The sequence below is a fragment of the Balaenoptera borealis genome (genome assembly GCF_965194805.1).
Source record: "Balaenoptera borealis genome assembly, chromosome: 3".
Taxonomy (NCBI): Eukaryota; Metazoa; Chordata; class Mammalia; order Artiodactyla; family Balaenopteridae; genus Balaenoptera; species Balaenoptera borealis.
Window position 1 is genome coordinate 117670615 of NC_138866.1, and position 144179 is coordinate 117814793.

The 144179-nt window shown below is 49.1% G+C and overlaps 1 long non-coding RNA gene across 1 annotated transcript; it reads right to left on the reverse strand.

Moving 5' to 3' along the window:
• Positions 1-20413: 20413 nt before the first annotated feature.
• On the reverse strand, positions 20414-98788 carry LOC309624858. Its single transcript, XR_014242172.1, has 4 exons — positions 97829-98788; positions 73234-89216; positions 21330-26132; positions 20414-21025 (listed from the first exon to the last, which is right to left on the reverse strand). It is a non-coding gene; the product is annotated as an uncharacterized lncRNA (long non-coding RNA).
• Between the last annotated feature and the right edge of the window lie 45391 nt (positions 98789-144179).

Genomic DNA, 144179 nt, shown 5'->3' on the forward strand with positions numbered 1-144179 from the left:
GACCTGCAGTTTGCCTACTTCTGGGCTAACGTGTTAATACTTTTGGACTGGAGGCCGGTTCCAGATCACTCCAAGAAGGCGCCTTCCAAATTGTCTACTTTTGGATTCAGCCTTGAATGCAAGGAGTTCTTCTGGAGGGTCTCCAAAAGTCTTTCTCTCCCTCCACAAAAGTTTCTTGCCTTTTGCTTATGTGGAGCTGGATGTATTAGATCCCAAGCTGGCTTAATTAGCTTTTCCAACCTGCTTCCCTAATGGGGAAGTGTGAATTCAATAGCATTCAGTGGTCCCTTTTAACGAATTCAACAGGCACGACAAAGAGGCAACCGGTTCTGTGCTGCTGGGCTGGGAGGGCCAAGTCAGGTCTCCTCTCCAGACTTCAGTTTGTCTCTCTTAAAATGAGAGGGCTGGACTAGTGGTTTCCCAAACTTCAACACTCATTGAAGGATGCAGGGTGCTTGTTAAAAATGCAGATTCCTAGGCCACCACTTTGGCTCCATTGTCTCAAATTCTAGAGATGGCTTGGGGACTCTGGACTATTAACACGTGTCCCAGACGACTCTGGAGGACAACACCCCAAGGAGCAGAGAACTTGGCCTCTTCTAACCCTGACATTCAGTGGCTGTCAACAGAGTTGAGGGAGCCTGTGTGCCTTCTCTGGGCTGGGCTGGGCTGTGGTGGTACAGAGAATGGTGGTGGTGAGGATCATTATCTCGTCTGCAAGGACGTGGCAGGATGTGGTTGACCTGAACTTCCTGTGAATGGGGGAACCAGAGAACACGGGGACAGATTCGCACCCAGGCAGGAGGCTCAGCCCAGAGGCCTAGAGTGTGCTCAGTGGGTATCGGGAAACGAGAGCCTGACCCTACCTCCTCTCTCTGACCTTAGGCAGGTCATCTCTCTTCTCAGAGCCTCAGTCTCGTCATGCATAAAATGGGGATGCTGATGGGTCCTTGCAAGGACACCATGAGGAACAGTAACGCTTATACAATCTCTCCCTCAATTAATGGTAGAAAATTCTCTTTCAGTGGAATGAGTGTCCCCCTGAAAAGATCCAAGGCCAAGGTTAGGAGCCTGCTTCAGGGGCTGGGTTTTACTGATGACTCACTGCTTGACCATGGAGTGAGTGAGACCCTTGGCCTTACTGGGCCTCACTTTGCTTGACTGTAGAATGGGATACTAATGCACTTATGCTTCGCCACCGCCTTTCTCAGGACTCTTGAACGTTGGAGGAGACTATAAGTTAGAAAGTAGCGGTCAGGGACTACGGCAAAAATGTCCAAGACCTTCCTTGTTAGGCAGGGACGCGTCTGACTTTCATAATGCCCTTGCTTTCCATTTGTTCTTTTTCAGACAGAGGAAGTAAAACAACAGGATCTCTTAAAGACATCCTCATCAAATACAGCATTCTCTCTTTGACTTCTTTCCCTCTGAGTTAATCAGTTGATTAAGAAACTCACTGGATACCAACTGTGTACGAGGTGTAGGAAGGGGGATCCCTAACCATGAGAGACTCGTTATCTAGTTTGGAAGATAACGCATGTGAAATAGCACTGCAATGAGGCTGCTGATGGTGATGGTGCTGGAAATGACGGGGAGAATGAAGATGACGATGGCGCTGATCATCCTGAACCGTTGTACAGTCACAAAGCATGTTTATGACCACGATCTTATTTCGTATTCAAAACTATCCAAAAGAAACCCAATTTCAGGGATGAACAAACTGAAGTAATAACTGCTCTGAGATCAGGTAAGAAGAAAATAGCTGAGTTGGATTCCAGCTTCTTTTTTTTTGGCTCCACAAGTGCCATCGTCCCCGAGATATCACAACTTTTTTCCTTTCAGTTGCAACAGAACATTGCAAAATGCACATAATCATTAGACAGTAACTTGAGTAATTGCCACATGGGAAGTGAATGGGACCAGAGCTCAGAGAGCAGGCCGGTCAGGAGATGGGGCTGTAGTGATCAGAAGAGGCTTAGAGGAGAAAGGGGCAATTGAGTGCCGCCTAGGAAGCTGCACAGTATTTGGATATGCAAGTGGTGGACATGGGAGATGGGGTGGCATTCTTGGCAGGAGGAAACGTGTAAGTAAGAAAGGAAGTAAGAGAGTTCAAGGTGTATCAAGAAACGCCAGACCCTCGTCTGACCGGAAGGAGGGTATGTACAGTAGATCTGCTGGAGAAGAGGAGAACTTGGGGATGGTTTCTTCCAAAGGCCTGGAGCATTTCCCTTCATTTTGCCATAGGTGGGAGGGTCCACCCATCTTCTCTCTGACATCCTTGTTGCCTTCAACCCCAAGTCCCTTTATAATCAAATCAAGCAGTAATCAAATCAAAGGACTGTCTGCAGTCTCAGCCCGAAGACAGAGCCTGCCACTTCCGACTTTTTTCTTTTAAAAACGTCAGAGTGCTGCTGAAACAGGAACAGCATTGAGGCAACAGCAGCTCTGACTCACAAAGAGCACATCAAAGAAACAGCAGCGATAAGGGGCTGGCAGTAATTGTGTGTGTGAGCAGAGTTTTCCTGACACTCTTTGAGGCCTAGGGGCCCCTCTGGGCAGCCTCGTTGTGGAAAGAAGCATGTGGTTTTCAGAAACAGGGTGACTCACCACACAGGCAGAGTTTGGGGACAGAGATGTAGTCTTGGTCTGCTGGGACTTTCAGCCAGGAGCCCAGGCTTAGGGCTCTGGGTCGCTGCACATCTCAGGTCTCCAGTGAGCTAGGATTCATCTGTCCATCCAAACATTCAAGCATCCATGCATGCATCTATCCATCCATCCATCCATCCATCCATCCATTTAACAAATACTATGAGCACACACTTTGTGTAGGCCCTGTGCTAGGTTCAAGATGATATAGTGGTGACCAAGATAGCCACAGTCCCTGCCTTCAAGAGGCTGACAGTCTAGTGAAGAAGAGAAGTATTGAAGAAATAATTACATGGGTAACTGAATCACTACTGTGATAGTGCTGTGAAAGAAAATATAGAGTACCCTGAGGGGGCACATAATAGGAGAGCTGACCTGTTCTGGGAAGCTCGTCAATGAAATCAGGGGCAGATGCTAGAAGATGGTGATACTAATAACTGTATGATCAGCCTTTTAGCAACATCTCTCCCACCATCCGGGATGGTAAGAGTGTAGAACTCACCCTTGTTCTTTCAAACCCTCTCTTTCTCCCCCCTCCCCCTCCCTCTCCTTCTCTCTCTCTCTCTACACACACACACACACACACACACACACACACACACACCCCATGATGAGTTAATGGAACAATCATGTATTTTTTTTTAATGTCTTTATTGGAGTATAATTGCTTTACAGTACTGTGTTAGTTTCTGCTGTATAACAAAGTGAATCAGCTATATGCATACGTATATCCTCATATCCCCTCCCTCTTGCATCTCCCTCCCACCTTCCTTATCCCACCCCTCTAGGTGGTCGCAAAGGACCGAGCTGATCTCCCTGTGCCATGCAGCTGCTTCCCACTAGCTATTTATTTTACATTTGGTAGTGTATATATGTCCATGCCACTCTCTCACTTCGTCCCAGCTTACCCTTCCCCCTCCCCGTGTCCTCAAGTCCATTCTCTACGTCTGTGTCTTTATTCCTGTCCTGCCCCTAGGTTCATCAGAACCATTTTTTTTTTAGATTCCATATATATATGTTAGCATACGGTATTTGTTTTTCTCTTTCTGACTTACTTCACTCTGTATGACAGACTCTAGGTCTATCCACCTCACTACCAATAACTCAATTTCCTTTCTTTTTATGGCCGAGTAATATTCCATTGTATATATGTGCCACATCTTCTTTATCCATTCATCCGATGATGGACACTTAGGTTGCTTCCATGTCCTAGCTATTGTAAATAGAGCTGCAATGAACATTTTGGTACATGACTCTTTTTGAATTATGGTTTTCTCAGGGTATATGCCCAGGAGTGGGATTGCTGGGTCGTATGGTAGTTCTATTTTTAGTTTTTTAAGGAACCTCCATACTGTTCTCCATAGTGGCTGTACCAATTTACATTCCCACCAACAGTGCAAGAGGGTTCCTTTTTCTCCACAACCTCTCCAGCATTTATCGTTTGTAGAACAATCATGTACTTTTGATTCTAATAGACTTGGGTTCAAATCCCATATTCTCAGCTTCCTATCTCTGTGGATTTGAATAAATTACTCTTTCAGATCCTCAGTGTCTTCCACTATAAAGTGGGGACAACAATAATGGCCTTCAAGAGCTAGTTTAGAATATATAGACTGAAATCATTTCTATCAACTTTCTAGCCTAGAGTAGACCCTCAGTTACCTTGGTCAGATTTTAATCTGCTTTCACCTGTATGCAACTGTATGCAAATTTCACAGTAGGTTTTCTTCTCCAGAAATGGCCAGAGCACCAGTCCTTTTGTCTGAACTGGCTGGTGGAGTTCTAGAACGTATCCATCTTTGATGAGAGTCTGAATTTGATGATCCCTGTTGCCCCAGGCTTTTAGAATTCTAGGAAGCCTTCATGAAAAAAGCAAAAACACAGGCTGGGAGTAATACACCCGGGCTCTAGTCCTGATTCTGCCATTGATAGCTATGGAATCTCTTTTGTCTCTGTGAACCTCGGTTTCCCCATCTGTCCAATGATGGAGTTGGACTCAAGTCCTTCTAGCCTAACAGTCTACGATTTTATGATTCTCCAGGAGGCGAGGTCCTGGCCAGAGCTGGAGCCTGGTCCAATCGTGGCATCAGTAGAGTTTTACGTCACATCTTGTCCTTCCCCAGGATGCCGTTTCTGCCGGCTGGCTCCCAATGCCAGAGCTCCCACCTGCCCAGGTTCCTCCAGACGGAGTGGGGAGCAGGGCCAACCAATAGCTCAGGTTATTCACACTGTGATCCTTGCACATTAATGTGCTTTCTTTCCCGAAGGGAATGTGCCTTTGGAAAGATGAACCTGGGGAGGGTAATTCTTACCTCCACCAAGTCCATCAGTAATGGGGAACTCCAGGGCTTGGGGTGGGGAAATGTATGGCTTCGTTTCATATCACACCCAAAAAGGTGCTGCTTACTCTGTGTATAGGCAGGGTACCAACACTTAGGCTAAGGGGAGGGGGAGGGACCTGGGAGTCAGAGAGGGCAGAGCTGAAGGGGGCCTCCTGCCTTGTAGAGCCTCTCCCAGGGGAGAAGGAGTAGCATCTGCTGAGGTTGAGGCTTCTCTGCTTTATGGTCTGGCTTCCAGAGACCAGCCAGGGTGGACCAGGTCTAGGGGCATATTGTCCTAGACTCCCTCCCAGCTTGATTCAATTTCCTTAATAGTTATATATAAGTCTGTTCAGATTTTCTATTTCCTTGTTATTCAGTCTTGGTAGATCACGTGTTTCTGCGAATTTATTTCATCAAGGTTATTCAATTTGTTCATGTATAATTTTTGTTCATAGTACAGTCTTAGAATCATTTTTATTTCTATAGACTTGGTAGTCATGTTCCCACTTCTCATTTTAATGATTTGAGTCTTCTCTTTTTTCTTAGTCAGTCTAGCTAAAGATTTGTCAATTTTGTTGATCTTTTTGAAGAAACAACTTTTGGTTTAGTTAATTTTTTCTATTGTTTTTCTATTCTCTATTTTGTTTATATCTGCTCTAGTCTTTATTATTTCTTTTCTTCTGCTAGCTTTGGGTTTAACTCTTTTTTTTTTTCTAGTTCCTTTAGTTGTAAAGTTAGGTTATTGATTTGATATCTTTTTTGTTTTTAATGTAAGTGTTTATAGCTATAAATTTCTCCCTTAGCACTCCTTTGGCTGTGTTCTATAAGTTTTGGTATGTTTTATTTTTTATTTCATTTGTCTCTAAATATTTTCTAATTTCCCTTGTGATTTCTTCTTTGATCCATTGGTTGTTTAGGAGTATGTTTTTAATTTCCACAAATGTGTGAATTTTCCAGTTTTCCTTGTTAATGATTTTTAACTTCACCTCATTGTGAAGGTACTTTGTATAATATCTATCTTTATAAACTATTGAGACAATTTATGGCCTAACATATGGTCTATCCTGGAAAATGTCCCATGTGCACTTGAGAAGAATGTGTATTCTATTGTTGGGTAAAGTGTAAAGTCAGGTCTGGTTAGTTTAGTATGTTGTTCAAGTCCTCTATTTCCTTACTTATCTTCTGTCTGGTAGTTTTACCCATTACTGAGAGTGAAGTATTGATGGCTTCAATTATTATCATAGGACTGTTTAGTTCTCCCTTCAATTCTGTCAATTTTTGCTTCACATATTTTGATGGCCTATTATTAGGTGCATAAATATCTATAATTGTTATATCTTCTTGATATATTGAAACTTTTATTAATATATCCACTCCCATTCTCTTCTGTTTTCTATTTGCATGATATATTTTTCTATGCTTTCACTTTTAACTTATTTGTGTCTTTGGGTATAAAGTGAGTCTTTTGTAGACAGTATATTGTTGGGTCATGTTTTCTTAAACCATTCTGCATTTTCATTGTTGAGTTTAATCCATTTACATTTAATGATATCACTAACAATGAGGCTTACTTCTGTCATTTTACTATTTGTTTTCTATACGCTTTATAGCTTTTTTGTCCCTCTTTTCCTTCATTACTGTTTATTTGGGGTTTTTTTGTAGTGAAACATTTTAATTCCCTTCTCATTTCCTTTTGTATATATGCTATACCTATTTTCTTTGTAGTTACTATGGGGATTACATTAACATCCTCAAGTTATAATATTCCAATTTGAAATGATACTAGCTTAACTTCAATAACATACAAAAACTCTGGTCCTTTAGGACTCCATAACCACCCTTTCAGTTACTGATATTACAAAATTACATATTTATACATTGTGTATCCAAAACCAAAGTAATAGTTGTTTTTTTTTTAGAGCATTAATCTCTTAAATCATGTAGAAACCATAATATGGTTTATTCCATAATATGGAATTACAAACCAAAAGTTACAATAATAATGTTATTGTTTTTGTTTTTCTCTTTTAGCATTTTGACTGTATCGGCACAATACCTCTGGTCTCCAAAGTCCCTGATAAGAAATCTGCTAATAATCTTATTGACAATCTTTTGTGCGGAATCACTTCCCTCTTGCTGCTGAAAGTGCATCTCATGTTCAGAGAATGTTGAGAACTATAAAAATATCTAGGCCTTGCTTTCTTTCAAAGCCCTCCCTGACCTCTCCAGTCCATGGTGCAATATCCATCCTCTTGGATGTCCTGGGCCGTGATGATCAGGGTTCCTCCTCAGGGATCAACCAACTCTCCTAGAATCCTAGGCCACATCCTAGGCAACTGCAACACACAGACCAATTCCTCTGAAAAGTCAGGCAGCCATAAAGGGCTGGGAAATATTTTAAGGACCATCTCCTTAAGTCTTAAAATAGCGCCCAGCTAGAAGGAAACATATTCCATATGTGTCTAATTCACTTGTGTAACAAAATACAAAGGTTGGAGGTCTCCCCCTCCTCTTTCTTTTTTATTTAAAAAAAATTTGTATACCTCTTTATTGGAGTATAATTGTTTCACAATGCTGTGTTAGTTTCTGCTGTACAACAAAGTGAATCAGCCATATGCATACATATATCCCCATATCCCCTCCCTCTTGAGCCTCCCTCCCACCCTCCCTATCCCACCCCTCTAGGTGGTTGCAAAGCATGGAGCTGATCTCCCTGTGCTATGCTGCTGCTTCCCACTAGTGATCTATTTTACATTTGGTGGTATATATATGTCCATGCTTCTCTCACTTCACCCCAGCTTCCCCCTCCCCCCCCATAATTCAAAAAGAGTCATGTACCACAATGTTCATTGCAGCACTATTTACCATAGCCAGAACATGGAAGCAACCTAAATGTCCATTGACAGATGAATGGATAAAGAAGATGTGGCACATATATACAATGGAATATTACTCAGCCATAAAATGAAACGAAATTGAGTTATTTGCAGTGAGGTGGATGGACCTAGAGTCTGTCATACAGAGTGAAGTAAGTCAGAAAGAGAAAAACAAATACCGTATGCTAACACATATATATGGAATCTAAAAAAATATGGTACTGATGAACCTAGTGGCAGGGCAGGAATAAAGACGCTTTCTTTTTAAAAGGAGTTATTTGATGTCCCGGAAACACTTTGAGGCTTTTTACTGCCCTTGTAGACCTAACAGTAAGAGTCTAAGAGGCAGAGTGTTGGTGTTCTGGGTGAAAAACCAAAGAACCAAAAAGAATCTGGTTACACGGAGGTTGGGAATCTCAGTGTTTTGGAAGTGGTTCAGGCCGGGGTTCCAGGCTAGTGTTCTGAGAGGGGGCAAGTGGTAAAGTAGAGGTCGTCTCTGTGCTGTGACTTATAGAGTGCTTTGCCAGCAGCTGCCTGCCTTCCCCACAATGCCGGAAATTCCCCATTACGACTTCAGGTGAAGACCAATAAAAGGGCACCGTGCCCTCCTCCCATCAGCATGCAGTTCTGTACTAGGGAACGCGTGAAAACTATACAAGGTGGTTCTCACTTGGGCCGTTTTGTCCCCAGGGCACATTTGGCGAAGTGTGGAGACATTTCTGCTTGTCACAACTGGAGGGTGTGGTACTGCTGGCGTCTAGTGGGTAGAGGCCAGGGATGCTGCTTTACAATCCACAGGGTAGCCCCTGTGACAAAGAATTACCCAGCCCAAAACATCAGTAGTGCTGGGGTTGAGAAACCCTGGACTATGGGATAAATGGATGAGTTGGAGCATCCCTAGAAACATTCATTTTACTCATTGGTAAATAATTTAAAACAATATTTAATATTAAAATAAGTATACCTATTAAGATGTAGTAAAGCAGGACAGGTGTTTTTTTTTTTTTTTTCTTCCCCTAAAACTCTGTCCTCCCTCCACCCTCCCCTCCTCTACACCCTCTTCCTGGGGCTTAAGACCCATCAAAACCTCCTCAGGAGGCTAGCCAAGCTGAGATAAAGGAGAAGGTCGTTTGTAATCTATCTCACTGCAGGCCTAAGGGCACACTGGATGGTGGAGCCCGGGAAGAGGGGTAGCACTGTGTATGTGAGGGGGAACAACGTGGGCTCAGAGGTGAGAGTCAGGTAAGAGGGCTGGGGGAGCTGCATGAAGGGCGAGAGCCAGCTGTGTCCTGCCAGGACCACAGGGAATGTAAGGAGGGAGAGGTCGAGGCAAGTACCACCCAGCAGGTGAAAGTAGAGTGGTACTTGAGAGACCACGGTTAAAAAGTAATGATCTGCCCTGCAGAAAAACTAATTACTCCATAAATCACCTGGGAAAGTTGTGGGGTGTAATGGGGGGACAGGAACAGAGAGGACCATCCAGACTGAGTAGGACGAGAGGGGCTACTCGAGGAGTAAGCCCTTCCTGCGTCCCTGACCCCAGGTGCCCTGGGTGCAGCCTGCCTGCCTGGGCACTGACGCCTCGGGCTGGTCTGGCTGATCAGTCTCCTTTCCCTGCTCTCAGCCTCTCCCTGCCCCTCTGCCGTTCTTCTGGGTCCTCCTTGTTCAATACCACTCTCACGCTGCACTCCCCTGCTCAAGAACCACCAGTGGCTCCCGATGGCTCGTGTCATCACATCCAAATGCCTCTCTGTGGCTTCTGAACCCAATTATTAATTCAATGAGTCTTTATTTTTAAATCACATGTTGAAAATGTAACACATGAACATGATCAAATAACCCAACAGTATAAAAGTATCAATATAAACAATGAATATTGCCTCTCACTCAGATGCTCAAATACCCCAGGGACACCAGAAATGTGCTATAGATATCAGATGATATATGTACATGCTTTTTCTTACAAAAATAGGACATTATATACTTTGTTCTTCACCTTGACTTTATCCCTTATAAATATATCTTTGAGATGCCTGCCTTTTAGCACAGTATTCCATCAGACAAGGCAACATGGTTTATTTAATCAGACCCCTACTGAAAACGTGGCTTCTAATCTTTTGCTAAGATAAGCAATACCACAGTAAACACCCTTGTACAGCCCCTTTTGCATATGAGCAATGCACAACTACATCTGAGAACTAATTCCTAGAAGCAGAGTGGCCATATCAAAGGGCACGTGTGTTTTCCGTTCTGATAGGTGCTACAAACCACTTTGCAGGGCAGGCGGAGCCAGCTTCCCTCCAGGCTAGTCAGCCTGTGTTCTCATCAAACGTTGTGATCTTTGCCAATCTGCTAAGTGAAAAATAGCGCTTGTTTTATTTTGCATTTCTTTGATTACGATTGAGGCTGGGTATCTTTTCATCTGTTTCAAAGTCATTTGTATTCTTTTTCCTGTGAACTGGCTGCTTTCAAGTCCTTTGACAATTCCTCTCTAAGGGTCTGGAGCAAATATTTATCAACATCCACTTATGTGCCAGATAAGTCAGTGATGGCCTCTGCCCACCCTAAATAGTCAATCCTCGTCCTTCCTAACCCACGGTTATCCCTTAATCCTCCCTCCCCAAACCCCACCTTCCATCCTGTACTTCTGTCATCTTCCAGACACCACTGGTCCTCACCACAGCCTCCCCTGCACAAGGTAAAGGCAGGTGAGTGTGCGGAAGGGATGAGTACCTCTCATTCTGTTTATATCATCCTTCAATTTCTAAAACAGTTAATTATTGAAAAATAATGCATATCCTCGTAGAACACATAGATCACATAGAGAAGTATAAGTAAGAAAATTTTAAAATCCCATGTGATGCCAGTCACCCTGAGATAAACATCTTTAGGTTACTTCCTTCGCTACTGTACTCTGCATGTATGTGTCCTTCTTACAAAACTGAGATCATACTGTACATACAGTTTGTTTTGTCTTTTCCCACTTAATACTATGTTATTGAAAACTTTTAAACTATTCAAAACCCTCATTTCTATTGGTCAAAAATCTCTTTCATATGAATGTTCTAAAATTTATTTAACCAAGCCCCTGTTCATGGATTTTGTTTTTCTTCTCCCTTCCTCCCCTCCTCCCCCCACCCTCCCTTTCTTCCCTCCTTCCTTCCTCTTTACACACCAATACTGTTTATATCTCCAATTATTTCCTTCATGTGGATTCCTAGAAGAGCATCTACTAGGTCAAGGGCTGAATATTTTTTAAAATTATATTTATTAAACTATAGTTGATTTACGATATTGTGTTAGTTTCAGATGTACAGCTTCCGATTCTTTTCCATTATAGGTTATTACAAGATATTGACTATAGTTCCATGTGCTGTACAGCAAATCCTTGTTGTTTATCTATTTTATACATAGCAGTGTGTCTCTATTAATCCCATACTCCTAATTTATCCCTCCCCCTCCCCTCAAAAGATTGAATATTTTTACGGTTCTTGATTTGCTCGATTGCTGGTTCAAAACATATTCTACCTCCTTCTAACCAGTATGTCTAGATGTTGGACAGCAAAAAAACACAACTCCCTTTCAGTGTGGATTCTTGATGTGATTTTGGTTCTGCTATTGAGGCGAACTTCTGTGAGTGCGATTCAAAGCTAAGTCATGGGTCAGGGAGAAGGCAGGAGGGGCACGAGGCACCCGTTTTGCCAGCACAGATCAGGGCAGAAGTGGCATGGTCCTGGAGCTGTGAGTCATGGTGGCCATTCCTGTTCTGGAACTTTCTGATCGAGGCAGAAGCAGCAGTTCCGTTGGTAGCCAGTTCTGTCTTGTGCTTTTGAGACTCACCCCTGGAAGCCCAGCCTAGGAAGATTACTTGCGCTTCCTGGTGATTCTGCAAGCTACCTATTTTCTTTAATAAATTCCTTTCTGCTTAAACTAGCTGAGTGGATTCTGTTGTCCACGGCTAAGAACACTGACCAACAAAATCCCCGTTTGTCAAGATGTCCACCAGGAAGGTCATATCAATTTATGGTCCCACAAAGTGTGAGAGGACGTGATGCTAAGGGCATTTCAGGAAAGCCTGCTTCTCTTTTCTGGAGAATGTGGTCAGGGAAGGTGTTCTTAAAGAGATCCTGGCTGGGACGGTCAGTGCTATTGCTTCATTTTTGAGTGCTTACCATGTGCCAGACATTAATCTTATCAGCCTTTCAAGACCACTATGAGGGATGTAATATTATCTCCAGTTCACAGAGGAAGAAACTGAGGCTCAGAGAGGTCACATGACTTGTCCCAGGCCACGTAGCTAATTCAAAGGGAAGATCGGACACAACCACAGATTGGCTAGACCCCAAAGCCCATGCTTGGCTCATAGCCGTGGTCTACCTTGCGTGTCCAATTCTGTTCCCAGGGTTATCCGCCTTTCACTAGAAACTCTCTTCTGCCCCTGGCGCCTCTCTGAGCTCAGGGCACGTCACAACACCACCAGTGACATCTGGTCCCTCTGCTGTTATTTGCTGGGAGCCCCTTCCATCAGCAGGGGAGGGGGGCAGTCTTCTTGATCTCCAAGTCCCCTCCTAAGCCTCAGAAAGATGCTCATTGAACACCCACTGATGTTCACCAGGCACCTCCTCCAGTGTGCCTGGACGTTGTGCTCAATACTTTATTCACATCGTCTCATCCACTCTCCAAACTCCCCTGAGAGGCAAAAGTACAATCTTTGTTTCATGAGTTCAGAGAAATTAGATAATTTGGCCAAGGGCACACAGCTGGTGAGTGTTGAAATCCAGCCGCAACCCAGCTCTGCTTGACTTGAGTCCAGGGTTAAAATAGGATCGTATTCCCCAAAGAGTAGGAAAAATGGCAACTGTGCGGGGGAGAAAGCCTGCAGACACCACCTCAACCCAAAGTCAACCAACACAGCCATCCCCGGCGATGAGTGGGCTGACATCACATGTCCTGACTAGCGGCCCTGAGAAGGACTCAGCATCTGTCCTGGGATAGCCCTGCCCCAAGTGCATGTCCTGAGTCTCATCATGAGGAACTATCCTCAGACAATGCCAAAGGGAGGGACATTCTACAAAATAACTGGCCTGCATGCTTTACAAATGTCAAGGTCGAGAAAGACATAGAGAGCACAGGAACTGTTCCAGACCAAAGACATCCAACAAGCAAATGCAAGGCCTGATCCTAGATTGGACCATGGACCAGAAAAAAAAATTGCTCTAAAAGACATTAGAAGAACAATTGGCAAAATTTGGACGTAGGCTGCATACTAGGTAACAGCATTACATCCCTGTTGTGTCCTGAGTTTGTTGATGTGGGTATATGAGAAATTATCTTTGTTTTTAGAAAACACCTGTTAGAGTAAAGGGGAGAGGGAATAGTCATAGCAATAGACAGTGTGATATGTATAAATAGTGATAAAGCAAAAATGGTGAAGTGCTAAATTGGCAAATCTAGGTGAAAAGTACATGCGAATTTGTGGTCCTATTCTTTCAATATGTACTTAGGTTTGAAAAATTACAAAATAAAAATTGGAAAAAATATCGATCCTTCCTGAAGCCAATGATTTAAGCTACGGACAGAAGAGGAAGAAAGGCAATTCCCACTTACAGAGGACCTGCCCTGTGCCGGGGACTGACTTCCATGTTTAGATTTCCACAAGGCCCCTGGGAGTGGTGCTGCTTGTGCCCATTTTACAGATGAGGAAACCGATGCTCAGAGACCCAAAGTAACCAGCCTAGGGCACACGGCAGTTAGTGGCCGGGCAGGCTTTCAAGTCCACAGTTGTCTGACTGCTAAACTCATGAGCTTCCCACCTACCGTTGGACAGAGAGGCAGTGCAGGAAGGGTGTGGGTGGGGATGACAACCTTGATGTCTGGTCCTAGACTGGCCCCCATGGGCCCTGAGGGCAGAGACCCCGGCCAGTGGAGGGTACTTTGGGAGGATGACCAGTGAGGGGAGAGAATGTTAGGAGGGGACCCAGGTTTCCCATGCCTGCAGCTTCGGATCACAGCCCCTGTTGTCACCCAGGCTTCTTCTGAACGGGGCAACCAGAAGGCAAGAAGAGGGCCAGGGTCCGAGCCGGCAGGAGCTCAGAGCTGCTGGCTCTTTGGGGAGATGACAAAGCCTGGCAGCTGGGTCTGAATCCCAGTCCCACTCTCCTTTTATGGGCAGAGGCTACTTTCTCTCACTGAGGCGTTAACTAGAAAAATGACATGATGGATAATGGCTGTTCTCAGCATCCACTCTGTCACTGTGAAGCCATCTTCTATTTCATCATCCTAACAATCCTTGGAAGCAAGTATTGCTGTTCCCATTTTACAGAGGTGGGGACTGAGGCTCAGGAAGCCTAGGTAACTTGCTCAAGGTTGCATTGCTCAGGAGAAGCAGAGTTGGGTTTCACGAGGTCTGGGTGGCCCCGAAGCCTGCCGTGGTGCTTTGGCCCTGGCTCCAGACCCCAGCAGGGGGAAAGGGCCTTTGGAAACCAGCATGTGCCTCCTCTTATTTGGCAGTGGACAGAGCTGAGCTCTGCAGGGAGGCATGGAGACATGCCCAAGGCCCACTGCCAGGGAGTGGCCAGCCAGCCCCAGAGGCCAGGTCTCCGGGCTCCTGGTCCAGTGCTCCCTTTGGGAAGTGTAAGGTGCGTGCAGAAGCTGGGCTGTTGGACTAGGTGGGGCCGCCGTGGGCCAAGCTGTGCATTGGATGAAAGGGTTTCTGATGGCGCACTCAGCCACCTCACCTGCTTTCTCAGATCCTCCTGTACCCTCAGCTCTCTCATTGCAACCACATCCAAGCATACTCTGTCTACATGTTGCATTCTGGATGATAAGGGCCCCCTACTATGGTGACCAGTGCTCTAGTAACCCCAGCCCCTAGCCATCTGGGAGAGGGGTCTGCTAAAGAAACTGACAGAGTCAACAACTATAACACTATGTAGCATCCCTTACTTAACAGCCATCTTCAGGAGATCGTGATGCCTTACTTCCAATGAATAAAGCTCTAATGTAGAACTTCAGGCACTATGGTAGGCTCCCAGGGAGACACGTTGAGATGGAGCCTGTAGTTTGAAAAATCACAGTATCATAAAACCTCAAGCCACCCAGCGTAATCCCTTAACCCAACCTGAGGCTGGAATGCCCTTAAAGTATCCCCACCAGGGGTCATCTGGCTTGGTTACCTCTAGTGCCAGGGAGCTCATTACCTCATGAGTCAGACTAGTCCATCCTGAGTGACTGCTCAATAGCTTCGTTGTGTAACTCCTAACGTGATCCATTTTTTTTCCCAGGGCTCCAGCTGGTCTGTCCGAGGGCGGGCGGCTGGTCAGGGTTGACTCTATTCCAGCAGAAACAGGTGTGTTTTTCTCCCCGTGACAGCATGGAATCAGTCATCCTCACACCCGAGGTCAAACATTTGTCGCCTCTCCATGGTGGCGGCAGTCAGCCTGCCTTATTTTTCCATGTCGGAAGAATCCAATTATAGCAGGACCTTTCTTGGGTTACATGTCACAGAGTTCTCTGACATCAGGTCGTATTTACGGGCTCGGTGCCGGGACTGTCCCCCACCAAGCCCCACCTTGGCTGGCCTTATTTCCCATCAGTTTCTTTTGAAAACATGGAAGTAAAGCCCCCGAGTCTCAGTTGAGTGTAATATGCGTGAATGGTGGCGACAGAGGTCTGTGACCCGGGCCCACCCTACAGTGGCATACGGCGCTGTCTGGAAGGTACTATGCTGATGAAAGAGACACCAAACCAACCAGCTAAGGTCATATCACCCAACTCAATATCTGTCTTTCCACGCTTCCTGATGTGTGCCACACTCTATATTGGAACAAATAACACTAAATAAAATAGAACTCGGTGCATCAAGATTTGGTTTAGGCAATACGTTCTGGAATGCATGGTGTGGTATGTGAGGCAAGATATCATTGGTGTAATCAGGGGATACTTCCTCGGGGAGGTGGCCTTTGGGTAGGTTTTGAAGAATGGTTAGAAGTAGCTATGCAAAGTGAAGGAGTTCACCTGCTGTAACTAAAGGCCAACATAACAATGGCAGTTTATTTCTCCCTCATGTAACAGTAATAACTTAAGCAGTCCGGGGCTAATATGGCAGTTTCATGGTTTTGAAGACCGAGGATCCATCTGTCTTATTGCTCTGCCATTTTCTATCAGCAAGTTTTATCATATGGTCCACGATAGCTGCTATAGCACCTGCCATCATATCATGAGTTCAGTCTACAGAAAGAGAAAAAGTAGAAGCTGAGGAAGTGCCATCTCCATTAAGGACAGACATGACCTAGAACTTGTACACACCACTTTCCTCGTATCTCATTGGTAGAATTTTGTCCATGGCCACACCTATCTCCAGCCTGGCGAATAGAGTCTTTAGTTCTATTCCCAAAGGCCATGGGAGAATGGATCCCTGAGGGAAACCAGCAGTCTTTGCCACAAAAGAAGAGCCGAACCCAGGCAGAAGGAGATTGGCATGAACTTGGCCTGGGAGTGAGGGAATGCGTCTGTGAGGAGCAACATTTCCCCAAACGTGGAATTGTGGAACACTGGACCCTCACATTGATTTTTGAGAAAAAAATCTGTACTCCAATAAGTCTGGAAAATGATGCACATTTTATCTATCTCTACTGGGAGATCGACCAAGCACAGCAGCATATTGATGGTTCTGATAAGTCTTGCAGAATAGAATCTGATAGGCTTTTAAATCATTATTGTTTCCCAAACTTTCAGGATCAGAAAACAATCTTGTGCATCTGGCCCACCAGGCCACTCCTCCCCTTCCTCTCTGATAGGGTTCCTCCAACTGGAACGAGGAGGATGGTTAATCGCCAGAGGACCCCAGGTAAGGTCGTGGATTATCTAAGTTGCTTAACATTTCTGTTGAGGTTTTAGAGAAACAATAAACAACACCCCTTATCTTGCCCCACTTGAGTTCAGGACACATTGAGAGGTGGCTGCAGGGTCACTCAGAGGGAGATCAAAATGTCAGCTTTATTCTGGTAAGTGCTACATATGTGTACAAGGCTCAGGCTCGTGGGCAGAGGGGCTGCTCACACCCCGCCTGAATCAGCCAGACTTTCCCACCCAAGCACAGACACAACGGGCTGACTGCAGGCCCAATTCTCAGTAGCAGGACTGAGGGTGCCCTCGGTACAGGCAGGCAGACCCCCAAGAGGGAGAATCCAGAAGGGCAGAGCCATGGGGCTCAGTTCCTTCCCAAACTCACCACTCAGGGAAGTCACCGACCCCTCCCAACACACTCCACGCCTCGGTTTCCTTACTTGTCAAGTGGGATTAATGAAACCCATACTATCTGCCTCCACGGTTGCTATGGGGATGCCACAAAGGTTGATGGGGAAATGTCTTGAAACAATTTAAACCCAAAATTATCTTATTCGGGTATCTGTTCTCATACTTTTCTCATTGGGTTGATGTTTACGTTAAATATTCAAGGACTCATTCATTCATTCAAAGAGTACATACGTTAGGTATAAGCTGGGAGCTGGAGAATAAAGCACAGATTTTCTGCTCAAGGAGAAAGAACAAGCTGGGCTCACCTGGTCCAAGCCCTCATCTGTGGGTGAGGAAGCAGAGCTTAGAACCATCAAGGGCCTCATCCAAGAGCTGGGGCAGCTAGGCCACTTGAGCCCCCAGGCTCTCCCAACATGCCACATCCCGCCCCACCTCTGTGCCTGCCTGACACCTTGAATGTCCTCTCCTCTCGACTCCACTTACACAAATTCTATCAATTCTTTGAGATAGCTCCAGACCCATTCTGTCTGCTATACCACTGTTTATTTTAGCCATCCCTATCTTGGCACTCACCAGACCCTTCTTATCGTCAATGCTCATCTTAGCCCTTGACTCTCTTCTCTGGTTTTACGAGGCTGTGTCATCTCCTCCCTTAACTGCCCCATGCCCCGGTCTCAGGCGCAGGATTGGACACGTAGCAGGGATCAGGGAGGGCTTGGCGACTGACGGCCTGCTGACAGATTTAGCCAGCCGGGAAAGGTGACAGTGTGGACATGATCTCATTTTCCTCTTTCGTTGACATGTTCCTAATTCGGCTTTATGAGATTTTTCTGGAGTGTCAGCTGTGCTGTTTTGAGCTGGGCTGTGAAGGGCAGAATGTCCAGAGGTAGGGGGTGGCCTGTGGGAAGGACTTGGCCGAGGGCAAGGGTGTCTGCAGCCTTTCCCAGCCTTCAGAGGGTCTCGGAATATTCTGGCCCACTTTGGAGTCTTAAAGGGACACGTTGAGAAAAAAAAATACTCGAGAGATTTGGGAATGTGGACCATAGGGAAAACATAATAGAGGCCCAGGGTAAGGTGCCCCACCCCAGGCAAATCACTTAAGACCTGTGAAGTTGGGGCTGTGAGAGGAATGCCATCCCATGATCAGAGCCGATGGGACGGGCGACCCGGAGGCCGGATTCCCCAGAAATGACTCAGCCGTGCTGGACCTTGGTCTGCGTGTGGTCTCTGATGGCCTCTACTCTGTGCCTCAGTTTCCTCATCTATTAAAAGGGGATGGAGTTGGATTCCATCTCCGGTTACCAGTTAGTCTCGGGCGTTTCATTTTTAAACTTGAATTGTTTCTCTATTTAAAAGTTGGAATATTTCACATTAAAAATTGTATTTTATAGACGTCCTTTAAAAAAAGTCAGAACGCCCAGAAATCCTGGGCCCGCAGGACAGTAGTCTGTGTGACTGTCACCACCCCTCTCCCTGCCGTGTCCTGGCTCTCCTTTCCCTCTGACGTGACCCTGTGGCCCCAATGGCATTCGAGTTTGTCTCCAACCCTCGCCCTGACCCCATGCTTCCTGTCGATTCTTCCAGTGACCACATCATGTGATTCTGAGTGGAGAGCGGGAAGGGCAGTGCCTAGGGGACCCGGGCTCTGCGTTCTGGCCCTGACCCTGTGCCGACCCGTCGATTGACCCCGGTGACGCACCTCCCCTCTCTGCCTTCATCTTCCTCAGCTGTTAAAAGAGGGAGTCGGTCAAATCCATCAATAAGGTCTTTTCAAGTTCTCACAATCTGTGACTCTTTGAAAATGCCAAGTACCAGAGTGAAATGGAACTATGATTTAAACCTTGTGGAATTTGGCTGCCCTGCTCCCTTGCAAACTTCATGTTGTGTGTGAAGGGAGAGAAGGAGGGAAAGAAGGAATGGGGGGTGGGGTTTGGGAAAATCCTCCCTAGTGAGATGGAGCAAGTCTTTGACTCAGGCAGACCTTCTGGGCTGTGGATAAAGTTGAAAGAGGCAGCGCCGTCTCCTGAAATTCCTTCCAGGTCAATTGAAGTCTTGGAATTCCCTCAACCCAACACTTTCCAGAAACCTGAGGCTCTGGGTTAAAATTGATGGTGTATATATACTACCAAATGTAAAATAGATAGCTAGTGGGAAGCAGCCGCATAGCACAAGGAGATCAGCTCGGTGCTTTGTGACCACCTAGAGGGGTGGGATAGGGAGGGTGGGAGGGAGACGCAAGAGGGAGGAGATATGGGGATATATGTATATGTATAGCTGATTCACTTTGTTATAAAGCAGAAACTAATACACCATTGTAAAGCAATTATGCTCCAATAAAGATGTTTAAAAAAAATGAAAAAAAGTGCTTTGACAAAAAAAAAAACCGGTTATAGTAGTAATAAATGTTCAGATGAATCAGAAAATTCAAATAAGCAGAGAACAAGTTAAAATTATGAATAATCTGAGAGAGAACTCCCGTTAAGATTTGCTGCATGATCTTTTGGAGTGTTTCTATACATATATACATGTATGTAATTCTATGTATCTTTTCCCAGCCAAAATAGAACTCATAGTATACACACACAAAAAACAAAAAAAAATTGATGGTGTGCAAACCAAGTGTTCACAAGGGCGGACGCAGAGCCAAATTCTCTGTCTACTCTGTGCCAAGGAAACTTCCAGATGAGGCCCGGGGTCAGAGGAGAGTGTGGAGCCATGGCACGCAGCAGGAGGGGCTGCTCCGGGCTTGGGGCTATCTGTGTTCACTCCATCTCTTTCCTAACTGGCTATTACTTTATTTATCTGAGACTCGGTTTCCTCACTTGTCAGATGGGATTGAAACAACCCCCAAATTAACCTGGGCTATCTGTCTCCTAGAGGGAAAAACATTAGAGAACAGAAGCCAAACTCTTGGAGAAGAGATGGATGGCCCACCCGTGGGCTTTTGGGGTTCCTTGGGAGTCCTCCCTGCGGTTTTCATACCGCGCTTCTCCAGGACCACGAGGGCCTGCCTGGAGCAGTGCTGGCGGACAGGTGCCTCCCCACTGAGCCGTCCTATCAGAGGGGGCCTCCCAAGCAGCAAGAGCCCTGAAGAAGGACTTGCCATCCAGGGGGATCGTACACACCCACCACTAACCCCCCCGGTCTCCTTCACAGCATCTTCACTGCCTCAGGACACCTCAGTCCCCGCATGGCAACTGGGCAAGAGGCCTCCTGGCTGGGGGAGGACCCCGGAGGGACCTGCAGAACCCCGGCAGGACTTGGCACCAGAGCCCTGATGCAGGCAGTCCTTGTAAGCTGGCCGTCGTGAGCTACAGAAGTTTGAAGACCTGTGGAGTCACCAACACACCTGGGTTCGCAGGCAGTAGTGTGAGATGTCACAGAGGGACACTGGATTTCGAGGTCTGGATCTGTCCCATCCTATCCCGGATGACGGGGTGTTGCTGGTTAACCATTTTGTTTATCCCTGAGCCTCAGTTTCTTGACCGTAAAATGGGAGAACATCCTTGCCTGGTCTCCCTCACAGCAGGGTTGTGAGAGCAAATGGAAAAAAGGCACCGTTCAGGCCTGCAGGGCAGCTGCTGCCAACAGGGGCATGGAACTGAGCAGGCCGACTTTGGAACAAGAGCAAAAGTGTGGTGGAAATGCCTTGGTAGAAGGTGGTGAGAATGGGGGAGGGAAAGAGGGCCCGCCTGATGGAGGGACACCCTGTCTCCTTCCCACAGAGGCTGCCTGGTGAGAGGGTGCGAGCTTGGACTTTGCAGCCAGGCTGGCCAGAGTTTGAATCCTGATCCTGCTACGTAGAAGCTGTGTGGCCCTGGGCAAGCCGTCGTCCCTCTTGCAGCTCATTGTCTCTCTGTAAAATGGCGCTAGTTATTCAGACCTCACAGGGTAGTTTGGAAGATTAAAATGAGAAGGGTAGGGCTTCCCTGGTGGCGCAGTGGTTGAGAATCCGCCTGCCAATGCAGGGGACACGGGTTTGAGCCCTGGTCTGGGAAAATCCCACATGCCGCGGAGCAACTGGGCCCGTGAGCCACAACTACTGAGCCTGTGCATCTGGAGCCTGTGCTCCGCAACAAGAGAGGCCGCGATAGTGAGAGGCCCGCGCACCGCGATGAAGAGTGGCCCCCACTTGCCACAACTAGAGAAAGCCCTCGCACAGAAACGAAGACCCAACACAGCCAAAAATAAATAAATAAATAAATAAATAAAAATGAGAAGGGTAGACATATGTCAAATGTCTAGTGCAGAGCCTGGCACACAGTAGATGCCTGATAAGTGTTGCTGCTAATATATTCTGTAACTTTTTGCTGTGGCTCACTTCCTTCCACTAGGCAGCTCTGGGCAGGCCCCAGCCTGAGCCCAGCTCCTGGCCCAGCAGAGAGGATGTAAGATGCTCCCTGGCTGAGGCAGGAATGACGTCAATGATGTGTCCCTCCTGGGGCTGAGCTTTGTGCTGCTGCCTCGACTTCTCACTTGGTGGTGGGTGTCTGTCTTGCCTTGACCATCAGCACCAGGCATCCCTATTCCTGACCTAACGTATTCCTTCTTGACTCCTGGACCTGTTGTGGCCATTCCCTTTTCAGCCTGTCTTGACCCTGAGCGACAGGGATTAGGATCCAAAGGCCTCGGTCTTCCAGCCTTGAAGGAATCAGAGGAGGCTTATGGGGCTGTCTGAGGCCAGTCCAAGGCTCCCTGAGGCGGCTCTTGTCTCCTACCCTCCAGCCCCTGCAGAAATGAAATCATAGTTGCCTGGACAGCTGATTTCTATCCACCTGAAATTTATTCCGCAGGTGGTAGCCCAACAGACTCCTTTGAGTTCCTGTGAGTTTCTCCTACAGCATCCTGACCAAGGGTACATGTATGCTCTGAAGCCAGACTGACTGGGTTCAAGATCCCAAGACCACGGCTATCTAGCTACGTGACTTTAGGTAAGTTCCATAACCTTTGTGCATCTCATTTTCCCCAGGTATAAAAATTCTTCCTCACAGGATCCTCATGCGAATTAAACGAGACAATGCAGTTCTTGGTGCATAGCAAATATTATATTCATCATTCATTTTGCCCCATACCTCCTGAAATATCCACCTTGGATTTGTGTCCAAGTCTTCTCCCACCCACCAGCCCCACTTGGTGCTTCTTGGAGGGCATAATTCCCCCATGAACTAAGTCAACACTTGGACCTGGATTGGAAATGTCCAAGGACTGACCTAGAAAGAAAATGAGGGATGGAGAATTGAATGGTGGGATCAGCCAAGCGAGGGAATGGGCCTGGGCAGGTTGCCTCTCACCTGCCCGCCTTCACCTGGATATAGAAGGCAGAGAGGTCACCCGTTTGGATGGATTCGGACTTTATGTTGAGCTCCCTCTCTTCTGAAGCACCACTCTTTCTCTCTGCAATAAAATGGTGAACACATGCCTGGGCCAGATATGGGCAAGAAGGTGTGTCTCCTCTGACGAGGGCCTAAGCTCCAGAGTTAGGCACGGGAATTGCCCCCAGGGCTCCTTTCACCCACTTACTCCCTTCTTCCCTTTGCCCCTCATCACCAGAGATACCATTCATGTGTCATTCTGCACCCAAGCGACTGGGTCCATCTGCTAGCGAGTCAGAGGTGAGATGGTGGTCTTCTTCTGCAGTTCTGTGCAACCACGTGGCAGTGCAGGGGGGCTGGTGAGCACCCCTGGAACGGGAGGTCTGGGCAGGGGTGAGGCCATGGCACCCAGCGTTAGGCCCACTTCCCTTCCTGGGTGAAGGCCAGAAGACCAGGCCGGGCAACTAGACTAGCCAGTCACGCGTAGGGCTGTGGTGGTACATGAGACTGTGAGGATGGCTTGGCTGGGAGAGGTGGGTCCCCCATTGGGCAGGTTTTGGTCCCAGGCCTGGATTGCCCTGTGGGCGAAAGCCGTCTCCTGGGGTTTACAGAGGGAGAGAGCAGTCAGTGAGCTGGAGCTTTGCTCAGGGCTTATTGTAGCAAACCCTCAGAACACCCAGGGATGGAGGGGCTGCTTACAACCCCTTTTTTCCCTGGCGTATGACTTGCCCAGTGTCACATGACCCATGAGCTGTGAGTCTGGGATTCACAAATACAAGGCTCTTCTGGTTCCAAACCCATGCTCTTTCCCATCCCAGGATCTTATAATTATCATAAAGGGTTTACCTGCACTGTGTGTGCAGTGCAGGTAAAAATAGGAGATTAATTCATTTACGAATATTTTTATTACCTATTGATAGCCTGACTACTTGCAAAGAATTTTGATCCAACTTATAATATGCAGCTTACATATGCGAAATCTGAGAGAAAGAGAACATAAAATCAAGGTCTTGGTAATAGAAAGCAGAGGCAAGGGGTAGGAATTAATAAAGGCCAAGAGGTGAATCGCCACTGAGAGCCCCCAGGTGTCCAGCACCATAGAAGGTTCTGCGGGATGTGCAAAATAATTTGATACCCCTGCAAAAATAATTAACATCTGGATGATCATAGTTCAAACAGAATGAAATAGTTAAGTAAGAGTCAATATTCATTGACTTTATTTTGTGTCAGGCCTTGTTCTAAGCACATTACTTTTTTTTTTAAATAAATTTTTATTTTGGAATAATTTTCGATTTACAGAAAAGTTGCAAAGAGAGCACATAGAGCTCCCCTACACCCATTTCCCCGGTGTAATTGTGATACATTTGTCACGACCAAGAAACTAACATTAGTATGTTAGCAGGCACATACTAGCATTAACTAAACTACAGGCTTTATTTGGATTTTCCCTGTTTTTCCACTAATGTCCTTTCCCTGTTTTAGGATAAAATCCAGGATTCCACATTGCATTTAGAAGCTTTATACTTTTTCTTTTTTGCCTCCCTCTCTTCCCTCTCCTTCCTCTCCTCCCCTCCCCTCTCCTTTCCTTTCTCACTTTCTTTTTTTTTTTTTTTAACATCTTTATTGGAGTATAATTGCTTTACAATGGTGTGTTAGTTTCTGCTTTATAACAAAGTGAATCAGTTATACATATACATATGTTCCCATATCTCTTCCCTCTTGCATCTCCTTCCCTCCCACCCTCCCTATCCCACCCCTCTAGGTGATCACAAAGCACCAAGCTGATCTCCCTGTGCTATGCGGCTGCTTCCCAGTAGCTATCTATTTTACGTTTGGTAGTGTATATATGTCCATGCCACTCTCTCACTTTGTCACAGCTTACCCTTCTCCCTCCCCATATCCTCAAGTCCATTATCTAGTAGGTCTGTGTCTTTATTCCCATCTTACCCCTAGGTTCTTCATGACCTTTTTTTTTTTTTCCTTAGATTCCATATATATGTGTTAGCATACTGTATTTGTTTTTCTCTTTCTGACTTACTTCACTCTGTATGACAGACTCTAACTCCATCCACCTCACTACAAATAACTCCATTTCATTTCTTTTTATGGCTGAGTAATATTCCATTGTATATATGTGCCACATCTTTATCCATTCATCCGATGATGGACACTTAGGTTGCTTCCATGTCCTGGCTATTGTAAATAGAGCTGCAATGAACATTTTGGTACATGACTCTTTTTGAATTATGGTTTTCTCAGGGTATATGCCCAGTAGTGGGATTGCTGGGTCGTATGGTAGTTCTATTTTTAGTTTTTTAAGGAACCTCCATACTGTTCTCCATAATGGCTGCATCAATTTACATTCCCACCAACAGTGCAAGAGGGTTCCCTTTTCTCCACACCCTCTCCAGCATTTTATGTTTCTAGATTTTTTGATGATGGCCATTCTGACCGGTGTGAGATGATATCTCATTGTAGTTTTGATTTGCATTTCTCTAATGATTAATGATGTTGAGCATTCTTTCATGTGTTTGTTGGCAATCTGTATATCTTCTTTGGAGAAATGTCTATTTAGGTCTTCTGCCCATGGGACCTAATGAAACTTAAAAGCTTTTGCACAGCAAAGGAAACCATAAACAAGACCAAAAGACAACCCTCAGAATGGGAGAAAATATTTGCAAATGAAGCAACTGACAAAGGATTAATCTCCAAAATTTACAAGCAGCTCATGCAGCTCAATAACAAAAAAACAAACAACCCAATCACTTTCAATCATCACAGTTAAAAAGGAACCGAAGTAGGAAGAGTCATTTTCAGACGGCTCACGGCCACACTGCTGGGACGTGGCATTGCTGAGTTCAGACCCAGACAGGCAGCTCTGCTCTTGGCCTCTGTGTTGGACAGACAACACAGCACAGGGTCCTTGCTGAGGAAGGGAGGACCGGAGGGGAAAAACAAGGTACAGTGAGGACTCGGAGATAGAGGCTTCCTGGAAAGTGCTACAGCACCTTTTTTTTTTTACAGAGGGAAAGGGAAAAAGGCGTTGGCTCCAGGGTTCATGCCTGCACAAGGTTAGGAGGGACATTCACCCCATCTCTCTCGCTGCCTCCCCCTCCACTGGCCGGGGAACGCTTTGCAGGGAAAGACCCAAAGCACAAATGGTCCTCCAGACCATTCCTCCCCTTGGGATGAAGGAGCCCTTTCCTTGGGATGGCTTCTTCCTTTTGCTATTGTTTTCATACCCTATAAGTAATACCTATTTATGTAAAAAAATCAAACAATGTAGCTAAAATATTTATCGTCCAGAAGAATGTTTATCTCTGAACTGTCATGCTATATATGAGACTTTTTAGCAGAAATGAAATGCTACTGGATGGACTACTGTGTAAGCTGTTTTTTCCACCCAACAATATTTCATGAACATCTTTTTTTTTTTTTTTTAATTTATTTATGGCTGTGTTGGGTCTTCGTTTCTGTGCGAGAGGTTTCTCTAGTTGCGGCGAGCGGGGGCCACTCTTCATCGCGGTGCGCGGGCCTCTCACCATCGCGGCCTCTCTTGTCGTGGAGCACAGGCTCCAGACGCGCAGGCTCAATAATTGTGGCTCACGGGCCCAGTTGCTCCGTGGCATGTGGGATCTTCCCAGACCAGGCCTCGAACCCGTGTCCCCTGCATTGGCAGGCAGATTCTCAACCACTGCGCCACCAGGGAAGCCCAACATCTTTTTTTACGTTAATGTATACCTTTGTATAACTTTGATTCTAAAAGAATTCCATAGATGTACCACAGTTAATTCAACCAATCCCCTCTTGATGGACAAGTGGGTCCTTTCTAATTTCAATGAGTATTCCTGAATTCAGATATTTGAGTCCATTCTTTATTATTCGGTTGAGATGGACCACCCCCCCCCCCCCCCAGGTAGGACTGCTGAGTCCAGAGGCAAGTGCCTGCTAAGAGTTTGCCTTGCACCTGCCGTAACCCTGGGCCTCTCCACACGAGGGTCTGCTGCTCTCGACAGGCTCCCACTACCCTCGTCCCCACAGAGTTGTACCTCTTCCTTTCTCACATGTGCCAAGCGCATATCATTGTTTCATTCTGGTTTCCTTGCTTTTCACCAAGATTGAAAATATGTTCACGTGTCTCCCGGCCACCCTCTTCCTACTGGGAATGGTTTGTTCATCTAGCTGAACTTTCTGTGTTTGCTTTGCTTTCTCTTGCCTGGAAGCAGTAGTTCCTGGCTGAACTGATGGCTAAGAGTTGAGCCAGGATGTGGGCATCCTAGCTTCCAGAGATTTCTAAGGTGGAAAGAAATGAGCCAGTTGGCCTGAAAAATCTGGGCGTGCACCAGCCTCCACTCCCTGCAGGAAGCTGGGTGGGACGAGCTTTCCACCGGATGTTTTCCAGGGAGGATGGACAGCTACTCGCCTTGATAGAGAGGGCTGGGCCGAGTGATTCTGGTGGTTTCTCTGATCCCCAGATTCCATGAAAGATTGGGAATGTGGAGGCCAAACTGAGATATGGCCTGGCTTTCAGATCTGAGCTCTGACCTGCTCTGGAATCAGGGTGGGGGAGATGGTCAGAGTCAGGGGGAGGGGAGGCTAGACAGGCAGAGGAGCTGCAAACTCATCATGCTCCTGGAGCAAGCAAGCACCCGACGTGGAGCCCGACTCAGCGCTTAGCTCCACGCGTAACCGTGGCCCCGTGGCACTGTCTGCTTTCTTTTCCCCTTTCCCTGGAATTTTTCTGGCCCCAGAAATATGACCACCAGAGCTAGAAAGGTCCTAAAAGATCTTCCAGAGTGAAGACAGGAGCCATGCAAAAAAAAAAAAGAGTTAAAAACAGACATGAGCACACATGACAATGACCACATGTATGTGCTTATAGAAGGTTAAATCTATTTGTGCAGGATATCTAGAAAGAAAATGAATAAAACATTGTTTAACAAAAGACTTCCTTCCTCCCAATTATTCCGCTAAAGCTCCGTTTTTTTAAAGAAGGGTGATGGGAGGGATGAGAATCTTCCGATCCACCCCACCTATTTTATAGAAGGGGAAACTGAGGCCCAGGGCAGGCACACGATTGCCACACACAGCAAGTGGTGTTTGGTCCTGAATCTCCTGCCTCCAGGGCTGGGGTCCTTTCCTGTGATGTCTGGCTCCACTCTTTATCCCTTGAAGGGCTGCTTCTTGCCTTGGGATTGAAAAAATAAATCAGAGCAAGGGCTGTGTTAGCAGATGTACAGCCAAAGGAGAAGGATTCCCTTTTTATTCTGACCTCCTTCGACAGGACACCATTTTCAACCCGATGGAAAATGGTCCTTTTTTCCTTCCTTTTCTATATATAACTTCGGGAGTTTGTTTTTGAGCCTCGTGTGCCATCACTTCAAAGCTGACGACACAAATCACACAGACTAGAATCAGAGGGACAGACGGGGCTTGGGGGTGGTCATAGAGCTAGTGTCAGAGTCGGGACTTCTGGAATCTTTCCTGCTCACTAAGAAGCCTCAGAGACTTATTTTTCCTTCTTTTCTTATAAGTAGGATGCTGGCTTTCTGATATTGCTCCCTCCTCTTCTATGCGCATTCTAGAATGTTCTCTTAGGTTCTTTCTTTTCACTCTCCATGTCCTTAGAGTCCTTCTAACCTCCATCATTGGATCACTTTCTCCTTTTCGGAGCACTTTCCCACTGAATGCCTCATTGGACGTCAGAGTGCTCTGTAAGGGAGATGGAGCTGGCCTAGGGGATTCCTCCTCCACAGCGACCTTGCCCCGAGATCTTAAGGGACAGTCACCAAGCACATCAAGGTCAGAACTTTAAGACTTCTGACTGCAGAAATCAGAGCTCTCCCTCTCCTTCACCAGCAGGTGTGTGGAGGGCACTGGGGGGGTGGTGCGTTGCCAGGGGTTGGGACTGAGCCTCAGGGCTGAGCAAGCTTTCTTGGAGGATCCATCCTGGGGCCGAGCTCTGGGGGACGCACGGGCTGGGCTGAGAGTACCAGCCAGATGGCCTCTCTGGTGTCAGCCACCCTCCACATCTCCCAGACTCTGTGATTCATCTGCTTGCTGAATGCAACCTCATTAGAACTGCTGGGATTTCCAGGCTGACAGACTTTTATTTTCCAGAGTTGTCCTGAATGTGTTACTCTGCTGAGCAAAACCCTTTCTTCATGGGCCATTTCTCTTTCTTGGCTGGTGCTGCTACTTCCCTTTGGCAGAATGAAGAAGACAGTTGTCTTTGCTGCCTGCTCGCATGCCTTTTGGCCCTATGAGCCTGCCCAGGGTCCTTACAGCGGCTCAGTTTCCCCCAACTCCTGGTACCTTGCATCTGGCGTAAGCATCCCCCATGATACATCTCACATCTCCGTGATACTGCAGATAAAAATGGAATTCACAAGGCTGAAACTGAGCCTGTAGGCAAGTGAAGCCAGACTGCCCAAAACTCAGGCACAATTCAGCTCATGGAATTCCCAGCTCTCTGTATAGCCTGGGTACACTGTACCAACGGTCAGATGCCCTTCCCCTTCTCAACATGGCACCTCCCTCGTCCTTCCTGGTTCCCCTTGCCGAAAGTTTGTGTTTTTGGTTGTCTGCTCAAGAAATCAGCTCTAACATTTGTACCTCAGCTCTCCTATGTGTCTCTCGTCTTCCTCTCATAACTGTCACCTCTTTATCCTTTTTTTTTTTTTTTTCCTTGTATCCCAGGAGAGCTGGCCAAGTTCTTTCTCTGCTTTGCTGATTTGTTTTTCTGGGTCATCAAGTCTGTTTTTCATTACCTTCTTCCAAAGTGGTTTTTAATTCAGCTATTATGTTTTTGGTTACTTTATAATTCTTCCACTTTTCACCTGTCTCCCTTTTCACATTACCTCGTTATTTCAGCTTGAAATGAAGTCTATATTCTCTCCCTAAGGCTTTCTGCTCCTCTTTTAAGCAGGTCACGCCTTCTTTTCTATTGAGCTCACTGGGGAGGTAGATAGTGTTTCTCTCAGATCTATAGCTGGGGCAGGCAGGCTGGTGTGAGGGTTCCCAGCTCAGTCCCTGACTCCTGGTGTATCTGTGCTGTGCTGGGGTGGGATTCTGTCACCACCACCATCCCCGCCCTGGGATCTTGGACACTTGAAGCTGCTGCTGGGGTGCAGGGAACCCCAGCACACGCTGGCAGTTATGCTTCTTCCCTCTGGCCCCAGCTCCAGCTGCCGGTGAGAAAGCCATGCCCCGGAATGCATTTCTCCACCTGCTCCAGACTTCCGTTTTCTATCATTTGCCTGCCTGCTGTCTTGCCTGGCTGTGGACAGACGGTGACAAAGGAAGGGGAGCGCTACCGTGAGGAGAGGTTACAACACTCTGCTTCAAAGAATAGCTCTTAAGAGATAGAGAGGAGTAGCTGGCCCCATTTCTGGTGGGTCCGAGCCTGGGTCACTGACACAGGACCCATGAGAGAAGAGGCGTGAAGGATCCTTTCACCTTTTCCCAGTGGGTCCGTCTCTGCCTGATGGAGGGCATCCTGGGTAGGTTGGGTGATATTACTGGGAATTCTCCTAGACAGGCTTAGTGAGACGTTTCAAAGGCTAATTGGTGAGCCACTCGAGATTTTGAGCTAGATGTCTGCCAACTTTTAGTGCACACTTATTCTTTATTCCCTCCCCTGCATTGACTCCTTCACCTTACAACAACAGCTGATTTTTCACTTGTTACTAATCCTCTCTTAGTCCAGGTGACCTGGGTGGGGCTCTGGAGGTGGAGCACATGACCTTGACCTCAGCTAATCGGCACTTCCCATTCCTAGGCCATAGTGATTGGTTCAGGGGTGGGCATGTGACCGGAGGCTGGTACAATCAGAATGAGGTTCAGGACTTTTGTGGAAACTCCTGGAAAGGATGCTCAGGTTTCCCCTCTAGATCTGAGCCTGAAGGCTTGTGAGCTAAGCTGTGGCATTCCTGCAGCCTGGGAATAAAGCTGAGGACTGGAGAGGGTGGGTATCCTGGGGACAGTGGGGAGCTCCTGATCCAGCTTTGCCTGAAGCTGGCCCTACCCTTGGATCTTTTAGCGCTGAGAACCAATGAATTCTCTTTTATGTTTAAGCTCCATTTGAGCCAGATTATCAGTCACCTGAGGTAGAATGAGTCCTCATTTACACAAATGTGACCACAGGATTAGGAAAAACAAGACCAAATGTTTACACTATTATCTTTGGGTAGCAGGATCGTGGGTTATTCTTATTTCTCTCTTCATATATTTTATTGCATTTTCCTACATTTTTGTAGCAAGCATGTTTTGTGAATAAAGAACAAACAAACAAGGAAAACCTCCAAGAAATACTATATTAAAACTCTGCTTCGTCAACTTGGAAAGGCAAGAGGCTAAAGGGACCGGTGCTCAGGCCCTGTGGAAGCCATGGATCACCGTCAGGGGTTCCTGGAGGGCTGCACGGTGGAGGGGGGGCCTCCCACCCAGCCCTGTAGCAGACATTTGAGGAGCTCCCCTTAAAGCTGGACAAGGAAATCCTTCTCTGTGCAGTGAGAAGCAACTTAAGGCAGCTGTTCTCTCCAGAGAAGGTACAAGTTGAAAACAGAAACAGTTTCAAGAGGTTTTGAACTGTTCCTGAACGGCAGTTCTGCTGCAGAATTGGAGGGAGGGGTGGTACGTGTGGAGCTGTCTCTCTTGGGGTGGGAGTCAGTGAGGCCCCCAGACTCTCCCTCAGGGCCAAGCCAGGACCGTCTGCGAGGCTGGGCCACTACACTAGACCCATCTGGTCGCCCATGGCAAGGTTTCGGTGAGGCGGGTGGCAGCACACTGCCCTCGGCCCAGCTGAGTGCCCGGGGCTCAGGAAAGCACACGCGTTTTTGCACTTGCTGCATCCTGAGTGGCGCAGAGGACGAATGAGCCGTGGAGAGTGGAAACCCCAAACCTTGAGTCACCGCTGACTGTTGCCACAGGCATAGAACTCCAGCCGCAGGCACTTAGCACCGCTTATGCCTGTGCATCCAGGAAGCTGAGCAGTGGCAGAAAAAAAAAATGTTAAAATGGAGTCAGGCTGGGCCGGGGAGTTCGTGTGTGTGTGTGAGAGAGAGTTTTGGAAGTCATGCAGGATGTTATCTTTCCTCAGGTGACACCTGGGATCTAGTTTTCTCAGAGTGGGTTACATAGTGTTCTAGTTCTTGAAATGGGCAGTGAGGAAGCGTGTTTGCAGCAATATTCATTTGGGAGCTGATTTATGAATCCTATAGTCCTGTCTTGGAGAATCACAATGTACACTAGTGTACTAAAGGCTCTGAGAGGTCCTGCGGTAAAGGAACCTGGTTGATTGAAGGATCATAGAACTCATTTTGGGGGGATCACCCACACGCTGGATGGAATGCAGTGTGAGGCCAACTGGGCAGAGGGTGACTACTCCCCAAAATGTGGACACCTAGAGCATGTTGGAGTTTTGGGTATGGATGTGTGAACCAGCCAGGTAGGCTGGGCGATTCAGCCCCAGAGCACTAAAAGCATCAGAGTGACTGTAAGATCGTGGAGTTCATCTGATTTAAATTTATTTATTTATTTATTTTTGGCTGTGTTGGGTCTTCGTTTCTGTGCTAGGGCTTTCTCTAGTTGCGGCGAGTGGGGGCCGCTCTTCATCGCGGTGCGCGGGCCTCTCTCACTATCGTGGTCTCTCTTGTTGCGGAGCACAGGCTCCAGACGCGCAGGCTCAGTAGTTGTGGCTCACGGGCTTAGTTGCTCTGCGGCATGTGGGATCTTCCCAGACCAGGGCTGGAACCCGTGTCCCCTGCATTGGCAGGCAGATTCTCAACCACTGCGCCACCAGGGAAGCCCTCATCTGATTTAAATGCCTCACGTTATAGAGATGGCCACTGAGGTCCACAGAGGAGAGCTGAGTTACTCATTATTACCAGAGTTCTTGGCTATACACCATAGACGCCAATGCTGGATAACCCAAGGGGGGAAAGAGATTTGATGGGCATATTATCAGGGAGACTGCCAACCCATTGGAAGCCTGGAGAACCATGTTCAGAAAACAGGCAGGAACTCAGCAAGGGCGGGCTGCTGAGCCCGTTGCCAGACCGTGCCATGGAGTTGGATTAGGCTGCTTCAGCTAGAGCCAGAAACTGACCCACAGCTCTTTGTGTCGCCCCCCGTGGGAAGAGCCAATTGACTGAGCGCAGGCTGTGTGCCCCTCCCCAGCCGTCAGGGTCTGGGAGAACAGGTTTCTGGATGTTTTGGCTTCTGCAGCTGAAGCCTGGAGCCCGTTTCTCCCTGAGACTTGCAGAGGAAAGCAGCTCAGCCATTTGGCTGGGGGCAGAGAGAGGTTACAAACCCCATCGCTTATTTTCCAGTTCACATGATGCAGTCACGTGTACTCTTTCCTATAAATGTTTCAAATCTTGATTTAACTCACAACATGGACCTTGATGAATTTCTACCCACCATGGTAGGATCAAATTTTGAAATCATTTAAACATTCACCTGGACTGTTCTTCCTTGATGTTTCCTACCCTTTCCCTAGTCTTTACTCCCTGACCTCATGATACAGTCATCACAGCAGAAATAGAGAGGGAAACAAGTGAGTATGTAGGTTTTGAATTTCACGGCAGATATAGTTTGGGAGTCTCAAAGTGTTTCCTTTGGAGCATCTAAACCCTGAGCGTGCATGCCTCGGGAGGACGAGGGTGTGGTTAGTTAACCATTTTTTCCTATTTAACCAGATTAGATTAGTGTTTCCTTGAGCAAAAAAACGGGGCCTCAGAAGGAAAGAGTTAATGCTGACATGGAATTCTGAGAACGGTCCTGCCACACGCTTCATGCACCCACACCCTGAAGTTGAGGGGAAAGTAGGACACCCAATAGTTTGGGGGCTCTGAGAACAGAAGGGAAAGGTGCCCTACCCCCTGAGAGAAGTTGGGGGGCTGGAAGTTTCATAGAGAAGCCCCAGTGTTCCGTGAGGCCAGGCTGCATCGTGAGCTCTGGTGTCTCATTGGGGGCGGGGGCAGAAGGATACTTCTGCTGGTGGCCTGAGGGCCAGCAAACCTGGAGGACCTCATGCCTGGGGTGGTGGAGATGTGATAGCAGGTGCAAGCGTGGGCCAAGAGCGGCAGAAATAAGGACACCTCACCAGCCCATGTGGGTGGCCACCAGGGACCAATGCCCTGCTCAGCGGAGGCCAGTGTGGACAGGTGACCGCAGAGAACCAGACATGGTCCCTGGGTGCTCTGATACCTGTTCCCCCCACCCCAACTGGGTGCCACCTCTGGAAGGAGAGAGGGGGGACCATGAGGTGACTGAAATAGAGGTTCTGCCAAAAGTGGAATGGGAGCCAAGGGGGAAATAAACTTTTGCTTTTTTTCCCATCTGAATTTGTGCCCTATGAAATTAATTCCGATATAATACAGCTAAAACTAATCCAGTATATTTTTTTTCAAAAAGGTTTCAAGCATCTTCCCTTCTTGAATTATTACCAAACACTATCTGACATTGGTTTTTCCTTACCCACACTCTGGGTCAAAATTTAAATGATGGATGGCGCATTGGCAGGTAGTTTTTGTAAAATAGGGCTGGCACTGGTGGCCACCTCTTGGGTTCTGCTGGGGGTAGTCCTGCCCCCAGCCCACCAGTGGCTGAGTGTCCAGGAGCAGACTGGGTCCCTCCTCTATTCCTGCCTCCTGGGCTGAACACTCCGTGAGCCACTCTTGTTCCTGGTGGGGTGAACACGGGTGAGATGAGGCTGATGAAAGTACAGTCATCCCTCAGTATTCGTGGGGGATTGGTTCCAGGACCCCTGCGGGTACCAAAATCCATGGATGCTCAAGTCCCTTATAGTTGGCTCTCTGTATCCACAGCCCTGCATCCCCAGATAGGGAGGAACGACTATACATTCACTGAACAAAAAAATCAAGTATAAGTGGAGCAGTGCAGTTCAAACCCATGTTGTTCAAGGGTCAACTGTACATCGAAAACCCCAAATCTCTGCCTGTGGCAGAGCCTCCCCTTGGGACTCCGTTTCCTCACCTGTAACATTTGCTTTGCTGCTCACAGCGGTCCAGATCTCTGGCCTCCAGTGACTGCCAAGGGCAGGCGCCTTCCCCACAGGCCTCTTTTTTTGTCTTCACGACAGCCCTGCCAGTTTACGGATGTTGGAAGCAGGTTCACAGAGAAGGGCCTTGCCAAAGGCCAGACAGTCAATTCATCGAATTTAAGACTTAATAGATGGTGGGACACACTATGATTTTATAAACAGGAAAGAAAGAAAAAGAGCTGCCAATTATAACTGCAAGGGGTCACAGCTCATAAGGCCATTCTAATGTCAGAGATGTTAAAATGTGTGAAAAGCGGGCCTCAGAACTGACGGACTGCTGAGTTGAGCAGACAAGGGTGCAGTCCCAAGCCTGAGGGATACAAAGCTCATGGTCTTTAAGTTCAGTCCAGCTGCCAAAGGCTGATGTGAGTGAGACTTGAAAGAGCCACAGGACAAAACAGGACTTCTAATCACATAACGTGCGGTGCAGACACAGGAATCATCACAGGGAGGGACATGCCAACAGCTGGAATGGAATAAATCCCTTGCTGACTCTTACAGAAGCCACCTCACTTAGACAGATTTTCAGTGAATTGGAATTGGGGTGGGTTTGGGTGGAATTTGATCATAAGGCCAAAAACTGACTCTTGCCTATGGTGTCTGATGCAATCTCATGAGCCAACTCATCCAAGAACTGCTTGACTTGCCCCAGACCCAATTCCCTACAGGGAATAGACTCCAGATTTGTTGGAGATTTGAGGAGGCTTCCAGTTGACACGATGGACCAGAACAAAGTCCAGAAGACTGCCTGGGCTCCCCCAGGCTCTGCCTTGCCCTTAGTCTGGGGCTGCAGGAGGCTCTGGGGCCTGCCTCTCACCAGCCCCTCTCCTTGGGGGGAGCAGGTCCCGCTTCCCTGGGGCCCACTCTTGACTGGGGACACGTTCGGGTCAAACAGAGGGTCAAGTATCCATGGACCCTGGAAACTGCCTTTGCCGTGAAACCCTCCCCCAAATTAGATCTGTCCCCTAGATGGAGCCTGAGTCCCCACAGCTTGGGACACTGGGATCTAGACCTTTAATCACTCCTCGTGGAGTACCCTGTCTGGATCTGGACCCGTCCTTTCCTGGCTCCTTCTCCTCCTCTGCCATCCTCCCAGATGGCCATCTGACATGAGTTACCGTTAACGCAGGCGGAGCGTGGCCTGTCCCAGCACTTCAGGGACCTAATTTCATCAGGTGTACTCAACACTCTCTGAAGTAGGAATTATCATCCCCATTTTAAAGATGGCAAACTTGAGGCTCAGCAAAGCCAAGAAATAACACATCCAGGGCCACACAGCCCCTAAATAAGAGAGGTCTTAACCAAGAGCGGTGCCTGAGTCAGCAGGAGTGCTTAACTACTTGTTAGATGACAGAGTGAAAGCTGCCTTATGATGATGATGCTAAGAATTTTGCTGCGAACTAATTGTTATTTAATTTTATTCATCTGAGCACCTGCTTTTGTGTCCAATGTGGAAGTGGGTTCTGGGCAACCGAGGCTGTAACATACATGCGCACACACACACAATCCTCCCTTAATGACCCGCCTGCAATTGATATACTCCTAAGTAGCATTTCGTGTACTGGGGAGATTCTATTTCCACACTAGCAGCAAACTTGACCTTGGTGTCAGCTGCCAGCTGCTTATAATTCTGACAGATGCAAGCACATTTCTGGGAAGCTGTAGCCACTCAGGACCTCACAGATCAACAGGCAATGTTGGCGGCTTTGGTAAGATTGATCGACCTTCAAGAATCCCATTTACAGCCCGAATAGAGCCTCGGTTTACCACGGCCCGGGGCCCTGATGACTTCGACAGCTCCCTTCTAAATCTGTCAGCTGGGGCTGGTGGCGATATTAAAGAACACTCTATTTATACGAAGCAGCAATTAGAGGAATGCTCACCAATGGGGCACCGCTTCCAAGTAAATCCCCGGCCTTCCAAATGGTGTCACGCTCGTGGTTATTTTAATCCGCTTGGAATTTCAGGGATATTAATGTGACGGGCCATCGCGGAGGATTAGCCAGGTTTATTTCTGCTGACATTTCAGAGAGCACACTCAGGTTCCCAAGACGGCCCGCACCTCCCTCCTGACACATCCACATCGCTGGGGGGGGTGGGGGGGGTGGGGGTGGGGGAGGGGGAGGGGGGCGGTGCCGGGGGAGGGAGAGGCAGCTGCAGAGAGGGGGAAGCTCCCCCCGTAGGCTCCGCCTGCCCTGCTCTCTCTTTCTTCCCCTGCCATCCTCCTCCTTTTCCTGCGGCACCTCCATTTTCTGCCCACCTCATCTGGGCCCCTCCACTCATTTCCTCCCAGTTCTGTCCTTTTCTTGTTCTCTCCAGGAAACCAAGCTGTATCTGAGATGATCTTCTGGACAGAAGTATAAGGGGTCCCATTTGACAGTTAATGGGGCACTGGTTATAACTGACCTAGGAATGGGATTGCCAGATAAAATGCAACATCTCACTTAAATGTGGATTTCGGATAAACACCTAAGACTTTTTTTTCAGTATATGTGATATTTTGAGACATACTTATAACACTAAAAAAATAAAAAAATCCTTCATTATTTATCTGAAATTATTTCATGGAGTGCCCTGAATTTTTATTTGCTAAATCTGGCAACCGTACATGGGGAGGGTGGGTATCAAGTAGACAGACCAGTGCTGGACCAAAAAGTGTCACACCTTAATGCACAGACTGAGTTGGTCCTTTGTCTCAATCACCTTATTAGAGCCCCCAGGGCCCTGGGCATCCCATTACACAGCCTCTTACTTTCTGATGATTTTTTTCCTGCTACATTGTGGGTCTCCTGAGGGCAGAGACCAGGCCTTATTTCTCTTTAGATCCCCAGGTCCTGACATGTGTGACATTTGGAGGTGATCAATAAAGATTTATTGAATGGATGGATGAATAAAAGCATGTTTTACTCCAATAATGATGATGTCATCTCTCAAAGCATTTTGGGAACCCTTTTTCATTCAATGATGAACCCACTTAGAAGAGCAGGCCCCTGGTGCTGGTTATGAACTCTTCAGTTGCAAGATTGTAGGGAACTTCTGGGAGGATCCTGGGAGGCCCTCAGGGAGATGAGGAGCTGACTGTTACTAGTTGGTATGGAAATATTTCAATGTTTTAGCTATAAGCCTGGTTGCATTGCTGTTTACAGCAGCTGAATATTGTTGTTTACCTCTTCTGGAAACAGAAATATGATCACCCCCCCCACCTTCGCTCCGACAGGTGAGCAAACTGAGACACAGAGAGGTTAGGAAGTTTGTCACTGGACACACAGCTCAAGCTGCAGTGCCAGGTTTGAACTCAGGCAGCCTGGCCACAGCCTCCATGCCAGATTCCCTTTCCCAGTGATTTCTGCCCCTTTATTACATGCTTAGCATAGCTGTGCTGCCAGGTATTGTTCTAAGAACTTTCGTTCTTACATGCTGTCTGTCTTGGTCTGCTCTGGCTGCTGTAACAAAACCCCATAGATTCTGTGTCCTCAACAGCAGAAATGTATTGCTCAGTTTTAGAGGCTGGAAATCTAAGATTAAGGTGCCGGCTGATTCAGTTCCTGGTGAGAACTCTCTTTCTGGTTTGGGGAATGACTTCTTGCTGTGTCCTCACATGGCAGGCAGAAAGAGAGAGAGAGAGAGAGAGAGAGAGAGAGAGAGATGGTTCTCATGTATCTTCTTGTAAGGGCACTAATCCCATCACAGGGGCTTCACCCTCATGATCGCATCTAAACTTAATTATTCCCTAAAGGCCCCATCTCTGGATACCATCACAATGGGGGTTAGGGCTTCAACACATGAATTTGGGGAGGACACAAACATTCCAGAACCCAGTCCTCACAACAACTCTATGAAATGGGTACCCTGATTATTCCCACTTTACAGATAAGAAATTGAGCCGACCTGAGGTTAAGTTACTGGCCCAAGGCTATGCAACTAGCAGGAAGAGGGGTTAGGACTGAACCCCTGGCTGCAGGGTTTCTGCCCTCACCCAAACTCCTGTGGGGCCTCTGAATGGGGGTCAGGACCTTATTTCTCAGTTCCCGTAGAACTTATATTTGGGGATCATAGGTCCTGGGCCCTTGTTTGTTCCCCCAACAGGTGCTTAGAAAGCACCTGTGCCTTGCCAGGCACCGACCATGGTTGACAGTATGAAGGACAGAAAGGTGCATGGACCACAGTCCCTACCCTCAAGTAACTAAACCAGGGAGATGAGGCCTGTACCCCATCTGTTGCCAAGTACCAGCTCTTTATTCTACCTCTGGAGGGTCCTCTCCACCTCTTCATTTCTCTACAGCTTCTCCCACCACAGCTTGGCTGGGGTCAGGTGGGCCCTCATGGATCCTATCACAACAGACTACTAGCAGTGACATGGTCTCTCTAACCCACCTTACACCCTGTCCCCCAGATCAGCCCACAGTGGTGTCCTTGCCTTCTCAGCATCCCTCAGCATCTCTCTTATTTGTCTTTGACAATTTTCAAAGACGCCTTTTGTTTGCACGTTGTCTCTCTGGGCCCTGCCCCTTCACTGTCTACAGCGTAGAGCACAGATCAGCTGGAGCTTCTGCAGTTCCAATGGCGTGGGGCCCAGAATGCAGCAGCCCATCCCTCACCCTGTAGCAGACCTGGGATTTCTGCCGAAACCCAGGGTTCCGGGAAGCAGGGTCATAGCCAATGGCCTGAACATACAAGATGGCACCCCACAGCCTGGCCTCGAGGCCTTCCGTGGTTGGGTCCTCAACTGCGGGTTCCCTGGATTTACCCTGCAAAGTCTCTGTTCCAGCCAAAACTGGCTGCTTCCTGTCTTCTGTACTGGTCTGAGGGGGCTGGGCTGGTATTTCCCAAAAGACCAGCTCTCCAATGAGGCCAAGGTCATGCCAACAGTCTTGCTGTGGAGGATGTTTCCAAGGGCAGGTGTGGGGAAAGGCCAGCCCTGCTGTGTGCCCAGCACCATGTGTACACTTCACGTGTAGTCATGGAGCACCCTCACTCCCACCTCCCAGGCTGTATTGTCAAGATGGACCTCCAGGCGTTTGCATATCCAACTCTCTGGTCCTCTCCACTCAGAAATCACCTCCTCCAGGAAGACTTCCAGGACACCCAGACTGACAGCTCCCCCTCCTCTGTGTTCCTGCAGCATTGCCTACATCCTTGTTTGATTAGAATTGCATGGTGACTTGTTGGCCTCCCCCACTGGACTTCAACGTCTTTCCCTTTGCTGTGTCCCCAGACACCATTCTTGGCACACGGTAGATGCTTTGTCTGTGTCTACCCAGAGGATGTCTCCAAAACCCATGTTCTTCCTCTGCCCATTGAGGCCCCAGACAGCCTGGCAGACCAGCGAGGAGGAGCTTACTGGCTGGGACACAGGCCACCACCATATCAAGCCAGGGCTCCCAGGGTGAGAATCGTTTGGTTTTCTGTGACTTGGCCTGTGGCTGGGATGCTGGGAACCCCGTGACAGCCCATCTGGGCCTGTGGAAATGTAAAAGTCAGAGGGTTTTATTGCTGCTTTAGGAGTCTTTGGACAGTTCCTTCTGGAAATAATTTTAGAAATCGACCGAAGCCGAGAGGTATCCAGAATTCGGCAAGGGACCAAGAGGGAGGCAGGCATGGCCTCCGTGACTAGCTGCTCCACCCAAGCGTCGGGCCAGGAGGAGGTTTATTGGGACTCTGGCTCTCCATCCCAGAGACCTGCTCATAACTGTCCCAAATTTGCTCCTTGGGCGGAGCCCCTGTTCCTCCAGAGTGGGCCAGGAGGGGGAGGTGGATACGCAGCCGTCCATATGAACCCAGCCAGGGTGTGTGTGCATGGAGGGGATGGAGGTTACTGATGGAGAAAACACCGATTCTCGCTAGCAGCCCGGGTTCAGGAACCAGACCTGCCAGTTCCTCCTCATCTGGCACTTGTGAGCAAGTCTTGACTCTCCAAGTCTTAGTTCCCTTGTCTCTAAAAGGGGAATCATAATATCAGAGGGTAACGATGCAGGTTGTAGGAGAGCGGGATTTTGGAAGTGTCTGGATAACTCAAACATACCACTGGGAGGGTTACTCAGGCTATAACCGAAGGTTTAAACAAACTCAGACCTTGGCATCAAGAATATACAGAAATATGGACTTCAGCTCTGCCTTCAAGAGACTACACCCTAACATGGTTTCACAACCCCGGGAGAATTTGGGGCATCGTGTGCTAAGCTGAGAGTGGGCAGAGAAGGGAAGCCAGGTGAGACAGAAACAGTCAGAGTCTGCTCTTTCTGATGGAGGAGAGTGGGGGCCTGGAGCTGATGCTGGAGGGAGATCCTAGACTGGGGGAAGCCGAGGGCTGAGGACCAAATTTGGGAGGTGGGACCGGGCAGCACAGAGCCTCTTAGCTGTCGGCAAGAAATTATTTTCCAGTTCTGAGAATTCTGTAGAGGGTAGGGGATGGGGAGTTGGGAAGCAGAGCCAAGGCCCCCAGTTCTACACAGGTCCTGGGAAGCGAGGCCTCAGACGGAGGGATACTTAGGTAGCCCTGAAGCCATGTCCTCTGTGTCTGTCAACCCCTGCTTCCTTGCCCAGAATTCCCCCCTGCTTTGCTGTGATCACAGAGAGCCTGTTAAATGCTGTCTTGTGTGTCTCTGTCAATATTCCCTTATTTCCATCCACTAAACGAGCACATGTTTTGGAAGGCAGAGAACACCACTCCTCTCCAAGACTTCCTCATCATCTGGCTTAATTTCCTGGTACGTGTGTGTGTGTATATATAATTTTTTTAAAATTTTCTCATGAGAGGGAAGGCCTATTGACTCTACTCTTAGAGCTGATGCTTCCATTCAGAAAGAGAGGGAGTTGGTCTCCCTTCTGCCCACCCTCAACCTCTGCCAAAGGCTTCATGGCAGGCTCCTGTGGGGACAGACCCACCGTGCCCAGAGCTGGGTGACGTGCCTGGTGCCCTATGCACGGGCCGAGGGCCACAAGCCCTGGTGCCCGGCCCCTCGACCTCTAGGCTGGGAGAGTTGACACCTCGTGCAGACCATTTGGCTTCTGTGCCCAGAGGAGGTGGGGATGTGTTGGTCTTTATCCCTCGCCCTCCATCTCCCACTCCCCACCCTCCCCCCACGTTTCCCCACCCTCACGGGAAGTGCTTACCACAGGGCGAGCTTTGCTCTGAGTGCTGGCTGGAATAAGGGCGCCAAGCCACACGTTCCGGGGGTCCCTGGCTGCGTAGCTGGTTTCCCTTTGAAATCCTTCAGCTGGAGAATGTCCTCAATAAAACCAGACTGGGATCGGAGCACAAGTCTTCAGTAACACTTAGCTCATGAGTGAAACCAGACAGAGTATAACACTATTGGTTCCACGTGGGGAATCTGGATTTTAAATCAATCTGAAATTTCATTTGGAGAATTTCTTCTGGGTGGAAAGTTGAGCTCCACCTTTGAGAGTGAGGTCGGGCTGGCCCACAAGGGCTAGGAATGGCAGCCATAGGAAGCCACCCATGGGTTGGAAAAAGCTCGCAGGAGCTCATAGCAAGGGGGGTGAAATCGAGTGAGAATGGAATCCAGCCAGGAAGATTGGCATAGGGCAGCAGCAGGCCAACTTGGGTTCAAATCCCAGCACAAATACTGAAAAGCAAGTTGTTTACTATCTCAGAGCTCAGCTGAGGAGGGGGCGGGGGGGAGGAGTAAGAAAGAAGAAAACAAAACCCACGCACCCTTCTCGGACACCGCATGTGCTGTTGAAACTGACTGCGTTAATTCCTGGAGGAGTGTGTAAGTGTGTGTGCGTGCACGTGTGTGATTATACCTGTGATCAGCCATTGTTCATTTGTACTGTGTCCACTGATAAAACTTCACATTAGTTAAATATCCGTCGTCTCACAACCCTGCTGCAATGGGCCTCTTCACCTGCTGGGCTTCTGTTTCGCCATCTGTCCAATGTAGATAATAAAAATAGTTGCTTTCCCTCCAGAATCCACATGGTGGGAGGGAAAGAGCAGGGGTGTTGGAATCTATAGCCACAGATCAAATCTAGTGCTAACACGAACCAGCTGTGTGAACTGCTTCCCTCAGTCATCCAACAAATCTGACTTTACCTTTCTGGCTGTCAGTTCTCCCACACGTAGAATGGGTCAAAACCGTGGGCCCACACCATGGGGCTGTCACTGAAGGCACGTAAGGCAGTGGTTTTTTCCTGGCAGCCACCCAGGCAGGCACAGCTAACAGGGAAGAGCACGGACAGAGTGCAGTCTTAGAAAGAACAGGGACAGCCTACTTCCACTTCTCTAGGGATTCACAGTCTGGGCTTGTTGGTGAAAAGGATGAACTACAGAGTCAAGAACAAGGTTCTTGCACAGCACAGGGAACATAGCCAATATTTTATAATGACTTTAAATGGAGTAGAATCTACAAAAATATTGAATCACTATGTTGTACACCTGCAACTAATATTCTATATCAACTATACTGCAATTTTAAAAAAACAGAAAAAGCTTTAGAGCCCTACCCCCTACCTCTATGACCACTATGAGCAACTCTCCTAATTGCTCTGGGCCTCAGTTTCCCCATCAACAGAGTGGAGCCAAGCGCATCTTTGCATGCTGGGAGTGCTTAGAATGGGGCCAGGCGTGGAAGTTGCCACCATTACTATTTGATCAGACTCCACCGTGTCACCGAATCACATGTCACCGGAAATAGAGACTCAAAATAAGGGGAAAAAAGGCTGGGTCTCCTGCTTGTTTCTGATTTGGTGACAAGTGATCCAGTGAAACACGTGACACCGTCCCTCGGCACAGTTTGGGGAACACGGTGACATTTTAAATGAAGTTTGGCTACAGAGTGATTAACTGCTCGGGCAGGTCCTTCTTTCTTTCCTCCTCGAAAGCCACACAAATCTAGCCAAACAGATTACATGGTCATTATGTTGCATTGACATCCAACACTGTTCCCATTAAATGCACTCATTAGCTTGTAAAAGTTCAATAAAACCCCTTTAGATAGCTTCTCACTCCTCCCCCCCTCCCCAGGTTCCCTATCAAAAGACACCCCCAAGTTTCCATGCAGCCGTCAGAGACCTCCACCAGATCCTCCCGAAACCATCACTTACTAGGCTGGAGTTCCTGCCGAATGGAGAAACTGTCTTCAGAAAGATATAAATAGGGCTAATTTAGATATCTTTACGGCCATGGCTCCACCAAGGGACCGAGAGACGAGATAGATTCCTGAGACTTTCTTTAAATGTGACCTCATCTCTTAGCTATCTCCTCTTTGAGAGCAAATGGATTTCAATTACTCCACGCCTGAGCGCAGGAGACATGGAATTTATGCCTGAAATTCCCCCCATTCACCAGTGATTCAGGTTTGTTTGTGCCGTCAACGAATCTTTGTGCTGGCGATGCTAATGTGCAGAGAACAGGGTTTGATTTCACATAGAAAAGCTCCCCATTCAGCGCGACTTTCCAGGTGTGCTGTAGCACAAAGGCCTTGATGTTCGGGTGATTTGTCATTGAAACCTGAAGTTGATCACACAGCTTTTGAGGCCCCTCCACCTGCCGTGTTTGTCCCCGCTCTACCTGAATGCCACATCGCTGTAGGGGCAGCGCATGGAGGTCAACACCAGAACTCTTGGGCCACTGACTAGTTGAGGTGACCTTCGGCGAGGTGCCTGACCTGCCCACAGGGTTGCTCTGGGGATGAAACGGAAGGGGACGTTGCCCTGGGAACCGTGCAGTTCTACACAGATGAAAGATGTCACTATCTTATCTGCCCGCTCTGTCTACTCCTGTCCGCTTGCTTCTCTTGATGTTTTAGTCTGGATCACAGCTAATGCTCATACCAGGCAAGAACTGAGGGACTTCTAGAATGTTCTTTCTGTCCAAAGGACGACATATTAGTTTGAGTTACCTACAGTTTTTCCCAGAGGGTTGGTTTGTGCTTCATTTGCATCATGGGCTCCAGGGGTCCGTGGGAGTGAACAAAAGAAAACTTCTGGCTAGGCTGGCACCCGCTGGAGGACCAGAGCCTAGGAGAGAAAGCCCCTCAATCTTCTGAGGAAGGGGGAGAGACTCCCACATAGGCTTGAGGGATATCACCCCCAACTAAGAATTGGGTCAGTTAGATTAAAGCTCAGAATTCTGCTGGTCTCTAGGAAGAGACAAGCAAAACTCTAGTTTCTGTCATTGAAGCCCTGATTCTATCTGCTGAGCCCTTGGTAACGAGAGCTCTGTGTTTCCCTGATAAGATTTGGATGGTGATGGCGAAGGTGAGCTTCCTGTCCCTCTGGTGTAAATGAAGGGAATGTGGAGAAAGCTCAGACCCTCTGAAGATGCTGGGCTGGCAGGTTCATGCTGCTGATTAGCAGGTGTGTTGACAAGCTTTCTAGAACCTATCTGCGGTGAGAAAGAGGGCTGTGAGGGAAAAACGACTCCTAATGTTAAGAATAGCTAAGAGACTTCCCTGGTGGTGCAGTGGTTAAGAATTCGCCTGCCAATGCAGGGGACACGGGTTCGAGCCCTGGTCCGGGAAGATCCCACATGCAACGGAGCAACTAAGCCCGTGAGCCACAACTACTGAGCCCATGTGCCACAACTACTGAGCCTGCGCTCTAGGGCCCGCGTGCCGCAACTACTGAGCTCGCGCACCTAGAGCCCATGCTCTGCAACAAGAGAAACCACTGCAATGAGAAGCCCGTGCGCTGCAACGAAGAGTAGCTCCCGCTTGCCACAACTAGAGAAAGCCCATGTGCAGCAACAAAGACCCAACGCAGCCAAAAAAAAAGCTCATAATTTAGGCATTTGAAATACATGTGTCCATAATCTTCATATAAGCCCTGTGAACTAATTGTTTTTATCCTCACTGTGCTCAAGCTTTCAGCTCAGAGTGATGAAATGACTTTCCCAGGGTCACATAACGCAGGACAGGCAGGATCTAGAGCTGGTCCTTTGCCAGGAATCTACGCTGGCCATCTGATCCAGCTGGTTGTCTTTGTGGCCAGCGTGGCTGCAATTTTGGCATCAAGGGACAGCCGGGTGGCAGGGCTGTGGTGTGGGGCAGGCTTCACACGAAGCCAAGGGAAAGCCCTGCCGAGCCCTCCCGGGCCTCCCACCTGGAGGCCGTGTTGAAGCAGGGCTCTCAGCCTACATCACACAGGTACAGAGACAGGTGAGCTGCAGGCAGGGGTGTGTGGACCCAGCTGGGTTCCCAGCAGCAGAGGACTGAGCCTTGTGAATACACACTCTTTCATCAGGGGGGCTGAGGAGGAGGGTCAGGCTGGGAGGCCAGGAAACAATTGGTTCTGTTTGTGTGCACCTGACGCTTGGGTGGTTCAAGAAGGTGCAAATCCAGCTTTCCTGCTACCCTGACAGGGACCAAAAATTGGTCCTTAGCCCTAGACCTGGGTCACCTGGGAGGGAGGCAGAAAGGGAGAAATGGGGTCAGCTTAGTGGCCACAAGACCACACGTGCATCTCAGGGCACCCATGGGCTCACTCTCCCACCGTGAGGGGCTAGAGGAAGACCTCCTCCTCCCAAAAACCTCCACCGTCTTCTACTGTCTATGGTAGAAAGTCTGCACATAGTTTTTGAGCCAGACCCAGTTCTCACTCTACCTTTCTACTTGCAGATGCGGAAACTGAGGTCTGGAAAGTGACGTGCAAAAAGATAATGGCAAAGAGGTCCCTAGACTGGGTCTCCAGCCTCCAACGCAGGGCATTTCTCGAGCTTCTTTTTTTTTTAGAATTTTATTTATTTATTTTTATACAGCAGGCTCTTATTAGTTATCTGTTTTATACATATTAGTGTATATATGTCATTCCCAATCTCCCAATTCATCCCACCACCACCACCCCCCCACCCTGCTTTCCTCCCCTTGATGTCATATGTTTGTTCTCTACATCTGCATCTCTATTTCTGCCTTGCAAACCGGTTCATCGAGCTGCTTTATCCACTCCTCGGCATTGGCCTTCAGGACCCTCCCAACCAGGTCAAGTTCCCCTGGCCTGTGGGCTTCTTCAGGGACAGGGGTTGTGATAGAGTTCCCTGATGTCGGCCTAGAACACGTGTGACAACTTGGGTTCCATAAATGCTTCCTGAATGGATGACTCCGACTTGGGGGGTGATTTCTCTTCCCTCGGGAGCCCCCTTTTTATACACAGTTCCAGGGATATGGGTACCCTCTCTGAGGGCACATCCAGGTGGCAGGTCCCTGGTGAAGCAGGGCTGGTGGTCACTGTGGGCTTGTTGGGGGAGGGGTGGTGAGCAAGAAGCAGGGTGGAAGCACCCCAGAGCATTAAGAGCTTTCCTGCTTATTCTAGGGGCTCCTGGAGGGCAGGGCTGGTCATCCTCACACGCTCCTCAGACACAGCGCTCAAACCCTGCAGAAGGTTTACAACGACCCAGTCATGGAGTTGACTGAGGCCAGACCTCCAGGACACCAGCTCCCAGGGAGCCTGGGATTATTCCCTGGTTGCCACAGAGGAAAAGTGCTGGCACTTATTTGAGTCAGATGGACCCAGGTTCAAATCCGGCCTTCTGTGCTTTCTACGTCTTTGGCCCAGGACAATCACTTGGCTTTCTGAGCCTCAGTTTCCCCATCTGTCCAACGAGGCTGAGAGGGCTGCCCTCCCAGGCCCTACGCATCCCAGCACAGACCCTGGGACCCGGTGCTTCATGGGAATAGAGCCAGGGGCCCCTGCTTGCTGCCTGGATGCAGCTCTTATAACCTTAAGAAGTCACTTAAAACTTCCCTGTGCTCCGTTTTGCAGTCTGTAAATGATGGGTTTCAACTAGAACAGTGGCTTTCAACGGTGTGGTGGGTTCAGCAGCAGACGCTCTGAGACTCACAGGAGGCAGAAGCATCTACCAGCTGATGTCATTGCTGCTCTGGATGCAGAAGCAGGATTGCTCCTGGGAACTCGGTCTGCAAAACTGGGGCAGAGGGTCTTTGAGCGCCGGGCCAGCCCAAACATCCCAAATCCCTGAATCCTCTAGCAGGGACAGTACAAGCCGCAGTACCTGAAGTGTCAACCAGCCTCCCTTTCTGCCTTATGTGATTATGTTGCCTTTGCCTTGGAGATCAGGTAAGGATCTTTGGGTGCAAATAATGCAAATGACTCTGGGTAACTTAAGACAAAAGGAGGTTTTGGGGGAAGGATTTGGGGGCATCCATAGAATTGAAGGAGCTGCAGAACCTCCGGACCTCAGTAGCTTTGGAGACTTCAGAAGAGGGAGTCGGTGGAACATCTCTTTGAGTGCCGCCCCCAGTGCACCTTGACTCCAAACAGCCACCAATCTCTGTGGCTTTTGTTCAGTTTCAGGTCCCCACAGAGAGAATGTGATTGGCCCAGTGGGAGTCAGGTGTCCATCCCTGGCCCAATCAACTTTAGTTGCGGCTAAGGCATGGCCACTTGCGTATCCTGAGAGGAGTCCAGAGAAGGGGAAGTCCTGGTATCATGGCAGCATAATTGATGGCTAGGACATCTTGCCTCCCCAATTATATTGCCCATTCCCGGAAGATAAAAGCTATGGCCGAAATCTATACATTTTTAAATGCCTTTCCCAGAGCAAAGCAAATTGCTCCAAGTCCAAAATACAGGCACAAGGGCTCTAGAGACATGGTTCGCGGATGTGGGATCATCTCTTTCTCTGTTTCCACAAGTGCAAAAGCCTACAACTTAAAGTATGATGTGGGCAGAGCAATTTCATCCATTTTGTAGACAGACCAGTCAAAACATACACCTCACTGGTCCTGGGAGGAGTGAGTGTGAAAGATCTGAATGCGCCTTTGAATGAGGAGGAAAGGGTGTGTGTGTGACATCTACAGAACCTCAAAACACATCCAGACAGGCACCAAAAAAGGAAAGCACACTTATTTGAATGTATGCCGCTTTAAATGTCCTTTATCATTAATAATAATAAATAAATGGCTCAGGGAGTTCTAATTTTCTCTTGCTCTCAAAAATTAGCATATTTTTTTCCGTTTTCCTAAATTGCTACCTTTTGGATAATGTGTATATAATTACTGAAAGCGCCCTGATTCCACCCAAATTCACTCTTTGTTAGGCTGGCTGACTTTGCCTGCCTGCTGTCAGACGCTGGTGAGATTTTTTAAAGCGCTGTTATGATTGATGTAATTAAATCGAGACAAGCCTTCCATTTTGCCTTTTTTCCTCTTTCCTTTTCTTCCTCCCCTCTCCATCACAGCAGAGTTGAGAGAGAGAGAGAGAGCATTAGTTGTCTTTGATTTCTTGGAACCGCTTTACCAGAAGGTGCAGTATCTGCATTTTGCTCAAAGAACTTAATAAAACACCCAGAGCAAACTTCAGGCTGAATTGTTCTCGTCAATTACTGGTGCGGCTGGGTTTCTCCTCGTTAATTGCTGCGAGCAGGGAAGCCTTACTCAGTGCGCAGTGTACCCAAGCATGTATGGGGTTTAATGAATCATACTAACTCTGCACTCCAAGCAATTAGGTAAATCTAGCTGTTAGTTAGTGAGGCATAAAATAAATTTAATCTCTCTTCTAAAAAATCAATTATAGTGCTGTAATGTATAATTCAATTTGGGTCATGCTACATAAATTTTCTGTTTTTAGTATGTTTTTAAACTGGTTGTTATTAGATTTTGCAAGCTCTGTGTGTGTGTGTGTGTGTGGCACGCGTGTGTGTGGTGTGTTTGTGTGTGTGTATGTGTGTGTAGGCTGGAGGATGGGAGGAAGGGACAACTCAGAGAGTCTGGATTTATTAAGGAAATGGTATCTCAGAGGGTCTCTGTTCGTTTGGTTCGATGTCTTACATGAACACCTACTGTGTGCCAAGTCTCATGGAAGTTAGAGGGAAAGTATAATAAAAGTCTGCCCTCAAGGAGCTTATAGTCTAACTGATAGTGCAAAACCAAACCAAATAGGAAATGAGAAAATAAAACGTAAAGCTGGATGGAACAGACACAGGAAAGGGGTGTTGGAGAAAGAATTTGGGATTTCCAATCTAGGTATCTGGGCTCCATTTTTAACTCTGCTATTGACCAGCTGTGTGGCCCCAGGCAAGTGACCACCTGTCTGAGCCTCAGTTTCCTTATCTGTAAAATGGGGCCTGATAGCCCCTTTCTCTCAGGGTTTTTGAGATGGATCTAGGTGATACTGGCTGGGAGCACACTCTGTAGTATCTTAAATCTGCTGCCAGCCTGGAGAAAAGTGGCTATAAATGTCTGGCCTCCTCAGCTCCCTGCAAGCACCCAGAGGCAGGGACCATGTCTTGCCCTCTCTCTGGCATTGTTCTTGGCCCCAGCCCTGGCCTGGCAGGCAGAGAGAATGCTCCCAATGTAGAAAGTGAGGAGAGGTAGATGGTACAGATCTGGGTGGGCTGGAGAGTGGATATTTGGCGAGTTAACCAGATAGACATCCACCCCAGGCCACTTTGCATCAGGTGCCACGCTCATCATCCTGGTCCTCAGAACAGCACAGCATGGATAGCCCTAGTTACAGGCAAGGAAGCTGATGCTCAGAGAGGTTAAGCCCCTTACCTAAGGCCACACAGTGAGAAAGCAGCAGGATAGACATTTGAACCCATTCTTTTTTCTCTTTACCCTGTCTTGTCTATCCCACATGGATGATAGGCATAGGTAGGAAAGATGAGAGAAGGCCCAAAGGAAACTGGAACTTACACCCCAGAGCTTTGTTGAGGTCCTGAGCCTAGAAACTGTCTCCCAAGGAAGCCTCCAGAAAGCTCTCCAACCCCCCACCCCAGCTTCTGCCTCCGTCTGCCCATTTGATTCTGTTAATGGAATTCTTAGGAAAAATGACACACCATTACATTTCCCTGCTAATCTCCCGGCAACAGCTATGGTACCAAACATTATTAAACTAGTTAAGGCTCCATCCCAGCTGTCTCTTTCCAATTTTCTTGCTTCCAGGGGGTGCTCAGCAAGGCGGTAAGCAGGCTTACCTACCGAGTGCTCCTTCATCGAGAGGCAAAGCCCAGCAATCGAACCCAGAGCTCCCAAGACAGCCGGGGGCACCTGGGCACGTGCAGCATGGGGACAAGGGACGGAGGTGTGGGGACTGGAGAGAAATGGACTTCTCAGCCTGGGTCCTGCCAGTCTACTGGGAGGCTGTGGGCAGATGGCTTTCCCTCTCTGGGCCTCCGTTATCTCCAAGGCCTGCTGGGTTCCCCTCCTGCTCAGAGGCTCTCTGCGTGTGTTCTTTGTGACTCTGAGGACACACACACACCACTGGCTGTGCTTGAAAATGGAGGCTCTGGCGTGCGCTCGGTGTTACTGTCTAATAAGCCATGAGCGGCTCAGTGTCGTCAGCTGAGTCACTTTGCAGAGCCTATGGGTCATTAAAAAAAACCCAGAAAACCTAAAGTAGTGCGTGTGAACTAGCTTCCACAAAATGATTCCCATCACAAAATAAGCCTTTAATTAACAGAGTATCATACCCAGCTGAAGCACGACATTCACAGACATATACCCCGTGATGTTAATTATGAAATGAATTTGCACATGCATGATTTATGGGCCTTTGACTTTAAAGAGAAAAAAAAAAAATCAGCTGCCTACTTTATTTATGCTTTCTGCCCTCTGAGAGAATTCACAAGAGATACCATGGACGGTTCCAGTGTTTCTTGGAAACTTAACGTCCATTTCAGTGCCTTTTATGCTTTGCTTACATCAATCAGCTAAATATTTACTGAATTCTCAATTGCCCAGCACAGAGCCAGAGACTGGGGATGGGGGAACGGAGGTTCAGGACGAGTCACAGTCCTGGTGCTATGTGTAGATGAATTATGTACCCTGGAGGGAACTTGCAGAATGTAGGGTCGACTTTCCTAATTTTACAGACTAGGAGGCTAGCCAGAAAGCGGACTAACTCCCCCAGAATTGCACAGTGAGTCAGGGTTGGCGCCCCAGCCCTGGCCTGATCTCCTGGCTGGGTGCTTCCATGGTCCCCCAGCCAGTGCAGGAGGCACTCTGCTAGGCCCCGGAGCAGTGAGGAAGTACTGCACCCACGGCCTCGGTGGGTAGTTGAGACATGAGTGTGCATACACACACCCGCACTCTGCAGACACCCCTGCGGAGCATAAAATGACAAGATGAGTGGACTGCAGAGTGACACCTGTTGAGGGCCCCAGGACTGCGGGAGCTCTGAAGGGGGGTCCTCAGAGCAATCAGGAGCCCCTGGAGGAGGTGGCCCTTGGTCTGGCCCTTCGGGGAGTAGGACAGGCAGAGTGGAGGGGGCACTTCTGCAAGAAGCTGGCACCGGTTAGGAGCAACTTGCAGGCCGGGGGAAGGCGGATTTTGCAAAGCCTTGGTCCATATGTGTTTCCTCCTCCTCCTTTTGCCCACATGCCCCATCTTCCTCTGGGCAGCTGGACCAAGCTGCCAGTGAGTGACAAAGACAGGCTCCTGGCTTTTTGAGCTTCAAAAGCTGTAAACAGTGCATTCGGAGGGGATGCTTGCTGTTTTTGATTCCCACCCAAGGGGCAACGTGGGCCTAAGAGGGGAGGCGTTGAGTCGTGAGTGGGGAGCAGAAGATAATGAGAGAGACAGGACCCCCTGTGGGCCGCCCAACTAACCCGCTCTGCACCAAAGGCGGCTAAGGGTAGACCCCGCCCCTCAGATAGGCTTTGGGGAACTGCACCCCCTCCTTGTTACAGCCACACAGCATCCACGGAGGACTGGGCAATGGTAGCAGAGGAATAGGTCGTCGGGGGTGGCGTGTAGACAGACGGGACCAGACATTCGGCGGCATTCCCCATCCCGGCAAGCCGGCAACACCTGCACCTCGGAGACTGCAGGCTGGTGGCCTGGCGGGGGCCTCGCGGTGTGGAGAGGGCCCAGCAGAGGGTGGTTGGCCTTTGGCTCTATACCGGCCCCCGCCACCACCACCTTCGTCATCTTAGATCAGCCCCCGGGAAAGGAGGAGTGGGGAGGGCCCGGAACACCCTGACCTGACTGAGAAAACACTGGAATGACTGAGAAGACTCAGAACTGACCAGCTAATATTTCTGCCAAAGTAGACTCGAAACTGATTTATGGGAAAACGAGTTGAGATAGTTGAGGTACAAGCACCTAAGTCTGTGGGCTCAAAGCTCCAACCCCGGTGTCTGCCTGGAGGAGGGGGAGCAGGAGAAATGGCAGGGAGGTGGTCGGCAGAGGACCTCGATGCGGAGGATGGGGGTCTCAAGTTGTCCCAATGCCTCCATTGCCTGGCCGGGCCTTCTTTCAACGTGGAAGGATGACAAGATAGAGTTCTAGACACCCCAGGGGACAGAGCCCATGGCTTCTTGCTTAGGTCTGCCACGCACTGGCTGTGTGACCTTGGGTAAGTGGCTCAGCCTCTCTGTGCTTTAGTGTCCCCATTTTAAAATAAAGAAGGTGAGCTTTTTAACCTCTAAACCATTGGTTCTCAAACTTCAGAGTACTGGACACTCATGGGGGAATTGGGTTAAAATGAAGGTTTCCAGCCATGACCCTCAGACATTTGGAAATGAGCGTCTGGATTTCCTTGGAGAACTGCTATTCCTAGGACCCGTTGTGATGACCATTTCATCTATGGGCTGGGTGGGCTCTAAGATCACGTGTTTCTACACCTGGACTTACTCTCTCTCCATCGCCCCGCGCACACTGTGCCTCTGCCCCAGCCAGATTGCCTGCGTGCCCCCAAGGTGTCCTCCTTTCTCAGTTCCACGCCAGTGCCTGGAATCTCGTCCAAGTTGTAAGAGTCTAAGCTTCAGGACATGCCTTCTGGTTCCACTTCTTCCTCCATGTGGGGACCTCCTCCCCACCCCTTCTGCCTCATTCTGTGAAGTCAGCTTTCCTCCCTCCCTCCCTCCCCTGAGAGCCCCTGGGTGCATGTGGCGGGGGGCGGTGCTGAGACCCTCAGAGATGCCCCACATTAGCCCTTTCCCCTCTATCTCTGGACTCAGGTGCCCCCGTGGCCCCCAGCCTTCACCAGGCTCTTCCTCCGCTCAGAATACCTTTCTGGCTTCACAGACCCTACCCTCTTTTCTGTTTTAATTCATGATTTATTTATTAACCATATTTTTCTCCTGCTTACAAATATAAAAGAAGGCATGGTAAAATTTTTCAAACATAGCAACACAGAAAGCAGAAAACTCCTTACGCCTAGGACTCTCCTCCAAAATAACAAAAGTAGCAATATTTTGTGACATTTCCTCCCCAGTGAGCAGTTATATGCCCTTACTTACATATGCCCTGTTAAATGGAGATTTTCCACGGTCTTTTTCATAACTATCTATTATCACTGCATTGAATTAATTTATGAATTCCCCATCGATCACTTTGCAGGTATTATCTAATTTTTCATGGTTACAGACATCACTGCAAATAACATCTTTGCAAAGGTATCTCAGTGCCTTTGAATGGTTGTAGGATACATTCCTAGAAGTAGAATTGCTGGATGAAAGGGTAAAAATATTTTACATTTAGCCTATATTGCCAGTTTGGTTCTGAAAATGGATATTCCCCTCGGTATCCTTGGGGGATTGAGGTTCCCGGACCCCCACAGATGCCAAAATCCGAGGATGCTCGATTCCCTCATGTAAAATGCCGTCCTACAGTCAGTCCTCCGTATCCGTGGGTTCTGTATCCGCCGGTTTCACATCTGTGGATTCAGCCAACCACAGGCTGAAATTAGTTGAATCTGTAATCGCAGAACCCATGCATAGGAAGGGCCAACTACACCAGCTTATTTTCCCACCAATATTCTCTGAGTGGCTCTCTCTCCATGCAACACCTCCCCCCTCACCAACTCTGGGTACTGTCTTTCAAACAGATAGATGAAAGCATCTTTTTATTTTTTCCTTTTCCTTAACTATTAGCGAGATCGATCAGCTTGGGACTGTTCTTTGACATGCCACAACACGACCTTCCTTTTTAAGTAGTTTTTAAAAAGCACGTAAGGCATTTATCTGCATAGTTAAAAATGCAGTGGTGCAATAGGGCCTGAAAGGAGCGTGGGCGCCCCCAACCCCAGGCCTGAATCTGTCCTGATCTCAGATTTGAACAAACTGGCACGTGGCGCCTGTCTTTGAGGAGGCCTTGCAGCCCCAGAGCTGAGAACTTCCGCCGGGGCCAGTCTTTCCCTCCACACAGAAGCAGGATCGCAGGGCGCTGCCCTCCCTGTGGGCACACCGCTCCCGGGCCGTAACCGTGGCCAGAGCTGCATGAAGGGGTGGCGGTGGTTCCAGCTGGCGGCCCACCTGCCCCTGCGGGGTGTGCGAGCTGGGCAGCAGAGAGGCAGCTGGGGCTCGAGTTCCAACTTCGCGGTTAACTCTCTGAGACCGTTTAAGTAGCCGTGGCTCTTGGCCTACCTACTTGTAAAAGGAAAGAGTCATGTCAACTTCGAGGGCCTCTTGTGAGGCTCAGACCAGACTGTGCACAAATGAAACTGGAGCCTTGTATAAGCTGTGAGTCCTGAAGGTTGATGCCCGAAATTCCACCTGCAGATCACATCCCTTGTGGCTTGTATACAGCTAAATGCAGACTGCCTTATGCAGGGGCCATGTTTGGTTAGTTGCTCCAGATATAATACAGTGGGGTTAGGAGCCTGAGCCTTAGGACTAAGAGCTGGATTCAGTGTAGCTAGTGGCTGTGTGAATCTGGGCAGGTTACTGAACCTCTCTGAGCCACAGTGTCCTTCTACATAAAGTGGGCATCACTACTTCATGGTTTATTGTGAGGAGTTAATGAGCTGTGCTGAAAGGCTGGTGCAGGGTGAGGGTTCAATCAACGTCGACTATGTTATTACCATCCTTAATAAATTATTAACAATACTGACCTTAACCAACACTGGCGCTCGTGTTCTCTCTCTCATTCTGAGCTTGTTGAGAGCGGGCTCACGGCGAACTGGATCCTGCCAACTCCAGCGCACCTTCCCTTTCCTCTCTCACTGTCTGGGTTGAATAGAGTCAGCGTCTCCTACACCATCACCCCACTAACCCTGCCAGTGTTTATCCTGCTTTCTTGTTTTCACTCGGCACTCAGCTCCCTGTGGGCTGGTCCAGACCTGGCTGTGAAGGAGAAGGAGGAGGAGGTCCATTTCATGGCATGACTTGAAGAGTTCTGGAAAGCCTTCTGTCTTTTCATCTGCTGTCTACAGTGGTGACAGAAATCCTACCATTTGTGGAAAGCCTTACATTGGGGTTGACATTTTTGATATTAGGAAACGGCTCAGGGCTCCGAGCCGTTTCAATGGGGCCCCTGGTGCCCGCCTCTGCCTTCTCGCTGGAACACCTTGGGTGAAGTATTTCATCTGTCTCAGTTTCCTCATCTGTGAGATGGGACATAATGGCACTGACCTCAGAGGGGTGAGGGTTAATGAGTAAAGGAGCCAGCATGGCCTGGCACCCGGTAAGTGCCCACTCAGTGCCAGCAATGGCGAGTCTCACCTCCCAGGGGGTGGGCTCCACCCTCTCTGGTGGATGCTCAGTCTGTATAAGTCCCTTCCTCTGACTGCTGATGCCTCAGAGCTACCCCCGATCCTCGACCTCTTGAGTGGATCAGATGGCCTTAAAATCTCAATGCAGGAGCAGGGGGGATGGAGGGTGGGGTGAGCTCTCAGGCTGGACCTTGGGGAACTGCCTTGGAGGGTCAGCTGCGGCAGCTTTTCAGCAGACAGGGCTGCCGGGGTGGCTGAGAAGCCAGAGGCAGGGTAGCCCCCAGAGAGGACTGGAGTCGGGGGGACAGAATGGGGGTGGTGGTGAGGTGTTCTGGAAGGAAGGAGAGGAGAGATGGTTGGAAAACCCTGGAGTCATAGAATGGCCTCTCACCCGGCTCTTCCAACAAAGCTGCGGGCCTCTGGGTTCACCGTTTTCTGGACCTCAGTTTCCCAGTCTGTGGAATGGGAACACTGAGGTTAGGGGATGGTGACTGCTCATAGTGGATGAGGAGACTCACAGGGCAGGCGATGGGACCCGTTGTGCAAGACGGCTGCAGAGGTGGGAGGTGCGGCTGTGAGCAAGCAGTCTCTCTACTCCTGCTCCGCTGCCTCTTCGCTGCTCTGTGTCCCAGCCAGGTGTGCCCCTGCCTCAGGGCCTTTGCACTGGCTCTTTCCTCTCCCCGAAACTCTCCTCTATGCATTTTCTTTCTTTTTTTTTTTTTTTAATTTTTGAATTTAATTTTATTTATTTTTTTATACAGCAGGTTCTTACTAGTCATCCATTTTATACAAATCAGTGTATAAGTGTCAATCCCAATCGCTCAATTCATCACACCACCACCACCACCCCCCCGCCGCTTTCCCCCGTTGGTGTCCATATGTTTGTTCTCTGCATCTGTGTCTCAATTTCTGCCCTTATGCATTTTCTTAAAACAAATCTTCTATTATTTCTCACAATTTGGTGAGTAAGGCATTCAGGCGAGGCTCGCGGCAGGTGGCTCTTCTGTCTCACGTGCTCTGGAGTCTTCAGCGGGTAGCTGGGACGGGACATCCGAGCTGTCCGCATGCCTGCCCGCTGCCTAGTGGAAGAGAGCGCAAAGGCCAAACTGGGCCTGACTGGGGCGCCTGCGTGTGGCCTTGCCAGCATGCCTGAAGTCAGACTTTTCCCCTGGAGGCCCAGGACTCCTGGAGTGAGTGTTTTAAGAGGCACAAGTGGAAGCTGTGAGACCTCTTTTGATCTTGCCTCAGAACATCACTTCTGTCTCATTCTATTGGTCAAAAATAAATCACTGAGGCCAACCTGGATTCAAGGAGGGGAAGAGAGCCCACCTCTCAATGGGAGAGGTGCCGTCTTCAATCCACCAGCACGTGCTTCCCCAGAGCAGGGTCTCTAGGTTGTTTTATTCACTGCTATATTCCAAGTGCCTAGCACATAATAGGTGCTCAATAAGTATGTATTGAGTGAGTGAAAGATGAAATGTAACCTTTACAGTCCATGCCAAGCCTGCCTCTGCCAGGAAGTCCTCCACTCCTCTCCAGAGCCATGGGCTTCTCTCCTTCCTCAGCCTCCACCTCCTGCCTGCCCTGCCCTCCCTCTGGGCCCTGGGCTCCGTTTGTCTCAGTGGATGACCCTAGAAAGCAGGCCTTGAGCTCCCCGAGGGCAAGCTTGGGCTCCACGTCTTGCAGAGAGGATTCAAACAGAAGTTCCTAACTGCACATATGATACAGGCATGTTTTATACATATCAGGTTCATAAGTCACAACCACTGATGAGGTAAATGCAGCTATCCCATTTTACAGATGGGGACACTGAGTCCCGGAAAAGCTGAATCATTCGCCTCAGGGCACACAGCCAGTCTAGCCTGAGTCTAGTCTGTTGTCTCCACAAAAGCGGGCACACTGTCTCTGTGGACTGATCGTGCCAGCCCCACGTTAGGGATGTGACAATGAAGCACCAAGTCTTCCTCTTGGGTTCCAGGGCCCACTAGAGACAGGGACTCTTCTCTCTCCCGGGCGCCACAGTTTCCCACCACTGAGAGGCTGTGGCAGGGGAGCTGGGTTTAATATTCATGAGCCAGCCAGGCATGAGTGATTAGCGGCTGCGTGCTGGAGGTGGAGGAGGAGGAATAATTGAATAAGGTATTTACATAACAAGTTAATGCTGGCGCCGGCGGGGCTCCTTGGCAGGCTCCTCCCACACCCAACTCGGCTCTCCTACCCTGTGCTTTTCCTCACCTTGGCCCCCAACCCGAGCTGGCAGTGCTGGGGCTCCGCACCCCTCAGCCATTGGGCCTGACATCTAAATTATAAATAATATTATTAGAGGAAGAGAATTCAAGTGTCTGAAAGAGGCCGGTAATAGGCTGGTTGGCAGCCTGTGCAGAGGGCTGGACCCCCAGACAAACAAACCCCTCTGCAGATCCTGAGAGCTGGTAAGGCCAAGAGGCCCACAGATGCATGGCAAGGTTTTCCTCCTTCCCCGCCTGCCGCAAGCCCTCGGGGGACCCTGGCACACCCCACCCCATTTCAGGGCTTGTCTCCTTTTCTGCAACAGCCAGGGCCCCAGCGTGACCCTCTGTGGTCTAGGACTCTCTTCCAGCCACTCGGTAGTGACAGCCAGGAGAGGAATCAGGGAACCCTGCCATTAAAAAGAGAATTCTTCTGTTTGTGGCTGCAAAGGCGAGGTGAGCCCCTGGCTCCCACGCCTCCCTGGGAGCTGCCTTCGGGGTTACCCCTGATCAGTGCTCACTTGGGGTTCTGGAACCAAAAGTTATTAGCTCATAATCACCTTGTTTGCAGCTGGCTGGGAGGTGTGCAACGCGTCTGACCCCGGGCAAGGGGAACACAGCCAAGCTCTCTGGCTGCAGTTAAAAGCGTTCCCCAGCCTCTCCCTGAAGGTGAACTGCAAAGTCAGGCTGGGGATTTTAGAGGCAAGGAGGAGGCACTAACCACTGGGGAGCCAGGCCCACCGCTCCCCATCCTGTAACTGCAACAAGCCAGCATCATCCAAGCCCCTGGAACAGTGATCAGTGCCCTGTGGGGGCCAGAATAGTCTGGTTCTTCTCAACCCAAGTGCAGAGGGGCAGAGCTGGGCAAGCTGACATCCTATGGGTCATGGAACTTGGGCAACATTCATGACTTCTGAGGCAGAGGCCCAGAATGGGGAGGATGGCAGTGGTCCCCTCACAGAGCTTGGATAAGGAGCTGCTGTGTCAACCATTAGTAGGACTTCTTCTAGAAAGATCATGGGGTCCAATATTAAGACTTGAGTTCTAGCCTCTCCTTGGTGACTAAATTATGAGAAACCTCAGGTAACTTTCATGGCTCTGAGCTTTAGTTTTCTCAGCTGTACGATGGGGATACTGAGCCCTGTCTGGTGAGCTCGCTGGGAGGATTAAATAGCAGACGCGCTGTATAGAAGATGCCAGGGCTCCGTGCCTGGCACATAGTAGGTGCTCAGTAAGCACCCACAGATGCAGTACACAGTCTGCCAGGACCTGCTGGAGGCTGGGGCCACAGGTCCTAGAGAGATAATGACCCAGGGACCCAGGGGCCCAGGACAGCTGGCTTCAAATGGCTAGAGGGCCAACTTCCCTGCGGGAGAGAGCCTAGACTTCTGTGCATCTCAGGAGGGCAGAACTGGGTCCAGTGACTAAATGTTGCAACCAGAACTATTTTAACCCAAAGTAAAGGGGAGCCCAAAGTGCCTGATGCTCAGGCAGCACCAGTGGGTGTGAGTACCTTGTCACAGGATGTGTCCAAGCTGAGGCCGGATGCCATGTCCGAGAGGGGCTCCAATACCAGGGAGAATGGAGGCTCGCTGGTTGAGTCCTAAGGTTCCGTCTGTGATATGCGATCATGAGTTGGGAGGAAGTGCCCTCCTAGGAGCACAGCCTGGAGGGTGTGCAGTGGGGACCTGGCTCCCCATGCGCTGGAGGCTACTTTGACCTGGGTTGCTGGGGGGGTTACCAGGGGGCACATTAGCTCTGGACGGGCTTGGCCATGAGGTAGAAGCAAGGTAGACTTGCAGGAGCCTCCCCTTCATCCCAAACCCCCGACTCAGTGGACAGGAAGTTGGAGTCCAGCCTGAGACTGCACTGGGGGGAGGGTTGCGATTGTCTGGGGTGCTCCCTGTGTGGGGCTCTGGGAAGCTAAGCGGTGTGTTCCGTGGGGTTCGGGACCCATCACTCTCCCGTCTCAGCCCTGCTCTGCTCCCTGCTGACGTGGCAGTGGGGACTTCAGACAATGCAGAGGTACAGGTCAGACGGGGTGGTGAAGGCTGGCAGGGCGGAAGCCAGGAAGCAGCACCCCTCCTGACCCCCACCCCTCTACCTGCTCTGTGCCGGGGCTGCACACAGCCTTCTGGTCTTCACACACGTCATCTTGCTTGTAAGGAAGGGCTGAAGTGTCATCATTCCCATTGTACAGATGAGGAAACTGAGGCTTGGAGAGGAGCAGATGCTCGGGCGATAAGGCACGGTGGGGACCTGAGCCCAGGCTCAGAGCCCTCCACGCTGCTTTCTCTCCCCTCCTTCAGGCTGCCTGTGAATTCCAGCCCCCTCCCCACTCCCACCTGCCCGGCCCCAAACCGTCACTGCCACATTTTCCCTCCCCTCTTAACTTTCCCGAAGTGAATATCGTTATTAATATTATTTGCCTAATTAACACGTTGGCTGAATGACAGAAAACATGCAAACAGCTTTTGCCAAGGAAACTCTGTCTGATTAAAACTGCAGCCTGTGTAATTAGATGGAGATTCCTTCATTAGTTTCCCCATTTTAGGTGAGCTGTCTCCCTCCCCCCAGCCCCCTTCCCTTTGCTCTCACCCATCTTCTCCCTTCACGGTCCTGCCACCCCTGCCCCCTGCCAGCACCCCCTTTGCCTGAGGCAGCTGATGGCAGGGCTGACCCGCTTTGGTCTGAAGCTGGCCAGAGGACACCGCCAAGGGACAGACCAGGCAGGTCTTAGAACTGGAAGGGCAGAGCACGCTTCTAGTCATGTCTGAGATCTGACTTGGGTCCAGGGCTCCTGGCGGGGAGGGGTTTCTAAACATTCTCTTAGCAAAAACTCCTGGTTAACAAACAAATCAAAGCAAAACCAAGACCCTAGGTCTCCTCAATCAGATGCCATGAGCAACGAAATGCACATTTAATAACAATAGGAATAACACCAGATAGCATTGGTTGACGACCTACTAAGTGTCGGACACCTGCAAATGGTCTCCACAGCAACCCTATGAATGAAGAGTTATCACCACTTTACAGATGAGGAATCCGAGGCTCAGGGGAGGCTGGCAAGGAGTAGAGACTGGACTCAGACGCAGCACAGTCTGCCCCACACCCTGGTTTCTCCCTCCTGGGGGCCCCCCCATTTGGCCCCTAGAAGTCCCATCCTTTCCACATTCTCTCTCCCTTCCTTTCCCCCAGTGCAGTCCTCCAGAAAGCAGGAAGAGCTGGTGGGCATGGCCTGGGTGAGCCAGGGCAGTCCAGCGATGCCCATGTCGAGGTCAGTCTGAGGCTTGGGACTGGCTGGGGATGAGGAGCCAAGATGGGGAGGGGGCACTGGGCACCATGACAAGCGAGGCCAGTCACAAGTGGGGGCCGGGTGTTTGGCCTGGGAGGAGCCAGTGGACACTGGATTACCTGAAGGAGGTAGTCTATCCGGCGCCAGGTGGTTATATGCACATGTGTCTACCTCTGCGTTTTATAGATGAGGAACCTGGGGCTCAGAGAGGTTCAGAAATGAGGATAGGATCACACAGCTAGGAAGTGGCTGTGCTGTCTCCTGTGGATACAGGAGCAGACTGGCTCTGGTGACTGAGGGCGCAGGGGCACAGAGGGTGATGGCAAGAGGGGTGGGATTCAGCTCAGGACATGAAAAAAGGTTCTAACCATTGTGGATGGGTACCCCGGGATGGAGTGAGCTCTTCTGTCGTTGGAGGGGTGCAAGCAGGGGTGGATTTGAGCATTGCTGGGGGTTCTGAAGGCCACTCTCCTGACATGTCACTCATTCCACTGGTATCTGAGCACCCACTGTGTGCCAGGCACTGTGCCAGTCACTGGGGCCCCCAGGTGAACAGCACACTCATGGTCCCTCCCCGTGGAGCTGGCTGGCTAAGCCCTAGAGGCTTCCCCCTCCCATCTCCTTTGGGCGAGTCTTTCCTCCCCTCTCCAGGAATGCCCATCTGCCCCATACCCATCCCTTAGGACCCAGTTTCTTGGGACCCAGGACTCCTGACACTGCATGCCAGGGTTTGCCCAACTCCACCTGAATTCCAGGATTCTTACACTGGGGGCAGAAGAGAGAAGGTGTAAGGTGGGATAAGCTGCCCCTCCCTCACTCTCCTCCCCACAACCCATCAGCCCTCAAACGATCATCTGGAGCAATTAACCCCCTAGGTTACTCTGGGAAGCCACTTCCTGGGCAAGCGCAGTGGGAGGGCAGGAGGCCTGGTGGCCCTGGGGAGGGACACGTGGGCACAGATGGTTGGTTAGAGAAGCCTGACATGGTGACCCAGGTCCTTGAGAAGCTTTTCCAGGGTTTGGGGTTTGAGCCCCGTGTCTGAGAAGCATGCAAGGAAGGCCAGTCCCTGCCCTCAAGGAGACTCTAGTCTAAGCAGGAAAACAGCTCAAGGCCCTGGGGGTCCTTTCCACCCCCGCTTTCACCTGCGGTGAATCACAGCTCTGCCCTTGATAGCCCAGTGACCTTGGGTGCCTTTCCTAACCTCTCTGAACCTCTGTTGCTTTGTCAGTGACATGTGGAAACAGTAGTGCTTCACAAGGTGATTGCAAAGATTAAATAACTTCATGTGAACAAACACCTCTGGTAATCCCTGGCACGAAGACAACTCCATGCCAATGCTCTTCCAGTGGATGAGTGAAAGTTCACAGATGCCGCAGCAATGTTCTGAGCTCAGGGCGATGTCTTTGTCACCGAGGGTGGGAGGATGCTGTCTCTGACCTGTGATGGCTGACGTTCCTTCCCAGAATCCCCGCTTCCTTCCAGCTCTGGCTGTCGCACGGATGGGCCTTCAGGGGCTCCGAGAGTCAGCCTCAGCCTTTGGGCCTGACAACACCTGGTGGCTTCCCTAAGCCTCGCTGTGCGCTTCTGACGAATGCGCATGGGCCCAGCACTTCCGAGGTGGTTCAAAGCCTGTTGGCCAATTTCACCAGCAAGCCCGAGACCTGCAGGGAACACGATCAGAGGGCAGGGAAGACACACCCCAGTAGACAGCCCCAGCCCAGTGCCGCGGGTGCCGTCACCATGGCAGCCAACCCTCCGAAGACCAGGTGGTTTTTATTACCTAACTTGGAAAAGTTTAAGGCGGCACCAACAATGAATCTTTATTCTGTTGTTAATAGCGTGTCTCTTATTAGCATGTATCTTTTCCCCTTCTTAATAACCTTTCCATTTCCAAGCCGCATTTATAATTAAGTCATTAATCCCTTACTGGAATTTCTTGTTTTTCCGAAGCTGCCAACCGGAGGCCCCGTCTGGCTGGCGTGAATGGGAGGGCAGACGCTCTACCACGTTGCTCTGGGAATGTCATTCTAATTATTGGATCCTGACCCAGCAGCGTGCTGATAAGCTCTGGGTTGGAGACGCCCTATCTTGGAGGAGCTCAAAGCTTGCTCAAGGCCTTTTCTCTCCCCCCAGTAGCATCCCTGCCAAGCAATTAGCCTCGCAGCTGCCTGAGACTTGGCAGCTGGGAAGGGCGGGTCCCTGCAGGGCTGTGGTGGGGAGGCCTGAAGGGTCAGGAATGTTCTCTGGTTGTGTCTCCTCCAGAAGCAGCCCTGGCTTGTCTGGATTCCCTTTCTCCTTCCCTTTAGTGCAGGCACTGGGTTCCAGGCTATGTAATGGGGATCATGGGGGGCTCTCTGTGGTGATCCAGGCTTCTGTGATGGACTGACTTGTGTCCCCCTAAATTCACATGTTGAAGTCCTAACCTCCAGGACCTCAGAATGTGACCATATTTGAAGGTAGAGCCTTTAAAGGAGTAATTAAGCTAAAACAAGTACAATATACGAGGATGGGCGCTAATCCAATGTGACTGGTGTCCTTCTAAGAAGGAGAGGTTAGGACCCACGTGCACAAAGAGCGCGTGAAGACACGGGGGAAGACAGCCATCTCCAAGCAAGAAACCAACCCTACCGACATCTTGACCTCAGCCTCTCCAGCCTCCAGAGCTGTGGGAAGGTACACCTGTCTTGTTAAAGCCCCCCAGCGTATGGGGCTTTGTTATGGCAGCCCGAGTGGGCTAGGACAGTGGACGGCCCACTGTAACGTGTTCTGGTTCTTCCACTGATGAGCTTTCTGATGCTCCAGGGCCAGGGGAGAGGAAACCAGGTCTCCTGCCTCCTGGCTCCAGGCTGTGCTCGAGAGACAGGGCTCACCCTGACACAGTGTGAGGCACAGAGAGCTTTCTCTTCTACAATTTCCAGTAGCTCCGGCCTCTGGGGTGGGCTTCTAGAGGCAGGGGCTTGGCCATGGCGTCCAACCAAGAGCTTGAAAGTGAGTCCGGGCCAGGACCCTGTAGGCAGAGCCAGGAACCCCGTGCCAGCTTCCCAGGGCAGGGGGGCCAACACGGAGTCAAGAGCTGGGTATCGGGGCAGCCGCAGGCCAGGGTCAGGAAGGGTCTGCCAGCCTTGGGGGTCTGCCGTGCCCAGGTTAGACACATGTGGCCTGGCACAGGGTGAGTAGGCTGGTTTGTAGGTCTAGAGAACAGGCAGACACCTAGAGACTTCCGGCCCACATGTCCTTCCTGCTTTCTCCTGGCTGCCTCCTCCTATCTGCCCCAGCCCTAAACGAGCCCCCTTAACCTCTTCCCTAAGAGCCTTCGGTGTCTCTGCTTTGCTCTCAGCATGACTTTCCAGCGGGTGTCCAGTCTGGCCCCTACTTTACCCTCCAGGGTCATTTCACATACCCTTCCCTCCTGTCACGCTACAATTTTCACCATCCTTATCATAACATGTTCTTTCACACCTCATTTATTCAGCCATCCAGCCAGCTCTCCAGCCATCCAAATATCTGCTCAGTCCCTGCCATGCAAGTACTGTGCAAGGCTCTGACAGCAATGCTAAGCTGACATTTGCGGCCTCGTCCCTCATAAAGCTCACAGTCTAGCAGGGGGGCTAGACAACAATGCCATCGAATGACTTACATCTAAGATTTTAGACCGAGAAGCGCCATGAAGGGAAAGATCAGGGAGTGGTGAGCCTACAGAACTATGGGGCTGACTGGGTTGGTGTGGAGATGAGCTCCGAGAGGAGGGGGTCTGTGAGCTGAGACCTGGACCTCGAGTGGGAGTCGACCAGGAGGAGGAAAGGGAAGAGCATTCTCGTCAAAGGGAACAGCACTGCGAAGTCCCCTAGGTGACAGGGAGCTGGAAGAAAGCCCGAGTGACAGGGGCACAGAGCAAGGGGAAGAGGGGCAGGGCTGAGGTTAGAGAGAGAGGCAGGGCTTCGTGCTGGACAGGGAGCCCCTGGAAGGTCAAGGCTGGATGCACACGTCTTCTTGTTCCTAGGACGCAATCTGGTTCAAGCTGGGAGCTAAGTATCTGAGAAATGCGTGAGGCTGTTACTAGTCAGCCTTTGCATGGGGAGGGCATCTAGTTGAAGGTCTTCTATTGCACACGACCAGACCCTTCCCCTATACACTACCTCCAAGGGGTGCTATTAAGGTCATCTGTCTACCATGGGCTCCAGAATCCTTTTCCCCCCTTTTCCAGCGTTAGTGTTTTGATAGGTTTTCCTCCAGATATACTGGGTGTGGGTCACTCAGAATTCTACAGGCCATCCCAGCCCAAGTAGTCACTTTGTTTCTCTGGCTCTGCTCGACATGTCAAAACATACACACAGACAAGTGTGCATATACAGACTCGCACACTACACGCTTCTTGGGGTCTCATAGAGGTGTCTGACGTGCTCACAAACCAGGCCAGCCTGATACCATCCAGTGTCTGTGGTGTTCTAGTGCTGCCCTGGGTGAGACCTCCTCGGGGGCGGCAGTGCCTCATACCACCTCTGACACTTCCCGGTGCTAAAGGGATTCTGAGACAGCCAGCACGAAGCTGCCACACGGGTTTCTGCCTGGAGCAGAGAATGCGCTTGTTCTGTACTCTACATGACAGCGCCCGGTGTCCCTCTGTAGCTCTCTCCTCTTGGGGCTTAGTCTGTGGAACAGTTTACTGAAAGCAGGTGGTGCTGGGTCTCCAGGGTCCTGCCCTTCTGGGGCTCACACACTCACAGGGGCGCCTTCCCCCAGCCTTCATGCAAGCCAGCACGTGCCGATGCACCCCTGGGCTGGGCATCACCCACCCAAGATGACCAAGCCTGCTTAGAAATATCTGGATTCTCACACAGATATGACTCAGGCTCTGGCTTCACTCTAGTATGTAATAGATCACCATCAGTGTGCATTCAATATTGAGTGCTCCCCACCTCAACTCTACATGATAAGCATGTCCACGTTATCAGTCCTTGTAAGCATAATTCCTAACAGCTGACAGTCCCTTAAATGGACTTCCCACTTTAACTAAGCACTCCCCTATTGCTGGACATTTAGCTTCTTTCCAGATTGTTGCTGTTATAAATGATGTGAATGGAATGTCTCCCTATATTGGTTGATTAGGATATATTTTCGGAAGAAGAATGACCAGGTTAGGAAGTTTGAAAGAGTGATCCATGGAGATCAACTGCCATCCAACTGGCTTGTAAAGCTGCTCACAGCTCCACCACCAGTTTACGTGGGTAAGCACCAGATCGTTAACTGGAATTGCTGTAGGGTCTGCGTGGCTGGATTACTGCTCCTTAATAATGCCAGAAATGATTCTTGAAGCTCAGGGTTTTATAGAAAGCAAGAGCAATTGACCAAGGACTGAATACAGACCATAGAGTCACCTGTGTAGATTTTCTAACCAGGCATTTAAGCATAAATATGAACCAAAAATTATATAAAGCTATAGCTACTGTGGGGATCTTGTGTTAACGGCAATCTTGCTTCCCAGGTTGTGTGAGTGGGGAGGAAACCCCTTACTCAGCTAGGTTGTCTTCTGTCGTCTGGCGTGGGGGTCGCCCCCTACTTGTCTGTGCTCGCCAGGCCCCAGTTTGGACGGTCTGTACCGTACCAGGCATTCACCTGCATCGGGGATGGCAGAAGAGTTCTCACGCTAGAATGGTGCAAAACCCACATGTCAAGGGCAGGGCCTTCAACAGCCGCATCTCCAAGGTTTTGCCTATTTTTGCTCCTATTTTAACCTGCTGCAAGAGCCGAAGGTGTGACTTTCCTCCAATGTGGCACTTATGTCTCCTACATTTGCTGGTATAAAATGGCCATCTCTCTGTGCATTTTGGTGGTAGGTGGGGCTTACGAACCTTCTAGGCTTTTCACAGGAAAAGAAAATCTACTCCATATACATATACTCCTAATTTATACTTAGGCCATTTTCTAGGTTCCGTTAAGTAAGTATACCTGCCCTCTCACCCCACCCCATACGGAAGCCATGGTTGAAATTTCCACTTGTGTCCTTGTGTATGTTTGAAGAGGGATGTTTTAACTCTTTCATACAGCACGCTCACTGTTTATTAAACTAAGGTGATAACTTCAGAGTTAAAGAGAGCACCCTTCCCGGGGGCTGTCTTTTTGAACGGGACAATTCTTATGATGATCTTTAAGAACGAAAAGCAAAGGGGACTTCCCTGGTGGTCCAGTGGTTAAGGCTCGGCCCTCCCAATGCAGGGGCCCATGTTTGATTTCTGGTCAGGGAACTAGATCCCGCATGCCGCAACTAAAAGATTCCCACACGTGGCAACGAAGATCCCACGTGCCACAACTAAGACCTGGCCAGCCAAATAAATAAAAAAAAAAATTTGTTTTAAAGAACCAAAAAGCAAAGCTATAATGGGAGAATGACAGGCAGAGATAAGGGTCTAAATCACCCTATAGGGGCACCTCTCTATTGGGCATTTTTTGGTCATCCTTGAATGTGTTGGAAAAGATGATTTCCTATTTGGTGAGCCATATCAGAGACCACAGCTACCTGTCAAAGACTCAGGAATAGGTGGGCATTTTATTAGTGACCAAGTCAGGCTGGGGTCGGACTGCCTGAGCTCAGATCCAGGCTCCTCTGAGTATGGCTGTGTGACTTTAGTAGAATCACTTAACCTTTCTGGGCTTCAACTTGTCTCATATATAGATCTGAGATAATAACAGTATTTACTTAATAATACTGTAAGAATTAAATGAGATAATTCATGTAAAGTGCCTAATGCAGTACCTGGCACATGGTGGGGGCCTAATCATTGCTTGCTGTCATTGTAATTCTGAGCTCTCATTTTCAAAATCCCTTCCCGGTGCTCCAGCAATAATTGCACACCACATACAGTGTCTCACAGCTCCCGGGTGACTCTCATTCCATTAACCCTTTGAATTCTCACAATAATGGGGAAGGAAAGTTAATCTTCTTTTCTTGCTCTCAATATATCATCCTCATTGCTAAACTGTGAGCAATTCCACCTCCCTCCCTCCTTTACAGGGCTGCAGCGAGAATCCCACAAAAAGGTCTGTTAGAAAATGCTGTAATTGCCACCAGACCACACAAATGGAAGCTGTGTGACCATTTGCACTTGTATTCACAAAGCTAAATCTTTTATCTAACCACATAATAAGTTTCTCAGGCACACACTGCAGCCCTGTTTTGTCCACAGACTGGCACTTGAAGGCCGCGGGGCACACTGGAACAGGGAGGGGCACTGCAGTCAAACAGACTTGGGTTTTTTCCTCTGTGACTTGAGGCAAGTTACTAAATCTCCGAGACTCAGCTTTCTCGCTTTAAAATCAGGTGGTTCTGTCTGTCTCCCAAGTTGTAAAAATTCAGTGAAATAATTTAGATAAAACACCCATTTATTCAACAACATCGTGTCTCTGCATTAGACACAACTGTAGGGCAGTAGGAGTAGGTGCTGAGTAGAGATGAGAGCCCTTCCCTCTTGGACTGGTGGAAACAGACCCGAACCATGTACAGTCGTGGTTCCAGTAACATAAAATTGGCCTCCAAACAGCTTCAACAAACCAGGTATTTAAACATCCTACATAACGTATCCAAAGACCGGACTATCCCAGGGTTGGTTAATTCACAGCTCCTGTGTAATCAAGGCTAATTCTTTCCACCTTTCTTCTCTGCTGTCCTCAGCATACTGACGTTTGTCTACAGACCGGTGCCCTCATGGTCACAAGACAGCTGCAGAGGCTCCAGGCTGGCATCCTTACATGGCATTAAGAAAAGGCCAGGGGCTTCCCTGGTGGCACAGTGGTTGGGAATCTGCCTGCTAATGCAGGGGACACGGGTTCGAGCCCTGGTCTGAGAAGATCCCACATGCCACGGAGCAACTGGGCCCGTGAGCCACAATTACTGAGCCTGCGCGTCTGGAGCCTGTGCTCTGCAACAAGAGAGGCCGCGATAGTGAGAGGCCCGCGCACCGCGATGAAGAGTGGCCCCCGCTTGCCGCAACTGGAGAAAGCCCTCGCACAGAAACGAAGACCCAACACAGCCAAAAATAAATAAATAAATTTAAAAAAAAAAAAGGTAACAAATGTTCAAGTACAATTGGTGTCTTAAAAAAAGAAAAGAAAAGAAAAGAAAAGGCCAGGAAGGCAAAGCCTCCTCCTTGGCATCCATTTTTTGTTTTTTCTTCTTGCGAAATTCACATAACAGAATTAACCATTTTGAATTGTACAAGTCAGTGGCATTTAGTACTTTCAGTGTTGTCCGGTATCAAGTTCAAAAACATTTTCACCATCCTAAAAGAGAACCCGTATATCCATTTTTAAGAAATGTTTCCTGGAAGCTCAAAGGACATGCTTGCAAGTCTCACCAAACCAAATTGAGTTCCGTGATCATTCTTAAACCAGGCCTTGGCAAGGAGAGTGGAATTATGATGCTTGGCCAATCAAAAGTTCCTCCAGTTCAGCAGCCCCTGCAGCACAGGACCATGACCATGACCATGAGATTCCTGAACAAATGAATAAATGAATAAACTTGTCACAGGGTGGGGCACAGTAAGTAGATGCCCAGTGGGTGCTCCTTTCCCGTATTAATGACTATTAGACTCATGGGCAGAGCACACCTCAGCCTTTCCAGCTTGCCAAAATAAAAAACAAAACAAAACAAATAAACAATAGGTGTAGCCAATACGGCCCCTCCAAGGGAATGCCCGGTTAATTTTCGGCGCCTGGGGTAGGCATCTTTGCAATCAGGGAACAGCACACACTGTTTCAGAGACAGCAGAGGAATCGGCATCTGGAGCCTGGATGTCTTGCCAATCTCTCATGAATTACCCAATTACACCGTTTTTCTGATCTTTTTCACTACCCCACACTGACTGCTCTTCTATTCTTTTTTAAAGATGTTACTCAGAAATAGTAGACCATATTATGCGTTTTTGAGATACCTGTTTGCAATTGCCTTTTATGGAGCTATTTTGAAGCTTGTCTTCAGGAGCTACCTAGAAAGCCAGAATGGTGTAGCTAACACCTGCACAGAACGTGCTCTGTGCTCCATGCCGGAGGGCGCGCTTCCCTCTCTTCCTGGCGTTATGGTGACTTGTGAGGATGGCGGCACCCTTACCCATCTGATGGTGCCTCAAGTTTAGGGAACATCCTGCATCACCCCCTTCGGCTCCCACCAGGATGAAGAGCTAATTAAACTGGCACTTTCCCTCCCTCCTGTCGTTCCTGGGGTGAGGCCACCCCTGGTTCCGGGTGACGGTGGGCCAGAGACGCCCATCACAGGCAAGCAAGGGTAGCGCCTTGGCCAGCAGGGGTTGGTGACACATCTCCCATCTCAGAGAACTGTCATTCCTTCATGTGACAAATACCGATGGAGGTCAGATATGGCTCACTGCTGTGCTAGGCTGCAGACACGTAACACTGTGGCGTGGACTCTGCCTCCTTGGAGCGTGAAGTCCATAGAATCAAATAATCTTTCAAATACACAATTACACACCGTGGAAACTCTTCACGTTTGCAACATCTGACTGGTCCAGTCCATTACCAGGAAAAAACATCAGCAGTGATAATACTGTGGACAATTCCAAACACACACGGAGCCCAGACGGAGTGGGGAAAGTGGCAATTCACCTTATCTTTGGCCTTTTCACATCCCTTTGAGGCTGTCTCAAAGGAAGTACAGACACTCCTTCTCAACTTATTTTGCATATTAATTTTTGCTAGTATCTGGTTTGCAAATTTTTCATAGCTGGGTGGATATGTAATAAAGTACATGCAGTAAAATATTAGTTGTATAATCCAAGAGGTCAAACTTTCTTAAAGGGTAAGAGTAAATATTTTCCCACAACCCAGGTATGGTCTCTTTTGTAACTTCTCAGCTCTGCAGTTGTATCATGAAAGCAGCCATAGACAATTTGTAAATGAATGGGACTGTCTCCCATAGTTTTATTTAGGGACTTGACAATCTGAATTTTCACGGGTCACAAAACACCATTCTTTTGTTCTTTTTCTTCAGCCATTTTAAAAGCATAAAAATCACTCTTAGCTTGGAGTCCATACAAAAAAACAGGAGACAGGCTGGATTTGGCCTGTGAGCCATAGTTTGCCCTTCCTTAATCTAGGTGCTGGGACATAAGTATTCTTGCAACTGTGAGGGATATTTGAAATTTTCCACATAGAAAAGATAATTTCTCAATGTCTTAAGTCAATGGCTTGTCTTTTCTTTGTGTTTCGGTGTTTTATTATTTTTTTTAAAAATCTTTGTTTTGTTGGCCATACTGAAGACAGTTATTTGTAACTAGATTAGTCAACGTTTTTTTTTTGTGGATTGTGATTTTGTACCTTAAGGAATTTTTCCCTACCCCGACATCATATAGGTATTCTATATGATGATAGATATCACAGAAGTATGTGATATAGATTAATCTGTGGTCACCTATATTTTCTGTAATCCAACTGGATATGCCTGTGTGTAATGAGAGCTTCCATGAGGCAGCTAAGTCACCAGGTGCCCTTGGTTACTGGTCATCTCTTCCTGATGACTGGAGCTGTTCTCGGTCACCTGCTGAGCTCCCCCTCATGGCAGGTCGGCTTCTGGCCATCCATAGCCCTTTGCCCATCCCTGAGACAGGTCTCTTCCCCTCCCCCACCTTGTTTCCCCTCCCCCGCCTTTCCCACCCTCTCCGATGGGTCCCTGAGTGGTGACAACAGCCTTCCTGGCTCTGGGCAGTTGTCCCCGCAGTTCAGCCGAGATTTGTTTCGGGGAAGGCCCTGGCTACCCACACCTTTGCTGCAACATTGCTTGGATGCTTTGTGTCTGATGAAGCGTCTGTCTTCACTTCACTCTGCCTTACCCAGGACCCCTCCCCACTAGGGGCAAGAAGGAGAAAAGGAAAGGGCCCTGAGGTGGGAAAAGAAAGTGCCGGTCACTTCCCGGAAGGAAGCAAGCAGGGAGGTCCCACACCTCCTGCCGGCCTCCAGAAACCCTGGCAAAGGCCTGGCTTCCAACCTGCATCTGCCTCTCCCCACCGAGGACCCCAATGTCCTCCTCTGTGAGGCGGGGGGAGAGGCCTGAGCTTCTTAACTCAGGGCCCACCAGTGTCTGCCTTTGACTGACTGAAAATGTCCCCTTCCAGCCACCGAACTGACTCACTCCACGGTCTCCCCAGGGTTTCTCAGACCTCAGCCTCCTCTTGAGGGCACAGAGCCAATATGACAGGCATCTCCGAGGTGATGGCCTTGTCTCTGCTTTTCCGGCCTCTCTGCCTTCCCTCTGTCCCCTTGAGTTCAAAGCCCCCTCCCTGCATCCTCCCCTCACTTCCTGACTCTCCAGCAGCACCCACATCGTTTTAGTTTTCAACATGTTCCCCCCATTAGAGATCCTCAGGGGACACAGGCAGGCCCTGGCATTAAAGTGCCCTGTGACCTTGGGCAAGACCCTTTCCCTCTGTGGTTCTTTCTCTTCTGGTTAAAGAAGATTTTCACCCAGATGACGTAAAATTCCAGGTCTCAAACGGTCCTCACTGCTCAGGTCCTACCTGAGCTTGTAGCCGCTCACTCTTATATGGAATGCTTTTTACCTTCAGACAATCTGACTTCCTGCAATCATCTGATATTGGGGAGGGGCCCAGGAGTTTCCATGGCCCCCTGAAGTAGTCTTGCCCAGCCTCCTCCTAACATTGCTGTATCCCTTCTGGCTTTATCTCCAAATTAAAACAGGTGTCTCATTCCCCACAAACATTCTGGCAGAGGCTAGCTGTGGCACAATGAAGGCAGGCAGCCTCTCCTCAGCCATGCGGACCCCAGCTCTTTACCCTGTTCCCTTGGGCTTTCCATTTAATTTGGGAGTAGGATCGCTGCCACCAACCCAGCTCTGAGTTAAGACTCATCAAAACTCTGCTTTTTTTAACTTCAAAGAGAATGTAGTAGGGAGATGCAGTCACAGTCTGGAAGTTCAGGGGAATTGCTTCCTGCACCCGTTTAGCACCAGGTCCCAGTGCCCCCTGGACTCGCCCCTTTACTGCATCCCTGGGGCACCGGCCTGCGCCCACCCCTCCTCCCAGGGCATCCCTCATGTAGGAAAGCTTGCCTTTGTGCCCTGGAGGCAGAATGTGTTTGGACGCCCAGGGCTAAAGGAGCTCACCTGGTGCAGAATTTGGGGACACCCGCCATGGCCTAGCCACCACAGGCCCTGCTTCAGTTCTGGGCACCACGAAAGCTCCAGGAACCCAAAGCTCCCTAGTAGGGTGAGGGAAAGGTAGATAACAAGAATAACTGCTGTAGAATTTCCACCCACCCTGGGATGACAGGCTTCAGACCCAGATTTAAGAAGACAGGGAGAGAGAGAGGAGCACAGCATTTCTTGTACATCTGCACTGTGGTCGCACACTCTACATTATCTTGGGTGAAAAGCCAGTGCCGAGACTGGCACAAAGACTACTTCCAGCAAGTGGGAGCTGTTCTTGGTGTTCCCGCTCTAAATTGGGGATCATCAGGGTTGTTGGGAGGGTTAAGGAGGCTATTTCCAGGGCTCAGAATAGCCTGACACAGAAATAAGCACCGTGGAAATGTCTGCCATCCCATTTAATCCTGAATTCTAGTTCGCTTTCTCCCACACAGGGAGGGTCTGAAGATGGAGGGCTGGCTTTGCTGAGGTCAAAGGAGCGTGCCAAGGGACCTGCAGCGTATCACCACCACACTGGCAGTGTCATTGTTCCAGGTTCATCTAGGGGGTGGCGCCAGTAAAGGTCAGCAGGCATCTTTGGGCAGGTACCCACATGCCTGAGAGGCAGAAAAAGTTAAGAGCAACTAAGGATGATTTTAAACAGGCTGACTTTGTCTTCCAAGGTCATCTATGGTAAATTCTCTTGTTGGGTGGAGGAAGGGGTTCAGAGTATGACTAAACCAAGTTCGTTTGCCCTACGAGCAGCCAGCTGAATGCTGAACCACTGAGATATGAGGAGAGGAAGGGTTTCTTGAAAAGACAGAAAAGCAAGAAGACAGAAGAGCAAATCTCAGACCCACCTTCCCCCAGGCAAGGGGTATGTATGGGACGAAGGAGCAGGGTGGTCGGTCTTAGGCGTGGGGAATGTGGGGATCGCTGGGAAAGGTGACTGGAAATAAGAAAAAGGTGAGGTAATCGTAGTTCAGTGCAGGTGTAACTGAGCTGCAGGCTTCTTCACCGGATGCGTGTTCAGAAGATGATGGTGAGCACGATCTGAGGGTGGAGTTTTTGGTCCTCTGACGTCAAAAGGTCACCAAGCGGACACTGGCGCATACCCAGTTGGAGGGTCGGTGGTCCCACCCAGTCTTAACTGGCTTGCTCTCAAACCGGACACAGCTGACTCCAAGTTCCTAAAAAAACTAACTTGGGCAAACATCTTGTTTAGGCTACGTGCAGCTTGGAGGACATACAGGTTCTTGTAGTAACAATTAAAGCGAGCTTGATTAGCCGAGGCAGGTTACAGGTGTAACGGGTATAACTGATGATTCCCCAGGTTTCACGAATGTGGCTTGCTGTTGCAGGGGGTTTCTCATGCCTTTGCCACACGGTTGCCTCTGTCAGTGCGCACAGGACGCAAGTGGCCCGGTCCAGGTGGTGCCGTGTATCAGCATCAGCCAGGACGAGACCTGGGGGGGCAAGGAGACCGGCGGTGAGCAGGGGACCACTTTGAGTACGTGCAAAGATGCTGAGAAGCCACGAAAGCCAATTGGGCAACAGGGAGACACAACGTGAGCAGCAAAAACCGTGGAGTGATTGAACCACAACCAGCTTGGAGCCTGGAGGGGAGAGGTAGGAAAGTGGGGGTCGGGGCTGCTGGGGAAGACATCAGTCTGGGGGTCATGAGGGATGGGACCCCAGAGGCAGGCAGGGCCAGCCCTTGGGGAAAAGTCCTTACTCTGTCCCAGCTCTAAGTTCTGGGCCCCTCCATGGCTCAGCTGACCCAGCTGAGTCTGCGTCTCAGAGCCAGCTCTTTCTCCAGCCCGCCAGTCCAAGGGCACTTCTGCAGGACTCATTCCTGGGGAGTCCTACTCAGTCACTGCACTGCCCAGCTTTGACGTGACGTTTCACAGACCAGTGGCATTCCAAATGTAAATGTAACGGGCAGTTAGCATAAGGGGGCAGGCTGCTTGCTTTGCCAAGTAAGGGCATTTGAAAACTCAGTTATTCCCATGATTCCATAAAGTAAGGGGATTTTTTTTTTTTTTTGTACTACCTGAACATTGGAAAGATACGATCCCAAAGTCAGCGTTGGCCACCCTTCTCTTGCACCCACACTCAATCTGCTAGCAGGTCCCAGCTGCTCTGCTCAGGCAGGACCCAGTTCGATTAGGTGTTAAGAAAAAGAATGTCAGATTCCAAATACAAAATTAGGTATCAGAGTGAGAATTACTTAGAATGAGAAATCACAACAAATCACAGATCACATTTAGAAAGCTGACAAATGCAAACATGACAAAATTCAGGGGGAAAACCCCACAATATTTCATAGTTAACTGCCTGATATGCCTTAAAGATATTTTTTCCTCCAGACTCTTCAATCCCCTCTTCACATGTCAACAGTTGTGTTACTTTCTACAGGGAGAATAAAAGGACAATTCTGTCTTCCCTTTGATATTGTCAACTGGATTTTTTTTTTTTTTAGAATTTCACTTTTTAAAAATTTATTTATTTATTTATGGCTGTGTTGGGTCTTCGTTTCTGTGCGAGGGCTTTCTCTAGTTGCGGCAAACGGGGGCCACTCTTCATCGCAGTGCGCGGGCCTCCCACTATCGTGGCCTCTCTTGTTGCGGAGCACAGGCTCCAGACGCGCAGGCTCAGTAGTTGTGGCTCACGGGCCCAGTTGCTCCGCGGCAGGTGGGATCTTCCCAGACCAGGGCTCGAACCCTTGTCCCCTGCATTGGCAGGCAGATTCCCAACCACTGTGCCACCAGGGAAGCCCCTGTCAACTGGATTTTTTATTACTGATCACTTAGAGAAATTTCTTCTAGTTTCATAACTCATTGTTGGTAGGTCATTTAAATTTTCAGACTGTTGTCAAATCTGGGGAAACCCCTATCCAATTTCCTGCACAGGTGAGCTGTCAATGTATCGTGCATTCGTAATTGTATACGCAGGATTATCAAGTATATTCCAGACGGGAAAGAACTTCCGTCTTGGCCAGACGTGATGAGAACCAGATTCTCTACTTCGAAGTGTACACAGCTGATGACAGGCAGAATTTTCCTTAGACTAGCTTCTGGATCTATACATTCAAAACTTCTTTCTCTTCCACGATCCACAGACAGAATCTGGTTTTACCCAAAAGGTCCTACATCCTTATTTCTCTCACTTGGTGGCAGGCTGCTGCTAAAGCACCTTCAGTGACTGGTTGGGAAACCTGGGTACCAGGTGGCATCCCTTAGATCCTGCTGGCTAATCTGGGCATGCTGGACCATCTCTCCGAGGTGATTACCTTTCAACAAGGGAGAAAAAAAAAAACTTCCCTGTGGAATTCTGAGCCCAGGATAGACTGGTGGAGGGGAGAGTTCTCAGACAGAAGGATCCTGCCAGGGCCTGCCCACCAGCATCCTGGCCTGCCTATGCCTGCTGGCTCCAGCTGGAAACAGTCACAATGATCGTCCCAAGAACGGAGACCCCTAATGAGGCAGCCATGGATCCACAGCCTGATGCACCCCCGCCCCCTACCTCCCCCCCCCCCAATTTTGGAGATTGATTCCTGGGCCTGTTCTTTTGTCTAAAAAAGCAATAATAAGGCATTCTCGCTTGGGGGGAAAGATGATTAAATTTCAAATTACTCTGCCTGCCAGATAAGATTGAAACCTCGGGATCTAGGCAGGCCGGAGACCCGCTCTGCACACAGGAAGCCCTCCCAGCAGCTTCTCTGCCACGTTGTGGGGTGACTGAAATGGAGAGGCGTGTTTAAAATGACATTAAGGGCCGCAAACACGGTAATTAGGGCATTTGTTATACTGTAAGGAGCTTTCCAGAACATGGAAATTATGAACATGGTGATTATGGTTATGAACTCGGTGAGGGAAATCAGATCCAACCCCCCCTCCCCCTGGCCCCCTCCCCCTCACATGAAAAGGCAGAGGGAGAATGGAGGAGGAACAGGCGGCCTTTCAGGGTCTCGGTGAGGGAGGAGTCGTGGAAAGTTATTAAACGCTTTAATAATGCCGAGAGTTGCGGCTTCAGCTCGGGTTTGTGGAGGCTTTGATCAAATCCAGCTCACGGCAGGGCCTGCTTCCCCAGGGAGGCCCGTGGAGGAAAACCGCAGGCGGGCAGGGCGGGGAGCCCAGCCTCAGATTTCAAAGCTGCACTGAGGACGCCTGGTAAGCGGCCGGTGGGCCTCCTTTTCTTCCGAATGCTTCGCAGGCAGCACCCAGCGTCTCTTTGCTATTCGGGCTTGTCATCCACACTCAGACTGGAGGCAGGGGTGTGTGTGTGTGTGTGTGTGTGTGTACGTGCATGCACGGTCAAAATCTAATGATGGGCGTAAATTGTGAGCTTTGTGTGCAGACAGGCTGGTGTGTGGCGTCCTTGCACAAACATGAAAACTAGGCAATGAAGGGTGGCCCCAAGCCCACTGAGCTCAGAGATGGGAAAACTGGCATCTAATCATGACAGCCACTCTGAGCTTAGTAACACTTAGCATCTCTGGGCCTCGGTTACCCATCTGTCAACTTATCTCCCTCCCTTAGGGAAGCCTTCCGACCACGGGCATTGAGATCTCTGTTTACAAGTCTGCACTTCCCTTTAAGTAGCGTCCGATCACTCACGCCCTTCCCTGCATACTGCCACCTCCCCAAGCAGCTCCAAGCTCTGCGTGCGTGGCCAGCACCCCGCAGGACCAGCCCTTAGGAGGCCCTTAGTCAATGTCTGAGTGAGTCCCTGATCTCTAAAAGCTATTTTATTAAAAATTCTACTTTAAGCTGGAGTATTTCAAAAGTCTGGTAATATGAATTGATAAAAATAGTAAACAATCAGTACGTTGATAATCAGCGTGGGCACGAAGGCATCTTCTGTCATGCCCCGTCCTTTGTATCAGGACTGGAGACCCCTAACGTTTGCAGTGCCCAGAGCAAGAATAGGAAAGACAGCCTCACCCCCATCTCGTGTCAGCCCGGCTGCACCCCACACCTGATAGGCCTCGCAGCCACGCCTGTGATCACTCTGCCTGCCATCTACCCCCCTCTTCCCGAATAGCCGCCCCCCAAGCCACCCCTTGGGCCCAGGGTTGCACACATTGGTAGTGTGGTCAGACCTCGGGGAAGACAGACCCCAGAAAAAAACTTCTCAGGCCCCAGAAGCACAGTCAGGACCATTTGGTCAGGGAATTGTAGGGTCCCCGGTTCCAAAATGTGGCCTGGAAGGAGAGGGCCACTAGCATGAAGTGAGCATAGCCCCCTCTGCCCTGTGGCCTCCTTGCCCCTGGGGTGGATCATGGCCAGGGGAGGCCCTGGGCCTGTTTCCCACGTCTAAGGACAGTGCAGACTTGAGCGCAGGGAAGGACACCTCCCCACCCCACCCCTTCGTGCAGAAATGGGCTGTGAGCCCAGCACTCTGCTACTGGCGGTCATCCCTTTGGGTCCACCATGGCCCCTACAAAGCCTCCCTTCTCAGCTTTCTCCTTCTCCTCCTCCCAGCCCATCCCCGCCCATGCCAGGAGGACAGAGCCCCCATTCCCAATGCCACAGTGCAGCAAGACCCAGGCCCATTTCCTGTTGGGCATTGAAAATGGAACTGGGGAAGACGGGAGGCAGGATAAAGGACAAAATACGCTTTTTGCTTTATGCCGACCTTAGCTCTGAACAGTGTTTTGGGAGTGGCGTGGGGGGCCAGTGTGGTGGGTGGGGCACACTGAACAAACTGGTCATAGAATTGCAGAGCCAAAAGGGAGCTGGGCATCTTTCGGGCGAAGCAGAGCTTCAAGGCAGGAGAAGCTTAACTCAGACCTGGGGCCTGGGTTGAGTGCCTTGTCCTTGCCTCCCAGGAGGGAACCTGCTGTTGAGGACGTTGTGAGGATCGTTCAAAGTGTTCAGCACCTGACCTGGCACAGAGAAGGGGTTCCCAAACTGCCTATTAAATAGAGAAACACATAAACTGCGTGTGTGAGGCCTGAGGCCGACTCCCAGAGCTCTGGATCTGCAGTCCAATGTGTTTCTCCTTCTAGATGGGGCTTATGTTCCAAACCAGCCTGGCATCCGCACGTGAGGGACCCTTGGTCGTAACCCAGCTTCCTGTTGTAAAGATAAAAGGCTATTAAAATTTCCTGTAAATTGCACGTAGGCTCCAGATCAAAGGGCCCTGCGGGAACTACTGATCTAAACCTCAGTCGTCTTAGTGGGGAGCTCCCGGGGCCAGGGCAGTGGATACTGACACAGGGAAGCCGCAGAGTCTCCCTCTGCTGCTGGTGGTAGGCGCTGCCCAGCAGGGGCTTACACACCTGGCAGCCCTGCCCAAACCCCACCCCCCCAGAGGCTGGCACTGATCTTGGCACACGTTAGGAGCTGATAAATATGTACTGATGGATTGTGTAGCTGATTCCACGCCCTGTTTGGGTCCCATGGACTTTTACTTTGCACGTGCCTCTAATGAGCTAGTTGAGGGCTTGTCCATCCCATGGCCCATTAGTAGTAACAGATCAGGAGGGGAGGGCTTCTGGAGGGCAGCACGCTGATGGGAGGGCGAGAAGGTGCCAGGACAGCCGGTGGCAAGGGAGGACATGGCAACATTTGGCTCAGAAACATTAGTTGCAAACCACAGAAGAGCCCTGGACCACTTGGAGAGGCAGGGCCCTTGCTGGTGGGATGGCAGGAAGCTCACAGAAGGGGAACCAGTCTGGGAAATAGAATGAAAGCCAAACCAGTGTGTCCTGGGTCTCAGGCTGCAGGAACTGTGGGCAGGGATGCTCCTGGACCTTCCCTGCCTTCTAACTTGCTCCTGCAGCAAAGCCCCAGGAGGGGTGGTGGCCTGGCTCAGCTTGGGCCGTGGGCCTGTTCCTAGCTGGGGGAGCTACACCTCTCCTGAGAGCCCCTCCAATGCTGCACCCAAAGGGAGAGGCTGTGGGTGCATCAGGCAAGAGGGGTGTTTGCTGGGCAGCTTGGAAATCAACAGGGGTAGGACTCGGGAAGGGGGTTGGGAGGCATTTCTCAACTGACTGCAAACTGAACAAAAAGCATAAACAGCCCCCAACTGTTTGGTTTTATGGGCAAATGATGTGCGATTTCACCAACTAGCATTTTGAGGACTGTTCAGAGGTTGCTTCCAGGTAATCCAACACATCCAAGTTAGCCAGGGGTCTTCAAGATAGGTACAATTTTCATCACTTCACCTCCTCTAATTATTTATTTACTTATTTACTTAGCCACCTTCTCATTTCCTAGAAAATGGGAATGAATCAGGCAGGTGAGTCATGGATTTTTGCCCACCCAAGCAGGCCAAGGTCAAAAAACTACAAAGGCCTTCACGCTCCAGGTACCCCCTTTACTATAGACTAACACATTGGGTCCCCTAAGTACTAGAGCAGGAAAGAATGATATTTTAGAACGATCTCCATATGAAATGGTTAATACTTCTTTTTTTTAAAATGTGGTCCTTAAAGTGAGAACCTGCTATTAGCTGGAAATTGACTTTTTGGTCAATTTTCTTGCTCTCCAGGGCAATGAGCATTCATGGTGACTCTGACCAACTGAGACCCAAAACTGAGATTTGGTGAAGGGGGGCATGGACCTCCCCTTTGTTCTTTCCACCAAGCCAAGAGTTATCAGCAAAAGCGCACCAGACAGTCGAGTGGACCTGAAAACTAGTGTCAGCCCTGCCACTAAGAGCTGTGAGACCTCACACAAGTAACTTCAACAATCTAGCCCTCAATTGCCACACCTGCAAAAGGGGTTGAACAAACCTTGGGAAGCCTGAGAGTGGGATGGGTAACTTGCCATTAGCTCTGGGCTGCTTAGAGCATTAAATGCGATACAGTGTGTAAAGCGCCTACCAAAAGGCCTGCTATAGGGGAGGTACCAGTGAGGTGAATTGAATGGGAAGGTGGGTCGGAAGGAGGAGCAAGGGCTGGCTGCATCCCTGTGGTGTGACAGCATCCCAGCTCCAACTGGACTTGCCAGCTGCTGCCTGGAATCCCACCATTAAGGCCTCCTTCTTTCAGCCTGAAGCACTGATCCCAATTAAAATCCTCATTATCTCCAAGGCTCTACTTTTGAATTTTTCTTTTTATTAGTCTGTCATTGACCCCAGAGTGTGAATGAGGAATCTGAGAGCTTCATCTCATGGATTGAGGACAGAGAAGATGGCCTATCCCCCCAATGCACCCATCTCCCCAACCCTTTCTCCATCATCCCCCATGTGAGCCCTGCTCTAGTCAGACATTCTTCTCACTACCACCTGCATCCCCCACGCCCATCCCAGCTTCCAAGCCTTTGGTTTTGTCCTCCTCCCTGCCTGTGACGTCCTCCTTGTTCCTCTCTGCCTCACCCTCCAAAGCCCGGCTCAAATCCCACCTCCTCCAGCTCTCACCGCTTTCTCTTTCCTCTCCTCCTCCAGGGTAGCCTCAGTGCCACACACTTTAGTCTTAATGAAGGGTAAATGTGTGCTGGGATGGCGATTCTGGGAAAGGTTTGCATGTGGACAGGAATCCCACATTTCACAGGCAGCACATGCAATGGAGACAGTGCAGCATGGAAGGGAGAACGTGGTCCTCGGCGTTGGGCAAACTTGGGCTCACATCCCAGTTCCACCACCACGGAACCATGAGCATTCGTCAGCATCTCTGAGCCTCAGTAATCAGCACAAAAGGTAGTGCCATGATGTATGTAAAGGTCCTGGTATATAATAGGATCCCAGACATATTAGTTGCATCCTTTGTCTTGTTCTCCCCTTTCCCATCGATTTTCTAATAACTGTGTGAGGTAGTCTAAGCATTATCATCCCCATTGGACAGATGGATTAACTGAGGCCCAGATTGGTAAGGAGACTTGTCCAAGGTCACATGGCAGTGAGGGCCATCCTGGTCCCTGGATCACCTGATTCCCAGGCTTATGCCTCGGGCAGCCCCTACCCGGCTCCTGCTCTTACTCAGGAGGAACGGTCTGGGGCAAATCAGCCAGCTCGGAGGGATTCTGGTGACAAGAAAGGAGAAGCAGCTGCAAGGGTACAAATCCAAAGCCCCGAAGAGAAGGCTCTTCTCTGGGAATTAATTAAACTGTGACTGTCATTTCTAGCAGGCATTCCATTTAGTAGGCATTTTCTAACAAGGTTTTCTGGCTCCCACGGTTTTTCTGGAGTGGAGTTAATCTCGGTTTCTTTCTGCACTTCATCTGTTGACGCTGAGGCCCATGACGAAGTGGGCGGCTTTCTCCTTGGAGGAGTGGGAGCTCAGGTCAGAACGAGGTCAGCCCTAGAAGGGTCTGTGCTCCTTCTATTACAGGTGGGGAAACTGAGGCTGGAATGGACCAAACGAAGCCCTCTTGGCAAAGAGTCACACACGCCTGCTAGCCAGGAGCCAACTCGGGCAGGGGAAAGAAAGGGCAGGGCAGAAAAGGAAGAATACACGAATGCCCATATTCATTCCTGTGGTCCTTCATCACAGCCCCATGGCCCAACTCTCTGCTGGCCCGGGAACCCGGCTAGGGGCTCCCAGCACAGCTGGGAGGGGTCAAAGCAGCCTTTGTTGAGCAGGTGCTGCTTCTTGCTGAGTTTTGGAGGGCAAGTCCCAGATACCTAGAAATCCTCAGCCTGGGCACTGTCGACCACTGGGCTGGATACATCTCCGCTGCAGGCTGTCCTGTGCACTGCAGGTGTTCGGCGGCATCCTCGGCCTCTTCCATCTGGATGCCAGCAGCACACCTCCCCACCAAGTGGGGACAACCACAAATGTCTCCAGACGTTACCGAATGTCCCCCGGGAAGCAAAATTGCCTCCACTGAGAACCACTAGAGGAAGAAAGGAGAGGCACCCTAGGAAGAGAGCTCCCTGAACAATGTTGGACACATCTGGGGAACCTCACAGTTTGCCACACACGAGTGAGATGTTCTCCAAGGAATGGGGGTAGACGAGGCTGCAGACATACTCAGGGCCCTGAAGAAAGGCTCCGTACGCTCAGCTCAGGCTTTTGAAAATTGTTCTGGAAGTTACTGCTCTGCTCATCTGAGCCCTTCCATTGGCAGCAGGTTTCTTGCCTTATCCACCTGTGTTGAGGCCTCAGCAAATGCCCTGGGGCAGAGCTTCTGTGGGTGCTCTGGGCTCTGTTGTCTCTTCCGGGGCTGCACTCACAGTCGGCAGGCCCACCTTCACCTTGAGAGCAGCACAGATCCTCCCAAATCATACGGTGTCCCTTTCCTGACTCGGCCAGTGTAAACTAAAAGCTGATTTATTCAACAGATGGAGCAAGATGGAACGTGGGCCGGAAGAGGGGAAGGGTGCCCAGGCATCTCACAGCATCCAGGCACGAGGAAGCGGATGGACTCCTGCTTCACAGGTAGATTCCCTCTTCAATCAGAGCATCCATTAGAAAGTCACCTGTACCAAATGGATAAAGGAGGTAGACATTTTTAAACCTCAACAAAAGATTAGCCCAAAGAGTTCTTTAATGGATGCCTGTCTGAGCGCATGTAGAATGATAACCTACAAGGGACCAGTTTGCCGGAGATGTTTCCAGGCAAAGTCATTGCATAAAGCGAGTTACCTCATGTTTATCTGTACCTAATTCCCAGCCCAAATACACTTGACTATTTTGGTCTAGACCACACTTGATCATCGCAAACAGCCACCAAATCCCTCTCTTCTCCTATTTACAGATAGAAGCAGCTGCTGTATTTGCATGCCCTGCTCCTTAGTATAAACACGACTCTGATTTCTTAACTTTCTTTGGGGAATTCCTCCTAGGCGCCCATGTTTATTTATGAAGCCAGTCTGAAAACACAGCAGGCATGACTAATTTCTGGGCTTTAGTGGAGATTAGCTGGGGAGAGCTGGCATTACCTGGATGAAGACCGAGTAAAAGGTGAGGCGGTGAGCCCCATCCCCAAGGCATCAAGTCTGGCCCCACCTCCAGGAAAGGATCAGGTTTCCCTTTACAAGGATCCCCCAATTACCCATTACCTTTCTTTGGTTACTTCATTTTGCTTTGGCTGCCAGGAGGCTCAGAGGTAAATCAGATCTTATTCCAGGCTCCTGAAGAGTTCTTCCTCCCAATTCTCTAAATGGCTCTGGAAACCTCTTTTTGGTTTTACTTTTGGCTACCTCATTATATGTTTTAAAATTGTAAACTGCCTTGAACACTTTCAGGAAGCAGGAGGGGTGTAAGTCATAAGCAAATAAATTCCCAATGCACCAAAGGTTTCCTCCCACCTCCATCAAAAAGTCATTATCTGTGTCTCTTTTGCTGGAGGAGTCCTCTGTATTAGCTGACAAAATAACCCCCAACAATGTTGACACTGGGAGGGTTGGAGCTGAAATGGACCACAGGACTCAGAAAAAGGGAGGGATTAACATTATTAACTACCCCAAGTCCTTTCCTGATATTTACAACCCAGGGATGAGAACACCTACACCTAGAAAAAAAGGAAGAGGGGTTTTCAGAACCCGCATCTCCCAGCCCCTCCCAGCCTGATGCTCCTTGCATGACTGGCCTGCCTGTGTCCCTGAGGCTGATGAGGCCGTGCCAGCCAGTCAACAGCAGCCTTCTCAAGCCAGCATACTGCTCCAGAGGGGAGACCGCTGGGAATGCCAACAGGAAATCTGAGATTTCAGTGGCCCTGTTTGCTGTCTAGATTCTGAGTTCAGGCGAGAGCCTCCACAGTGGTACCCAGCTAGCTCACACTGGTCCTGGGTTGTGATGGGCAGGGCAAGCTGGGAGAGAAGAGGCCCAGGCATTTAACCCCGCAGGAGAGGGCAGCAGCTTTGAAAGGTCTGGTAAGGTCAAGAGTCAAGCCCAAAGAAGACAATCATGGCTTCTCAGGTTGAGACATCTGGCCTTACCTTCTGCATGATGCTTGAATTTAACCCTGCAGCAACTTGGCCACATGTCCGTCCAGCCTCACCTTGTACATCTCCAGGGATGAAGGATTCATTACCTACAAAGGGTCCTGAGCTAGTGAGACACGGAGGAATAGACAGGTGCCGAATGCCCTAACTCATGGGGTTCAGGGTCCCAGAGGTCAAAAAGATATGGTGATGTAGCATATGGGTGGTGTATAATTCTAGAACAGAGGCAGCTCCTTGGCTGTCTTCTGGGAACTTTCAGATCCCACAGGAACTGAAAAGAGCTGGAAGGATGCCCAGAGGCAGGTGAATGGTCCCTCTGATGAAGGGAGCCGAGGGTACTTGGTCGCCTCTCTGGGGAGTCCACTGTGCAGTGTCTGGCCTGCCTCAAGAGATGAGAGTGGGATGCCAAGGATGTAGCCATGAACATCCAAGACAGTCTGGAAAATGAGGCTGCTGTCTCTCCTGGACAACTTCTCTGTGAGAGATAAATCTGGAGTTAGGTTGGCCTGATGCCCTGATTTGTAGTGTTTGCTGATTCCCGAGGTGTAAATACTCCCACCACGGTCAGTCTCCAGTTGGTCAAGCTGCCAATGCAGGGTCATTGAATCAGGGTTGGGAGAGGTGCTAACAGTCATCTTATAAGCTGGCCTCACCTCACAGGGGGAGAGCGTGACCTGATCTCAGTTGCTGCTCTGATTCTAACCTGCCCTATAACTTCAGGCCTGTTTCCTCAGCTGTGTAACTGGGTGAAGAACAGCTGTCTCCACGTGCCCCTCAGGGGTCATCAGAAAGAAACTGAGTGAAAGGGCTTTGCTGTTTTTTAGAGAACTCTTTGAAAAGAATAAAAGAGCTTTAAATTATCACCAATTTTGACCTCCTGGGGCTAAAAAAAGAGAAAATGCACACGCACGGGACCAACATGACGGAACAGAGAGGCTTGAGTTTTGAATCCAAAACCCCAGGCTTGAGTCCCAGTTTGCAGGCTGTGTAACCTCAAGTCTCGGTTTCCCCACCTGCAAAACGTGGGTCCCACTTTACGCCCCAGCACCCTCCGGGGGTGTGATGAAACCCAGGGGGATTGAAAAAAATACATACTTTCAGGAGCCCCACACAGAAGGAGATGGTGTAGTACTATGACAGAAAAGAGGAAAAAGAGGGCCAGCCCAACCATCAACGGGACAATTCGCACTCCAAAAAACTAACCCTTAATTATTCCTTTCAGTTCTATGGAGACAGGGGCCCAGAAGAGAAGCCGGCAGCTCATCCTTCATGTGACTATTTAAGCCCGAACCAGGAAGAGGAACAACTGTACATACACAGGCTAGAATCTGAATACCTAATTTGATGAGGCATATAAATTGGCAGTTATTCAAATGAGTACATTTGCATATAAAGGGTTTAAGGCTACATCATCCCTTAATGTTTCTTCCGTAGTGCAGAGTAAGGACTTTAAAATCTTTCTCCCTCTTTTCAAGGGTTTTCGGAAGGGATTGCAAAGGCAGCTAAATGGAGCCCGGGCTCTGGGTGCGTCAGGATGTGGGTGTGGGGTGAGCACCCAGGGGTGCTAAGCAGCCCTCCTCTGGGGTGGACGAGGTGGTGTCACTTTCCTGGGCATCTGTTCACGGCCGTCCAGCTTGGCAGTGCCAGCCAGGGGTCCCTCCTCTGCCTCTGAGGGGTGGCAGAAGCTCCAGGCTGGCTGCTCTAGGTCCCAGTAGGATGGGGCACTCAAAGTGTGAGCCCCTGACTGGCAGTATCAGCATCCCCTGGGAGCATGTTAGAAATGCAGATTCTCGGGCCCGTCCCAAACCTATCGGCCAATCAGAAACTCTAGGGGTGAAGCCCACAGTCTGTTTTTTGTTTGTTTGTTTTTTAATTAATTATTTGTTTGTTTTTATTTTTGGCTGCATTGGTTCTTTGTTGCTGCGCATGGGCTTTCTCTAGTTGCGGTGAGCGGGGGCTACTCTTCGCTGCAGTGCGTGGGCTTCTCATTGTGGTGGCTTCTCTTGTTGCAGAGCACGGGCTCTAGGCACACAGGCTTCAGTAGTTGTGGCACGCAGACTCAGTAGTTGTGGCGCACGGGCTTAGCTGCTCCGTGGCATGGGGGATCTTCCCGGGCCAGGGTTTGAACCCGTGTCCCCTGCGTTGGCTGGCGGATTCTTAACCACTGCGCCACCAGGTAAGCCCCACAGTCTGTTTTTTAACAAGCCCTCCAGGAGATCCTGACGCTCGTTCAAGTTGGAGAACCGCTACCCTGGGACATCCCTGTCCAGGGAGTCTGTTTCACATACGTTGGGTTTAACGTTGCATGATCCTTTGGATTTATCACCCGAGACCACTCCAAGTTCTCATCCGGTGCCCTTCAGGGATGGTTCTGACTTCTGGTGAAGGAGGAGGGAGGGTCCTGGGTTTCCTTCAGGAACAGGAGGAAGCACCATCCCTCCAGTGTGTGGCAGCCTGGCCATTAGCAGCCAGTGGGGGGACCTCCCAGCCCCGATTCCCGTGCTGCCTTCCTCACCAGCCAGATCGCTTGAGCCCAGGCTGGGCTGCTGTCTCGGATGGATGGAGGCACACAAGGTCGCAGCTGAGGGACCCGAAGTTGTTGGAATTTCTCAGCCCTCTCTGCTGGATCCAGGCCCTGGCCTGTGCCCTCTATCACTCAACAAAGAGCTCCCGAAGCCCACCCTGGGCCAGGGACTCAGCCAGATGGTGGGCACAGAGCGCAGCCTGCAGCGTGGGCCCCCTTAAGGAGCGAGTGCCCAGCAGGGGAGGCATCTGACAATGAGAGCTTTCAACCAAGAACTGAGGGGCTTGGCAGGGGGCGTACAGGGGTCTTGGGACCAAGCAGGATGGAAATTCCACCTGGTCCAGAGGTCAGGGAAGGCTTCTTGAGGATGGTGGGAGGGAGAAAGGCACTCAGGATGGACAGAGCTTGACACTTAACCAGGAGACAAGGCCCAAGTAGCCAGTGAGCTTCTAGAGGCAACAGGGAGGCTTTGGAAGGTGCTAAGCAGAGAAGGGAGACGATGAGATTTACGTTCTGCAAAAGCCACGTGGACTGCAGAGTGGAGCTTGGGCTGGAGGCAAGTTAAGGTTGCAGGGAGGGATTTCAGGGAGGGGCAGTTACGACAATCCAGGAGAGAGAGGGCGGCAGCCTGACCAGGAAGTGGCAGTGGGACGGAGAGAAGTAATACCTTTCAGGACTGATTAGCAGTTGGAGTCTCCTGGATAGGGTGCTCCTTTGAATGGTGTGGTGGGAGGTGGAGGGTGGTGAGAGAGGAGCTTTCTCCCAGGCATCTGGCCTGGGCATCTGGGAAGCTGCACAGTCTTTTACCAGAGCTAGGAAGCCCTGGGTTAGGATCAGCTTTGGGGTCCCGAATGTGTGCTTCAGGACCAGGGCCTTGCCTAATAGCCTTAAGAACTGGATTTGTGGGTGCAGTCCTGGCTCTCAGTACAGGCAGCTGGGTGGTGTCACCCCCAACCTGGGGTGGATGCGCTAGGCAGGAAGGATGGGCTGTCATGTAGACCAGGGATGGAGACCCGAGGCAGTCAGGGAGGGGAGTGGCAGCCACAAGAGTGGACTCAACAGGATGAAAAGGGATGCTTCTGGGGTCATGTGAGTGAATCCGAGAGGAAAGATAGCACCTGGATACAGGTCAGAATGAAGGAGCTGGGACTGAGGTTCCCCAACCTATACCTGAGATAGAGTTGGTAGGCCCAGGTAGGCCAGAGGGAACCATTTGCTGACTGCTTAGGGTGGTCCTTGATTTCATCAGGGACCCAGGCTCCTTCCACCTCTCTGAAAGTGTGACCCCATCTTATTCACAAAATGGCTGCTGCAGCTCCAGCTATCATGCCCATGTTCCAGACAGGAAGATCCTAGGAGGAAGGAAGGAAGAAAATCACCTGTCAGTCGAGTCAGCCCCCTGTAAGGGGCTTTCCTGGAGGCCCACCCAACGGTTTCCACTTTTAGCTCCTATAGCCACTGATAGCTGCAAGATAGCTTGGGATATGTAGCATTTTAGTTGGGCATATTGCTACCTCCAAAATATAGGGATTCTGTTATGAAAAGAGGAAAATGGATATTGGGTAGGTAACTAGAAATCTCTGCTGCAGAAGGAATAAATAGGCAAAATTAGCATCTTTTTTCATTAGATTTTCCTTTTTAAAAATTAAAAAAAAAACTGTACACATTAGTAAATGAGGTCAAGTTATCAAGAAAATCGTGAATGTCTTAGGTAGAAATCATTTAGTTGCAAAGAACAGAAAGCTACTTGACTGCCTTAAGTAAAACAGGGAGTTTATTATAAGGATTCATGGGACTATCTTAGGGTGAAGGGCAGGAAGCTGGTGGGCCAGTGAAGGAAACTGGCCCAAGGATTTGTCTTCCTTTTCCTCTTCTCAGGGTCCTAATAATCTCCTGTCTCCAATTCCCTCTGACTTTCTCATCTGCTTCAATTCTTTCTCTCCCTCTCTGATATTTGTCTTTCTCTTCCCTATGTACATAGCAGAAAATGGTCACCCTGACCTACCAGTTCAAGTGCCAACAGGAACTATGCAAAGTCCCCATGACCCAATTCCAAAATCCCTGAGATGTCATGAGTTAGCCCAAGCTTGGGTTAGATGCCCACCCACCCTGGTGGGCAGGTGCAGCCAGGGCAGGCCACTTGGGGCAGATCACCTGAGGAGCTCAGGTGGGCAGGTAGGCATTTAGGTCATATGTCCCTACAAACACTTGAGGACAGCATTGTCCTTCAGGCAACCCTAGCTTTCCTAGCAGACGTTGGGGAAAGCTTCCTTTTAGCTCCCTCCATTCTCTGTATGAGCTGGCCTCTTTCCAGAAAGGCTCTGAGGTTCTAGGGCCAGACAACATATAAAGTCTCCTTGACACCTGTTGCTACATTTACTTTCCTCTACCAAAGGCTAACTGTCCTTGGCCCCAGGGGCTCAGAATCTGGGGGAGGAGGACAGATGTGTAAACCCATGACTCCCGGGTAAATCGGGCGGAGGGCTAGCCTGCTGCATCCTGTGCCCATGTGAAGTCTAAGCATGTTGAGCACTTGGGGAAGTGACAGGAGTCGCCTTGACAACCTCTGGATGCAGAAGATGGGAACAAGAGCAAAAGAGAGATGCCGAGTCGAGCCACGGAGAATGGACCAGAGCTGATAAAATTAAGAAAAGTGGCTGAGACGTGGTGGGGCGGGGGGGTTCCTAGCAAATGATAGAATTAATGTAAAAAAGAGCACTTGGACTTCAATTTCTCAAAATTTGAGTAAATAAGACATGACACCACCAAAGCCAAGAAGAGGCCTGAGGCCTCTATAGACGGCTGGATAAACCAAGCCAAGCTCATACAGAGACTGGAAGGGAGTTAAAAGGAAGCTTTCCCCACGTTTCTGCAAGGAAAGCTAGGGTTGCACGAAGGACAATGCTGTCCTCAAGTGTTTGTAGGGACATATGCCCTAAATGCCTACCTGCCCACCTGAGCGCCTCAGGTGATCAGGGAATTTTATCTCATTGAAGTGCCACCATATGCTCTTTGCCCTTGGAAGGATTTCTTAAAATTGAATTTGCATAATAGGTAATATATGCAAGTTGTTTGAAATTATTTCGAAATAGAATTTCTGGTTTATTTTTCCAAATAATTCAAATTCTTTTTTCTCTTTTTTTTAAATAAATTTATTTATTTATTTTTGGCTGCATTGGGTCTTCATTACTGTGCACAGGCTTTCTCTAGTTGCACCGAGCGGTGCACAGACTTCTCGTTGCAGTGGCTTCTCTTGTTGAGGAGCACAGGCCCTAGGCGCGCGAGCTCAGTAGTTGTGGCAGGAGGACTCAGTGGTTGTGGCTCGTGGGCTCTAGAGCACAGGCTCAGTAGTCGTGGCGCACGGGCTTAGTTGCTCCACGGCATGTGGGATCTTCCCGGACCAGGGCTCGAACCCGTGTCCCCAGCATAAGCAGGCGGATTCTTAACCACTGCGCCACCAGGGAAGTCCTCAGATTCTTTACAAAAGTTACTATGAGTGGAGGTATATCCCTGTTCAGCTTTTAAAGTTATTTTCCTGTATAGGAGAAAATGGTTCATCTCCCTACTTTACCCTATTGAAGCACCGCTAACAACTTCATGACCAACACCAGCAGAAACCAGGAGGCAAAGTAAGAACTCCCAGTCTCCCAACTGCCAAACCAATGGTGGAAACCTTGCAAAAGGAATGGCATCCCCTTCCACACACATTAAAATAGTAATACACAGTGCTGGTTAATTTGTGGAAAAACACACGTCCTTATCCAATGGGGTAGCCCCAGCATAAATTCCTCCAGAGAGAACTTTAACAATGCACCCTGAGAACCATAAGAATGCTTTTTCTTTTCAACCCTAGGAATTTATCATAAGGAAATGATACCCTACCACCACTAAAAGAAAAAAATGAAAAGGTATCTATTATAAATAACTACATTTATTAGAGGGGAAAATTGGAAGCATGTGTTTTCTTTCAGTTTAGGCTAAGCAGGAGGCATTATTTCCCCTTCACAGTTGGAATCTGAGGTATAAAAGGTCACAGAACTGGTATTAACTGAATACCAGCCGTGTACCCAGTGCTTCACTTTCCTGAGCTCAGTGACATCCCTCCCCCCACCTGTTAGGTGGGTAGCATTGTCCCCTTACAGACAATGGCTCACTATGCAAGTTACTGGGAGTGGCAGGATTGATTTCCAGCCCAGTGTTTTTCAAAGACCTGCAACGTACTCCAGTATTCTTGGAAAATCTGCCCTTGGCATTGAGGCATCCCACCTGGGCTTCCACTCAGTTTTGAAAGGAGAGAATATAATATTGTTTGATAACTTTATCAAAACGTACTTTACAAAGGAAAAAAATTCCAAGTTCAAACACACGGAGTTTTTCTCTTGCTTTCCCCCTTCCTTTTATTATGCACTTTATATTCTCTCAGAAGTTGGGACTCATTAATTACAGCGGTGGTAATTATAACCCACTTGTACTTCTGCAGAGCCCTTCTGAGGAGCTGAGAGTCCTTTATAAATACGAGCTCATTAATCGTCCCAGCAACCCTGCAGGTAGAAGGCAGCTACTGTCCTTAGAGGATGGGGCTCTGAAGCTGCCTAGACTGGGGCTACCGGTGCTCTGGTGCCAGGGGCCTGGGCTGCCTGGAGCCCTTTGCAGGACAGCCATTTGCCCGAGATATCAAAGGCTAAAAACTGCCTGGTTACTGGCTTTAAGGGCATCTAACTATCTTGGAGTTCCACAACAAAAGCCCTTGGCTTAGTGATCCTCCAGGCCACACTCACAGGCCAGGGCTAGACAGCTGAGTCTGTACACCACAGCCTGGCCCCAGTGCCATCTGATGTTTTCTGACGTCTGCACCTTTGCTTGTGCTGTGTGCCTTGTTTGCTATGCTCTCCCTCCTCTTTTCTAAATTAGCCCACCCTTCAGCTGAGGTTCCGCTGGTTCTACAGCCTCTCTCCCTCCCTGACCTCAACCAAACCGTACAGTCTGAACCATTTATTTTTCTGGTAACTCTGAGCAGTATGGCATCTCTTGGGTTGCTCTATTGCATTGCTATTGATGTTCTGAATCACTATTTGGCATTCTTTTGAAGCACAGTCTGGTCTTCCTCCTGACTGAGAGCCTCTGGGGGCTGGAATACACATCTTTTCCATGTTTCTGGGAACTTTGGTGCCTAGCACAGGGTTTGGTATACAGTAGGGGGTCAAGAAATGTTGACTGATGGGCAGAATGGGTCCTGAGTGGCTGTTCTCCAGGGAGTACTGACAGAGGAGATGGACGTCACTGCTACCTTACCTGGCTCCATCCCACCCATTGGGCCAGAACCCTGAGCCAGAGGAGCACACTTGCTGCCTCCCAGGTGCCTGATTTGCACAGCTCCCCATCTTACTTGGGCTGCTCCTTACCACTCCTGCCAGGCCTGCCTCTGATACCAAAGTACACTCACCCTTTTAGCTTTCGCTCAAATGCCAAATTTGAATGAAATCTTCCTGAACCCATCCTTCCTCCATGAAAAGTCATCACCCTCTTCTCTGAGCCCCTTATTGCATAAGAAATGGTCCAAACTGTGGCTCTGTCACTTCCTAGCTGCATGACCTTGGACAGGTCCCCATCTCCCCAAGCCTTTGCGACCTTGTCCTTTGATGGCAACCATATGCCAACTGGATAAGTGTGTCATGAGCATGAAAAGGGAGAGCTTGGTACCTGGTGCTTACTACGTCATCACTGCTCGAATTTCTGTCTTAGCTGCTGCACAGAGGGTAGTGGTGCTGCCTAATTCATTGTTGGGATGGGGTGACCCCTGAATCTCTTGTTTTTAAAAAGCTTATCAAGTGACTCTGATGTACAGCTACATTTGGGGACCACAAGCCTAAACTAGATTCTCCTGTGAGGGAGGAACCAGGTTCCAGAAAGTGGAGGCAGAGCAGGGGAGGGTGTGTCCAAGGTCAGCACCATGAATAAGGGTTGGAGCCAAGGTGAGATGCACAGAGTCAAAGGTTGGAAGGGACCTTCCACGTCACCAAACCAACAACATACCTGATGCTCAAATCCCACCAAATATTTGATAAGCCAGAGAGCCCTTTTTATTTTTCCTTCTCTAGTTCTATTCAAACAAATAAGGTCCAATCAAATCCTCATTATAGAATTATCATCCCAAAGAAAGAATCTCCCTTGATGCCCATCCTGCCTCCTCCCCACTAGCATTGGGTTTTCTGTGGATCCTTCCAGAACTTTTTCTGGATGTTCAATTATTTTTTTATTTTATTTTAAGGGTACATGAAGAACTTTACAAAGATTACGCTATACAATTAATTTTATTCTCAAGTTAATATAAACCTGACTTGTCTATATCAGGTGATGAGGGAAGTCACAGACTGGGGTGGGATCCTATTCAGTCACAGCCACAGCTGTTGCCACATTGACACTCCATTTGGGAAATGTTGCTGAGTGTCTTGAGGACCAGGCACTGGGCATTAGTCAAAGTTCTCTGAGTTATGCTAAACTCAGGTTCCCAAGGTTTCTGCCTGCATTTCTCCATCTCACTCATCAGGATGTCCTGAGAGTCCATGTCAATTACTTTATAGAAATTTAGATCTGTTACATTTATTGTGTTTCTCTGATCACCTTTCCAGTTACCTTTTCAAAGAGTGCTGCTTTGACACAGGCTTATTTTGATTCAGCTATTCTTTGTAAAGCCATCTTGAGCCCTGATGATCACCATGCCATTTTCCAATTCCTAATAAATCATGGTTTTAATCACTCATGCTGCAATCCCTCCCTGGAGCAACAGCAGGCTCACGAATACATGATATTTCTATTACCATTCAAGTTTCCTCATCCCCACAGTCCTCCTAAGATCACCACTAGCTGTTCCCAGGGGAGATAGCTCTTCGGCCTTAGGAGACTGGACTAGGTTCAGGATTCTGACCTCCTCCCTCCATCACAGTTGCACCACCAGCTCATGGCACTCTTTCCTTTCCAGCCTGGAAGCTCACTTTCCTGGCCTGAGAAGAAATCAGCATTAGAAAACATCCATTTCCTCTTCATCCCCTGACATCAATGGGAGGTATAGTGGGAAGGTCATGGGCCTTGGGAATCAGACAGAGACCTTGTTCAAATCCGAGCTCCACCACTGGCCAGCTCTATGACCTGTTGAACCTTGCTAATCCTTGCTCTCCAGTTCTGTAAAATGGGTAGAATTAGCTTAAGATTGGGAATAATGTACTTTCTCCACAAATGATAGTTACAATTACCATTATCAGCCCAATTGGCTTGAATGACCATCTCTTGAAGCCAATAAGGAATACTTTTTTCCCAAGTTAAGCCACTCACCAAAGCAATCAGCCATTGCCTGCCTAGGTCCTTCCCCAGCGTGGGTCCTCTGCTGTTGTGACTGATGGAGAACAGAGATGGAGTTCTGAGCTTCCATAATAAACACCAAGAGAAGAACAAAGTAACTCAGGACACTTTGGGGTAGAGGGCCATTCTCCTCCTGAATCGTTTTGTGGCAGCTGCTCTCCTGGTCCCTGGATAGGGGGATGCTGTGATTGGTCCAGTTTGCCTTACTTAACCCCATCCTCTTTCTGTTCTTCATGGAGAAGACCCTGGCCACAGCTCACCTCAAATACTGCTCTCCTTCATCAGGACTTGATGAGGTCTTTGCTATCATTACTTAGTCAAACTCCTTTCAAATGAGGAAACTGAGGCTCAGAGGGGGGTGATTTAATCAAGGTTCTCCAAAAGTTTAGCTGTAGAGCTGAAACTAGCACCCAGGAATTCAGGGGGGACTGTCTCTTGTTCTGTGCTCACTCCCCTCTGATCCAGCTCCTTGTAGCTGACAGGGAGCTTTCCTTAAGCCTGAAGGCTTAACGCAAACCAGTCTCCATCACTTGCCCCTGCTCCTCCTTCTTCATGCCCCAAGGGTGTGCTGGGAGATTGGCCTATGCATCAAGAATCCTATCTCTGCTGTGTGACCTTGGGCAAGTCACTGTCCCTCTCTGGGCCTCTGTCCTCAATGAGGAAGATACATGATCTCCAAAGTCACTTCCATTCTGATAGCCTCAGGTTCTGTGCAGGTGAGATCCACCCCCAGGTTTGGAAGATCCCCACGCTCACTTCGGCCCATAGTGACAGGTGAGCATTCCCTTCCAGTTTGCATGCAGGTTTCATATCTTAATCACTGAGCTCAAGGGATGGGGACCCCTTAATGCAACGATGTGCATACTGTGAGCTTATATTGCAGTCAACTAACCAAATCCTCCCCAGTGCAGAATTTAGTTGGAAAGACTCCATTCTTACCAGAGACCCCTGAATGCACCACCCGATTCCCCCTAAAACCAGCTGGGCTCCTTTGGGGGACCCTCAGGAAGGCCATTCTAGAACTGGGGCTCCCTTGGCATGGCCAGCATCGGGTCATTAGCTGTTAAGAGCCAACTCTGGACGATGGCCCCAGCCCACATGCACACACAAACCTCCCTGGGCATCATCCACCCCCAACCCCCTACCCCACACCCCTCCTGATCAGCATTTGGAAAGGAGCAGAAGTAGCTCCTACTGGGGCCCAAGTGACTCCCTGCCCAGGAAGCCATATCCCGCCAACACCTCCCACGCTCCCCCCCGGGGCCACACCTGCAGAAGGATGATAAGGGAATCGGATTCTCAAGCAACACCAGAGGCACAGTCCAAAGATTCAGAATATTTAGCTGTGTTTACCCGCAATAATCAGCTTCTCAAAGACATGTTGCTGGGCAGCTCTTGCAACATTGATTATGCCGCCTCATATTTTTGGCCCCCGGGGGCAAACAGCTCTGATTAATATTTCACAGCACAGGTTTTTTTTTTTTTTTCATATTCCTTTCTTCATGTTGTTGCTTTTCTCTTTTTTAATTTTTTTCTTCCTCCTGAGCCCCTGAGAGCCTGATAGAGAGACACGGAATATTTTACCGTCTCTTGTGTCTGCCTGCTCCAGTAATCAGCGGACTCGATCACGCTTGCAGTGTTTTTATGAATTAGTAACAGGCACTTTGGAGGGCTAGCGGGGGAGGCAGGAAATGCAATCTATGGAAACTTAATGAGCGCCGTGGGGAACAGCTACCTCACTGCCTCCAGCCCTGCCACGCCGCGCTCTAAATCACCCTTTCAGAGATTACCCACTTCCAGAACAGCCTCGACAGCTTGTGTGGGGCCCCTGAGTGCCCCTCTGTTCCCCTCCTGAGGACCCCTCCAGGTCCTCCCAGGAAGAGGGATGTGGGAGAGGCAGCTGAAGCACATCTCCATTTTAATTTGAAAAAAGGGAGAGAGGGGATCTGGCTTAGCCCGAGAAACTGTCCTGCCCTTGCAGGCTCTTTGCATCTGTTGTTCTTCGACAAACTGGGTGCAGATGGGTGAGGGTAGGGCAGGGAGGCTGGGCAGGTGGACCAGGCAGGCCCCCGTACGGAGATCTGCAATTCAAACCAGGGTCCTTGCAGGGGGTCTTATTCTTGCAGGCCTAGAAATCTGTTCTTGTTAGGGCTCTCCACTAGATTCTAAAGGACTGATTGACACCACCGAAAGTCCCAAGGATTCAAGCCATATGTTGTGAGATACCACTTGAAAAAAAAATCCACTCCATCATGGTCTGATGTTCGGTCCTACTGTGTGTGATCAAGCCCCAGTTCACACCACATGACATTCACCACTCGAATCTGACTACCCTCAAGCCCTGTTCACGAGACCCATCCACTGACCATGAGCTTGGACGGTAGGGCAAAGTCATTGGCTACAAAAGTTTCTAAATTATTTACCCTCGATTACCTTGTATTCTATGCCCAATGCCTGGTAACGAACAGTTCACACATAGGCTCTGATCCCCATACCACACTTGGGGCAGTGCTCATCCAAAGTTGAATGCCACATTCTTAATTCGCAAAGGGAAAAACAATCACCAAGTAAGCCAGAACCACGTGGCCAGGATCAGAGCCGCCCTTACCAGAAGGAAGGTGGGTAGTCAGCTTGTAATCAGAAAGTAGTATGGGAAGCACGACATGTGTTGATCTTTCTTTCTTTCTTCTCTCTCTCTCCTTTCTTCTTTCCTTTCCTTTTTAGTTTGGCAAATGTCATCTACACAAAAATAGAGAGAATAGTATAATGAGCCCTCACATGCCCATCACTGAGCTCCAGTCATCAAGTTAAATATTTGTGACCTGACCTTCCCTGTAAGGACAGATCTTCCCCCCAACCAGGTGCCCTGTGCCCAGGATGCTGGGAGACCAATGTGTTCCCCCAGGTCCCCCTCTTTAGATGTACCGTGCAGCTCGTTCCCTTCTGGTAGCCCAGGCTTCCCCCTGGCATTAACCCCTCCCCAGTCATTCTCTCTGAAGGACGCCCCGGCCATGCAGGTGGGAGAGGTCCTTCAATCGTATGTTCACAGATAATCAGCTGGGCTCCCATTGTGGTAGATGACTGGTTTCATGCACTACATTTTGAGTCTTCCTTATTCATCCTCATGTGGTAGCTTCCAGGACCAGGGAAAACAAGAAAACAAGAGCTTGGGAGCAGTGTACACGTCACCTGGGGCTCAGAGGTGCCTGCCACGAGACCTGCAAACCCAGCTCCACACGGAGCTGTTACAACTGTCAAATCTCTTGGTCCATGCCTGATCCAAGATGTGGAGCTCCAAACAGAGGAACACCTGCGTCTGCCCTCAGGGGCTCATCATCCAGTGCTAAAATGCCCGGGATTGCGGGGGAGTAAACACTGATCACCTGGTGAGTTGATACGTCACCCCTCCTCTGGGAACCAGCTACTGGAGAAGAAACACAGAGATGATGATTCGATGATGAAGAGGAGGAGGAGGAGGAGGAGGAGGAGGAGGAGGGAGAGACTGGGAGAGAGGAAGAGGGAGAGATCGATAGATAGAAATGTATGTACACACATAAACACCACTCAACACGCAGAGGCAGATTAGAGCCAGAGGCTCAAGAAAACCTGAGCTAGGGGGAGGTGACAAAGCAAGGGGAGGGGAAAGTGGGGCAGGGGATGAGGGTGGGCAGGAAGATTTAGTTCACACTGGACTCTGTCAGGGTGGGAGGGTAGGGCCCAGCAAGGTCTCAAAGCCCCATCCTGCATGCACATCTTAACAGTTCTTAAGACCACAGCTCACTAAGCAAGTCCACACAAAACAACAGATCCAAATTAACAAACAGCATCCCCATGTGTTAGTCACTCTCCTCTCACAAGGGAGCAGTGCCTTTTTTCAGAATTCCTCCCAAACCACCAAATCCTACAGTGCTTAGGCCTTCGGCCAAAGCCAGATGTTCTTGGGAGAGTTGGATTTGCTGTTAGTTATTTTTAGTATTATTATACTTGTACCACAAATGTGGACCTCAGACTAGCAGTATCAGCCTCACCTGGCAGCTTGTGATAAATGCAGATTCTCAGGCCCCTCCCAAGCCCCCTGAATCAGAATCTGCATTTTAACTCCATCCCCAGGCCATTTGTGGGCACAGTCAAGGGTAAGAAGCCCTGGTCTTTCACATCCCTGGGGATCCCTTCCTGGAACACCAACTTTTCTTTATCACTTCCCCACCCCCTCAGCTGGTTTGCTAGTTTGCTGCCAGCTTGGACAAGTCCATCTCTTCGGCCAGGCTCTCGGGGGCTCAGAGATAATGGCTTCATATTGATGTCTCCCAAATGCATTTTAGTGAAAATGTCTTAAAAGATCTAAAAGCCTTTAACATCCCAGGGAATGCATTTCTAATGATACAATTTCAGGCCCCTTGACAATCCTTGACAAAAGGTATTTCTAGATAGGCAAGGAGGCTTTCCTGACATTGCTTAAATGCCATCATGTGGTATAACTGGTATTTGTATGGCATCTTAATTTTACAACGTGTGTTTATTCCTTCACTCCTTTAACGCTTCCATCACATGAGAGATAAGCAAGGCAGCTTTTAGGCTCCTTATTTTATGGTGAGAAAACTGGAGCTCAGAGAGGTTACGAGACTTGCCTGTGGCCACCCACAGAGAAGCAGAGGCAGGCATGGACCCCCAAGTCACCTCCCCAACCCCGGGCTTCTTCTGGACAGAGCCACAATGTAGAGGACAGTCCTGCCAGAAAGGACTATGTGCAAACTTACTTTTTTCATTAGAATTCCATCTTAAAATCGCAGGAGTCAAATGTCCATTTCAGCAGAACTATTTCCCTTATGCACTCAGCCCTAAACTAGGAGCCAGGCAACGGGGGTGCCCGAGATCCAGCGCCTGCATTTGGGCTTCATTTATTTAAAAACCCTTTGATGGAGCAAAAATGTGTTCTCAAATCATGGCATCACCAAAAACCAAAAACAAAAACAAACAAAAAATTTTTCTTCCATAAGAAAGCAGAAATCTCTCTCCTCTTAAAAATGAAGAACAATTCAGCTCCCAGTTCCCCCTCCCCCCACTCCCAGCCAACAGGTGTTTCCCATGATGCCTCCGGCCACGTGTTGCTTGCACGGGACACAGGCTCCTAGAGCGATGGGTCAGCGCCTTTCAGACTCAGCTGAAGAGTTCCTGGTGCCAAATCTAACTTCTACAAAACACGAAACCTCTTTTTTGTTTTTTTCAGCAACACATTTAAATAAGCTTTTCTCAAATTGGATTTAAGGTGGTTTCACTTCCCTCTGTTCTTCTTCTAATCAAAACTTACCTTTGCTGTGTCCCATTTCCTCTGAGCCTTCCAGATGATTCAAAGCTAATTTTTGCAAACCACTTTGCATTTTGGAGAGTTTAATCAATATTGGTATAATATTTCACTCCTCCCCAAGAAAATACACCTTTCTAAACTCATCACTGCAGCAATCCAGCATTTCACAAAATGTGTGTCTACAGAGCCCTGGTAAGGGCTTGGTGAAGATAGTGCCCTGGTCAGTGGGGTTGGGAAATCCTGGAGGCTCCAACCTGTGCCCCCACACCCCACATTGGATCATTAGCAAATTAAAGGCTCTGACAAGTCCTGCAAGGTAGAAAAGTCTACATTTCTTTAAATCAGCATTTCCCAAACTTCTCTGGGCACAGAGCCCTTTCACACTTCACATATCCCAGGAATCTAGTGCTCCCCCACCTTTGGGAAATTTTATCAAAACCCAATGACTGACTCTCCCCAGAAGGATTTCAGGTCTGCAAATGGGTGAGGCAAGACTTCCTCTGTCCCTCAAGTCACGCTGCACCCATGCCATTCCCCTCAGACTTTCCTCAGGGTCTGTTGCCTTTGCTCCAGAAAGGCTCCAGAGCTCCTTTCTACCTTCGGCTGGCTGTGTGACGGTGGGCCAGTGACTCAGCCTCTCTGGTACTCACCTGCGAAATGGGAGGACAATGCCTGTCCGATGTATCTCATGGGTCTCAGAAACAAGCTGTGCTTCCGGAGCACCCCAATACACATCACCCTGGATTCCACAGGGTCCCCAAACAGCTGGTTTCTCAACCACTGGGCAGTGAGGGGTAAATGGGGCCTTTCCCCAGAGAGGCTACTGCAACTCCCCAAACTCGGGATGACATTTATGTCCCCTCGTCCCTCCTGCAGAGGCCAATCTTAGAGCTATAGCATTGCCCAGAATCCCACATTTTGGCCATACAGCGGCGATCGTGCCTTGCACTCGGTCTAGAAGGGGGACCGGGCCAGGCTGTGGGAGAGAAGGGTGGTGCGTCCCCTCTGCCATCTTTCCACCAGCTTCTGCACAGTCATCCCACCTGTCCTTTGCTGTGTCCTCCCCCTGAGCCACACCTGTTGGCAATCTGCACTGACATGTGTCGTGCCTGTGTGCACAAAAGCCTGGCTGGAGAAATCCCGGGGGATTTATTTTTGTCACATACATACCTTGTGTGCAGTCACATGGGGGTGGTGTTTATGTCTCAGTTCTGTATTGCAAAGGGGAAAAAAATACAGTGGAGCTATAAATGTGTACATTTTGAACAGCCGCCCCCATGTACTGTGTATATAACTCAGCTGCAAGAAATTTAAACATAAACGAGTTTTCTGAGATGGGATGGAGGAAAATGTGGCCACTGGCATCTCAAAATTATTTTTCTGCACCAAGTGCCAAAATCAGGCATTAAAATGCAACACTTCCACCCCCGGAAAAAAAGAAAAAAACACATACACATATACACAACCTAATTTTCTCTGGGGAAAAGGTTGCTGTTGTTGATACGACATGTTTTGTAGCACAAATGTTGGCTCTTCAGCCCATTTTGCTCTTTTATATACATTGAAAATGGGAAACATCTGAGCGAACAGGCACCAGAAGTTCAGAGCACTTTCCCCCAGCCTTGCTGTGCGCTTTCCTTGCAGGAGAATCTGCTCCAGACTCCAAGGCAAGCTCTCCAGGAGTGGAGACTGTACAACAGGGTTTATTAGTTGGCACAGAAGGAGAAGGATCTCATGTTCATATCAGGGTCTGAGAGCGGGCAGTCAGGAATAATTATAAAAGATGGAGGTATGAATGGGGCAGAGGAAGAGGAGGTGACAGGGACAGTGGAGGTGAAGGAACGTGACTGTTATATGGGCCAGTGGAGAAATCAACAAAGCTAAGATGAAGTGCATAGGGATCGGGAACTATCTTGTGGGTGCTGGAAACGGAGATGGGATGGATTAGGCAAGCAGGCTTCAGACACAGATGGACCTGCGTTTGAATTCTGACCTAGGAAAGGTCCTCCCTGGGGGGCTGCCTTTCTCCTGGGAGCCTGTGAAGACATTGAAGCAGAAGCCCAGTCCCAAGTCCGGGTGATACCCTAATGGTGGCCCCTAAGCTTTGTTCTTGGTGCCCTCAGCTGCCATTTTGGATTCATCCCTCCTTCACAAATGGCTCAAAGGCCCTGGTATTCCTCGCCCCAGTCGCTCCATTCACATTCGCTCTCTGGAAAGGCTCTGTCTTCTCTACCTTCCTGGCTACACACTTGTAATAAACACCGTTAGGGGCAGGGCCCTAGCAAGGCACAGTGGGGAAACAGGGCAGGGTCAGCCATGGTCCCCAACCCCAAAGAGCTGCTCCAAGGGAGGCGGCAGGTAGGCAAACAACCCACTAAGATGCAGCCCAATAGCCTACTGACCCTTTGTCTGAGAGAGTGAAAACAGGCTTGCATTTCTATAATCATGGATGTTACTGGCTCTCGTGCCCTCTTCCATGAAACAGCACAGCCACTCTCGCTGTCAAGCATTTCCAAGGAGCCCAGCGCTGTTTCCCGTGCGCCTCCAAACCAGCATGGTGGATCTCCGTGCAGTGAATGCGTCCACTCCTTGTGGGCTCCATGGTATCTGCCAAGTAACACTGCCTTTGTCTTTAGTCGTTGCCAATTCCTACCCAGGCTGGCAGTCAGTTCCCTTGGGGTCCCCTGCTGTTCTTCCGTCTACCATGGCCAAGACCTGGGAAGCTCAGAGGCTAGGCTGCTTTTATGGCGTGAAGGAGAACTCCATTTTTCTGGAGAAAAGCCCAAAGCAGGACTGCCTGCGCCCACAGTCTCATGCAGCTCAGCAAAACCGCCTCTGAGCCTCACGTCTGAGTTCTTGAGGGGCAGGGCCCAGCTAGCAGGTGGAGGGTTTTTTCTTTTAACAAGGGTGTCTTCCAGAAGCCTCTGAACTCACAAACAGCTACACCTGCCAATCATAAGGCTGGCCTTCTGTGTGGTGCTCCTGGGTGCCCAGTGTTCAGTAGGTTCTCCAGAATTGTGTGTCAAATGGGCAGCAGAGCATTACTATCAGATCTGAAGTAGGAGGGGAAAGATGTTGAGAACGGCGATTCTCTTACATTCTGTCAACTTTTATAACATACATTTTTTAAAGTTTGGAAACTACCAAAAAGTAGGGGAAAAAGGTAAAACTTTAAAAACCCACTTAAAATCCCATTGCCCAAAGGCAACAATTGTCAGTGTTTTTCTGTATTTCCTTTCAGCCCTCGGGGAACGTTTTTTCAGGAAGATCCTTCTGCAGGGGCAGCGGGGCTTCGCTCAGAGCCCAGCAAATACATCAGAGGGAGACGGGAGGAAAAGTCTGAACAGGAATCCAACCGGCCTTGGAATGGAGAGGAAGGAAGGGCTGGGTCCAGGCTGCCTCCCTCCAGTCCTCAAAGACAAACTGAGCGAGCTTTCTGGAGGAAGAGAGGTCAAGCGGGAGACGGGATGCTCTTAAAGCAACCAAAGCAAGCGTACAGGATTCGGGCTGTGGAAGAGCCAGGGTGGTGGCCTCCTGGGCGGGGTCAAGGAGCAGGCGGGGACGCAGATGTGGGACGGGGCCTGCACATCCCTGCCCTGTGACAGCAGGACAGCTGGCCGGGAGCATGGGAAGCGGCAAAGATGGTCTGAAAACTAACGGCAGATAAACCCTGCTTAGTGCTCGCTCACCCGTCTCTCTCTCTTGTTCTCACCCTCGTGGCACCTTGCTCTCTCTGCGCAGACCCATTCATTCACACAGGCCCCCGGGGTTCTCTGTGCTGTCTCTGTGATCACCCAGACTGCCCATCGCCCACTGAGGAACCTGTCAGAACTTCAGGACCACCTCCCTGACCATTTTTGTGACCTGAGAGAAAAAACTCGCTAAAGCTTGGCCTGCACGGTGTGATTTGAGGGAGATCTGGGGTCCCTGCCCTTTTTTAAAAAATTTAATTTTTATTGGAATATAGTTGCTTTACAATGTTGTGTTAGTTTCTGCTGTATAGCAAAGTGAATCAGTTATACACATACATATATCCACTCTTTTTTAGATTCCCTTCCCATTTAGGTCACCACAGATCACTGAGTAGAGTTCCCTGTGCTACACAGTAGGTTCTCATTAGTTACCTATTTTACACATAGTGGGGTATATATGTCAATCCCAATCTCCCAATTCATCCCACCACCCCCCCTTCCCCCCTTGGTAACCGTAAGTTTGTTTTATACATCTGTGGCTCTATTTCTGCTTTGCAAATAAGTTCATCTGTACCATTTTTCTAGATTCCATATATAAGCGATATTATATGATATTTGTCTTTCTCCGTCTGACTCACTTCACTTAGTATGACAATCTCTAGGTCCATCCATGTCGCTGCAAATAGCATTATTTCGTTCCTTTTTATGGTTGAGTAATATCCCATTGTGTACAGGTACCACATCTTCTTTATCCATTCTTCTAACAATGGACACTTAGGTTGCTTCCATGTCCTGCCTATTGTAAATAGTGCTGCAATGAACACTGTGGTTCATGTTATCTTTTTGAATTATGGTTTTCTCCAGATATATGCCCAGGAGTGGGACTGCTGGATCATATGGTAGCTCTATTTTTAGGTATTTTAGGAACCTCCATCCTGTTCTCTATAGTGGCTGTACCAATTTACATGCCCATCAACAGTGCAGGAGGGTTCCCTTTTCTCCACGCCCTCTCCAGCACATATTGTTTGTAGATTTTTTGATGATGGCCATTCTGACCAGTGTGAGGTGGTACCTCACTGTAGTTTCGATTTGCATTCCTCTAATAATTAGTGATGCTGAGCATCTTTTCATGTGTTTTTTGGCCATCTGCACATCTTTTTTGGAGAAATGTCTGTTTAGATCTCTTGCCCGAGGGCCTGTACTGCCACCGCCATCCAAGCGCTTTAAGGGGCAGTGAGATGATCTGAGCACCCAGAGGGGAGTCAGGACACAGGGTCCTTGTCAGGGTCTGTTTTTGACCCTCTGAATTATGACCTGCAGAAGTCCTTTCACACCCTGGGTTTGCTTTTCCCATTTGGTTAAAAAAGAAAAGAAGATTGGTATGAGGCAAACCAGAAAAGCAGAATCAAAGATGCCGTCCAGTAGCCAAAGGCAATTCTGCAGGACCCAGTGGGTGGGCCAAGACCCCTTTGGAGTGGGTATCCTTCCTCCTCTCTCTTTGGGTCTGTTGAGCCACTGGGAGCTGCTGTTCTCAGACCTGAGTGTGGATGAGTGTATCAGACCCTGCCTCAGAGCCAAAGAGCCTGGGGGAAGGGGGGAGACAGGTGCTCATAACCAGCTGAACTCAGGAAGGGGAAAAGGAGATGGGGAAAGTGGGGTAGGGGTGTCTCAGCCCCAGGAGAGGAACCAACTCAGGCCCAGGGCTTTGCACCGGACAGATTGCTTCAATGTCTCATTTGATCTTCAAAACAACCCCGCAAACAAACCCATCTTACCCATGGAACCCTTCCAATGCCCAGAGAGGGGAAGTGACTTACCCAAGGTCACACAGCTGGAGGAGCCAACTCTCAAAGTCCGTTACCTGACTCCAAACTCCAGGTTCCTTCCAGATCTCTGCACTGTGGGAACCCAGGGGTGGGGGGAGGTTAGGGCTCCTGGGTGCGTGCATGGCCCCACCCTCTCCCGTCCTCTCTCATGTCAGCAGCATGGTGACATCACAGCTCTCACCAAAAGCTAAAACTGATCTGAAATTGCCATCTGTGGAAGGGCTCTGGGGAAATCTCTGGGCAGAGGGGACATTTTTCCTTATGCAGGAGCAAAGGAAGGAATTAGGGCTGCCTTCAGTGGGGCAAAAAAGAAAAATCACACTGCTGTCTGATGAGAGCCAGATGCAGTGGCCCTAGGACCTGGATGGGGTGGTCCGGTTCCCCTGTCCACAGGGAAAAGCTGAGGCTCGGGACCCCTGGCCCAGACTTAGGGTCAGGACTCTAGAGCCCGCCTCTTGCCACCCAACCCTCCCACACCCTCCTCTGGCTCCCTAACACTCTTTAACACCCCTTTAAAAATTAAGGGTGCGGCAGAGGTGGGGCAGCTCCTGAAACAGACGAGAGCTAACTGCATGCCTTTGACTCCTCTTGATGTGAAAATGGGATTGGAATGACTCACTCTGGTTGAAAGGTTAGTTGAAGGTTATTACAGGAAAATTGTTATTCATACATTTTTTCTGTGTGGCCAGATAGCCTAAAAGATTAAATTCACAGAGTGCATAATGACCCGTCAGGGCGGACAATGGTAGGGGCGTCCCCGGGGAGGGGAGATAACGGAACAGAGACTTCTCTGAATAATTCATGCTCCAGCAGACGCGGCACTAACAGATTACACAAGGGTTTTCATTAGAAAGGAGAGGAGAGAAAGGCGCTTTGAAAGCAGCTGGGTGTGTTTCTCAGCATCGCATCACAGGCAGTGCCGGCCCAGTTTGCTGTGGTTTCAATCAATGCCGGTCCCCACATCTTGGGGGGCCCCAAGGGGGTGACAAGCGAGATGAGGGGCATCATCATTGTTGTCACAAGGCAGGCGGGTGACAGACACCCCACTCCTGAGTGGGTCTGAGTTACCCGGCCTCATCCTGAGCCTTGAAGCTCCCGAGAGGCTGAGGCCAGGTTCATCTTGTGGGGCTCTGGATGCATTTAAAGTGAAGAGATGGGTATGGAAAATAGTTTATCGAGAGTGATGTGACAGATGTCTCCTTCCTGTCCCATCCGTACCTCTAAGCATAACCTCATCTGGAGATGGAGCCAAAAGTCAGAACGAGAGGCTCTGGGGAAATGAGGGGGCAGGGCCAGGACGTCATCCCTCGGGGAAGGCCCCAAGTCCTATCTGTGACCCTAACTGCCAGCGCAGCCTGGGCCAAGTTGAGACCCTTTCTCAGACCAATCGGAAGATAAAATGCCGTGTCAGTGGCAGAACTGTCCACCCCGGGGTGGCTGCAGACCCCCACTCCCTGTGCAGCCCGGGGGCCCCCAGCCAGTGCACCTGACTTCCCTGGGCTCCAATGAGCCCTGTGCAAAGTCCTGCAGGTAAATCGCAACCTTTCTAAAGCAGGTGAATCCCATTCTCTCTCCCTCGAGAAGGCTCACGTGAAAGGAACCCGGTGGCACAACTCAAGGGCTGGGGCCGGGGGCCCGCGCTCGCCTCTGTGCAGCCCGCTTTGCACGGCCCACCGCTCTCTCCTCCCCGTGGCCTCCGACGGTCCACTCCAGTGTCCCCTTGGAGGAGGCCAGGAGCCTGGGACACAGCATTCTGAGGCTTGTCTCACCCAGACCTCCCCTCTCCTGACCCTCAGACGCCGGGCAGAGAGGACCAGGCCACTGTCACCTGCAGATCCGACCACACTCGGCGTCCCCGACGGCTCCCCCGACATCACCCACCACTTGCTTCTGGCGCTCAGGGTCCTCACTGCCCCCACACAGGCGGAAGCAGCAGTCACACTGGCTTCAGCGAAGGCCCTATGGCCTTGCTTCCCCACGTCAAGGCCCCAGGACGGTGCCTGTGCCTTAGCTGGCGATGTGCATCACTCAGGGCTTCCAGACCAGGGTACTCATCCCACACCGGGCCAAGTGGACAGGAGAGAGACGCTCCCCCCATCCCGCGTAGGGCAACGCAGAGCACCGAGACAAAGGGAAATCTGCACGCGGGGTGGCCTAGTCTCAGCTCTACCCCTCGTACACTGCAGCACCTTGGGCTTGTCACTTCACCCCTGTGTGCCTCAGTTTCCCCATCTGTAAAAGGTGTCAAATGCCATGCTTACCTTACTGAGGGGCATGGAAAAACAAACTGTTCCCAACTAAGTATACGCTGCCGTTACTGCTTTATTTATCAGCAGCCGTGGGTCAAGCCCGGAATTAAACACTCTCCATGGCCGAGCTTTAATCCTCACAGCAGCCCCAAGAGGTGGACAGTCTTATCCCCGTTTCACACGAGAGGAAACAGAGATTCAGAGAGGTTACGGGACTTGGCCAAGAATACAAAGCTGATAAGTGGAAGAGCCAGAATTAAAACCCAGTTGTATCTCATTCCAAAGCAGGTACCTTTCCCTCTTCCTAAGGGGGCCATGCAGCTCCCAATCACTTCTGTTCAACCGCTGTCCATATGGGAAGGGGCTCTCAGTGCCACATGGGCAGAAAGGATCCTGTTGATGAAACAAGGGGTTCAGAGGCAGTGAAGGCACAGACCCATCTCCCTGGGTGCGGGGATCAAGATGCTGGCTTGGGCAGATCAGGATCTGACCCCCGGCTGTGTGGCCCTGGGCACTTGAAGTCTGGGTCCCTTCCTCTGTGCAATGGGATGGAACTACTGCACCTGCTCCAGAGAGCTGCTGGGAGGATGGTGGTGGGTGGGAAAGGCGGAGTGCAGTGCTGGCTCTCGGCACACAGGAGCTCAAACACGTGGGCACTTGTTCCCAGGAAAAGGCAGACCTTCTGGGCTGCCTGGGGTTTTGGCTTCTTTTGCCGAGAGTTATGAGTCATCACTCATTTGTTCCTTTGCTTGTTTGTTCATCCATTTACTCCTTCACCCACCCTTTCCTGAGATGCCCACTCCCTGCCCGCCCTCGGGTGGGCTCCGGTCACAGAGGACTCAGCCCCACGTGGGACTGTCCTCATGGAGCTGTGAGCACGAGGCAGACACAGACACACAAGCCAGCGTGGGCCTCTCCCTCCTGGATCCATAAAATCCAGAGTGGCAGGAGAGAGACCAGAAAGGGCCAAGAGAACACGGAAGAGGCTGCTTTGGGGAGCTCACGCGGCTTTGAACAAAAGGAATTAGGACACGGCTTCCCTGGTGGCGCAGTGGTTGAGAATCTGCCTGCCAGTGCAGGGGACACGGGTTCGAGCCCTGGTCTGGGAAGATCCCACGTGCCGCGGAGCAACTAGGCCCGTGAGCCACAACTACTGAGCCTGCGCGTCTGGAGCCTGTGCTCCGCAACAAGAGAGGCCACGACAGTGAGAGGCCCGCGCACCGCGATGAAGAGTGGCCCCCGCTCGCCACAACTAGAGAAAGCCCTCGCACAGAAACGAAGACCCAACACAGCCAAAAATAAATAAATAAATAAATAAATAAATAAGTTGATAAAAAAAAAAAAAAAAAGGAATTAGGACAGTATTTCTTCTTTTTGAATCTCAGGAGAAACATTGAGAGCTCACTACGACCGTGCGCTGGCACCACTTTCCAGCTGGAAGAGACCTCGATCGTCACTTCTCCGATGAGGCCATGGAGACCTTGGAAGGGGAACTTACCCAAGGCCACACAGCTAATAAACCACCAAGATCCAATCCCATGCCTCCCGACTCCCAGTCTTAACATGTTTTGCTTCTGCTATATTATCCATCTCCAGCCTTGTCCAAAGGTGTGAGATATTAGCAATCTTTCACTTCAGGGTGGAGAGATTGCTCCTGCCATTTAAATATAGTTCCTTGTGCGCCTTCAGTTTATGGAAGCTTATCTTAAATAGGTGCAGTGTCTCAGATAGGTAACTGTGGATCGTGAGCTGTCATCTACAGTTGGCGCTCAAGATAACACAGCTGTTGTTTAAAGCCCTAATTAAATCCTAACTCAAGCAATTAATTTAGCCTCCTAATGCTTAGGATCTGAGTATATGGATTCAGACTATCTTTTTCTCCTCCTCCCCTCCCTTCCTTCCACAACTATGTAAGATGCAGCTTCATTATGTCAGCCATTGTGCAGGCACATCTAGGGATCCAAAGACAATCATAGTTCTTCTCCAAAACAACCATATTTCTGTGATCGGGAAGATAAGTAGGGCAGGAGCATTTTCCCTCTGCGATGAGAGCAGACTTTGGAGACCCACAGTCCTGGGCGGGATCCCACGGCCAGCCCTTGTCAGTTGTGTTTCCTCAGCCACAGTGCGGCTTCTCCGAGCCTCTGCCTATTCTGCACCTTAGCAGCTGGAAAGGGGCTTGGAGACTCACATGATATATTACCTGATTTCATGTAGGATCCCCTGAAAATCTCCCCAGAGTTGAAGAGAGGTAACATCTAGAAAATCTTGTAAAACGAAAACAAAAACTTTGGCAGGTTGATTCTCTCCAACCCACCTCTACCTTCTGCCAAATACAGCCAAAGCTAGAGACAAGATCATCCATGCTTTGAAGAGACCATGCCACTCAGCTGTTCCATCGGTTCCTCAAAATGAAGCGTGCAAAAATAAAGCTCATCTATGTGCAATGTGGGGTTCCTGGATTGTGTTCTAGAACAGACGAAGGCCAGTAGTGGATATGAACACACACACACACACACACACACACACACACACACACACACTCAACCAAGTGCAAAGACCTGCCCATTCTCCGACTATTCTGCATCTCCCCAGTGTGTCCCCTTCTCTTGATTTCCACAGCTTTGCCTCAGTCCTTGGCTGCATCTCATCTCAAGTTGTGCTTTAGCTTACTAGGTGTCTCCCTTCCTCCAGCCTCCCTCCCTCCCTCCCAAGCCACCCTACACCCTACACTCTGCTGCAAAGTGCAAAACACTGCCCATGTGTCTCCAGTGCCTGCTGGGTACATCCAAATCAGTGCCAGCTGGGAATCCAAAACTTTTTGTAATTTACAGAAATGAACAGCCTATTTATATTTAGTCATAGAGATCATCTCCACTCTCCCTTCAAGGTGTAATCTAATCGGATCCCAGAGGATTACAGGAAGGCATCTGGATGTAGAAACTTAGGAAACTTTTTTGTTCTCATAATGAGCACCAACATCAAGCCCAGCTCAAAGAAGTAACTACTGAGAAAAATGTATACATATTATAATCCAGTCTTCAAATGAGTGCAGGTAAAACTGGTGAAATTTGAGTAAGATCCATGGGTTGTATCAGTGTCAATTTCCTAGTGGTGACACTATACCACAGTTATACAGGATGTTACCCTTGGGGAAACTGGGCGAAGGGTGTAAAGATCTCTCTCTATTATTTCTTACAATGGCCTGTGAATCCACAATTTTCTCAAAGAATTAAAAAACAAAAACAAAAACAAGCAAACAAAACATCTTTCCCACTGAAACATTTTCCCCACAGTTCCCTATTAGTCCCCTCCTTTCCGTCTTCCATCATCAGAACAAACCAGATCCCACGACAAAAAATGAGGATGTTTTCAAGAGAGATCAGAGGAAAGAGCCTATAAAGCCACTATGAGCCTTAACCTTGGAGGTTTATTATCAGAGACCCATTTAGTAATCCCACATGCTTCTGAGCTCTTAGCATCTTCTGGCAGGATGCCATGAGCACTGGAAGCATTGCCAGATGGATCCTTGAGGCCCCAATATCTTGGCACCAAGGCTATTTATTGGCCCTAAATGTGCCTCTTTAATGTCCAACAATAATAGACAAGATGAATACCCATGGTGGTCAGATATTGTTTGTGTGCACACAGCCCTTTCTTTGGGGGGAACCATCCCTTTCACACACCGTGTGGTCTGGGAGGTACCACACTGTGGTGCCCTGGACCCTGCCCCTCCATGGGGCTAGACACTGACCCAGGCTAGCCCTGGTTGCAGTGATTGGGTCAGGGATGTGCACATGACCCAAGCTCAGCCAATCAGAGTCTTGCAAGGACTCGTCAGCTGCAGCTGCTTTTTGCCTGAGTCTTGGTGCCAGGGAGGGGTGAAGCTGAGGCTGCCAGCAGTCATCTTCTTTGAGCACAGGGAAAAAGATCAATCTTAGCAGGAGTGAATGGAGCTGACACATAGACGGTATCAGCTGAGACAAGAAGGAGGGTAAGAGAGAGCCTGAACAAGACACTTGATTTCCTCTAGACACTGCCATTCATGCCTGCCCTGACCCTCCAAAGCACTTCTCAGTTACAGTGTACCATGATATGTCCCCCCCCTTTTAAAAAGCCAGTCTGAATTGGTTTCTGTCGCACATGACTCAGAGAGTTATGACTTCTACAATACCCTAATTAGATAATTCCTTCATAGCAATACAAGAAAGGCAAAACAATCCAGGACTCCTAAACCTTTTATGCCACAGGTTTATATAGGTTGTCCAGAAAAGGAAATGCAGGATGTTAGACAACCATAAAATGCCTCTCCTGGAGAATACAGGGGAGGGTGATACAGTCTAGGAAAGGTTGCAGAGAACCACTAAATCCTGACTTCTGCTCTCTAAGCTTCCTCCAAATAACTCAGCACAGTTAGCACTAAATCTCTCCCAATATTTTCTTTAGTTAAAAAATAAGTTATTCTTATTTTTTGAGTTTAAGTTATTCTTATTTTTTATTCTTATTTATTCTTAAATCAGTTACGTAGTACAACTTTTTTGGGTATCTTCCCTGTCATTGAACCCCTATCTGCCCCCAAGTATACCATTTTGTTCAAAGTGATTTACCCTCTAGAGTAAACCACAACCTTCTATTTTATTTTTCTAATTTTTACAGTTCCATTACCTTCTCCGCGGCAAATTGGATGGTGTCGTATAATCTCACCCATGAATTACCAGACCCTCCAGCGTCTGATAGGATTTTTGGAGATGAGGTTGCTTACACAAGGGGTAGGAACCTAACTTCAGGCGGACCAATCAAAACCCTTGTCCGAGGCTTGGGAATTTTATCCATGAGACAGCATGCGTGAGACACTCTTCATGTCGTGTGGTTGTACCTTCAACATGTGGCCTGGTTCCTGGGGCTTGGGGTTGTCCATGACCATGTGGGCCAGAGAGGAAGAGGGTCCAGCTTCAACAGCAAGAAGCAAATGAAGCCATTATTAGGGGCAAGAGATGGACGGAGAGCAAATGGCTTTTTGTTCTGACCTGTTTCCGAGGTCAGGAAGCCTTCTTTCCTTTGGATTCTGTTAGAAATCCTGTGTCCTAAAAAGAAATCTCCCCTTTCCCCCTTTCAGTTAAATCCAGGTGGTTTCTACCCGCTTGCAACTGAGGAATCCTCTGTAATACATTCAGGTTCTTGCTAAACTGTAAAAAGCTTCCTCCATCCTTCTCTTCCTTCCTCGTCCCCTTTCCCCCTTCCCAATCAAATGTGTGATTGCTGACACATGTACGTTATGCAGAATATCAAATATAGGCCAATGGATGTCACCATGGTAAAAAAAAAAAAAGCAAAAGAAAAGCTCACCCTTCTCCATGCTTTTTAGTAAAAGGAGACAACAATGCAGTCTTCCCCCCTGCTGCTGCGGAGGGGGTCGGGAAGGTCAGCCCATGCTTTGGCATGTGAACTTCTTGTTCCCACCAAATCAGCTAAAGTGCGAATGTTTTATTTAAGCAGACATGTGTCAGCCTCTGTTTGAAACAAAGACACTGCCAGCACGGGCCATCACAAAAGCAGGGCTGTGTGAGACATCTTTACCAAGGCAGTGATTTTTCTCTATTGCCAGGCACCATTTTGGAAAGTTGCTGTGGGAGGTTAGTCTGCACTTTAATGACATCTGAGACACATTCATGGCTAATGCTTTTGAAAAACAAAGCGCTGGGAAGGTTTCGGGACTGGGGAGGTGGTGCAATCAAATGACCCACTGAGGCTAAATTACCAGCCTCACAGAGTGTTTTCTAGAAATACCATTCTGCCTCAGCCTGGGGCCACCACTCTTTCGCTTGCTCTTCCAATTAATTATTGTGTTTTAACACTCTCTCCAAAGATAATTGCCTGTCAGTGTATCAGTATGTAACACCTCGGGGTGAACGATGCTCTTGCACTCCGTCTGTCAGCACTAATAAACACAGGGCGGGGGAGAACCCACCTGCTTTCCTGTGATCAGCCAAGATCCGGAGAATCTCATCCTTCTCATCAGCAAAGATGCCGCCTCCCTAGCTCACGCTTAGTGCAGCCCGATGTGGCGGAGGGGGAGAGAGACACGTGCTCCACGGTGGTAGAAGCCTACCCGATCTCCTGATCTCTTCCGTGATTCTGAGGGTGGCTTCTTTCCAGTAGATCTGTGCTTGTTAATGTAATTTTGAGGACTATGGGGTAGATAGCAAAGGAGGATTTTCTTTTTTGCCACCTATCCCATCCCCACCGAAAGAAACGGTAGAGATCAATAGGCTTTGTAATTACAGAGTTGGTAAAACAAAAAAATTTTTTTCAAAATAAATCATGGTTGGAGGGGTCTTTTGCACTCTTTAAAGCAAAACAGAAAAAAAAAGAAAAAAAAAGAAAGCAACACAGAAGAGTGATGGAATGCTAGGGCTGAAGCTATTCAGCTTTAAAGCCTGCCGCATTAAATATTTCAATAGGAGAAAGAAAAAATTCCCCCTTTCGAATTAAATTGAACCCATTCGGTGAATGTATGAGCATCATATGGAGTAAGTGTCAATTAAAGTGATAAGTAGTGGGTCTGGCACCACGTTCTGGATTGTTCTGAGGTCTGCTTCCCTGGTGTAGCCGTTCGGTGCTTTGGGGGAAATTGAAACTGATTCACCAAGTGCAACCTCGGATTCTTCTGAGACACAGATTCTTGTCCAATACCTCTGAGTTAATTGGCATTTTATTCTCATTTAAATCTCTGTCACAACCTTTTATTTTATGCTATTTTTTTGTATTTCAGAGGAAGCTACGATTGCAGTGTCTTCCCTGAAGCTTTCAGGGAGCTCAGAACAAATTAGGCGGTGTCATATAATCTCACCCACGGACTGCAGAGCCCTCCAGCTTCTGTCAGGATTTGGTGGGTTGATGAGGTTGCCTGCCGACTGGGCTCTCAGTTGCAGGATGGAGAGGAAATGGAATCACTAAGGGCACTGAAATTTTTCTCCCAAGCCCAGTTTGCTTCCTATCCCCTGGGTCAGTGGCTACCTTGAAACGCGAGACCTTCCCTGAAAGGATGGGGAGGACTCACCTGAGATGGGAGAGGGAGAGTCTGGAACAAAGGATAAGGTTATGCACAATTATAAGTTCTGAGGTGGGTGCAGGTTTGTAGCCTGGGCAATAGGAATGCTGACTAGGGTGAGTACCCAGGATGCCCGTTGGCAAAAGAAGACCAGTGGGCTCTTGGTTTCATCTTCTTAGGGAGCCCTCCTCCGGGAAGTCCCTGAGTTCTTGACCTGAGTTCCCTGTCCATCTCCAGATGGCCTCAGTCCGTGGTGGCCTTCCCAGGAGGGTTCAGCCTCTCTCTCCCAGTGCCTTGAACAAGCGGTACGATTAGGGCCAGTTTCCACATAGGCCCCACCCACTGTGGGCGTCACCAACTACCTCCTCCTTTCATACGGACTTTCAGATTCTCAATTAACCAAAGAATGTTGCTCTAGGAACCACTGGGTTAAGACTGCTGTTTCTGCCATCCTTGGCAACTCACATGACCACAAACACAGACATTTAACTCACTCTTAACCCCACCTCTCATCCCCCAAAATGCTCTGGTCCTTCTGTGGTGCACAATATTCCCAGCTTCATCAGTTTGTTGGTACCAAAAGGCCTCAGTACTTAACAGCCTTAACTCAGATTGTTCTGGCTCATCGCATTCACCTGCTGATACAGGACGCCCCCCACCACCCCCAAAAGCACCCCCTCCCAGTAAGCACACTTCTGGGAATCCACAAGGAAGGTCTCATGTGAAGCCTCCAGAAGTCCATCCTATTCCCAGTTGAAAGGATCGTCCATGACCACCAGGTATCAGCTCTCCCACCAAGTGCCCATTGGGAATTACATCCACAGCCTAACATCAAGTTTCCCTGCTCTCGCCCACTGCTCACGGACGACCATCATGCTGCCCAGAGTCCTCCCAGGACCCGTGCAGGGGAGAAACGCGTGCTTCCTCCACTCCGCAGGCCACTTTGTCACCTGGGCTCCCTTAACACTGCTTGAGCCCCGGGGAAAACAGTCGCATCAGTCCCCTCCCCAGCCCTCACTCCACAGCATTCAGACTTGGTCCAGGGAGAGGGATCACGCTCTCTTCCTCCATGGCCCGTCATATCTGCTCTCACCATCTATGTACAGACCTCCTGCCAACACCCTCTCCTCCGGGCAGCAAGCTCTCCCCAGGATCTGGCCAGCCCACCAGCTCAGCAGACACAGTGAGACACTGACTCCCCTTAGGCCCAGCTGGAATCCCTGCTCAAGGTCTGAGTCACATTCTGCAATTCTCTTGGCCAGTCCATAACAAAGGCTGGCACAAGCCGCGCTATGATCTCACAGCCCATCCAGCGTGTAGCCTTCACTGGCTTCTCAGCAGCGTGGCCTGGTGAGAGCCATTACTTCATTGCCTTGAATTCACTCATGAAGTTGTAATTTGTCTTTTTCTTGTCTTGTCTTCAAGTTACTTGAGGGCAGAGCCCATGTCTTAAATAGTTCTGTGCTCTCCCACAGCATGCGGCCCTGGTACACAGTAGATACTCAGTGGTTATCAAGGACTGAACCACGGTCAACATGGGACACTCAGAATGAGATGGGACAATCTCGAAGTCCCCAAAGGCCCTTATAAAACCAAATTTTATTAGATTCTGATTCAGGAGGTCTGGAAGAGGTGCCTGAAGGTGGTAAGTATATTAAATAAGCATCAAAATTCTGATCACCACCATCCTTTGGAACCACTGGCCTAGGTGTGGAATGTGTGGGTCACTTGTTTGGAGTGGGGTGAGCGTGGACTCTCTTCCCGGCTGTGTCCCCCTAGAAACCCCTGGACGTCTCCTCCCCCATGGTTTCTGTTTCAACATCCCCCATAGACCGCATATCATGTACCTCATCCGCTGGACACTTCCATCATATTCCGGTGTGAGGTCTCCTTGGCTAGCTCAGTGCCTCCCCTGCCTTCCTGGCCTTGAGAGATGCCAGCTTCACCTTATCAGGGACATTATCCTGGAGGCTTGAACTATCTGGGATCGAGCCTGGCTTTGGTTTCAAGTCTGTGTGACTCCAGAAACCCCGCTATGGAGACTGAGAGAAAAGAGAAGGTGTTACCATCCTGCCACACCGAATCATGGTCTTCTCTCTCCAAAATGTAATTCACCACCCCGATTTGCCATCTTGCCTCTGGTTACCTTGGGCTCTGATAGGAGTCTGGCTAGTTTAATTCAGTCCAAGCAAGGTACTTAAAAGTTTAAAAATACTTTAAGCTTATTTCTCCCATTCCCCTTCCACTCCCTGACAGTGTCCCAGGACTTTTCAAAATTTTATAATTAACCATCCCCTGAAAGATGATGGGAGATTCCCTGGGAGATCTGTGACATAGTCACAAATGACAACTATTATGGATTGTAGGCTAGTTTTGTATCCTACTCTTCCATGTAATTGTTCTTTTACTATTAAAAGTATTTTCAATTAGATACCAATGAGAAAAACTGATTCTCCAATAAGATGCACCATATTTATTTTGTGGTGTTGTGTACTCCCTGACATATCATCAGGGAACCCCTGTCCCAGTGTGAAAAGCCTGGTCCTACACTGATAGAACTGCAAGATCTCCAGGAGACAGAAGTCAACACAGAGTAGGGGAGATGTGCATCCCCAGTCCCACCTAGGCTCTGGGTCCCTGAGGACAGTGATACAAGGATGGTGTGCCCCCATGGAGCAGCGAAGGAGCACCAGTGAGGGCTGTGATACCTAGGATGCTGGACCTGTGGGCGAGAAAGCAGTGGTACCCATGAACTGGACAAGGCACCCTGGCCAATGCCTTTGGACATGGCAATGGAATAGCAACATGGCTGGGAGGGTTGGACTTATTTCTGAGCACATATGAGGCACCACCTGAGAACTCCCAGAAATACCAGATGGGAGTAGAACATTTTCAGAAGCTGGGGGTCCTGCATCATCCAGCTGGGGGCAAAGAACCAGAGACGTCTGAGGTATTACTATCAACGTGATCTTTATTTGTCTCCTGGTAAAGTTAGGTTTGCACACTTAGCAGAAGCATTAAAGGAGAAAGGCTCAGGGCAATCTAGTCTCATGGTTTTAAACATCAACTGTATACTGACAGCTCCCACATTTATATTTCCAGCTCAGACCTTTTTTTTCTGGACTTCAGTCTTACATAGCCTAAAACCCACTCAACATCTTGACCTAGATGGCTAACGGGTATCTCAAACTCAACATATCCAAAATTCCTAATCTCCCCTACTCAAAACTGTCTCCACCTACAGCTGTCCCCAGCTGAGCTGTCACACCTCCATCCTTCCCCTGGCTTAGCCCAAAACCCTGGAGACGCCTTCAATTTCTTTCTCTCTCACACACCTCACATCGAATAGAGTAGCAAACCTGGAGTTTTTCTACCTTCATGTAGATCTAGATTCTGACCACTTCTCCCCACTTCCCCTGACCCCATGCTGCTCAAAGCCACCATCATCTCTCCTCTACATCCTAGCAAAGCTTTCCTTAAGGGTCTCCCTGCTCCCATTCTTCCCTCCCTAACATCTCTTCTTAACACAGAAGCAGAAGATTCCTTTGAAAAGTAAGTGAGATCTTGTCTCTCCTCTGCTCAAAACCCTGCTATGTCCCTCCACGTCATTCAGAGTCAAACCCCAAATCGTTACAATGGCCACTAAAGCCCTGTGTGATCTGCACTTTCCCACCTCCATCCTCATGACTTTTTCTCCTCCCTCCACCCCATCATCCCGGCCCCAACCACACCGGCCTCCTTCCTGTCCTTGAACACGCCAGCACGGCTTTGGAACTCTGTTCAACCGTTCCTTCTGCCTAGAAAGCTCCTCTCCCATCTCTGCTTGGCCAACTCCCTTATCTTTATCACGTCTCTGCTAAAATTTCACCCTGTCCCTGAGGCCACCCTCTGCAGTCTACACCTCCCGCTACACTCTCTGTCCCCGTTTCCCAGCTCTACCTTTCCTTTTCTCTTAGCGCTTGCTGCTTTGAACAACTGTATAGTTTACTTATGTACCATAGTTACTCTCTCTCTCCCTCCATGAGAATGTAGTTCCACCAGGGTATAAATCTTTGTTTTGTTCATTGATGTGCCTGCCATATAGATAATGTAGGAGTAGGCACTCAATAGATGTTTAATGGTAAACATCGAATGGAGAGAGTTTGGGAGCGTGTATCAGATAGCAAAGGAAGGTGCACTGCCAAAGGTGAATGCAGAAACAATGACTTAAAACCAGTAGTTCTTAGAGTAAAATGCACCAGTTGTTTGAAGGTCCAGTTTGAAGATGAAAAGCAGGTTCTTTGAGAAAACCAAGATGGGTGGAATCCACTGGAGATCTCAATGTCCTAATGCTGAATAAGGACATTAAATAATGATAATGAAAACTCCACTTTTCTTAATATAACCTCTTTCCTAGACAGTCAGTTCATCCACCAATGATTCTACAGGATAGACTTAGTAATCCCTTTTTATAGTTAAGGAAACCAGGGCTGAGAGAGATGAGTAAACTTGCCTGGTGTTCCCTGACCAGGAAGTGGCTGAGGCAGCTAGGTCTGGCCAACTCCCAGTCTCAAGTTGCCTCTCCTCCCTGCTCGTTGCTATGCCAGCCAGAGAAGGAGAGAGAATGAGTACTTCACTGCTGATTGAGCAGGCAGATATGGGGTCATCACTCTTCAGAAATGTCCGGCGTGGAAGGATTCCTTCAGAGGCTGAGGTCATTCCAAGAGATGCCAACACACATTCCTCTGCACAGCTGAGCTCCCCACTTGAACATGAAGACCTCATTCCCCGGAAATGCACATAACAGAGTCTTCTAGCAACCCTACCCTGGACCTTCCTCCTCCTCCTCCTCCACCGTCCTACCCAGAAACTTTGTCCATTCCTCACACCTGGGCTAGGTGACCTGCTCAACTTCCATTTTTCCCTCCTTTTCTAAGAGGAAATAGAATCAGTGGCGATCTGGAGACCCATTCTGGCATTTTAATCAGAACGATAGAATTGGAGGCCTAAGGGCTCTGTGTTGACCAGACAAAGGCCACATTGAGGGCTGCGGTCAGCCAGCAGAAAGGAGTTATGACTGTGTCCAGCTTCATGGCAGCCAGATACAAAAGAGGTTATTCACCCAAACTAAGTTCTGAAGATTCTACAGCGCACTATTTGGACCTTGTGGGGATTGTTTTGTCTATTTCTGTGGACACTGGCCCACCCGTCCCTTGGCAGAGCTGAGAAAGCCTCCACAGCTCACTTGCAGATGTCCTGCAGTGCCATCCCACTTCTGGACTTCATGCTCAGTAGCAGACACAACTGGGAATTCTCGAGCTGTTGCAAAATGGGTCATGTGGACCCAAATTCCGGTCTCTGAGTATGTTCATATGGTGGATTGTTGGAGCTCCCTTGGCCGGAGGAGCCATGGATGCTGTCATTATGCCTCCAGGGTTGAAAAGGCCCCGCTAGAGACAGGTGGCATGTTCTCAGATCACTGCAGCTGGAGCAGGTCTTAGGCAATGTCTAGTCCACTCCCACGTGAGAAACCACGGCCCTAAGATGGGAGTCACAGCGCCATGAGGACGGGCACGCTGACAAAGCCCATCATTGAAGCCTTCTTTTTCTGTCCCTACAGAGACCGTGATTGCCTTGGCCATGGCACTGGGCCATTTTGTAGGCAGCAAAGGCTGTTGCAGCCCTTCACATTCTGCTTTTGTCTGGTTCTGCTTGATGCTTTTTAAGTTTGTGTACTCGGCAACCTCGGTCATTCATTCCACAGACGGGTATTGGGCACCGACCGCTCCTACATTTACTGGGCACTCTCTACAGTAATGATAACTGACGCTCCCAGAGCATTCACTGTGCAACAGGCGCTGCTATAAGAGCTTTATCCACAAACGCTGATTAATCCTCACCACAACCCTGGGAGTAGATGAGCTAGTGATAACATGTAAGAGAAGAAGTCTGAAAATCAATGAAAGCCAGATGCTAAGTTCCCTGGTTTCCCAAAGGTTGCCTCATCGACAGCCGTAAGAAGTTAACGAGGAAATTTCCATTTACAAACTCAACCTGATCACCCAGGAGACATCCGCACTCTCTTCCACTTTGCAAATCCCCCCAACCCCACTCCTCTCCCAGCCCCTGGGACCAAACAGCCTCCTAAGGGGAAGAGATATTCACTTGCTCACAAGATTGCCAAATGTCACAAGGATCAGACTACAGAATAGGGCGGTTCTGCTCTTAGATACAAGTTGCCCTCAAAGAGATCCACCTGGACATTCTGGGCAGAACTGCTGGTCCCCAGAGAACTGGAAGCACCTCTCTTAGTCACCATGGGTTCTCCTCCCCCAGTGCTGCAGGCACAGTGGCTGTTCAGCAGACGTCAGTGCTGATTCATGTGTGCATGCATAAGTGAATCGGTGGATGGATGGATGGACGAGTTTGTCAGATTTCAGAGACCTTGAGAAATTCCCGCCCGGAAGAATCCCTAAAATGCCACCTTTCCAATATGTCTAAAATTCTACTACTGAATTTTTATCATCTTAGGCTGCGTGGGCCAATATGGTAGCCACCGGCCCCATGTGGAGATTTAAATTTAAATCGCAAATAACTAAAATAAATAAAATTAAAAATTCAGTTCCTCACTTGCCCTACCTTACATTTCAAGTGCTCAACAGCCACAAGTGGTTAGTGATTCCATAGTGGGCAGAACAGATACAGAACATTTCCTTTATCACAGAGAGTTCTACTGGACATCACTGCTCAAAGGAACCGTTTCTTAAATCTTTTTTGGTTCACAGACCAGTGGCAAATCTGATAAAAGATATGGATTTTCTCCCCAACAGAAAAAGAGTGTGAGTAGTACGTGAATTGTACCCATAGTCAGACCTTCAATGAAACTAGGTTGAGAATATCTCCTCTAAGTTTAAATCTTTCTTAGAATTGAAATAATCCCTTGGAGAAATAGCACATCAAGTAGTTATCAGTTATCTCTAGCTGAGTGTGTGTGACTTTAGCAGATGCTCTCTGGAGCCCTATCCATCTGGTTTGTACCAAGAGGAGGAAGTGAGTGTCCTAAGGATCTCAGAGGCTGGGGAGGCAGGGAGAGAAGAGACTGGAGGAAAGAGAGCGGGCATGTTGGCTGTGAAGACACTTGTGTACTGTGCAGTGGATCAGGGGACCAGTTTTTCCCATACTGCATAGTTCATCATAAGCAAGATTCTGATGACGGTCTGGCATGATGTAAGCGCAGAGTAGTTGCTTAATGTAAAAAGTGTTGAGTTTCTATAAAAGGTATTGTGTAATACAAAGATGAATTAAAAATGATTCCTGGGACTTCCCTGGTGGTCCAGCGGTTAAGAATCCGCCTTCCAATGCAGGGGACGCAGGTTTGAGCTCTGGTCAGGGAACTAAGATCCCACACGTCACGGGGCAACTAAGCCCACACGCCTCAACTACCGAGCCCGTGCGCTCTGGAGCCCACGCGCCACAACTAGAGAGGAACCCGTATGCCACAACAAAGAGCCCATGTGCCGCAATGAAAGATCCCGCGTGCCACAACTAAGACCCGACACAGCCAAAAATAAATAAATAATATTAAAAAAAAGTGATTCTTGGGGCTTCCCTGGTGGCGCAGTGGTTGAGAGTCTGCCCCCTAATGCAGGGGACACGGGTTCGAGCCCTGGTCTGGGAAGATCCCACATGCCGCGGAGCGACTAGGCCCGTGAGCCACAACTACTGAGCCTGCGCGTCTGGAGCGTGTGCTCCGCAACAAGAGAGGCCGCGATAGTGAGAGGCCCGCGCACCGCGATGAAGAGTGGCCCCCGCTCGCCGCAACTAGAGAAAGCCCTAGCACAGAAACGAAGACCCAACACAGCCAAAAATAAATAAATAAATTTAAAAAAAAAAAAGTGATGCTTGCCCTCAAAGAATTTAGTCTCCTGTGGGAGAGACAATTATATTTATAAACAATAACAACAAATGACGATGGCTGACATTAACTGAGCATATGCAATGTACCTTGTTATATATTATATGTAGGTTATATATTTTTCCACATTCAATCATCCCAACAACACTGTGGCGCAGGTGCTATTGTTATTCCCATTTTATTGATGGCAAAACTGAGCTTCGGGAGGGGAGTTACTTGTCCAGCAATGGAGCTGAATTCAGATCAGGTCCCCTGACTGCAAGGCCAGCGTTTGCTTCATGGAATCAGGTTTCTACAGGTCTGGGCACACTCAGGCCCAGGTCAAGCAGCCCATATCCCAGGATAGCTGGGCATCTCTAGGTGGGGATGTTTAAACAGGTCCGAGTACGGGCTGGCCAGTGGGTAGGTGTTCGGTCTGGCCTCCACAAGACCTGGTGGTCTGCCTGTGCCCTCTGCCCGGGGAGGGAGGCCCCTCGCAGCCACCTGCCGGGTGACTGTGCACTGGCAGGGCCCACCTGGACATCCAGCACGGCCTGCACTGCCAGTGACCATCGGCTCCACTGACGGAGACGACAGGCCGGCCTTCACCAGCCAGCCGCCCAGCTTCTCCTCCCCACAAGGTCCCACTGAGAGGCAGGCCTCCCACCCACTAGTCAGAATGGAAATAATGATCAATGTGAGAGCGAGGTTCGTCCCTCCCATAACTCCCCAAGCCCAGAATCCTCTCGGTAGGGCTGGGCCCCTGCACTGCTATTGGCAGTTTTGCCGCACACGCCACCTTTTGAAGCCGCACAGCCTTGTGTAGAGCGGGGCTCTCACCCTGTGTTCCGCACGAGGACACCCACGCCCCCAGGCTTAATCCCCCTGCTGTGCTCAGAAGGGGGCCTGCTGGCCTGCCCTGTGCTGTGAGGTTTCCACGGTCCACCTGGTGTTTACTAGGGCACCTGGAGGCCAGGGCCGTGGAAACAGAGGAAGGCGGTGCACAAGGCAGACACCCAGGAGATGCCCAACCCATGGAGTCGCTTCTGCTGCCCTGTCCCTGTGGCTCCTCCAACTCTCATAGGGCCCATCAGTCTCTCCCTCCCTCTCTCTCATTCTCATACACACACACACACATCACCATACCCCACTGTGTCACTCCAGGCCCTCCTGCCCCTCCCCTGGGGCCAGCGTGACTCAGAGGAGGACCCTCAATTGCAGCCCTGTGCATGCACCTCCCACCACACACGCCGCCTCCCGCCTTGCCCTCGCTCCGGGCCGCCCACCCTCACGCGCCCTGGCTGGGGGCCTCCTGCCGGCCTATCCAAAGCCTCACCGCCTGCTGGTCTGCCCCGTGGGGAAGGAAGCCCACAGGACGCCTCCCGTCTCAGGGGTGGGGAGGACTGCCGGAAGGATACAGCAGAGGGGCCGACGCCCCACCTCTACTTCCTCACCTGGCAGCCCCTCAGGCTTCTGTGCCGAGGGTGAGGAACGGGGGCTCCCTGCAACAACACCCACCTGCTGCCGGGAAAGGGAGGCCTTGGCACCACGCGGCCGCACCTGTTCTCTCTCGCGGGGACAGGTCAGTGAGAGGCAGCGGGTCCGGAATGAGAGTCCACAACTTCTGGCAAGTCATCCGAGCCCTCTGAGCCTCTGCCGCCCCTGCAGGGTGAGGATAAGCCTGTTCTGGCTCATCTGGGAGGGGAGGCCCGAGGGCCACGGGAGGTAAGCCATTTCCAAAGTACTTCGGAAAGCACGTTGCTGTAAATAGAAAGCTTGCTCTTTCTCAGAGAAGGATCTGGAAATGTGCCCATGCTCGCACACGTGCACACACGCACAGACAATTTTGCTTTAAGATCTCCATCGTGTTCCCAGGATAGCACTGGGGACACAAGAGAAATCTCAGGCACGGCTTCCCCTCCGGGGAAGAATCCGGTCTTGTTGGAAGAGCAGAAGAACATTCTTCCAGAGGGTGAGGACAGTTCCAGAGCCTGCTGTCACCCGGGCTGGCAGGAGATGGCCACGGCCTCAGAGGGATTGTCTGAGAGCAGGTGAGAACCTGGCAGCCGCCCTCCTGTCCATTTCAAAGCCAGGGAAAGGGAGGCCTCGAAGAATTCAGTGATTTGCCTGAGGATGGGCAGCCAGAAAGTGGCGAGATCTGACAGAACAGTGCATGCGGCCGGTGCACCTTCAAAGGCCTACCCAGCACCTCATCCCTCGCTCTTGACATAGAATAAGCACGCACTTGTACACATGCACGCACACGTACACACACACACATCCCTCCTTCGTTGTGAAGTGAGTCTAGTGACAGGAGCCGCTTGTCGTGCGAAAGTAATGAGGTAGTGCCTGCACGAGAGCTCAGGCCACTGTCATTGTGCCCCGAGAAGGAACAGAACAGAGAAAGCCGGCGCAGTCCCCTCTGCCAGATGTGAGGATAAAACAGGGCCCTGGCTTCAAGGAGACCGCTGGGCTAAGTGCTTTCAGTACTTATTTCATTTAACGATAATCCCATGAGGTTGTCATAGCCATCCTCATCATGGGGGGAAATGGAGGCCCAGAGCGGTTAAGTAACTTGCCCCAGGTCACACAGCCAGTAAGGGGTAGCACAGTCTATCTGCCTATAAAAAGCAAATATCTCCTTCTGCTCTATACTGCATCTCCAAAAAATTTCACCTTGACTCCTGGCAGGGAGATGGTTTGTAGAACAGAGCCTGGGTCACAGACCTGCCCTCTCCAAGCAGTGTTGGGCTGAGTTTCTTGGCCTGCCTCATGGCCCAGGGGCCTGGCTCCAAGGTTGCCTCAGCCCAGCCAAGAGGGGCAGTGGCCGTGCTCTGACCTGCAGGCTGGTGCGACTGTCAACTGGGGTTCCACCTCCAGGGTCGCCTGAAACTCGGACCAAGTGGGCCGTGCAGAGGCTGCCCGCCGGGGTCCCTGCAGACTGTCTCAGTGTTGTCTTGTGGCCTGAGTTTAGGGACCCCAGCTTGCTGGTCCTCAACCAGTCCCAGACTGCGCTGGTCCAGCTCCAGGCTGCCCCAGTGGGGGCGGGAGTGAGGGTGCTGTCAGGGCTCTTTAATTAGTTTGTAGGGCCTGCCTGGAGTAAGGCTTCCGATTAATCCAGAAAAACAGGTTTTTGGTCTGGGAGCTGGGTTGGTGGTGGGGGGGGGTGGTGCGAATATTTCAATTGTCCACATTCCTGAGGCAAACACTCCCTAGCGGTGGTGGCAGGAGCAAGGACTGGGGCACCGGACAGACTGGAGCTCGGCCCCTGGCTTTGCTGCTCCCAGCGGAGCAACCTGGGCGCGTCGAGGTGAGCTTCTGGGCCTCAGTCTTACCACCTGCACAATGGGAGTGATGGGACCTGCCTCACAGGGTCCTTGCGAGAGTCAATGAGACTCCGCACAGGAATGTGCCCAGGACGGGGCTGGCCACAGAGTGGGGAAACTGGGGATCCCTGCCCTCCTTCCCTAGGATGAGTAAGGCCAGCCTGGCAGCAGGCCTTTTCTCGAGGATGTGGAGGGGACCCCATCACCACGGCTCCCTCTGCCCTGAAATGAGCCCCGCTTCCAACCCGCACCCTCCCACCCCACCCCGCCACAAACCCACAAGAACCATTCCATGGAGATTCAGAACTGAAGAATGTGTGTGTAATCTCGGCCAATGATCTAAGCCTCAATATATTTTCCCTTCCTTTTTATTTTTTTTAAACTTTAATTTCATTTAGCCTGGCTTCCATACTAAAAATACCAACCCTTGAGATAAAAGCATGTGCATTATGACTGTGCCTTATTCAACCTTCCACAATACAGAGAGTGCCTAAATAATGGAAAGGGAAAAACCAGATGCTTCGTGCAATGCTCCAAGCCTGCTAGAGCTCTGTCTGCAGCAGCAAAGGGTCTTTGTGAGGAAATTGACCATTTTCTCCCAGAGCGATAGTGCTGGAATTAGGGAAGGGCTGCGGGAAGGCATGGGTCAGCTACTTGTATTCCTTCTCTGAATACAAGGAAACTTGACTCCAGATGAAATCTTGCTGTGGTTCCATAAATCATGACCCCTAATATACTTCATGCATCTGTAACAGGAAGGACCAACACTCCTGCCCCCCTGGGGGGTGTCGCCATGTGCAGAGGGTCCATAAATCCTCATCCTGCCTTCCTTCTGCTTTCAGGGGTTAGTGTCGGGGCACCCGGCCAGGGAAAAAACCAGGGGTTTCAAAGCTTCTGTTACCTTTCGTGGAACCGAAGGGCCCACTAGGGACAGTGCCTGCGGTGTAAAGGCAGCACAGGTAATGGCCGGTCTCCTGCTCTGTGGCTGTCCTCTGAGGATGGTTTGGAAGTATAAGGATGAATAAAGGGAATGGACACCGCTCTGCTCTCTCCCCAGATAGCAGGTGACGAATTTAGGAAACAGTTTCCCTGCCTTTCTACGGGCCTGGACTCTGAGTCCCTGGAGATGATTGTTGGTGCGTGTGTGTGCACATGAGCTCGTGCGCCTGTGTGTGTGCGTGTGTGTGTGTGTGAGAGAGAGAGAGAGAACGGGGAGGTGGGAAGGCCTAGAGTGGAGCCTGCTTGGAAGCTCCAGGGCCCCCTTGACTCTCCTACTGTCCCCAACTTCTCCACCCAAAGTCAGTTCAGTGTCATTTTAGCTCGGATCCCTTGGGCTTTGGGAAAAGGATGCTGGGGAATAATGCTGTCCCTCCCTCTGTCTGGCAGGGAAGGGGGCTTCATCTGGAAGCAAGTCCAGCCCCTATGGGTAAGAGATGGGGTTCCCTTAACTGGAGAGTCACCTCATGGAGATTTCTCAGAAGAAAGCAACACTGCTGGAAGAGAAGGGGGACGCTGGGGCTCAGGTGAACAGAAGGAGACCGAGGGGCGCCCACAGGTGCCACCCTAGCATAGAGTTCACTGTTCCACTGCTGCTGTTATTGTCTCTCGATGGGAAGAGTCCTACTTAACCTGTGCCTTCAATGTTTTCCCCTACGTTACAATTCCTTTCAGATATCCACAACCCTTCCTTACTGTTTTGGCAGAATTAGGGGGTGGAAAGGGTGCCAGGAAGTGTGGCTCCCCTCCTCACCCCTCCATGGAGGCCACGGTGGTAGCAGCAGGACCACATGGAGGACAGAAGTTCTGGTGTTGTCAGCAGTGTCTCCTTTGGACATGGAGAAAACAGGCTCCCTGCGGATACCCCTAGAGCAGATCCGAGGGTGATGCCTTTCCCCAAATACGCCATAGGAAGGTGGCCTTCTGGGTGACAATGATGTCTTTAAGTTATGTCTCCAAAGGGTTTTCAGTGCATAGCAATATCAATGGCATTTTGTCCCAAGTGTAGAGGCAAGTCTTTAGATTTTCCTTCAAGCAAAATCCTCTGCTCTTAGACTCACAGGTATAGAGAACAAACTAGTGGTTACCAGTGTGGCAGGGGAGAGGGAGAGGGGAGAGGGCCAATATAGGGGATGGGGAGTGGGAGGTACAAACTATTAGGTGTAAGATAGGCTCAAGGATATATTGTACAACACGGGAAATATAGCCAATATTACCCAAGGCAATCTGCAGATTCAGTGCAATCCCTATGAAATTACCAATGGCATTTTTCACAGAACTAGAACAAAAAAATTTTTTTTAATTTGTATGGAGATACAAAAGACCTCAAATAGCCAAAGAAATCTTGAGAAAGAAAAACAGAGCTGGAGGAATCAGGCTCCCTGGTTTCAGACTATACTACAAAGCTCTAGTCATCAAAACAGTATTGTACTGGCCATTAAAACAGAAATATAGATCAATGGAACAGGATAGAAAGCCCAGAAATAAACCCATGCACCTATGGTCAATTAATCTATGACAAAGAAGGCAAAACTATACAATGGAGAAAAGACAGTCTCTTCAATAAATGGTGCTGGGAAAACTGGACAGCTACACGTTAAAAAAAAGAAATTAGAACATTCTTTAACACCATACACAAAAGTAAACTCAAAATGGATTAAAGACCTAAATATGAGACCAGATACTATAAAACTCTTAGAGGAAAACACAGGCAGAACACTCTGAAAAGTAAACTCAAAATGGATTAAAGACCTAAATATGAGACCAGATACTATAAAACTCTTAGAGGAAAACATAGGCAGAACACTCTGAAAAGTAAACTCAAAATGGCTTAAAGACCTAAATATGAGACCAGATACTATAAAACTCTTAGAGGAAAACATAGGCAGAACACTCTTTGACATAAATTACAGCAATATCTTTTCTGACCCATCTCCTAGAGTAATGGAAATAAAAACAGAAATAAACAAATAGGACCTAATTAAACTCAAAAGCTTTTGCACAGCAAAGGAAACCAGAAACAAAACAAAAAGACAACCCACAGAATGGGAGAAAATATTTGCAAACGATGCGACCGACATGGGATTAATCTCTAAAATTTACAAACAGCTCCTGTGGCTCAATATCAAAAAAACAAACAACCCAATCAAAAAGTGGGCAGAAGACCTAAATAGACATTTCTCCAAAGAAGACATACAGATGGCCAAGAGGCACATGAAAAGATGCTCAACATCGCTAATTATTAGAGAAATGGAAGTCAAAACTAAATGATATATCACCTCACACCAGTCAGAATGGCCATCATCAAAAAGTCTACAAACAATAAATGCTGGAGAGGGTGTGGAGAAAAGGGAACCCTCCTACACTGTTGATGGGAATGTAAATTGGTACAGCCACTATGGAGAACAGTATGGAGGTTCCCTAAAAAACTAAAAATAAAGCTACCATATGATCCAGCAATCCCACTCCTGGGCATATATCCAGAGGAAACCATTGTTCAAAAGGATACATGCACCCCAATGTTCATTGCAGCACTGTTTACAATAGCCAAGACATGGAAGCAACCTAAATGTGCATCAACAGATGAATGGATAAAGAAGATGTGGTACATATATACAATGGAATATTACTCAGCCATTAAAAAGAATGAAATAATGCCATTTTCAGCAACATGAATGGACCTAGAGATGATCGTACTAAGTGAAGCAAGTCAGACAGAGAAAGACAACTGTCATATGGTATTGCTTATATGCAGAATCTAAAAAAAAAAAAAAAAGATACAAATGAACTTACTTACAAAACAGAAACATACTCACAGACTTAGAGAACAAACTTATGGTTACCAGGGGGAAGGGTGCCGGGGGAGGGATAGATTGGGAGGTTGGGATTGACATATACACACTGCTATATTTAAAATAGATAACCAACAAGGGCTAACTGTATAGCACAGGGAACTCTGCTCAATATTCTGTAACAACCTAAATGGGAAAAGAACTTGAAAAAGAATAGATACATGTATATGTATAACTGAATCACTTTGCTGTACACCTGAAACTCACACAACATTGTTAATCAACTATACTCCAATATGAAATAAAAATTTTTAAAAATTTGTAATAACTGTAAATGGAAAATAACCTTTATAATTGTACAAAAATTAAAAAAAAATTTTAAAGACTGCAAAAAAAACTCTGCTCTTTGTTTTGCTTGGATCAATACAGAAATTGGTCTATAGGCAGTGTTCCCATTCATTCATGCATTCATTCACTCAATAAAGGTGTACTGAACAGTGTCTTGCACAGTTCTAGGCTTCTAGATATAGTGAGATATATTGGACATTGGAAATTCTAGTGCAAAGTCCCAACTTTTGGTGGAAGCGTTCTCTAATTTTTCTTAGAATCACATAATTTAAACAAATATTAGCCAATTCAAAAATTGATGGCCACCTATGATGGTTAAATTTATGTGCCAACTTGACTAGGCTAAGGGATGCCCAGACAGCTGCTAAAACATTCTTTCTAGGTGAGTCTGTGGGAGGGTGTTTCTGGAAGAAATTAGCATTGGAATTAGTAGGCTGAGTAAAGAAGATCACCCTCACCAATGTGGGTGGGCACCATCCAATCCATGGAGGGCCTGAACAAAACAAAATGGTGGAGGAAGAACAAATTCACTCTCTACTTGAGCTGGGACATCCATCTTCTCCTGTCCCTGGACATCAGTGTTCCTGGTTCTCAGGCCTTCGAACATGGACTGGGACTTACACCATTGGCTCCCCTGGTTGTCAGGCTTTGGAGTTTGGACTGGAAATTCACCACGGATTTTCCTGGGCCTCCAGCTTGCAGACAGCATATCGTGGGACCTCTCAGCCTCCGTAATAATCTCTTATAATAAATCTCTTTCTATATATATCCTATTGGATCTGCTTCTGGAGAACCCTGACTAATATACCATCCATTTCATGCTTACACACCTGTTCCATTTCTAAGCTACTCTACCTATTAGGAAGTCAGTGATGAATTCTGCCTTACAGTAATTTCTATGCTCTAGACCCTCCCAGAAGTTTCATCACTCTTCTTTGGAACTGTCCCTCATAAATGTGCTCTCTGGATCTGCTCATCTTTTGCCTAAGCATTCCCAGTTTACTCACCACATCCCACTGGATGTAGTTTCTAGGCCCCTACCATACCTCCCTCATGATTTCCTTTGCAATATGCTTTCTAATTCAGTTGTTCCAGACTCTAGGCCACAGACTTCTGGAAGTCTGATTTCAAGGGTTCTCTGAAATCTTTTGGTTCTGTGTTCCTTAGGCTTAGATCCCAACTACATACAATGGAAAAACAGCAATAGCTTAAAACAAGATCAACATTTCTTACTGTCTCATATAAAAGATGTCTCAGGGGAGACAGTTTGGAGCCGAGGAGGAAGCTCTATGATTACATCAGGAGCTGAAACTCCTATCTTTCTTCTCTGCCGTCTTCAGAATGTGGCTTCTATCTTTATGGTCCAAGATGGCTGCTGAACTTCCAGCCATCAGACCTCTGTTCCAAGCAGAAAGAAAAGAGGAAGGGAAGGCATATATCCTCCTCTTTTGAGGTGATTTTCCAGAAGTGCCAGACAATGCTTTCATCGGCCAGAACCTGACCACGTGGTCCACACCCTAGCTACAAGGGAGGCTGGGAAATAGAGTCTTTTATCCTGGCTGGAACATGTTCAGCCAAAACTGAGGATTCTATTAACTAAGGAAGCAAGGGGAGAATGGATACTTGGTAATCAATTAAAAATCTCCCATAAGCCCCAAGCATTTATTAACTTAGGGCCCTTATCATGGAGAAGTGGCAGAGAGGGAGGCAGGAACAATTTTTTACGTCATAAACAGGTCTTCCCCACAAAGGTCGAGAACCATGACGTCGTGTTAAAATATTTCTCTTAAAGGGCATTATCCAGAGCAGGAAGAATAAACCTGAGGAGGGCCAACATCCTGGGAAGTGGACACTACCATTCCCTCTGTCCAGCACCTTCCCCCTCTTCTGAGAAACACACCTTCCCTTAGTCCAACCAGGGGTCGGAAGGCGGCGCCCTGTACTCAGAGGTCCTGCCCACCCACCACAGGTGATTGGGCCAGAACTGGGTGCCTGGATCCTTCTTATCCAGAGACCGGGCCCTCCAACCTTTCCTTTCCTTCCTCTCCTCCCAGAAGGAGGCAGCAATCCTGGGGAAGTGTGTCCCTCTGCAGGTCCAGAGTGGGGCTGGGAGGGACAGTACTGAAGCCACATCCTCCAGCCTAGTTCCTATCAATAATAAAGCTGACTGTTTGGAAAGAAGGAGAGTTATTTCTAGGCCCCTTCAAGCCCCAATACTGTTAAGTAGCAAAGGCAAGCTGCAGAGCACTAGGTACCATGGAACTTTTACAGTGCAGTGAAAGGAAAGGACAAGAAGAGCACAATCCAACCAGGCACTGGCTGCCTCGCCTGTGGGACACTGTGCTAAGGGCAGCAGATCTGCTGGTGAACCAGCCCTCGAGGAGCTGAGAGTACACGTGTGGAAGACGGCATTATAACAGCAATCACAGCCCCAGGGCGGGCATTAGGACCTGGAGGCACAGAGGATCATAGGAGCCAGAGCAGAAGGTCTGGCCCCATCCTGGAAGGCCTTGCTGAAAGGTGAGTAGGTGTTACGCAGACAAAGGAGAGTGTGGCTGGGAGAGGGAGAAGGGGTGGAAAGAATTCCAGGGAGAGGCAAGGGTCTGTTCTAACACTCCGGGGTGAGGCGGGGTACGGCAGGTTCAGAGACAAGACGTAAGGGAATTTCCCTAGGGTGCACCTGTGGAACGTGAGGGGGTCCAAGGCTGCAGTGGTGTCAAGGCTCCAGCGATGCTGGCCTGGAAAGTGTTGCTAAAGAGGGTGGACTTTATTCTGGAGTGGGAATAAAGTGGAGGACGCCACTGAAGTTCTCAGTGGGGGAGTGGAATGGTCAGGTCCACATTTTAGAAGGATCATTCTTGTGCTTCTTGGGACACCATAGTGGGGGAAGCACGGGGGATGGGGGGGGGGGGAGTCTGAGAAATGATGGTGACTCAGACCCAGGTGGTGGCTCAGGGGCCCGAGGTGGATGGACAGAAGAGGTATTTAGGGCGTGGAAACAGCAGGCCGTGGGGATGGGTTGGAGCTGGTCAGAGGGAGGGAAGAGTCCAGGTGACTCCCAGGTTGGACAGCTAAGTCGGAGAGGTGCCACGGCTACCCTTTATCAGGTCACTTCTCCCTGCACCTTCGTTTCCGTAAAACAAGGGCCTTGGGTTTTCCAGCGTCCTTCACGTTACTTCCTGATGTCCCAAAAGCCCTTAGTGTTGTGAAGGAGGGCCCAGGTAAGCTAGAGGAGTCACAAAGAACTTTGGGAACAGATCAGATATGAGCAGCACCTTGGAAAGAAGGATTCAGATGGACAGACGGGACAAGGGAGGGAAGAACAGGTGGGGCCACAGAGCACGCCAATGTGGGGTGATGGCAGGTTTCAAGACCAACCATGAAACTCATCACATGGGACATGGAGGGTCTGTGCTGAGGACCGGATGCTGATCTCTTCAGGTAGATGGGATGTAATCAGAGTCGTTCAAGAACTATATCTGACATGTCAATGTTTGGAATAGTGCCCACGACTAGCCATCTCCCACACCCCACTCTGGGTGAAGCCAAGCACTCCCTCCTCTGTGTGCCCAAAGTATCCCGAGCAAACTCCCATCTGGCATTCATCAGATTGTTTGATGGTTGTTCAACTACACACCTGTGTCCCTGTAAAGAACATTAATTGTCTGAGGACAGGGGTGTGTCACAATAATGTCAGTTACAGTAATAATTTAGCTGCCACTTACTGAGCACTTACTAAGTGCCAGGCATGGTTCTATGTGTTCGGCAGGCGTTCTCTCTTTATAGACGTCCTATGAGGCAGGTAACACTATTATCCCCATTTTACAGATGAGGAAACCAAGGCCCAGAGAAATTACATAATAATTCGCCCAAGGTGACACAATGAAGTAAGAGAAGATCTATGTTGATTTTGTTCATCTCTGTATCGTCAATGCCCAGTACACACTTGGGACACAGTGGGTTGCCATGGCCTAGTGGGTGACAAGACACACGGACAAATGCAGCCTGGTGTTCCCAGACAAATGTGCCGGGGCCAGCCTGTGGATCATTGTAAATGTTTATGTCTTGGCTCACCCTTTGCTCAAAAATGGCCTCTCTCCTAGACCTGTCCCCAGACAAAACACTGCAATGTGACTTTTAAACAAACAAAAGAAACCCTGTGAAGGCTGAAGTAATCCGTCGCCAATCCAGTTGAAGGGAGGGCAATGGATGTTTTCAGAGGTAAAATGGTGGGAAAACCATTTTGAAAGGAATAATAAGCAGAAGTAGCCAATGAATTGGCCCAAGAAGACCCAACCAACCAACCGACAAGCCAACCAGACCATACTATCTATAACTAAGAATCCAAATTTTCCAAAATTTACAGTGAAAATTCAAGCTTTGAAAGTTGGAATGAAACTCATTCAAATCCAGGGTGCATAAGACAAATGTTGGGATTCGTTGGGAGATCATATAGAAAAGTAAGATTAAGTCCTTGTTTAAAGTTTTATAATTACTTCCATTGTTTAAACAAGGTACCACAACATGGATGACCCCTACAAGCGTTATGCTAAGAAGTCAGGTGCAAAAGACCACGTGTCGTATGATTCCATTTATACGAAATGTCCAGAAATAGCCAGCCTATAGAGACAGAAAGCAGATTAATGATGGATGGCCTGGGGCTGAGGGTAGAAATGGCGATTGGCTGTAAACAGACACAGAGGTCTTTTGGGGGTGATGAAAATGTTCTAAAACTGGATTGTGGTGATGACTACACAATTCTGTACATTTACTAAAAATCATTGAATTATACACTTAAAAAGGATGAATGTTATGCTATATAAATCATAGTTCAATAAAGTTGTTTTTTTTAAAAAAAAAAAATCAAGAATCTTTAAAACAACCAAGAAATTGACATTTCATAAAATCTCCATGTAAAAGATCTTAGAGATTACTGAATCCAGCTTTACAGAAGGCCCAGAGAAATGGTGTGGTTGATAAAGGGTTACAGAAAAAAGTGAAGAACTGGATGAGGCTGAAATCTAGATCTCTAGATGCCCAGGTAGAACCATCCTCTTGGTTCTCATAGAGTTTGCTTGGGGTGTCTAATTGGAGGGGGGATTTTCCTTTGATTGCCCATAGATACTCTCAGTGTGGATGCCAGCTGCTCCCTCCCTGGGTCTATGAGAGCGGAGCCCTGGCAGCTCTCCCAAGTAAGCTTATAAAGACATGCTAGGAGGAAGCAAGAGGTGGGCTGGACAACACCCTACCCATCCCTCTCATCCCCAGGTGGTGGCAGGTGCATGTAGGAAGCTACTTCTGGTTTCCAGGCCCATAGGTATGTAGTGCCCCAGTCTGCACCTCACCTCTCTCCAGGCGAAGGATGCCAAAATCCAGCTGCCTCTTAAATCAGTCCCCACTAAGTCTCCTGGGGAGTCAGTGTTTGCTTAAGACAGTCTGTCAGCCAAGTGGAAGGAGTTGAGAACTTCCTACAGTGTAAGATGTTGATGTGGCCTTGACATCCAAAGTGAATGTAGCCTGTCATCCATGCATACACCCATACCAACACTAAGCCACTCATCCCCATCCACTCATCTGTCCACTCACCCATCTATCATTCTATCCATTCATCCACCCATCCACGCCTGCATCCACCCATCCATCCACCTCTGCACTCCTCCATCCAAAAACCCATCACCCGGCCACCCACCCAGTCATCAAGCCTATTCTCAGCCAGTCTCCAGGCCAAGCTGATCTTCAGCTCCACAGGAGATGACAACCTAGAGCACACTCATTGGCACTTTTAACTTTCCAAAGCCCATGTATACTGGTAGGTCACATACATGCTCCAAAAACTTCTTGCTCCCCAGTCTTCATCATCTCAGAAATATCTGATTTCTCACTCCTTCCCCTCCCACATCCAGTATACCAATAACTCATGTGAGCTCTCCTGCCAAGGTACATGCAGAATCCACCCTCTTGCCTCCATCTCCTCCCCCCACCACAGTTCAAGCCATCATTTACCAGCCACCTGGACTCTTACATCAGCCTCCTCACTGACCTTCCTGCTTCCACCTCTGCTCCCCTATCATCACAGTAGCCAGAGCTGATCAGATCACTTTGCTCCCCAGTGATTTTCCATCGCAGAATGAAATCTGTATTCCCCATCTTCATCCTTAAGGCCCTCCAGGGCTGCATCTCTGTCTAGTTCTGTGAATCTCCCCATTGCTCACATGGCTACAGCCATGGTGGCCTTTGTCCTGTACCTCAGTAGCTCAGGCTCCTTCTGTCCTCAGAGACTTTGTCCTTGCTGATGCCTCGGCCAGGAAAGCCATCCCTCAGATCTTCCCATGGCTGGCTCCTTTCTGCCACTCAGAGAGGCCTTCTCTTCTCACAGTTTAAGGAAGCCTCCTCTTTCCCAGTTGCTGACATTATCCCATATTTTCACTCTAGTACTTATAGCTATTTTTTGAAACCAGAGTCTGAGTAAATCACATTGACTACTCACTCCCTAATTAGTCAGGACTCTTATTACAAAATTATTGGTCTTAACTGAAAAAAAAAAAAAAAGGAGGGGGAGGGAACTCTACTCAATACTCTGTAATGGCCTATATGGAAAAAGAATGTTAAAAAAAAGAGTGGATATATGTATATGTATAACTGATTCACTTTGCTGTACAGCAGAAACTAACACAACATTGTAAATCAACTATACTCCAATAAAAATTTTAAAAAAGAAAAAGAAAAGGGGAAGGGGGTTTATTGGCTGATAAAATTGAGATGTTCAAGAGGCAAGCTGGCTTCAAGCAAGGCTAAATCACAGGTTCCATCAAGACACCAGGAATCGCCCTCTTTTCCTCATCTCCTGATTCTACTGTTCTCTGTTCGTTTTCTTCTCAGGCAGGCACTCCCCACACTGGCAAAATCAGTCACCAACAGCCTTGAATCACCACCATCACTGGCTATTCCTGAGAGTAGAGGAGCCTCTTTCTCCAGAAGCCCAGTGAAATCCTGAGAGGGCTCTGATTGGCCCAGTTGCCCAGCACAGAACCAATCACTGGGCCCAGCAGGACAGAGAGCTCTCATTGGCCAGGCCTGGTCACATGACCGCTCAGGTGTGTCACCTGCCTGCCCAAACTACAGACACTCAGAAGGAGGAGAGTGGTTTCCCCAAAGAGAGAGTAGACAGACAAAACATGTCCCTCCACCCTCCATGCTGCCCATATTTCTCCTCCTCACTGGCTTCCTTCCTCCCAAGCACACACCACCAGAGGGAAGTGAAATGTGGGTTCTCTCCTCCTGCCTTTCTCTTTGAGGCTGGGTCCTGTTCCAAACACCTCTTCTTCTCCCCTCTTCAATCCATCTATGGCCTATCCTGAGCACCTTCAAAGCACAAACCCTTTTGCAAAGAACTGCAGGAGGTGATCGGCAACTAAACTATGGGGCTAGCCAGGAAGAGAAGGTGACCTACAACAATTCACCATGAAAATAATTAATCACTTGGTTGTGTGGTCAGAGAAAGGGAAGTCAAGGAATTGCAGAAGGCTTGGGTGAGGGGTCAGAAATCAGGTTTGACACTTGGCCATATTTGAAGGGGCGGAGAGGTCTGCTTCAGGCCGTCCATCCTTTCCGCTGCCAGTTGTGGGTGTGTATGCTGTGTGTGTGGTAGTGGTGGAGGTGAGGATTGTGCCTTCACAAATGCAGGCATCCTGCCTCCATGGCGACATTCAAAGGTCCCCTAGGGCAGAACTGTTTTTTTTCCTTCTAATGCACTCCCAAGGTCATGTGCATCTTGTTCTTGGTCATTTGAGGCCAACCCTACTTTTTGTGGGTCTTTCCTCATACTTGTGACTTATTCTCATTGATCTATTCCTTCATTTATCTCTCAGTCTCTGCCTTTGTCTCTCCAGCTCTGTACGAATTTGTGTCTGTAAAGCGCTGCCCCTCTTCATCTCTCTCAAGAACATCCCTGCCCCTCACTGTGGAGACCCAATAGCCCTTATCAGGAATAGCTGACCCCACAGCTCAGGAACAGTGCTGCCCTTCTGTTTCCACCACCCACCGTGGATTAGTTCTGTGATGGCTTCCAGGCCAAGTAATATCCCATGGGCATCACCCTCTGGCATTCATTCTTTCAAGGGTACATAGGACTGCAAAGGGCATATGTCACCATTTGAAGAAAACCAAGTATTCTCCAATACTTTGGTCCAAACCAAGCAACTTTTGACCCCTCTCCTCCCATGCAAATGCACAAAAACAGGCGGTGGTCTCACCACAGCGGATTCTTACCTGTTGGCTGAGCTGGTCACCAGTTCTGCTTCAGCTGGTGCTGTAGACCCTGACTTGGCATTTCTCTCCCTGTTTAGAATCAAAGCCTTTCATTACTTCACTAACAGACCTCTGCTGAGTGCCAGACCCTGGTTTAGTCAGGGAATGAGTGAGAGAGCTGAATGGGTGGAAATAAGGGAACAAATCCATCTGAAACAATGAGATATGCTCCGAAACAAAAGTGGACTTTGGGGAAGATTTTGGAAGGCATGGGGTGTGAGCTGGCCTTTGAGGATTAGTAGCCTGAATTGGTGGTTGCCAAAATGTAAAACTAAAGGGTCACTGGATGGGGTCTCTGCCTAGGAATAGAGTCCCCCTCCTGGTGTCCAGACAGGGCTCAAATCTAGTCAATCAATCAGCCGCCAGTTAACATGACTTACTTTGCAGAAAGTCCAGGGAAAATAAAAATACCCACAATTTTTTTCCCCAGTATTTTGTGGGTGATGGTTCCGGCCCTGGATAAATTGACAATTCCCTCAGTTCTGGGGCAGGAAAGGAACACTTCTGGAGAGGATAGGGCATGGGTTTGAAGAACGGGAAGTCCCACCGTTAGCCTGTCTTTTCTACAAAGGCATTGAAAGGGCAAAGAAAGGAGATCTTTCCTATGACAATCAGCAGTAGAACCGCCACCTACCTATCTTTCTTTTCTTTTCTTTCTTTTTTCCTCCTTCCCTTCCTTCCTTCCTTCTTGTCTCTGTCTGTCTGTCTCTCTCTCTCTCTCCCCCTCTTTCCGTCCTTCCCTCCCTCCCTCCCTTATTTTTGCAGAGGCTCAGAGAGGTTAAGTGACTTGCCTAAGATCACACAGCTAGCAAGTCATGAAGTAGGACGCAATGCAGGTGTTTCTGGATTTGATTAATTCAGGAGACTTTTACTTCTTTCCTGGAAGAGAAAGCATATGTATTATTATTAGCCTTTTAGTAACGGCTTAGTTTAAATTCATTTGCCAGGTTTGCTGGTAGGGATTGTGTACCAAGGACATGGGACATAGATAAGTTTTGGTGGGATTCAGAGGTCAGGAAAAGTCAAGAATATGAGTGCCTTCAGAAAGGGAACTATAACAGGGGAAACAAGGGAAACTGGTGTGTGGGAGCATATAGTAGAGGCTCAATGTGTGTAAACTTGACCAACAAATCATTACAAACAGGAGGACACATGCGAAAATGCTCCTCTCCCATTGGGTGAGCTGGGCCTGTCTTGGCCTGGAGGTCACGTGAGGTGGGAGGTCCCCCTCATCCTTGCTGCTGCTGCTGTGTCCACAGTGGCTGGGCTGGGCTGGGCCACACATCTTGGGTCACGTCTCTTCACATGATTGCCAGAGATGTCAAAGCAGATGGAGAAGGAGCAACTGGCCTTTGCCCGCCTCCTTTCATTTGGGTAGAAGAAGGATTGGGGCATTTGTTTGTCCTCCAGGGAGTTCCTGAGAACCCCGCAAGCGACAAATTGCCCGCTCCATTGGGCCCTTCACTCTCCAGCCCAGTGACTTTTTTTTTTTTTCAGGTTTAAAGTTTTAGTTATTTATTTTTTTAACATCTTTATTGGAGTATAATTGCTTTACAATGGTGTGTTTCTGCTTTATAATAAAGTGAATCAGCTATACATATACATATATATCCCCATATCTCCTCCCTCTTGCGTCTCCCTCCCACCCTCCCTATCCCACACCCTAGGTGGTCACAAAGCACCGAGCTGATCTCCCCCAGTGACCTTTGACCTTCAACCTTCTAGAAGTCACTCAGTCTCCATGAGTGGCAACTTCTTTATCTTTATCCCAAAGAGAGCAACTCCTCACATGGCGGAGAGAACGAAGCAGGAAATACAAAGCTCCTAGTTGGGGTGTGTGCAAGCTGGCTTCTCAGAACGGCTTACCTAAAATCACAGCGTTAATTATAGTCCAGTATTGTGTGTGAAACTGGCCCTAACTGGGTCTTCGCTTCCCCTCTGTAAAGTAGGGCTTCCTGCTCTTCCTACTTCACGGAGCTGTTATGAGGGTCAATAAGGTGATACCTGGTAAACCAAGCTTTGAGAAACATCACCCACTATCCAAACACAAGGTGCTGTTTAGTTTCAATGAAAGATCTAAAAATTGCATTTTCCATCCAGCTAGCAACAAACCATTTGTTCATAGACCTCTACTCCCTGTTCACATTAGGAAACATTAACAATCCCGGGAATATTTACACTATCACCCGGCAGAAGCAATAAAACTGGGAGAGGGCGATAAAGTTTAAATCCACTCTGGTTGATGAAACACTACTGCTCTAAGTAAAACACCACCATGGAGAGGCACATGGCTTAAAAAAAAAAAAAAGACAAGGAGACAATAAAATCTCCCCTCTCAGATATTTAGAATCAATAAATATGTTATGGAAATAATACATTAGCTATGCAAGGACTGCTTATCTGCCAGGAGAAGACTCTTGATAGCTGGAGAGCGCAGTCGGAGATAGAAAATCCTGAAACCTGGTGCTTACATCAACACCATCTCAATGTGAATAATAAACCTCTCACCCCCAGCTCCCACCAGCCCCCAGGAACCATGTGTTCTCATTAAATAAACTGAAGAAAAACTGCTCGTGGGAAGAACACCTTGAAGAGGGGCACTCATCCTGACTCTGTCACCAGCAAGCTGAGGGAAACTTTCAGGGTCTCAGTCTCTCTGTCTGCAAAATGGGTTGAAGTAGAGCAGGATTTGTTTTTCCTTGGTATTAATTCATTTTACATATGGTTAAAAGCAAACTGGTAAAACCCCAATATTAAACGACACAGAAAAGAAAACCAGAATTGCTCTGACCGGCATCAAAGTGAAATGGAGCTGTGACCACCGGTTCCCCCTGTCTCTTCCCCAGAACCCCAGGACTCCAAACAATTACAGTTCCAAAACCACTCTTCCGGTGACCTTTGGAGACCCTTTAAAATGTGACTTGCTGTGGTTTTACAATTCTTTTGACATTCTTTGATTCTTCCAGCCTTCTTTGGTCCTCTGTGACACACGGCCTTACTTCCTGAGGCTGTGTGCGCCAGACAAGCTCTGTCTCGGCTAGAGAGCGCCTCTTATGACACGGAGTCACACATGTGGACATTCCTGGCACAGGGCCTGGTGTCTAGCAGGGGCTCCAGAAGAGCCTCCTCTCTTTCTGGCCCACAACCTTGCCAGGGGTGCCAACTCCCAACTCAGCTGGCTGGGCTCCACCAAGAGTCCAGATCAGCCCCTTTCTGTGGAGACCCTAATAGCTGTGCACTTCCCCCTGTGGCGTGTGTGTGTGTGTGTGTGTTGGGGGGCGCCTATCCCTCCCACCACCATGCTGGGGCCAGTCCCTGTGCGGCTGTCTGCACACCCTGGCCTCTCCCACTAGAGCCTGAAGGGGTGTGTGTATACAGTGTTTTCAAATAACCTGGATGATTTTTTTTAATAAAACTATTTTTTTATTGCTGTTCCCAACCCACCTAGCACCAGCTGTGATGAGAATCACTTGTATGGTAAAGTGCTGTTGATAAAATTGCTCCCACTGGAACTCAGCTATGCGCTCATGTGGTGCGCTATTGGCTCCTTCCCTGCTCCGCTCTTGCAGCCTGTTCGTCCCCGCCCCTCCCCGCTCCTTCCCTGGCTTCTCTCAAGCCCTGGCTCATCCCTCCTCCCTTCTCTCCTTCTGGCCCATTCTCCCTCCCGCCTCCTACCCCTTTCTTTCTACTCTCCCTCTCATGCTACCTTTCCTTCTGGCATCCTTTGAATGTCTCCCCTCTGCTCCCCTTCCCTACCTCTGCATCTCTACCTCTTCTCTCCCTCCCCACTGTCTCCCCAGTGTCTGCACATCTGGGGCCAGGTCAGCTCAATGAGATGCACTGGGAGGCCTCAGGCTTCTCTTCAGAGAGTGGCAGATGCTGCCCAATCCTAATAAGCAGATGCTAGCCTGGGCAGCTGCCTGTGCTTTGAGGATGCCACCATCCCCAGATATGCCTCTGGGATAAAAAGGGGCGAGCAAAGGAAGGCAGATGTGAAAAAGTATGGTAGATTCAGGGAACAGTGTGTAATCTGAAGGAACAGCATGACGAGGAGCTGCTGAAGGAGGTGTTAAACCCACCTAAGTTTGAGGCGGTGTGTAGGGGACTGATTACACATTATGGAAGGCTTCAAAACTTGGTGAAGAAGTTCTACTTTGAACTGAGGTCCTTCCCAGTCACTAGAGTGCTCGCAGCTGCCATGACACAAACTTGACCTACTTTATATTGAAGCATGCAACTGGAGAGCTTCAGGTCCAGCTCTATCAGGGCTCCAGCTCCATCGTTTTTGCTGATTTTCTCAAAGAGACAGCTTTCCTGTTTATATGTCTGCTTGGTTCTCATGGATACAACAGGTCTGCAAACAGCAGTTAGGGCAAAGGACTTTCTTGTTCATCTCCTGCAAGAGAGAGAAAGAGAGCACAGGTTCCCACAGTCCTCTCCTGAGAGCAAGAAAGGGCTTCCTGAGAAACCTCTAGCCTCATGTCTCACTGGTCAGAATTGGATCACATGCCCCTTCCTGAATCAATCACTACACCAAACAGGCACTCCCTCTGGGCTGAGGGCAAGCCTCCCAAATGCAAGCTGCTACCCAAGGAGGCAGAGGGGGTGAGATGCTGAAGGGTCAACCACAGCACCCTCTGCAGCTTAAGGTCCCCCCGCAGGGGAGTATGGTGAGGGGGCAGAGGGTACCTGAAGCCCTGGGCCAGCAAGGAGCATCGTCCCAGAGCAGCAACGTACGTTACATTAAAATGAGCACACACATATGACTGACTAGAATGCAAAATGTACACGCAGCTTTAAATTAAGGCATGAGACTCTGGAGACATTTTCTGCTTAATTAAGCTGCAAGAGGGTCGCCTTACACTTGTTTGGATTATTACTACATTTCTAACACGTGGAAAGTGCACCCAAAAAATACTTGCTGAATGAGTAAATGAATGAACAATTGATTGAGACAGGTAATTTCAGGCTCCTTTCAGACCTGGGGGGACCATCCCCTCTCCTTTGCTATTGGGGTGCTTCAGCAGAAAAGTCTGAGAAGCACTGCAATAAACAGAGGGGGTGCCTAGGGAGCTGTTTTTCTTTTCTTTTCAATAGCAGCCTTATTGAGATATAATTCATAGACTATAAAACCCGCCCCTTTAAAGGGTACAATTCAGTCATTTTTAGTATATTCACAGCATTGTGTGACCAT